At 42.5% G+C, this 144,179-nt stretch overlaps 2 protein-coding genes and 1 pseudogene across 6 annotated transcripts; all 3 read left to right on the top strand.

Annotated features, from left to right (window-relative positions):
* Nucleotides 1–1,880: 1,880 nt before the first annotated feature.
* LOC310783311 (organic cation/carnitine transporter 2-like) lies at nt 1,881–13,532 on the top strand (annotated as a pseudogene). Its single transcript has 4 exons — nt 1,881–2,275; nt 2,804–2,907; nt 11,990–12,079; nt 13,338–13,532. The product of its transcript is annotated as an organic cation/carnitine transporter 2-like (transcript).
* Nucleotides 13,533–15,835: 2,303 nt separating this feature from the next.
* Nucleotides 15,836–25,003, top strand: LOC310786051 (small ribosomal subunit protein uS12m-like). Of its 2 annotated transcripts, XR_014553203.1 has the most exons (4): nt 15,836–15,998; nt 19,252–19,302; nt 21,757–23,348; nt 24,002–25,003. XR_014553203.1 is itself a non-coding variant. In XM_083647235.1 (3 exons), exons 2-3 carry the CDS (start codon nt 19,254–19,256, stop codon nt 22,137–22,139), a joined length of 432 nt encoding a protein of 143 aa, XP_083503361.1. In that variant the 5' UTR covers nt 15,836–15,998; nt 19,252–19,253; the 3' UTR covers nt 22,140–25,003. The 2 variants fall into 2 exon arrangements, 1 of the variants encoding a protein (XP_083503361.1); XM_083647235.1 differs by having other exon boundaries at nt 21,757–25,003.
* Nucleotides 25,004–33,244: 8,241 nt separating this feature from the next.
* Nucleotides 33,245–142,662, top strand: ttc3 (tetratricopeptide repeat domain 3). Of its 3 annotated transcripts, none has more exons than XM_083656827.1 (45): nt 33,245–33,311; nt 33,400–33,442; nt 45,433–45,592; nt 45,715–45,796; nt 46,701–46,754; nt 48,852–48,984; nt 54,748–54,833; nt 62,197–62,291; nt 62,927–62,989; nt 64,160–64,214; nt 65,874–66,036; nt 66,775–66,805; nt 66,893–66,932; nt 75,764–75,800; nt 81,452–81,512; nt 81,668–81,755; nt 84,910–85,056; nt 87,490–87,570; nt 88,229–88,338; nt 88,424–88,550; nt 89,037–89,165; nt 89,263–89,364; nt 89,781–89,873; nt 89,965–90,029; nt 91,536–91,672; nt 93,988–94,311; nt 97,247–97,522; nt 97,634–97,680; nt 98,701–98,757; nt 99,314–99,396; nt 99,476–99,631; nt 104,023–104,659; nt 104,783–104,851; nt 104,965–105,117; nt 106,014–106,153; nt 107,680–107,748; nt 107,838–107,934; nt 111,782–111,885; nt 111,992–112,076; nt 122,918–123,022; nt 126,214–126,443; nt 127,613–127,727; nt 127,808–127,942; nt 130,955–131,047; nt 142,167–142,662. In XM_083656827.1, exons 1-45 carry the CDS (start codon nt 33,246–33,248, stop codon nt 142,293–142,295), a joined length of 5,352 nt encoding a protein of 1,783 aa, XP_083512953.1. In that variant the 5' UTR covers nt 33,245; the 3' UTR covers nt 142,296–142,662. The 3 variants fall into 3 exon arrangements, with proteins under 3 accessions (XP_083512953.1, XP_083512954.1, XP_083512952.1); XM_083656828.1 differs by having other exon boundaries at nt 48,819–48,984; nt 104,023–104,569; XM_083656826.1 differs by having other exon boundaries at nt 48,819–48,984.
* The last annotated feature ends 1,517 nt before the right edge of the window (nt 142,663–144,179 follow it).

Here is a 144,179-nt window from a genome sequence, read left to right as displayed (position 1 = left end):
ATCTTAATCTCAATGAGACATGCCTGGTTAAATAAAGGTGTAAAAAAAAAAAAAAAAAAAAAAAACTCCTGTAACCCCCTCCCTCCCTCCCGACACCAGTTTTGGGAAACATTACTTGTAATCACTTTTCCAGCAAGGAGTGGTGAAACAAATCAGTATTTCAATGTCAACATAATACTTAAATATCAGATGGAAGTTGGATTATCAAAAGATGAAAGGTATGTTTTCATCACAATTCCCTTTTGCTAAAAAAAGAGATGGAAAGTCAAAGTACATTAAAGGAACACTCTGCCCATTTTCAACCAGCTTTGTATCATTAGAACATCAGTAGTATATCAGAAAACTGTAAACGGTTTTGAAGTCTGTCATTTAATTTGACAGTTATTGAGTGTTAAAGTGTGGACCAGTGACATCACTGGTCCACACTAACTCAAATTAATAACTCATTAACTCAAATCAACTCTCAATAACTGTCAAACTATTCATCATTCATCTAGCACGGTGGCTCTATATCAAGGAGCTCGCGAAAGAGCTTGTCCTGCCACACATGATCAGGCGCCTGGAGAGCACACCCACTCTCCAAAGGCAGGTCACAGGGGTGATGGAAAGATGTGGGGTGAAAAGAGAAGACCCAGCCACTACCAGCCAGCCACAGGAGAGCCCAAAGAGGAAGAGGTGTGAGATCTGCCCCCGTGCCAAGGACAGAAAAGCCACCAGCATCTGTTCCCAGTGCACCAGGCCTGTGTGCAAGGAACACAAACATGAAGTTTTCCTTTGTGACCCATACGTACTGAAGTGATTTTGAAGTGATTTTGTTTAAATCTTTTGTCACATTCACCACTATTAAATATTATGAAATCATGTTTAGTCCAAATCATTGCTAAAATATTTATTTTAACAAAATTATTATTACAGTCTGTCATTGGCTTGTTTTTAATCATACTTGCCTACATAAGTCGTTTTTGAGCCATGTGTGGAAACTTGATGTTGTACCACAAAAACGTGTTTTTTTCATAATGTAACAAAGTAAACATGTAAATAATGATTTGTTGTAATGAAAAACATGATATTTAATGAATACTTGGACATTAAGATGAAATAAATAGTTTTCAAAATATATAGCAAAGAAACCCTTAATCATCCATGAAATTACATAGGAAATGAATTGGGGTCATTTTTGACCCCAGTTGTGTAGTAACAGGGGTATGAATATGTTATGCATTAAAGGGTTAAATTGTGTGTGGTGTAAGGAAATAAAAAATGTAAAAAATAATAATAGAAAATTCAGGCGACCCCATTTGAATTCCGGGTGACCCTGGGGTCACGAGCCTAAGATTTGGAACCACTGCCCTATGGTTTCATTTCATGGTGCAACTGCATCAATCAATCAAAGCAGTAACTGAAAACAGGACAGGAGATGGCAACTATTCTTAGAAAGGCTTTTAATCCATGTGCATGTTCATAAGCTCATGCAATATGTTGCATTGTTAGAGTTTAAACTCATAAATCATTTAAGCACTCTGAAAGGGACCATACTTGACATTTAAGCAAAAAAGAATTTACAGGATTTTCTTATGTCTTTTGTGCATGGTTCACATGATTATTACTGAGTTATTATTACTACTGTGTTATTAATGGAATGTTACTCTCTTTCCATAATTTTTCATGATTAGAATAAGGAAGGTTTTGATGGAGTCTCCACTTCTTTAACCAATTTTAAGGGGATTTTGCGTGTTTTAAGGCATGAAATAAGATGTAAGGTTGTGTGTTTCTTTTGCGAGCATCAGGCCCGCCGCCCGACTCTGCCCAGTATAAAGCCCTCCATTCATCTCCCCACCCCACTGAGTGTGTGGCTGCAAAGCCTTAACCACCAGCACAACATGAGCGACTATGAGACTGTAACCGCTTTCCTGGGGCAATGGGGACCTTTCCAGCAGAGGGTGTTTTTTCTGCTGTCACTGAGCATTATTCCCAACGGTTTCTCCGGTTTCTCCATCGTCTTTCTGGCCGATATACCATCATGCCTCGTCCCGGCCAGCGCCAACCTCAGTGCAGCCTGGAGGAACAGCAGCATCCCGGAGGAGGAGAGCCGCGGTGGGGCTTTTGCTCCCAGCAAGTGCTCCAGATACAAATGTGATACAATGTGATCCAGAGTTTTTCCCAGCGAGGCTTGCTCCGTGGGATCCATGTCAACCTGTCTGATGTGCAGCAGGAAGGCTATTTGGATGGATGGGAATATGACCGGAGCATGTACATTTCCACTATCGTATCCGAGGTGTGTAACTAGTTTTCAACTGAATAGTCCCTGGGCAAACCAAAAACCATTAAGAACAGGAAAATTACAATAAAAGTCTTATTTAAAGAAAGGTACTCTACTGTATTTTCAGTATTCATATATTTCGGACAATGGAATTTCTTCCTTTGTGTGTGTGTGTGTGTGTGTGTCCATGTGTGTGTGTGTGTGTGTGTGTGTGTGTGTGTGTGTGTGTGTGTGTGTGTGTGTGTGTGCACGCACGCGCGCATGTGTGTGTGTGTGTGTGTGTGAGAGAGAGAGAGAGAGAGAGACTGTAGAGATTTAGATCAAGTGGAAGAGGATAGTTTTGATGCTCCTTCATCCATACTGGTGTGTGTGCGCGTGTGTGTGTGTGTGTGTGTGTGTGTGTGTGTGTGTGTGTGTGTGTGTGTGTGTGTGTGTGTGTGTGTGTATTTGTGCGTGTGTGTGTGAGTGTGTGTGTGTGTGTGTGTGTGTTTGTGCGTGTGTGTGTGAGTGTGTGTGTGTGTGTGTGTGTGTGTGTGTTTGCAGTGGGACCTGGTGTGTGATGATAAGTGGAAGAACCCGCTGACCTCATCTCTCTTCTTCTGTGGAGTTCTCACTGGCTCCTTCATTTCAGGACAGCTGTCTGACAGGTTCTGACCTTGACTCAGATCAATCTAACAAAAGACAATGAAATTCAGTTGTTTACACACTCTTGAAAATGGACGTGTCGCTCTCTTCAGTCACAATTCATATGGAATTGTGACTGAAGAGAGCGACACGTCCATTTTCAAGAGTGTGTAAACAACTGAATTTCATTGTCTTTTGTTAGATTAAACAACTGAATTTCAGTTGTTTAGCCTACTTTAAACACATTTTCACACACAATTTCGATATATTGTCCCAGCCCTAATATTGGTCACAACCAAGGTGTGAATTACACAGACATGGAGGCCGTGGCCTCCGTCTGGCCGTGATCCCTAAGGCCATTGACGGTGCCCTGCTACCAGCTTGCTACTGTCAGTTGCTTTAAAAGCATCAGTGGTCTCAGTTTAATGTAGCCTGCCCTATGCAAAGGATGTGTCATTGGCTCATTTTAACACACATTTCAGAAAAATCACAAAAAGTGGTTGCCATCATCACCATTGCAGCTTTTTAAACTTGTCAAAAGGACTGGAATGGTTATTGCAAAATATGATCTTTATTCTATATAAAAGCCCATCCATAAATAATGTTTATAATAGTCTAGTTTCCTAATACAGGCCTAAACAAGGATATTAGACATACCAAACACATATAAACATAGGAAACAATACTATAGTATTGCCTGTAATCATGTAAATGTAACGTTAATGCCTGATTATGCTGCAAACACTTCATTGATATTTTATTTATTATAAATAAATGTTCTTTTCTCTTTCAAGTAAAATAAGGGCTGCGTTGAAAAAGTAAAATACATCAGCAGAGAGCTTAATTTGAGAAAAGTGAAATAAAAAGTGTACAATAAGTTCCCTTTTTCTTCTGCTTTTCAACCAAAACTATCTGTGCACATTTTAACAATTCCCCCACTTTCTCACTTTCCCATCAAACTTGAATAATTCTCAATGATTTATCAGTTATAGGATAGCGTGGGTCACCGCGGTGACCCTATCACCCCCCCCCCCCCCCCCCACCCCCTTGACAAAATCTCAACGGATCTGGACGAATCACATAAGTCACCCAAAGTGACATGAAAACTCGTGCGCAGCCAGACAGCCTGAAATGCCGTCCACTCTGCATGGTAAGGGCCGCCCTCCAGCAAGGTTAACCAATCACAGCCCATAACCCCTGATGCATGCGAACACTCAAAATGGTGACTACGATTGACGTCAAACCAAACAATCACTGCTCCTGAATTAACGCAACCACACATAACCATTTTAGACCTATTGTTAGATGATGTCATACTGTAACTACATCACTACATGACTACATCACTGGACCCTGTTAGATGATGTCATAACTACAGTTACGATGATGTCGACAGTGATGATGTCATATTTCGGATGTCATCAGTGATGATGTCATATTTCTGATGATGTCATTTGTTGAGTGTTCTTGTTGAACTATAAGTGCGACTACTGCCGTAGTTGTTCGTAAATTCACCTTACGGCATACTTTCTGTAGCGAGTTTCCAATTTCAAACCTTGCAGATTCCAACAACCGTAGTTATACTATAACTACACTCCTTGTACCCCGTAGTTACACTGTAACTACAGTCCTTGGCTTGTACCCCGTAGTTATACTATAACTACAATCCTTGTACCCTGTAGTTACACTAAAAGTACAGTGTGGTACCCCGTAATTAGCCTATAAGTACAGAATTGGTCCCCTGCTTTAGAATACAGCCCGCGACCCCGTAGTTACCCTGTAAGTACAGTGTGGTACCCCGTAATTAGCCTATAAGTACAAAATTGGTCCCCTGCTTCAGAATACAGCCCGTGACCCCGTAGTTATACCATAAGTACAGATCTTGTTACCCTCTAGTATTAACTCATTGAGTGCCAGCCACTTTTGGAGAACGGACGCTCCCAGTGCCAGAGTTTCAGAGGGTTTTCAGTGATTTCTCGAGGCCCACAGAATATTGTGTGATATTACTATGTAAACACCGAACACGCACAAAGAACGATGAGACTCTCTTCTATCATCTGCAAAAAAAAGTTTATTGATCCCATTTTCCGTTCTTTAGTTATGAGCCGGAGAAGATAGGCTGTTTTGAGCAAAAAGACACTTTTCAAATTAGAAGCTGAGTTATTCCGCCTTTTGTGAAATGCAGCATTTCAAGCACATTCACTGAGTCTGAAGATAATATTTTCTGATGTAGTGACGTGGTGTAGTTGTGTGGTGCCTGCGTGCCCCACCCCCCTCTCCCCCCCTCAGCTGCAAACTCCTCCCCACACTAACACACAGCCTACACACGCACCCAGTCTGCTCCGTTTTTTTGCGCCGGCTCCCAGCGCGACACGGAAATGCCAAACCGGACTGCAGGGAAAGGTTTGGCTCTTCGGCGTCGGGTGCTGCCTTTCTGGCGGCTAATCGTGTGAAGAAACTATGCAGACAGACAGACAGAGGCAGAGGGGCTCAGTTGTGTGCGCGGATTGACTGCTGTTCGCAGCCAACATAAGCTGCAGTCAGAGCCATCTATATGGCTCTGGCTGCAGCATGAGCGGTTTCTCTTTCATCACGGGGGTTTTTCCTGCTGTTTTCCGGACCTTCCTCTAATCTGGAGAGCACTGTCGCCACCTAATGGATCTGTAAAATAGGTTATAGACCTCCAATAGCTACAATATTTGTACAGGAGATGTATCGGGCATTGATCCACGTCCCACCGTCAAAAAACGCAATTGACGACAATCGTCGTCATTGGCACTCTACGTTACTAAAGCAATTGACGACGATTGTCGTCATTGGCACTCAATGAGTTAATTCACTCCTTATACCCCGTAGTTATACTATAACTACACTCCTGGTACCCGTAGTTATACCATAAGTACAGATCTTGTTACCCTCTAGTTAAAGTATTAATTCACTCCTTATACCCCGTAGTTATACTATAACTACACTCCTGGTACCCGTAGTTATACTATAAGTACAGATCTTGTTACCCTCTAGTTAAAGTATTAATTCACTCCTTATACCCCGTAGTTATACTATAACTACACTCCTGGTACCCGTAGTTATACTATAAGTACAGATCTTGTTACCCTCTAGTTAAAGTATGAATTCACTCCTTATACCCCGTAGTTATACTATAACTACACTCCTGGTACCCGTAGTTATACCATAAGTACAGATCTTGTTACCCTCTAGTTAAAGTATTAATTCACTCCTTATACCCCGTAGTTATACTATAACTACACTCCTGGTACCCGTAGTTATACTATAAGTACAGATCTTGTTACCCTCTAGTTAAAGTATTAATTCACTCCTTATACCCCGTAGTTATACTATAACTACACTCCTGGTACCCGTAGTTATACTATAAGTACAGATCTTGTTACCCTCTAGTTAAAGTATGAATTCACTCCTTATACCCCGTAGTTATACTATAACTACACTCCTGGTACCCGTAGTTATACCATAAGTACAGATCTTGTTACCCTCTAGTTAAAGTATTAATTCACTCCTTATACCCCGTAGTTATACTATAACTACACTCCTGGTACCCGTAGTTATACTATAAGTACAGATCTTGTTACCCTCTAGTTAAAGTATTAATTCACTCCTTATACCCCGTAGTTATACTATAACTACACTCCTGGTACCCCGTTGTTATACTATAACTACATGCTTATTTGCGGGCTGTATTCTAAAGCGTTACCTAAAATAGCTACATAGACACATAATTAACATGAGTTAAGTTTGATGAGTTTAACTACAAAGCAGGCAATGCTATCAAAAAAATAAATTAAGAATATACTTTCTTACCTCAAAATTAGTTTTTTCCTCCTAAAATTGGCTGTATCTGCCACAGGCTGCTACTTCCTCACATGTAGACTAAAGCTGTGTTCACACCGAGATATTTATTTTTCACTCTGTCGCTTCATTCAACCCTTTGGAATCGCTCTGTCGCTCTGTTTAAATCGCTCATCAACAGGCACACGAATTGACGGACATGTGGGGGCTATAACGTTACGCAATGTCATGATGTTTGTCCACTACGAGCCACCGTATTTGTTTACAAGCTAAGCCTATCAGCGTGCTCCTAACGCGAGCTCCATACCGGTAGTACAGACTTCACTTCATGTCAGCTGTCAGCCTGTCAATGCGATTTGTTGCCACACAATAAACCAGCGGTTTGTTCCAAGCCAGTGTGATCCTTGACTCACTCTCACACGGCAGCCAATCAGCGTTGAACAGCGAGCGACTGATGCCAGTGTGCCAGATGCTCGAGTTGGGATATTTCATCTCGGGCGACGAGCGTATTTTCTCCTTATCGCTCTGTCTCTGTCGCTCGGACGCCCAGCGATTTTTCTCCCGGGCAAATATACGCTCAATCGCTCGTTTGCATTGACTTTGTATGTAAACTCGATGCCAGAGAAAAACCTTAATAGGTTGGTGTGAAGTTCTGTGAACGCAGCTTAAGGACTAAACTGAGCATGTGCAGAGTGAATCAGGTGATTCATAACTTGCTCCTGATTGGAGGAATGGAAAGTGTTACAACTGACCCATGTTACAACTATCCCCGGTCTCCCCTACATTGCTTCCCCTGGTCAGAAAAAGTCGCCAGATTTGTATAGGCGCATTTTGGAAATAAAGTCGCTAGGGGGGGTCTGAAAAGTAGCTAAATATATTATTATATAAATAATATAATATAAATATATCACCATTATTATATAAATAATATAAACAAAGGCGCTAAGTTGGCAACACTGCTAACAGCTAGCTAACTAGTTAACATGCATTGCCAGCTCGTCCTCAGTCAGAATCGAAGTAGCATTCCATTGAAGCAACTAACTTACCTTTTTGAACTTGAGCACAAAATTAAGTTATTTGTCAAAAAATATTTGGCGGACAGTGTGGCTAATTAAGATTGTCAGGACAAGACTCAGAAACATTATGAAATATCTAGAAATGACCAAATGCACTGGAGGGGGGCTTTAAGTTGAGTCGCAATGGAGAAATGGGAGGTTATAGATCTGAAGTTGTTGGGGTTGTCAGAGTCCAGGCGATGCTTCTTGAAGATGGGTGTGATGGCAACCAGCTTGAAAGGTGAGGGAACAGTGCCAGAGGTGAGGAGGGAGTTTATAATATCAGTGATGAGTGGGCTGAGAGAAGGGAGACACATTTTGACAAGGGTGGAGGGGATGGGGTCCAGGGGGCAGGTGGAAGACTTGATGCCACTGAGTATTTTGGAGAGGTCAGATACGGTTATGGTGGGGAAGAGGGAATGTACAGTATATGGTCTGTTGGCAGGGGAGCTAGGTGCAGGCTCCGGGTCGGGGGTGATGGAAGAGGAGGTGGCTAGCTGGTTGTGTATGCTTTCGATTTTGGAGTGAAGGAATGACAGGAAGTTGTTGCATTTTTCCCAGGGGAAGAAGTGTGAGATATTATCCATTGGTTTGAGGAGCTTGTTTATGGTGGGATACAGTCCATGTGGGAAACAGAGTGTGGGTTGGAGGAACCAGTGTATGATGCCAGAGTAGAAGGTGGAGTGGGCTGTGTTGAGTGCAGACTGGTGAATGTGCTCTTTGTAGGCCAGGGCAATGCACGGTGAGTCCAGTTTTCTTGTGAAATAAACACTCAATTTGTACCACAAAGATTTATTTTAACTTCTTGCCCACTGTGCAGACTTGTAGCCAGGGCGTGCAAGGTGAGCCCGGTTTTCTTGTGAAATGAACACTCAATTTGTACCACAAAGTTTTATTTTAACTTGTTGTCCAGTGCTGGAAACACTCTGTCCCCTGTCTGCTTTAAGATATTGTTTTCTTCTTGTTTGTTTGTTTATGTGGGGTTGGTATATTTTCTTAACAAAACCAATCCATTTTCTCACCCAGAACGACCTGGAAATATATCTATATCTATATCTTTATCTAGATATCCTAGATAAAATACATCGTATTTTATGAACTTGTGGTGTATGTGGGTACATGAGTGTATTTTATGAACTTGTGATGTATGTGGGACATGAGTGTATTTTATGAACTTGTGGTGTATGTGGTTACATGAGTCTATTTTATGAACTTGTGGTGTATGTGGTTACATGAGTGTATTTGATGAACTTGTGGTGTATGTGGTTACATGAGTGTATTTGATGAACTTGTGGTGTATGTGGTTACATGAGTGTATTGTATGAACTTGTGGTGTATGTGGTTACATGAGTGTATTTTATGAACTTGTGGTGTATGTGGTTACATGAGTGTATTTTATGAACTTGTGGTGTATGTGGTTACATGAGTGTATTTTATGAACTTGTGGTGTATGTGGTTACATGAGTCTATTTTATGAACTTGTGGTGTATGTGGTTACATGAGTGTATTTTATGAACTTGTGGTGTATGTGGTTACATGAGTGTATTTTATGAACTTGTGGTGTATGTGGTTACATGAATGTATTTTATGAACTTGTGGTGTATGTGGTTACATGAGTGTATTGTATGAACTTGTGGTGTATGTGGGTAGTGAATTAAATAAGTGCAATACGGGCTGTCTTATGGGTAACTCTATCATCAATCACCTTCTGTACGCTGATGACCTGGTCGTTCTGAATCCATACAGTGGAGGGCTACAGCAACTATTGAAAGTGTGCTCAAATTATGGCAATGAACATGACATAATTTACAATGCAAAAAAGAGTAGTGTCATGATAGTGAGAAGCCAGGAGGACAAGAAATTGGCTTTCCCAGCCTTTCACCTATCTGACAGTCATCTTTCTGTATGCCAGGAAATTAAGTACCTTGGCCACATCTTCACAGATAATCTCCATGATGATAGAGATATCTTTAGACAGTGCCGCAAACTTTATGCTCAGGCTAATATGTTGCTTCGCAGTTTCAGTATGTGTTCTGGTCCTGTCAAGTGTGCACCTTTTAAAGCTTTCTGCACTCCCATGTATACAGCTTTCTTATGGTGCACATACAAGAAAGGTAGCATGCGGAGGCTTAAGGTGGCCTACAATGATGCCCTGAGGATTCTACTTAAGGTCCCTAGGTGGCATAGTGCCAGTCACTTGTTTGTAACGTGTGGAATCCACACATGTGAGGCTCTCTTAAGGCATTCTATGCAGGGCCGGTTCCAGAACAAGATGACTAGGGGTGCATCCTAGATAGGAAGGGGTGCAGATGCCAGAAAAATTTGACATGTTATTTTACTAAAAATAATGCATTTGACCATCATTTCAAGTAGAATGATACCACCCAAGCAAGAATATTTCAAGTGTTTCAAGTGCTTTACTGAAATATTTGGACCATATAATGATAATACAATTATCTCAACCTTAAAAGGTTACATATAGGTGCCAAAAAGCCATAAAATCACATCAAAGAACAAAGAAAAACAACAACTATAATTCAAGTTTAAACTGTAAGTGTGCAGCTGTATCATTTATTTAATTTTTTTTTTTTTTTTTATACTTTTCAACTGAGCATGCAGACAATTAAAATAAGGGTGCAATGCATGCTTTTGCACCCCCGTAGAACCGGGCCTGATTCTATGTATGGATTCATGTCTCGCCTGGATGAGTCCCAGAACAGTATTATTGAGGATATAGTCATTCCTGGGAAGAGCTGTCTTCGGGTCTCGTCCAGGCTGCGTAAACACTGGAGAGTCAGCCTCTATTTATGATCTTATGTTTGTTGTTGTTTTTCTCTTATTTATTTTTTTACTGTATAATTTGTTGTGTGATGTTGATAATATGTATGTACTCTATGGACCCCCTGTGTGTCTGGAATAAAATTTTAATTTAATTGAATTATGTGGTTACAACAAAATATTCACCTTTATAGGTTCCCCTCAAGGCTGCGTCCTATCAGCCTTGTTGTTTATCTTGTATACAAATAGCTGCACCAGCTCCTTTCCTGGAAGGTTCTTAATCAAATTTGCTGACGATACAGCACTGGTCAGCCTTCTCCAGGGTGACGAGGAGGAACATGGCCAGGTTTTAGATAATTTTATCAAATGGTGTGACGACTCCTATCTCCTTCTGAACACCTCCAAAACAAAAGAAATGTCCATTGACTTCAGGAGAGAGCCCACATCCTGTCTGACCAGTATTAAAGGACAGCCTATACAGTCAGTCACAGAATACAAATACCTCGGCGTTGTCCTAGACAATAAGCTGAAGTGGGACAAAAGCACTGAGCTCATCAACAAAAAGAGCCAGCAGAGACTTTATTTCCTTAAAAAGTTAGTTTTATTCGACGTTAATCTGTCTATGCTCAAGATGTTTTACAGTGCCTTCATCGAGAGTGTTTTGACCTTTGGCCTTATCTGTTGGTTCGGTAACGCAACAGAAGCGCAAAAGAAAACACTGCGGAAAACCGTAACCGTCGCCAGCAAATTGCTGGGTTTTAAACTGACCAGCCTGGAAGACATATATAGATCCAGGTCTCTCACCAAAGCAGAGAAAATTATTGCAGACCACAAGCACCCCCTGTGCACTGCATTCGAGCTGCTGCCCTCCGGTCGCAGATTTAGGCAACCTGCCTTCTCAAAAAACAGGTCTAAACAATCATTTATCCCACAGGCGATCAAAACCCTGAACGGCAAGGCCAGATCTTAAATATTTATGTTGCTTTTATGTTTTTATGTTGCTTTTATGCTTTATGTTATATGTTTTATGTTATATGTCGTCCCATGTGCTGTACTCTGTCTACTGTAACATGCCAAATGATGATTTTACACCGAAAACCATTTTCCCCACGGGGACAATAAAGTACCTAACTAACCGGTTACATGAGTGTATTTTATGAACTTGTGGTGTATGTGGTTACATGAGTGTATTTTATGAACTTGTGGTGTATGTGGTTACATGAGTGTATTTTATGAACTTGTGGTGTATGTGGTTACATGAGTATATTTTATGAACTTGTAGTGTATGTGGGTACATGAGTGCATGTATTGTGTGCAGATGCATATGTGTGCATTGGACAAACTGTCTCTGGTCAACCTGTTGTGCCCTGGCTTCTATAATTAGATGGTTTCCAGATAGATGGCTGTGCCTTGTTTGTTGTCACAAACACGTTCCGCTGTCCCACAGAAAGACCTTCAGTCTGAGAAGAGGGAGGCCCACAACATCTGTGATCTGCTCCGACATCCGCTGGGTCTCTGTCACGCTGTGGTTTGTCTGGTGAGTTCCTCCTGCCCTCTGTGACCCCCACATCCAGCACAGTGACCCTGCATACAACACACACACACACACACACACGCACGCACGCACGCACGCACACACACACACACACACACACACACACACACACACACACACGCACGCACGCACGCACGCACACACACACACACACACACACACACACACACACACACACACACACACACACACACACACACACACACACACACACACACACACACACACACACACTGCCAGCCCCCTCATGCATCACCTCCACCCCCTGCCAACCCATTTAACTAATAACAAATAATGATCTGTCGGACGCTGTGAAGCCTGCAAATAAGATCAAAATGGCGTTTTATGTAACTGCACAGTATGGATTCATTCCCACTGTGCAGACTGTCCTGTTGAATCGAAAAACAGATGCCGTTTCATATGTTCCTTTGAGTTTGTGATATCAACGATTAAGAACCATTTACACCTACTCTTACAGAATGATTGCTGAAGTAAAAGTTGTTGGCTATGAGTAAAACTTAAAAAGGGCTAAAAAAAAAAGGAGGCAAAGCAGACAAGCTGAGCATAGGTGGAGAGAGCACTGAACTGCATGTCCTTTACACTTGCAGTATTAGCTGAACGACTTACTAACTTTTTTTTAAAAAACAACAACAACAAACAAACAAACAAACAAACAAACAAACTGTAAGAGCATTCATGTCACTGTCTGTTTCTAGTTTTAGCCTAGGCTTAAGTTTTCCACTGGGTGGCAGTGTGGACAGGTGAGCTGGTGAAGTCTATATTGCACAGGTGTCACAGGTTTGCAGTCATGGTTGGGTGATGGGGAGATCACACAGGTTTTTACCGCTCATCAGGATCATTGCAATAGATTCAAGTTACTGTATTCTTAATTGTTAACAGAATAGTTTTGCTGCCTGTAAACATCATTAAATGGGAACCTCTCACCCAAACTGTAAACACCGCCTGGACATCAATGTTTTGAAGCGCGTCAAAAACACCTCTCCTACATCCAGCTGAGTGACTAAATGTTGGACCCAGGATAGTCACTACACAAACAAACAAACAAACAAACAAAACATTGAGGATGCAAGACTCTTCTGATCTAATCTAATGCCTGCCAATCAGCCCAGTACAAGGTTTCTATTTACAGTACAAATTATATACAGACATCAGCTGTTGGTGTCCTGCCACTGAGCTTATCAGAAGCTTGTTGTTGATTGGTTAATAATTGTCTCCCCAGGAAGATCCTGACTATCGCCTACTTCACTCTTTCTCTGAACACATCCAACCTTCATGGCAGTGCAACTGCTTCCTGTCGGCGGTGATAGAGCTGCCAGCCTACGCTCTGTCATGGCTGCTGTTCCGCTGCTGCCCCAGACGGCTCAGACTCTTCTCCACCCTCAGCCTGGGAGGGCTGGTGCTCCTCCTCACATAGGTCATACCAGAAAGTATGATAGGCAGGAGTAAATTACCTACGAAACCCCATAGCATTGATTTTGGATGCATTTTAAACAAGATTCCTTTCATAAAGAATACTGTATTTCTCCTTCCACCAGTAAAGGAAAAGTCTCTACATATTGTACTGTACGGTACTTCTCGTGGGAGGGTATAGACTATAGAATAGTTACTGATAGACACATCTAAAGCACTAACCATTAAAGGTACATTCAGTGATGTTTTTGTGTGAAAATAAGTGTTAAATGGCTCTATATTCTGACAGCAATCACTGAAATAGAGTGTTTGGTCAGTGACTTGTAACCCCCAACCCCCCGCTGTCCTCTATCTCTCTCCTGTAGTCCTGCAGGCAGGGCGGACGTATCTCTGCAACCGTAAGTCATAGAGATGACGGCGTTGGATTCGGGGTGAAAAAATACTTATAGCCCTTTTTAAAGGATTAAATGTAACGCACCTATGGAGTTGGAATCCGTGGATTTTTTTTTAATCGATGGTTGCTAGCCAGAGAAATCAAAGAAAATGCACTCTGTGGGGTGGGGTGGGGGTGGGAGGGGAGGGGCGGTGCGAAGGGGCAGAAATACTCCACTTCCCACAATGCACTGGGCTCGTGGCCTTCTAATAAGTCCACGCCAGTGGGCAACAGAATATGGGCATTTCTGAAGCCCATCCTGGAATTCCCTTAATTCGAAAGTCCGTAGGGGGGCGCACGTTAGGTCCGGAAGTGACGACACGTACATTGGCTCCAATTTAAAAATGAGACAACTTCTCTCTCGTTCTGTGTCTTAAATAAACATGATGTGGGAAGCCTGAGGGAGACGGCTGTGTGTGTTGGGTGCTGCAAAGCTAGAGGAAGCTAGCTGGGTTTGGGTGTGTGGTTTGTGGGGTGTTGGTGGCGTGGACTACGGCTGACAGTAGTCCCCGGAATAGCGTTCCACAATAAAGTGCGGTAACAAGATCCTGACTCGTCGACTGCTTTGTGGGAACGTTACAATATATTGTAGCGATCCAGGTAATTGCGTGTGTTGTGGTGTGTGGGGGTGTTCCTAGGGGTAGGGGGAAGGGGTGTATATGGGACCAGCGGCCGCGTGGCGGAAGTCAGTCAAGCCAGGAGAGAGCTGACCAGACGTGTGTGTAGAGCTAGCGGCTAAGCTACCGCTAGGAGCTGTTGTGTAGCCAAGAATAAAAGCCTTGTACCAACTTCAAGTCTCCGGTTCCTTGGACGAATACCCGATTCGTTACAATATTTATATATTTACATTTATTTATTTATGTATTCATTTATTCTGAGTTATTATTTATGTCTATGGTTTAAAGTGATCATCTTTAAAGACTATCTGGTGGTAGTTTGTTGATGCATATTTTCATCCCGCCACCTCTAGAGAGCAGCGATGAGTTGGTCAGTTTTTGTCATTGCTCTTGAACCGGAAACAGTTTTACTTCGGGTAAGAACAAAAAAAGCAAGGACCATAAAAAAGCAAGGACCATAAAAAAGAAGGGTGATACATCACTCAACACCAAACGGGCTGAGCTGCTGGAGAGTATCTGTTTGGAAACGAAAAACGCGGACATTAAAAAAAACATCAGTCATCATCAAGTAGCTAATGTATTTTCTTTAATAATCTGGTGCACCGTGCAAGCATTTTTTCAAACAAATGTGAAACGGTTGGCTGTGACGTGAGTGATGTCTTTTCCTTCTTTTTATGGTCCTTGAATTTGAAGCTGTTCTCCACCGACCCCGCTGTTTGTCATGGGGGCGTAAACCACGGAACCAGAATGAACACCGGAAGGAAGTGCGCCAAACAACGTCTTTATTGCCGTTAGCTGACGTCTCTTTCCTCGATTAATAGACCCATTTCACGGGGGCCATTTTGTGCCAAAAAGGCAGGATAAACACAGGTGCAAGCAACACACTAATGAGGGTTTCCAAATTCCAATCATGGAAGTTGGAAACCCTCATTAGTGTTTTGCTTGCACCTGTGTTTACCCTGCCTTTTCGACACAAAATGGCCCCCGTGAGAAGGGTCCATTGTCCGATGCAAAGCTTCTGTATTGGCTTAAAAGATGTGAGATTGTGAATCCGCAATGTTTCTACAAGAACTTCTTCAAAAACGTACGGTACGTCCATCTTTTGTTGTTTGCCGTTCTGATACGTTGTGTCTAATTGTCAAGTTAACGTAAAAGTTGCCGCTGTTACTTCCTGTCTAGGGCGGGCTCTAGGCCGGAACCAGGCAGGGTGACAAAATCAATTGTGAACGGAGGCCAGGCTCTTTCTCGCCGAGAAGAGCCTGGTGACGCGAGGTTAGGTGTGAATAGAACACAACCGTCCTTGGTGGTTTCAGTCAAAATGCGATAGCAAGCTTCATCTTCACCACTTCTCATCTACACGGATATTATCTCTATACCCACATCACGGTGCTGTCTGTTGTGTGCGGGAGGCTGTGTGCAGGTAGGAAGACTGTTAGCATGACAAATAACCTCTGTTGCGTTAACTAACTATGCTAACGCCAGCCATGATGTTGCTGTGCAAGGGCAACTGCATTATTCGTGCAGATAATATAAGTGTTCTTTTTACTTTATGGTAAGCTAACAAATACATGCTTAGCTAGCAGTTTGCCCTGATACGTGTGAAGAGATTGTCACGCCAAATTCCATTAAACAAACCAGTCACTTTAACGCTGATCTGTAAAGCTAAACACTTGGTTCTTGGCAGACCGAAAATGCAGTCTGGAAGAATGTTAGTTGCGTTGAGGCTAGAAGAATGTCAGTGTCTTTCTCTGTAACTTTTATTAGGAAATGTCTTGGAAACTTCTCTATATTCACCATGGTTATTATGCATGATCGATAAACAAAATAAAACACTTGATGGCAGGCCATCATCTGAGGGATTACATATTTTAATAGACTGCATCTGTATGGCTGTCTGGTAGGACAAGTAACATTACCTTAAAGCAGGACTAATGGCGCATTCCTTTATAGCAAAAATATCTGGGATGTTGAGGCTTGGGGATGTTGACCCCCCAGATTTCTTGCAAAACGGTATTCTACTTGATTTGAAAACTCTGCAGGCAAGATGGCCGCCTATACTCCCTTCTGTACCCTGGCAGAATTCCTATCCCATAACTATCATCACTTGGCCAATAAGTATGTAAGATACAAAATAAAACAAATTGTAATGTCTTTATTTGTTGTAGAATGCAGAGGACATGTACCTGTTTAGTTAAACTCGCATTCCAGGAATATTGTATTTACTAAGCTGCTCTAAACATAACGTAAGTGGCTCGAGACTGTTTTGTCCTGGAACCCACCCGCTTTGCGCCAGAACACAATCGATTTGGGGGTGGAACACGCCAGGATTGGCCAACGCCAGTGCCCAGAACGGTCAAATCAAATCATCGACAGAGACGCTATCGCCCGCCTCCCAGTATTTTCAATGTATCAGAGATAGAGAACGATAAATGATCAATATAGCCACTTTATAAACAACAAACTAACGCTGGTTATCCGTATGGAAACAGTGTTACTCGAAATGGTTAAAAGTTATATCAATTTGGTCATTCAGTGGCGTTTTACTGCCATGTAACATAACTAGCTAGCCACTAACATTAGCCACAGTAGGCGTTTACACATGATGCATTGCTCTTAAAGGGCTCGCGCCACGTGAACTACAGTAATAATCACATGAAAAAACAAAAATTAACATGAGTGGGGCACACGCAAATACCACCGTGCCGTAACGATGTACCAGATCACCCATTCATTTGAGGGCACACAAAAAAGCAGGGTTGAACCTAGCCCCATAACGTGACGCTGCTACTGTACTCCGATATTCTCGTACAGCAGTCAACGTCACACAGCGTTCGAATCGTCAATGGGTGGGAAACGCTGTTAAAAAAGCTCTCCTACCCGTATCCGACCTCCGATTGCAGATCCGAAGATATGATAGTAACCCTAGTGAAGCCAGTAATTTCACCGGCGCTGTTAAAAATTATACTGCTGTGTGAAACAACCGTTTAGAAGCAGTCTTCTTCAGATTCTCGAAAGGAGTTTGGCATAACACACTGGCCCAATTCCAATTCGACCCCTACAGACTCAAGCCCTGTCAAGCCCTGTACCCTCACTCCCTCTAATGGCCGCTAGCTGAAAGTGGTTGAGTCATCAAGTCTGGAAGGGATCCACATTGGATAAATAGGAGGATTGGGACAGCAGAGCCCTTTGCATTTGACAAGATGATGTTGACTCTGGCAGCTTTGGGGCTCGCCATATATTGTTTATCGTCAAGACGCCTAAGGCGTTTGAGGGATAGACTCCCTGATGAGTCTGTTCTCATCCAGGCTCTGGCTCTACAGAGTGGACAACAGGTATTTAAAAATAATAAATTTAGCCAACTGCAAAATCTGCAATTGATAACTGTGTAATTATAATTAAAATAAGCTTAATAATGACATGTCACCCAACATTATACACAATGTCAATACTGTACAATACCGATTTGGTAAAACTATTTCTCATTCATCAAAAAAGTTGTGGATTGCAATTGTAATAGAAATGATGGATGATTATACTAGGATTGTGTAATATAACTACTTGCATTCCTCTGATATATTATTTTTGTCTAATCTGAAATTCCTATTCATGTTATGTAATGTTTAATTGTTAATTGTCTGATTTCTGAGCAACTTTCATACTTACAAATAAACTTCTTCCTCCTTGATCCTTTTGATCCTTCCATTCTGTTTTAATGGTCTCCTCGTTCGTTTCGCGCGTGTTCTTTTATTTTTTTTACAGATATTTGCGGCCTTCCCCGGTAACCCCGTTTTATACGTCACAACGCTATGCATTGTGGGCAATTCCCTTTCCGTAAGTGGCCACAGCTGCTCCCTTACGGTAAGGGGGCAGAAAGGGCTCACTCCGAGCCCTCACTCACTTTGCGATTTCACCGTGGGACATCCCTAAGCCCTCACTGCCTTCACGTGAACGTGCCTCTAAGGGGGTGAGTCAGTAAAGGGGCGAATTGGAATTGGGCCACTCTCTCTCTCCCTCTCCAGAGAGACAAAGTCATGCAGCCTACTTCCTGCTTCAGCTGACGAACCAGCATCAGTAAAAATATGAATGGTGGTGAACGGTGAAAGACAATAATTGTTTTATCCCGTTTTAATTGTGCCATGAAGTACACATCTGATGTTTGTCAATTTAAAACATAACTTTGCATGTCAAGAAAGCCGCAATTTGCCATAAAACTGAAATGTAACGTTTAGTTTTCTATGAAACCGCTCAATCAACTACATCTCTTGTCTAGCACAATATACGTTACAGCAACACCAACATGGCCTGGCGGGAGAGAAAGTGATGACGTCACTTAGGCGACTGGTTTTGTGTAGTCTTTCTGATTTATAACTTACAGTGCAACAGTTTTACGACAAACTGTGACTTTCTTAACTTACAATTGACAAACATGATCATATGTGTACATGGCATAATTCAAACAGAATAAAAAACAAATTGTCTCTCAACATTTACCACAGTTCATAGATGCTGGTTTGTATAGGGCCCGACGGGAAGGGCCGTGACTTTGGCTCTCTATACAAGAAAACTGAAGGTGAGCAGCTGAACTGTAGCTGGGCTGAGCTGAGCTATAGTTGAGCTGTAGCTGAGCTGAGTTGAGCTGAGCTGAGCTGTGTGGTGTGTCTTGTTTGTTGCAGGGATGACGTCATTGTGGAGTGTGAGGCCGATGCTGAGGTCACTGCTACAAGGCAAGTTCACACTGAATCCTGAAGGGAGGAGCACACGGTCTCCACAAAGCTGCCGTGAGGAGGGAACTGGTATCATGTTGGACTCGTAGACAATCAGTGCTTCTTAACATGGGGTGCGGGGACCACCAGGGGTCCTTGAGGGAGCCAGAAAATGGACTCATTGTTAATCTGTTTTGATCATAGTTTCTCTGTTATCTCTCTACTTAGAATCAGTGTTGTAGTCGAGTTGACTCAAGTCCCGAGTCCTGGACTCAAAGGCTCCAATAACTTGCCATGAGGTATTGATAGCGATATTAATACTGTGACATTATTCACTTTCCTGCCAGGGCAGGCAGGTGTGTTCCACCTACATGCTGAGCCACGCTCATGTTCAGTAACGCCGGACGCAGACTCAAGTAACGGGGACTCGAATCGAATCGACTCAGACTCTGGGGGCTGGGGACTCGAGATATAGTGACTTGACTACAACACTGACTACAATACAGACATGGAGTTCAGGACAAAATCATATAGATATATTTTTTCAATATTTTATTTTCAATTTTTTACAACAATGTACGTACAGGACAAACGGACAGGCTCAGAAACAGGAAAAGAAAAGGAAAAAAATATATACATACATTATCGACATTCTAACATTACAATGTGCTGCTACCAGCCGCATAAGGTGTTTATATGCTTACAAAAGATATCGTGCTTGGGATCCCACACAAGGGGTCCACGAGAAATCAGTCGGGCGAGTCACCCGTCGCCCTTAACACCAGTCACTCATTCCTCCTAACCTCATCAAAGTAGGCCAAAAACGGGTCCCAGATCATCGAGAATCTTCCAAGTGAGTTGGCTCTTCAGGAACCCGAGTCTTTCCATCTGTGTAACAGAGATCATGTCCATCAGCCACACCTGAAAAGAGGGTGAAGTGGATGACTTCCACTCCTTCAGAATGAGTCTTTTGGCGACAATTGTCGAAGGACAAAATCATATCTGACAATACACATATTCTCAGATTTGGGTCTGAGAGACAAAATCTCATCAAATGCGAGTCTGTGGCTCTAATGTGGACTAAATTAGGCATCCTGTGATGGGAAATGACATTATGTACTCAGTCAGCGCTGTAAGAGTCCTTAATATGAAAACGGTTGAGTCACTGGACAAAATGACTCCTACGCACAGCCAATTGATGAATTTATAATGAAAATAATTGTGATTGCTGTTGTAGCATTCACAGGTATAATATTGACAACATTTATTATTCCGCACACTTTTTTTGGCACGCAACTCCTCCCACACCTCGGGCCCCTGAGGTCTCTGGTCACGCACGCACACACACACACACACACACACACACACACACACACACACACACACACACACACACACACACACACACTGTGTGTGCGTACGGCTAGCTACACACACACTTTAATACCTTGTATTTGTGTTCACATTTAGACAAAAAATCCTTGAACACAAACAATGATAGATGCACAAACAATGGGAAATCTCATAATGACAAATGTATCCAATGTTACTTTAAAGTACTACACTAACTACTAGGGCTGTGGCGATTCACTTATCTCCCGATTCGATACTATCACGATTCTTGGGTGCCGATTCGATTTGTATTGCGATTCTACGATTATTGCGATTCGATATTACGATTTATTGCGATTTTTGTTTATTCGTTTCTTTTCTTTTTTCAGTTTGTTTGCTTTTTTACACTAGATTAGAACATGGGAAAAGTTTAATCATACACTAGAGACTGTATATTATATATCATGAGTAGGGCTGGGCGATATAGTTAAAAACAGGGGCGGACTGGGATCATAATTCAGGCCGGGCATTAGATACCAAGCAGGCCAGGCCGATATGGGGCGACGCGTGTGAAATTTGGGCCGCTTGAAGCCCAATTTGGGCCGTTTGAAGCCAGATTTGGGCCGTTTGAAGTCCAATTTTACAATGAGATGCACCCACTTTAACCCTGAAGTGTAATTATTACTTCAGACTAACTAATAAAGTAATAAAACCACTAGTAAACCAGTAGGCGGCGCCTGGCCTGCTGTTCAGTGAGTGGCCTGACTGCAAGCACCCAATTTTTTTTTTTTTGCGATTATCGATTCTGGAATAAAAGATCGATTCAAAAAATCGTGACATTAAAAATCGCGATACTTAGGTGAATCGATTTTTTTTCCCCCACCCCTACTAACTACATTGCGCACCGCTTGGACTGTAAAATCATATTTAATTCCTATTTAACTTGTAAATTAATATTTAATGCCTACTTAACACTCCTCCTATTCGTATTGGACTGCACAATGTTTTGATTTTATTTTTTGGATATTTTCTTTTTTATGTCTGAAAATTGATATGACCGCTACGCTGCATACTTACACTAAGACATATTCATCATGTAATCTTGCATATTGTGGCAATAAAAGTGATTCTGATTCTCTGTAGTGTCCCAGCATGCCTCCCCCTGGACGGGCCCCCTCCTGCCCCGCGCCATGGCCACGCTCAACCAGATGCACCGGCAGGGAAAGCCCAAGCCACAGCCCAAGGCCCTAGGGCCCACATCGGGCCGGCCGCAGCTGAAGGCGGTGATCCTCAAGACCATGATCCGCAAGCCCAAGAAGCCCAACTCGGCCAACAGGAAGTGCGCCCGTGTGCGCCTGTCCAACGGCAAGGAGGCCGTGGCCTTCATCCCTGGGGAGGGACACAACCTGCAGGAGCACAACGTGGTGCTGGTGGAGGGGGGGCGCACTCAGGACCTGCCTGGCGTCAAGCTCAAGGTGGTGCGTGGCAAATATGACTGTGCTCATGTGGTCAAGAAGAAACACTGACACTGGAAAAGTATTAAACATGATTTTGAACATTTCCAGGTCTTGAAAAAAAAAAGTCTGGAGAAGTATGGCAAATGTTGTGTGGTTCAGGGCCCGTATTTATCAAGCTTCCTAGAATTACTCCTAAGAACACTGCTAAGAGTACACTTATGAGCAAAAAAATTCCCAGCCAAAAGCTGCACTTAAAAGTCAGTTATTATGCATCTCACTCCCTCTTTCAGCGAGGTGTAGGACTGAATCCTAAGTGTCAATCTCAGAGCTGATTTACGACAGGTGTGTGTGCCGTAAAGGGAAACGTTGATGACGCAATTCCAAGTACACAGGAATGGCCAATCGCTGAATGGAATCCCTTATGCACGAATATCCTAAATAGAGATGATTCAACAGTGAAATGCACAATGGGAGTGTAGCATATATTCACCAATAATTTCAGAAGAAATTATCAACAAAATAATACAAGATAGCCTACATTGAATATGACTCAAGAATAGGCTAAATGTTTCCTAATCCACCCAATTTACCTAATCCCACAACTGACTCGAAACTGGTGTGCTGTCAATTGACTACCCTATATAGCGAGGTTCTATAGGCTGTATGATGAGCAAACATGGAATCCAAAAGAAAGCCGAATTGGAGGGAGGATGACACGCTGTGCTTAGTGGAGAAGATTTGCGCACGTCTCTGTCTCCTGAATGCCATGATGTCAACATTGCCCTGCTGGCAACTCCTAACCACTTAGGACACCTCCTGAGGACTCCTAAATAGCTGGGGGAGTAGGAGTGTTTCCTAGTCTTAAGAAGGTTGATAAAAAGCTTTTATTCTTAAGTGTGAGAGTAGGACTAAATTTCACAAATTCTCAGCACTTATGACTAAAATGGCACTCTGAGACGCTTGATAAATACGGGCCCAGGTCCGATACACAATTCTGAGTAACAGAATTATAGGGCTACAGAATTATAGGGAAAATAATGGCAAACAGTAGCCTACAGCTATCATTCAATTTAGCAATAGCTATTTTAAGCGATGAATTGTATTGCGCTACAAATTGTATTCTTTGCTAGCTCTTGCGGGCCACATACAATTAGATGCCGGGCTGGATTTGGCTCTGGGGCCTTGAGTTTGACACGTGTTGTACAGCCACTTTGTGTCCACAGTTTTTGTTGGTGTGAAGAATACGGTTGAGAAGCAGTGGTTCCCAAACGTTTTAAAGTCCTGTACCCCCTGTTATGCCTGTGGCACAAGGGAAACCAAGACATGACATGATGGTGCCCCCACTCTTCCCATTCCCAAAGACAGACAGCTGGCACAGGATCGGTAGTTCTCAGTGTAGCAGTTTTTATTTATTTTTTCTTCAGAGTAGAGCAGTACCCAAAACAATAAACAAAACCATACTAAACCAGACCCTCACTTTTCTAACCAAACAAAAGGGGATAAATAAAATACAATAATCTTACCTACCTCCTACAACAAAAACAAGAATTAAAGTATAAAGCAAAGGGGTTTCTCCCTCCTACGGGACTGCTACAACATGAGTAAAGATTTAGTTACAAATGTTCACAGGAGGGCTACAATATTACCCATATTAATTTAACAACACTAAGTACTAAGTATCCCATCACAGGATTCACAGAGACAGAACCAGTCCCAGTTGTTGGTGGTCATCGGCTGTGTCTTTGGGATTGTGAAGAGCAGAAGGGCTGACAGAAGGCCTCAGTTGGAATATATCTGCTGCAGCAGCCAATCAGCAGCCAGCCCTCCTGACAGCCGAGACAGCACACACCTGCAGCTCATCACCACACTCAAGACTGTCATACACACAGGGAGGAAAAGAATACAATTAACCACAGAGTCACATGACCCAGGTCATAACACCCCTCAAACAGTCAACCTCCTGCTGTGTACCCCTCCTACCTCCAGAAGGTACTACAGATTTATTTTTTTACACACCCTCAACGTAACTGAGTACCCCTGGGGGTCCACATACCCCACTTTGTGGATAAGTTTGATAGAGCGATGCTCTTATGACCCAACCGCGGTCAGCATGCCAAATACCCACCAAAGTCACATCCGGTCATGATGTCATAGGATCTGCTTGGATATGGAGTTTTAAAATGGAAAGTGTGTAGGAACCCTGCCAATCATCTCACATATTCTGATATTTGTGGCTGTGAAGAACAACCTTCATCATACAGTGATGTGATCTAGTTAGGAGGGGTAAGATGCCTATCTGCCTAAATCGTATTGGACACCAGACATCTTCAAAACAAATCAAGTTTATTTTTTTAATATAAAATGTTTAGGAATGAGCTCTGGTGTGTGTGCGTGTTTCATATGCTCTTAAACTCTTAATCATGTGAGTGACTCCTCAAGGTGAAGTAGGTCATGCTTACCCGAGTGGTTCTCAATGTGGGGTCTGGGGACCACCAGGGGTCCTTGAGGGGGATCCAGGTGGTCCCCAGCAAACTGATGAATTATTAAACTGCATTATTTAATAGTACCTACTGATGACGTATTTTTGTAGGCTTAACCAGAAATCACTGCCATTTTGGTTCGTCAGGGAAAAAGTATGGGATTTGTCATGCATTCCTTTATAACTGGGGACTGGTAATCTTACGACTTCAAAGGTCATGAGCTGGGCGGTGACGTCATCAGAGCTGGTATTTCCCATTCCAAACTCGTAGGAGCCTCAGCAGCCCCAACCTAAAAAATCCAAGATGGCTGCGCCGCGCAACAACAATAGTAGTAATCGTAGTAATATTGTTTAGCACTTCTGTTTTGTTTGTGTCTCTTTAAATCAGCTGTACACAGCACTGCCTAACTTCTATCTGTGTGGACATGAGGCTGCAGTGTTTGTATGCGCAAAATGCCGCAAAATGCCATGTTGTCAATTGTTATTGCTAACAATGGCTAGCCTGGCTAGCGACTGGATCTGACCAATGAACAGGGAACTTCCCAGCTCAAGTTTTCTGCAAATGGAGCGCTAACAAAACGGATGTGATGTCATTTAGCCTCCACATCCCAGTTATTTTGCGATAAAGGAACGCACGATTGTGCATTCCTTTATAACTGGGAACTGGTAATCTTACGACTTCAAAGGTCATGAGCTGGGACGGTGACATCACCAGAGCTGGTATTTCCCATTCCAAACTCGTAGGAGCCAAACCCAATACAAGTTATTGGAAATTAAACAATGCCATTTTAGAAGATAAACAATTTTTGGGAGCTGCTAAGTTGATTATTAATGAAAGTTGGAATAAGGCTAAAGTATTAAAATCCTATGGCGGACATTGGGAGTTTATGAAATATAATATCAGAAGTTTGGCGATCCAGAGGGGGAAGGAATTGGCAAAGGCCAAACGAATAAAGGAAGATGATATAACCAGAGAAATAATTACATTGTACGAAAAAGAAAGAGTGTATCAACAAGATAAAAATAGGTTGACCAAGTTACATTTAGAATTAGACCAAATTTATGAAAACAAAGCAAGAGGAGCTTTTGTAAGATCGAGAAGGAAATTGCTGGAAGAAGGCGAAAAGAATACAAAATATTTTTTTAATTTGGAAAAAAGGAATGCAGAACTTTCCTCATTAGTTAAGCTCAACATTAATGGCCAAGTTTCTGAAAATGTAAAAGATATCTCTTGCTTTGTTACATCCTTTTATGGGAAATTATATACCAAAATAAATTATATTAGTGGTAAAGGTAAAGTCCCAACGATTGTCATTGTCACACACCTGACAATCGTGTGCCAATAGAGGCATCTTTCTTTGCCTCTATAAGGCAGAATGCAAAGTCTATAGATGAGGATTCAAAAAAGATGTGTGACCAGAATTTAACTTTAACAGAAGTAAAAAAAATAGTATCTAAATTAAAGGATAATAAATCCCCTGGGAACGATGGACTAACGAGTGAGTTCTACAAAGTATTTCAAGATGACTTTGCAGAATTTATGTTATGAGTCTTTAGGGAAGCAACAGAGGTTGGGAAGCTACCTCCAACCTTGGCTCAAGGGCTTATTTCTTTAATACCAAAGCCAGATAAAGATTTATTAATGATTGAAAATTGGAGGCCTATAACTTTAATTAACAATGATGCTAAATTATTTGCACTGGTTTTTGCTCAAAGATTGAAGTTGTGCCTCAATTCAATTATTGATGAGTGTCAATCTGGTTTTATGCGTGGAAGGCACATAAGCAATAATATTCGTCTAGTTTTAGATTTGATTGATTATAGCGAATTAATTGATGATGATAGCTATATTTTGTTTGTGGATTACTATAAGGCCTTCGACACTGGAGCACAGGTTTTTATTTGATACTTTAGACTTCTTTGGCTTTGGCAGTTATTTCAAACGTGCAATCCAGACAGTATACGAAGGCTGTAATAGTTCAGTTAAATGATCAAATGGAACCACTCCTAGATTTAATATCGGGAGAGGGATTAAACAAGGGGTCCTTTCTTGTTTCTCCTGCTCCTTTCTTGTTTTTACTCGTCATGCAAATGTGGCACTTCACGTTAAAAAAGACCATTTCCAAGGCATTCAAATAGCCAGGAAAGAATTAAAATGCTGTCAGCAGATGATACGTCAATTTTTTTACAGGATGAAAAAGAAGTTAAAAAAGCTATCGATTGCCTTGTATTCTCTTCGGTATCAGGTCTAACTTTAAATATAAAAATGCGATATTTTTGCTTTAAAAATAAGCCACATGATTTGGTTGAAATATGTGGTATTCCCATAAAAGATGTAATTTCATACTTGGGTATTAAAATCTGTAAAAATCAAGATGAAAGGGTGAATTTGAATTTCCCTCCTTTGATTGAGAAGATCAATAAGAAATTTGATTCTTGGCTAATGAGAGATTTATCTTTAAATGGCCGTGTATTGTTATAAAAAAGTGAAGGTTTATTACGGTTGGTATATACTGCAATGGTATTGGATGTCCCACAGGCAATAGTTAAACAGATTGACACAAGTCTCTTTAATTTTGTTTGGAGGAATAAACCCCACTATTTCAAAAAGAGTGTGATATGTAATACATATTGTGAAGGGGGTCTCAATGTGTTAGATTTTGTTTTGGTACTTCAAATACTACGGTCAAGGTCAAGTGGATAACAAATTATATGAAAGGAAAAGATAAACTGTGGTACATTTTTCCAGAACTTATTTTTGAAAAAGTAGGTGGTATTGAATTCCTCCTGCATTGTAATTTTGACATTAATAAGATCCTTGTCACATTGTCAAACTACCATAAACAAGCATTATTATCCTGGTTAATTATGTATAAACACAATTTTTCGCCCCATAGATGTTTAATTTGGAATAATACATATATTAGATTCAAAAATAAAACACTGTATATTGATAAATGGGTTAAAAATGACATTTAGTTGGTGGCACAATTACTAAATGAAGATGGACTTCTATTTACTTATGCAGAATTCCTCAGAGTTCCAGTTACGCCCAAAGAATTTGTTGTTGTGTTGTCTTTGACGCAATACCTGCCGGTCTTTTGAGGTTACTACAAGGAAGTATGATGCTTGATTTGAATCCACAAGTTAATGGTAACCTTATGGCAGATGGTATATGTTTCACAGACAAAAAAATTACTAATAATTTCATTAGGAAATTATGTCAGGACTCCACAACACCTCCTGCCAAGTTTTTGTGGGATTCTAGATTTGAGAATATTGATTGGAAGGCAGTTTGGAATATCAATAAGAAGTATTGTGTTACCAACAAAATTAGAGAAGTTTATTTTAAAATTTTACATTTGATTTACCCTGTTAGCCAGGTACTTTCAAGGTTCAGGATAGATATTGATGGAATATGTGTGTTTTGTAATCTTGAAACTGAGACCATATGTCATTTATTTTTTGATTGTTTATGTGCAAAATTATTTTGGATAGAGATAGTGTCTCTTCAAGGAGCTGACTGGTCCAAATGTTCACTTAGAAAAAAGAGACATTATATTTTTTTATGAAATGAGTTCATAAAAAAAACTGATTGTAAAAGATTATTTATTTTGAACCTTTTTATTTTATATGGGAAATACTATATACATAAGTGCAAGTGGACTACCAAGAAACCACATGTACAACAGTTAAAAGTTGAATTCGGACATTACATTAAAACTTTATGTGGTCTCAAGAACAGCAAAGCTTTAAAAACTGTCAATATTTCTAAAGATTTAAATATTTGTATTAATGCCTGAGTTTATTCTAACGTGATACCCCTGTTTGTTCTGTTTTTGTTTTTTTTTCTATCGAAGTGGCATACTCTCTGTACTGATGTTTAATGTATGCTTGTTGACTTGTATGCTTTGGAATGAATCAAAAAGAAAAAAAGAAAACTCGTAGGAGCCCGGCAGCACTTCTGTTTTGTTTGTGTCTCATTAAATCAGCTGTACACACAGCACTGCATAACATCTATCTGTGTGGACATGTATTTGCAGTGTTTGTATGCGCAAAATGCCATGTTATCAACTTTTATTGCTAACAATGGCTAGCCTGGCTAGCGACTGGATCTGAGTCCAATGAACAGTGAACTTCCCAGCTCAAGTTTTCTGCAAATGGAACGCTAACAAAACGGATGTGACGTCATTTAGCCTCAACATCCCAGAATGCGCCAGGTTACTTCCCCACGAATCATTGCGCGAATGTTGTTTGTTGAACCTTCCCCTCCGCTCCCTCCGGCCTCTCCTCCACGCCTTCTGACGACAAAGCGGCAGTATCTTCAGTTAGGCGATGGGCCCAGGCGGCGTATCTGCTTTAGTTCTTGAAAGCAATGATCCTCATCGAGGGAGAACCCAGCGCTCTAAAGTTTCTAAGATTATATTCGTCTTAATCACATTCTGTTTGTTGCCACTCGAAAATTGTGCGAGCCTATCTAAAACCATGGTTGTTAAGTACGTTACATTTGCAGGCAAACGCTGCGACCTACTGGCCGGTTGAACCAATAGCACGCTGAGATACTGACAAAGAGATTTCGTTCGCCTATCAGATTGAGCTACATTGAGCAGTGAGCACAGCTGTTGTTTATTTGGGTAATCAGCTGGACACGAACGGAGAAGAGCACAGACATGTGATGGTAAGTTATTTTAATACATCCATGGTTTAATGTTATTGGAAAATGTTTGCTACTTCTTGTACATTTTGTTCAAATGTTTGGCGAGGGTTATATTAAGTGTAAAAGGAGCGTCAGCGCTTCCAAATAGCGCTCGCTCGCTAGCATCATGCACGAGTGAATGCACATGGCTTGTATCTAACGTTACCGTTATATATCTCATTTATCTGATGTTCGTGTTCTCAAATTAATGTAACTTTATTCACCTTACATGGGGTAGAAAATAACCTGAATTTCTGAAGCGTGTGGGAACTTTAGCATTAGCGGATTGTATTGATTTTGCCTTTGATATAGAGAGCTAACAGCTAAAAGATATCCAAAACAACAACACTACATGTATGCGTGATATACGTTAACCAGGTAAGTTTAAAGAACAGTGTAATTAAATTTCGTTTAGCAGTAATTGTCTGGTTTTAAGTGTCACTATTATAGAACGTATATAGCCAAGGAAATATGCATAGAGGTCTACAGACTTCTTCATACAGAAAGATTTCCTCCTGTAGGAGTCCTCACACACAGCCAAGTAGGCATACTTGGGCATCTTCAAATTAACCACTGTCACAGTCGTTTGTTTGTTTGTTTTTTACAGGAGCAATGCACAAGCTCCAGTATTGCCTCTGGAGCTGGCGGAAGTGTCATCCAGTCTACTTCATAGACATCTCCTGTCATCTTCCAGCCATGCCTTATGGGAGGAGGGATGTCTGGCATACACTCAAGGCTCCTTCTGTGTACTGCAGCCTGATAGTTTGCCCGCTGGATATGTTTATGCAAGCAGTCTTTGTTTGGGGGAAGGTCTCTCTCAGAACACTTTCCTGATTTGAAGAGTTTAGCCCTTGCGATATTGACATCCTGGCAGTTATCAGTCCAATGTGTTGCACTTCGCTTACTTTATATTATGTAAGTTAGTATGGCCCTCTGGAAAAAAAATGTCCCACCCCTGATCTAGGTTGATAGACTTTCAGATATCAAGTATCTTGGTCAACAGGCTGGCATAAGTAATGTCTCTTATAATGATCATTAAAACTGATTTGGTGACACAAAGTATTTAACACTGTTTCATTATTTGCATCATCAAACATAGCTGCTATCATGAGGTTTTGAGGTGTCTTCAGTGACCAGCTTACTGTACCAGGTCACTCTTACCAGAAGTGACTACGCTGTTGTCTGTTAGCCAAATATATTTCCAGGCTGTTAGATTATCTGACATCAGCCATCTTGATAGATATTCCAGTCATTGTTTTAATTTTGCAGAGTTGTTGGCTGATTTGTTCTCTCTTTAGTTGAGATGTTTTGCATGAACTGTAATACCATCTGATATTTTCAGTGTTCCTGCAAAAAAAATCATCCACAATTCATTTAAACAGATGGACATTTGCTGGTCTCAGTTCATTTATTTTCACGGCTCAAACCTTCAGATTTGTTGAAATACTTGATCTATAGAAGTTAAAATAAAAAGACTGCATAGGAGTTATGAGTGTGCAATCTGTTTCTTTTATTTACAACTTAGAACACACTACAAAACATGAAAAGCCACTTTTGCCTGCTCCTTGGTTGACCGTGCAGATGTATAAACATGACAATTAAGCAAAGAAGTGATTTTATATTTAAACAGGTTCTAATTACATTTGAAGACCCAGACAGTAGTCTACATCATGATAGCAGAAACGGGCAGCTAGATGCACTCATTTGGCTTCCATCAGGTCATCCTGTCATTGAAGGTTGGAGGCAGTAGATTCTTGCAGACAACAGTGAGCCATGTCAGCCTGGTTTTGCAGCATGTCAGATTTTCAAACCTGTCCAACAAATCAATATAAAATATCAAACAATGTTGCTGCCTGTCCAAAAATCTATAAGTAAGTCACATTGGTTAATTTTAAGTAATTTTAATTAAAATGTTTGTGTTATTAATACAAATGTAACGTTACTCTAGATTAGAGACTAGTGAGCAGATTACTAAAATATACTGTAGTTGAGGTAATAGCCACATTTTTTAAATGAGGTTGATAGTTTACCCAACTAATTTACCAACCATTACACCCCTGCCTGTAACGTTAGTTAAATATGCTGGCTGCTGTTTATTATGTTGGTATTTCTAATATAGTTAATCACAATAGCTAGCGTTTTAGTCCAAGTGACAGACCAAGGGAAGCATAGCCTACAGACTGATCAGTTAGTGCTCATAAACTACTAGCGTTGTACTGCATTGACTAGCTCACAAAAGTTGCTAATGAAATAAACAGACTTTGAAAGGGGTAACGTTAGTTGTAAGGGCAAATTTACCAAAGAACTTACCATAAATTAGTATTTTATCTGGCGTGGCGTGCCCCACTTCCAAGCCACCAGAAGCTGCCGAACCTTCACAACTGACGTCACGTCTTAACACCGAATTGCTGGCTAAGTTAATATTATATAAATTAATACAAATCATAGTAAAGTGCCACTGAAAATCATTCCAAAAAGTTAACAGCGTGTGATGTTGTGGTGTTTGGATTTGACAGTAACCAGGAACTACAAGAGCAACGTGAACCACGTGATACTTTTCCAAGCCCGCTATTGGATGATAAGTACAAATACGTCATGCATGGGGGACCCTAAACATAGCTGTCTGCTCTCTTTACCGGAGAAAATGCAAGTTGACAGAGTTAGCGATCACAAAATATGGCAAGAAAGAACGGGTGGCAACAAATTTATTTTCATTTGTTGAGACATGTCTCAGTTGTTAATAAAGGACTGGGTTTTCCCTCGGTAGGGATCGTTTAAGTGCACGAAATCTCCGCTGGGCCCGCCGCCTAAGTAGCCTACATGGAATGTACATCATTACACTTCCGCTAATATGAACACAACTGTCCGAGTCAACTAAGCTTTCACAACCAAGTGACCGAGAGGCAAGTATTTTCTCAATTCATAACTACAGTCTATCCTGTCTTTAGCTCATGACTCACTAACGTTAAAGTTATGCTGGCTGGCTCGTGGCGTGGTCGGTCGGGACGCGCGCAAACAAACGTTAACGTTAGCAGAAGTGTCGTAACTAGCTGCTAAGCAAACGAGTCTTGCTAGTAGCTAGTATGCTAACATGACCAGACTTACGTAAAACTATGCCACGTAGTAAGATAGCATGCTAACTATCGTTACCATAACGTACCAAACTAAAATATACCAGATAGTTTACTAACCTGATGATGCATAACAATGCCAGTTAGCTAGCATGCTAACATCATAGCAGGACCGATGACGTTAAGATAGCATGTTAACTATCGTTACCATAACGCACCAAACTAAAAGTATCCAGGTAGTTCACTAACCTGATGATGCATAACAATGCCAGTTAGCTAGCATGCTAACATCATAGCAGGACCGATGACGTTAACGTTACTTATCCCCAGGAGGACGTTTTGAAGTACCAAACTAAAATATACCAGGTAGTTTACTAACCTGATGATGCATAACAATGCCAGTTAGCTAGCATGCTAACATCATAGCAGGACCGATTACGTTAACGCTACTTCTCCCCAGGAGGAGGTTTTGAAGAGGCCTGCATGCTAGGATTTATTAGCCCTCCGTTTGGGCCTGGTTCCATAAAGTGAGGATCTACAATATTACGTTATGTAAGACAGTCAACGTAACGTTAGCATAGTGCTTCCAACTAAAACATACTCCAGACTACCACAGTGACAGCCATTATTTTACTCTCCTTATCTTTAGCTATCCAAATCTTATCACGTTGCTTTAGAGAAGTGCTAACGTTACGGCCTACAAATGCTGTTGACAGCTAAACGGAAAGGACAAAACTATTAAGAATAATAGTGTTCTAATCTGTGGTTTATGATTTGTGTAATGTTAGTCTGTGAATTATGAATCTAATAACTATTCTTAAATATTTACATTATCATTTAAACATATCCATGTTGAGTTGAGCATTGCAAGAAAAGCTTTGTCTGATTTGAGTGATTTGTGTCTAAATACTATTACACAGTTGGACAAAATGTCAGATTCAGACTCTGATCAAGAATCTGTGGACTGGGAATACGTCCGAGAACGGATGAATTATGTGAGTTATACCACACTGATAAACAAAGAGTATTTTTTTTTAACCACGTACTTTCTGATCATAACATTTACCACATTTTTTCCCACAGATATATGATAAAGAGTGCGCAGTTGTCACTGTCGATCCTAACGGTAAGGCACAGTGAAGACTGAATATGGAAGGCCATATTATGCTCTAACATGCATGTTTATTGTTGGGATTTGCATGAGGGTGAAGTAATCTTTTGTTGCAGGAATATTTGTACTTGGTGACCAAAATTACAAAGCATTTTTCAGAATTCTGTCAGTCAAGTCAACTTTCAGGGATGCAAACTCGTTGCTTTCCGGCGCGCCCCGCTTTTTATGCCTCCGCCGGCGATAGCCAGGTGGATCCGTGTTGTCCGATGTTCGTTAACGCGATATCTCAGGAATGCCTTGACGGAATTTCATAAAATTTGCCTCAAACATCGACTTAGACTCCAGGATGATCTGATTATTAGATTTTGGTGGTCAAAGGTCAAGGTCAATGTGACCTCGAACGCCATTTTCAAGCTTGTTAACACGATATCTCAGGAATGCCTTGACGGAATTTCATCAAATTTGCCTCAAACATCGCCTTGGACTCAACCATGAACTGATTAGATTTTGGTGGTCAAAGGCCAAGGTCACTGTGACCTCTCGAACGCCATTTTCAAGCTTGTAATGTGATATCTCAGGAATGCCTTGACGGAGTTTCATCAAATTTGCCTCAAACATCGACTTGGACTCAAGGATGAACTGATTAGATTTTCATGGTCAAAGGTCAAGGTCACTGTGACCTCACTAATGCCATTCCCAAGTTCGTTAAAGCGATATCTCAAGAACGGCTTGATGGAATTTCTTCCAATTTGGCTCAAACGTTGATTTGGGGGCAAGGATGAACGGATTACATTTTGGTGATCAAAGGTCAAGGTCACTGAACTCACACACCAAAGCTCTGTAACGCAACATCTCCTTGATGTTGAGTGCCTTGATGGAAATTCTTCCAATTTGCCTCAAATGGGGATTTGGACTCCAGAATGAACTAATGGCTTAGAGGAACAACTCATTTTAAATGAACAGTTGTGATGTCATTATTCTGTCTTAAACACCAATATTTGATCCTTTTCTCACTCACTCCTATGTCACCACTTGCTCTCCCAGGGCTTGAAATTAACTTTTTTGACCACCTGCCAATATGGCTGCTAGAAGTGACCAGCCAGTTAGAATTTCCACTAGCCAAAATGTTTTTCTTGAAATAAACCATAATATGAGTGGGTTAATTTAAGCATAAGTATCAGTAAGTGGCCCAGGATTCTCAAAGCCTGTGTTGAGGGTCACACGAACAAAAATGCACTCTCGAAGCGAAATAAATAAACAGTTTTCGCACTTCTTCCTCGTCTATCTTCAGTGGGGGTGGGGGGGCAGCAGGGGAGAGGTGTGTAGGGGTGATAGGAGGAGGGGAGGGTGGTGAGGTGGCAGGAGTAGGTGCGGGTGGGGGGGGGGGTGGGCTTGGTAGTGTCTGGGGGTGGGGTGTGGAAGAGGGCTTTTCAAAGCGGCAGTAGAAGGTGTTCAGATCTTCAGCCAGTTGGGGGTTGTCCACAGTGGGGGGGATCGCCTCTTGTAACAGGATAGCTCTTGTTTTTAAAGGTCTCATTATAGTCGAGCGAGGCTCCGCAAGACAGACCTCCGCAGATCATGTGCATACTCCACGCCGGGGCCGATGCTTTTATAGTCAGAATGGCAGCCAAGTGTTCAGCATGTTACATTGTACAGTGATAATAGTGAGAACAGCCCATGAAAAATCATAATGAAATGCTAGTAGTAGTATCTGCAGTATTGAGTGCAGTTTCACTCTCAAATGACCGTATATCAGCACATGAATAGAATCGCCAAACTTGTTTTTACTGAAGTGGATAGGCATTTCAGTTCTCAGCCCTGATATTCATAGCTTTCAAGGGGCGTTACGTAAGTACAAGGAACGCCCATTCTGGCGGTCAAAACTCAAAACAACAATGGCGCTGAACACTGACCAGACGCAGCTCCAGCAAAAAGCGGTCTTTTTTCCACCAGTTTCCAGTCAGGAATATTTAGACCATCTATCAAGCGTTGAAAAATAACGATATCTAAACAAACTGCACGTTTTGGGCACTTCAAACAAACCGAACTATCGTTAACGTTACTGTCCAACACATGGCAGTTCGGAGAAATTGTTTCACAACAAACTGCGTGCGGAGTGCGGACTCGTTTTTATAATGTTGTGGAGAGAGAGCACAGCCCTCGTCGCGTGTGAAGAGAGGGAGAACGGGTGAGACAGAAGCAAACTATTTTTTGCAGATCTCAAAAGCAGGTAAACCACTGTGGGATTAGTGAGACTATTGCTAAAAGAGAAGATACTGTAGTGATGCCTGTGCTGTCGTCCGCTCAAACAGTACTTAGCAGTACTGTTTGACCGTCAGGTGGGCGTTCCCGGCAGCACGTAACGCCCCTTGAAAGCTATGAATAGCCTACTCGTGCTGCTTCTCTCTCAATAGTCAACACAAGGCTAGTGTAGGCTAGTGACATTTTAAAGTAGAATGTCATAACTCACTCATTTTTTCATGTATGCACCTAGACCTCACAAAATGTTTGGTCGTGGAAATTTGTTTTGAAGTCATGGAAATCCATTGGGAAAAATGTGTATGAACCCTGCTGTAGTGCGACTCCAGTCGCTAATGTGGCGATAATGCACCTCTAAGATGGTTTGCCAAACACCAATAACAAAAGAAGAAGAAGAATGAGCTGTTTTGTTTATTAAATGACCGTCTGCGAGATATAAGCCGTTTTCACACATGCGCTTTATACCGGGAAATGACCAGAAAGTGGTGTAATGCCTTCATGTGTGAAAGTTGTTTTCCGATATAAGCGCGTCCCCGTCATCGCGGACATTTCACCACTTCGGAGCTTGTCATAAGAGCGGTATGTCTGCTTCATGTGTGGGCGTGCCGATTTCCCCCCCTCCCCTCTCTGCTCGCTCTCTGGCCAGTCCTTCAGTCCTCCGCAGCAGCCCGACACACAGGACAGACACAGCGAAAATGGCAGCGGCTTGTTCTGAGAGTCTGCAGCCGCCCAACGCTTGTAGAGAAAGGCAGCAGATACTTCGAAATGTGGAAGTATTTTGCTTACATTGCCGACAGCGAAGGCAAGCCCCTGGACACATCAAACGAAGCCAGTCTGTAAAAAGTGCTTCAACGCGACGCAGGTGAACGGATAAACATCGAACCAGCCAGGCTATTTCTCTCAGACAGGGATCCCAACTTCTTCAAATATTTCAGTTCAAAGACCGGTTAGCGAATGTGAAGGATACAACATACATGCCCTCTTAAGTCAAACGGGTGTGATTTATTGTGTGACAAGCAAACTTATTTCACCATCGGAGTTTTGCCTTCCCCCCCGCCCCCAAAATAAGGACGATTCCCCATCCAAGTGCACACGTCACTCCCCACCCGCTCTGCAGTGCCCCCCCTTCCCCCGACCCCCCTCAAATACAGGTACTTTCGCTGCTGTTTTTTCACATGTGATCCCTCAGGTGTGAAGGGAAATTCCGGGAAATAGCCAGTCTTGATTTACAGGTAATTTCCCTGTCTGTATGTGTGAAAACAGCTATAGTGTAATGAATGAATGGTCATACTTGACCACATGTCCGTCAGCGTGAAGTTATGGCCCTCTAAGATCAAAATTTGAACAGTGTTTTTCTCAGTTTGTTGTATGATGCCAACTTTAGAGAAATACTTTTAACCTGGTGGCTTAGGCTACAGTTCATGCATAGCAACTTTGGATAATTACCTGGGGATCATATGGATTTGGGATGGATTTTAAAGACTCCTTTTTCTACTGTTTTGGACATCAATCTTAGCCAGGTGAGTGGTGACTAGTGTCCCGTTTATATTCTCCACTCCAAAACAAGTCAACTCAGTGCGCTCTGCACCCCCCCCCCCCCCTCCGCTCGTTATAACGTATTTTGGAGCATACACGTATATTTCACGAACACACGTTATGAGTAGTTCTAACACCTTATCATTGACAAACCCACTTTTATTACATAACGTAGGCTACTGTGGAACATGCAGGTGGCTACTTGTAGCTCGTGAGCTCAGCTGACAGCAGGAGACAGACAGACATGCGTTTCACGATCACGTTATGATTGCACGGTGAAACATTGAGTTTAGTTCTAACATCATTGACAAACCCACTTTTATTACATGATGTTAAATGTGGAACATGCAGGTGGCTACTTGTAGCTCAGCTACAGGAGTCAGACACATGTGTTTCACGAACACAAACAACTTTATGATCGCACAGTGAAACGTGTTTAGAACACCTTATCACAACAAAACAACAAGTGGGACCAATGAACAGCTTCTCGCTGTGTAATGTACGTCAGCAGCCTCTCTCTGTCTGAGTTACCCGTGTCTGTCTGTGTTTTAGGCCAGTGTTAGGTAGAAATGGGACAGTAGGATTAGAGAAATACATTGACTGTTTGGCTGGTTAATGTCAAATCAAACTGGTTTAAACTCGTACATCGGACCTGCAAAACCGGAAATCGACACATGCCTAACATTAACAAAGCCAGGAGCCCTATGACCGGGGGTTGTTGTATTGTGAGAGAGAGCAGAGCCGGGGAGGAGGGCGGGGCTGTGCTTCAGCGGTGCAGACCAGACAGTGGGGAGGAGGCAGCAGAGAAACTGCTGTTGGTATAGAGTAGGGATGGGCGCGAGTACTCGGGTACTCGAGCACTCGTTCATAACGTCAGTATTCGAGTAACGTTTCTGCTGTTCGGGTACTCGCCCCACTCCCCACCCCTTTAAAAATGGTCTAAGATCTACGCACGCGTCGTCATGTGGATCTGGCAGCATGAACTGCACGGGCGTCAAGTCAGCCAGAATGTACAAGTACGTCATCCGCTTTGTTGCTTTCAAAATAAAATGCTTATTGTAACGTAACCTTATTTATTTTGAGTAATGCGTTACAGCCACAGTTTCACGCCATACAGTATAACATCACGAGTATTTTGATACAAGGTTTGCTGCTTCATTCGTTGAAATACTTTTTCTCCTCCAACGTGCATCAATAAGCTATTTACTTTTGTTTAAGTAACATTATTTTGAAAGTTTTAACCGGAAGTTTTCCAGCTCATCCCGAAAATGGTGGCTGGAGATATGCTCCCGCACGCTTCTTCACAGCGCACGCCCGATAAAACTCATTCAAAACATTGCACTAGTTTACTGACTACACTGTCGTTTCCCATAACGTTAGTCACAAGAAATGTGGAGAAAGAATCACTTTTTGGGAGACAATCGCTTCATGGTGATCACTATTCAGCTGCAGCTGTAACGTTAATCACACTGGTCAGTTTTCACTTTTTGGCAGAACACCGGACCTTGTAATCCGTGGATTTACGTTAATGTAACAGTGATCATAAAGTAAAATGGATGATACTGGACAATAACCTGACATTGCTGGACAAGACATGGAAATGCCTTCGCTTGTTTCACAACGTGTCTGCTCCAAAGCACTAATGCCATCCATCCAACCATCGGAGATAGGCTACTGTCTGAGGTAGGCTTTAGATGTTAGCTTAGCGTCACCCAATATCAGTCAGTTCCTCTCCTGACAAAAAATGCTCCAGGTAGCGCTTTTTCCATGCAAAAATGCAAACGTAATGTGTGAACAGCCCCCCACACAGCAGATTACCCATGCTCAGGCATTACCATAGTACTGACACAGACCCCCCCCCCGCGCGAGTGCTCGAGCACTCGTCCGTAAGAGAAGGAGAGTACTCGACTATTTAAATTGCTTAAAATGCCCATCCCTAGTATAGAGGTCAGTGGTTCGTATCGATAAACTCGATACTGTAGCAGATTGGTATTGTATCCATTTAAAATGTTTAGTATCGAGTAAGTACTGAAGTATAGATATTTTTGACAACCCTAGCGGGTGGTTAAATGGCACTTTTACAAACCATTAAAGGGGGACTTACCCCCCAGATATGTAACAAAATGGTGATTTGAAAAAACCTATGGGAAAAACCAAAAAATGACCTATCCTCTTGTCTATACTATACTCTTTGGCTGTGCTCAGCTCAGGAATTTCTCAACGGAAATCGACGCCATTACAGTTTGGCCACCGCCTCGAAAATAATTTATGAGAGCTGCAATATCTTTATATCAACAACTAGCCAACGCTGGTGGCCTGTATGTAAACAGCGTTGCTCAAAATGGTTGAAAGTTATATCAATTTGGCCATTCAGTGGCGAACTAGAAATTTTATTATTTTTCTCCCATGTGTGTGTGTGGCGGCTTGTGTAACTTACATTAAAAGAGAGTAGTGACGCAAGACCACCGCACAATAGTCAGGACAAAGGGTTAGGTAATCACAATGCGAGATTTCTCCACGTCATTCCCTCGTCCAACTTGCCATATACCGCGCCATGAAATCCGTTTTTAATTTTCGTTTGGGGGCAGGGCAGAGCTGCAGAGCTCCCTCCTCCTCCTCCTCGGCTCAATCCATTCAGTCTGTCCACCGATCTAATCTCAGTATGAGATGCAGGGAAATATATTATAGTAGCCGATGTGTTTAGAGCAGCTTTGTCACATTGTCACGTCGTAGTATAGCGTTATATTTTACATGTGCGCTAAACTGCGATGAGATTTGTTTGCAGACAGGCGCACAGCGTCAGTGAGGCTGCAGGAGCTGAGTAGCCGGCTAGAGTCGGAGAAAGGTGAGTGTCAATTCACCATGCCTTCTCCGAGTCCTCCCCGTCGAAATTGAAGCAGGAAAATACATTTTAGGCTGTTTGCCATTCTCTGTTGTCTCTCAACCTAATATATATGGAATTCTGGACAAAATCATATCTAGGCTACATCAGATTTGCATCTGAGAGACCAAATCTCATCATATGGGGGTCCATTGCCACAATGTGAACTAAATTAGGGCTCCTTAGTATGAAAAAGGTTGGGAATGATTTACAGCAACACAATGCAATTTCCTTCCTTTTATGATAGTGGCGTTTATTGATAGTATTGTGTTACATAGGAGTTGGTAGGAAAATAACAGGCGATTGTAATCAATTAACAGGCGCGTTTGTAAAACCCCTCCGCCCGCCGTAGCGGCCAGCCCGACCGCTGTGTAAAATGCATATTTACAGTAGGGCTAATAATGACGCCCCCAATCGTCACTCTCTGACGAGAAGTAGCGCACCTAAAATGTCCCCCCCCAATTGTTGCGCTCTGATGAGAAGCGGGCACCTTTCTCTTCTGATAGTGACGACTAGGGGTGTGGGAATAACGTCAGACGCTTGACTACTTCGGAGTGTTGCAGAGAGAGAGAGAGAGAGAGAGAGAGAGAGAGAGAGAGAGAGAGAGAGAGAGAGAGAGAGAGAGAGAGAGAGAGAGAGAGAGAGAGAGAGAGAGAGAGAGAGAGAGAGAGAGAGAGAGAGAGAGAGAGAGAGAGGAGAGAACGAGAGGGACGCTCCATGCAGACAGAGAGAGGGGGATAGAGAGACACAGAGAAAGAAAAGGAGAACGAGAGAGAGACATGCTGCTGCTCTGACATGCGGCTTTTTCTCAGCATTTGGCAAACTGCAGAAATATTCACTCGACATCGTTACTTTTGTTTTCGCTGCTCAGCTGTATAGACGGTTTTCATGGAATGGTCAGCTGCACTTGAATGTTTTTTTTTCATTTATGTCCATAGCAAACACTGCAACAGGAAGTGAGCGGGGGTTCAATTTAGAATGTTTTTGTTAAGTTAAAACCGTCTATAGGCTACACTCTCCATTCACAAACTGCACTGGTCTCTGTGACCGCGATGGGGCTCCAAGGATTAAATTATTATTACTCTCTTGCCTTTCATGACACAACTTTAAAACATAGATAGTAAAAAACACATATTTAGGAAAAGTCATGGACAGGCAGGGTCATATCTTTTATTGAAATAGAGTTACATGCATTGAAAATATCAAAACGGTCCCACAGACCACAGTGGCGGTTCTAGTGTTAACAGGTCAAGTGACACAAACAGCCAATGAGCTGTGTGTATTGTAGCACCATATTGGTAGGAAAATGCTTGTGACATCATGGGAATAGGCTTGGAGTTGTGAGGAGCCGAAAGGGTACAGGGGGAGTAGGGGAGTAACTATCTTGAAATCCCACAGTCTTTGGGTACAACGTGACGTCACGACGTATCAAATCTCCCATTCATTTGAGGGCAAAAAAAAAGCAGTGTTCCACCCATAGAGGGCACTTATGCCAGTTATGCTGCTGAAAAATGATACAAATGGTAGAATGGCAACAGTTTGGTCTCAAAGGTGGACATTTTGACCAGCATTCTTCACACACCGCCCCCAAAGTCATATATATTGGTTAAAAGCTGAAAAAAAGTGTTTTGGGGGTTAGTTACACTTTAATCTCCCAGTGCTATTTAATAATTCCATGAATGGACGTAGTTTTTTTTATATATACTTATTTTTATTACAGCAATTAAAACGCAGTAATATGGACAACAAACAAATTAAACAGTAATGAGAGCATTGATCGTCCACTTTAGCTTTGTAACATTTGGAGGATGATGTATACTCTCACCTATGCACCTATGCACATTCAAGCATACAGGTGGTACAAGAATTCAACCACCCCTAGGTGACAATCTACATTGTTCTATATCCAGACATTCATACTTGCACACACATACCTACACACACAATCACCTGTTTACATTCATAGTGCACACACATATGCACACACAATCACCCATTCCCGTTCATAGTACCGTAAATTCCGGACTATAAGGCGCACCGGTGTATAAGCCGCACCTGCAAAGTTGACTGTTTTTTTTCATATATAAGCCGCACCGGACTATAAGCCGCGGGTGTTTTAATGGTATTTTTTTTTTTTTTTAATTGTGTTTTAATGTTTAATTACCATATGTAAGGGTTCATGCACAGAGGGGATTGTCGGGAAAGAGATGGCTGTTTGAGGAAGCTCCCATTTATTAACATTTCAACAAAACAACATAACACAACACCACCTGTGTTGTTTTTTACAGTGCACACAGTGTCCGCGGTGTGGTGAAAAGAGGGCAAGAGAGGAAATTAAAACAGAAGTGGATTTATAGTTAGAAAGAGTGCTAAAAAAGAGAGATTTTTTTTTTTTTTTTTTTTTTTTTTTTTGAAAAAATCCATAGATAAGCCGCACCGTTATATAAGCCGCAGGGGCCAAAAAAGCCCAAAAAACGGGAAAAAAGCCGCGGCTTATAGTCCGGAATTTACGGTACATACATGGATTAAACAATAATGTACATCTTATGCAATGGAAAAAAACAACAATAAGAGATAACAAAAAACACAAAACCCTGTCCGAGGTGAGGTAGGAGATTATCTTATTACCTTAACAGCGTCATCACAGGACTCCATCTTTTAGTAAATGTATGGTTTTGAAGTCTCAGTGAGTACGGTATGTTATTTGCTCCATTTCATACACATCCCCTAATTTTTGTAACCAGGAATTATAAGTGGGAGGGTCAGGCTTTAACCAGTTCAAAGTGATACATTTCACTGCTACTGTGAGTAAGATTTGAAGAAGATAGTTTTGATTCCTTCCTTCTATCCCATCCGGTGTCATCCCCAACAGAGCGAGTCTTGGGTCTTGTGGGATGTCAAGATGCATTATTTCTCCAACAGATTGAAATATGTCATTCCAGTCATTTTTCAATTTTGAGCATGACCAACATGTGTGTATATAGTTGCCCACCTGTGCCCCACAGTTTCTCCAGCAGTTACTAGATATGGCAGGATTTATTTTAGCTGTTATATGTGGTGTCCTAAATAACCTGGTTATAATCTTCCACCTGAATTCTCTCCAAGAATTTGAGCATGTGACTAGGTGTGCCTCCGAACATACATTCTTCCACATATCTGCTGGTATTTCCGGTTCTAATTCAGTCTCCCATCTTTCTTTTATACAGATACTTATTTGGATCCATCCTCAAAAACACCTGATACAGTGTAGAAATAATTTTGCACATTCTCAGTCTGCACCTTTATCCACAATCTGTCTATTTCAGTGAGAATTTTTATTTTACTCAAATCTTTATGTTTAGTTAAGAAGCTTCTCAGCTGTAAATAATAGTAAAAGTCAGTCCTTGGTAGATTAAATTCCATTTGTATTTGTTCGAAAGATTTCAGGTTGTCTTCACAAAATAGCGGATGTATATAAAGCAGACTATAATCTGTCCACTTTTTAAGTCCCGTATCTAATAGGTTAGGAATAAAGTTCTTAATCAGACCTATGCTTGATAAAGGTGAGACTGACTTGGGCAAATTAAATAATCTCTGTATTTCCCCCCATATAGTATTCATAGTAATTTTAGTCCATTCACTCATCCTAAAGCCAAATTGGTGAGTAAAAAGTAATCGATAGCCTATATAAAACACGCTCTATAAATACAGTCCATTTACCATTTACTATATTATAATTACCTGGCGATATGATGCCATTGAATAGAAAACAAATTATAGTATTGAATTATGGCCCAGCCCTAGCCTAGGGCATACAGCCGTTAGGGCTGGGTCGGTTTGAAAATTTTAAAACTGGTTCGATATTGCCGTCTAAACCGGATCGAACCGGTATACCGATTTTTTTTGTAATAATAAAAAAAAAAAAAAAAAAAAAAAGTAATTACCTTAATTAATTAATTAATTAATTTTTTTTTTAAGCAGGGCTCCCGAGTGTGGCCCATAATTGTCTGTAGTGCAACTTCAGTCCACCTGATAGCGATAATACACCTCTAAGCTGGTATTGCCAACCAGCAATGATACTGAATAAAAAGAAGCAGGACACCTGTGTAACAAACACACCCTGTATTTATTTCTCATAACTATTCAGCTCAACCTTTCTTCTAAACATCAAAATAATAAATGAAATAAGACTTCTGCCTATAGTGCAACTTGAGAAAAGGCTAATAAAAACACAAGCAATGCAATCAGAATGGATTGGCTTACAGCTGAGCTGCCTTATAAACTTCAAAACTCACAAATTCATACAATATAGGGCCTAGGCATGGGTCGGTTTGAACATTTTGAAACCGGTTCGATATTCCCCCAAAAAACGTATCAAAGCGACTGCAGTTGGTGGCGATAATGCACCTCTAAGCTGGTATGCTGCCAACCAGCACGAACACTGAATACAAATAAGCAGAATCTTTTAACTGTAACAACACACTGTTTTTATTTCTCATAACTATTCAGCTTAACTTTTCTTCAAACATCAACATAATAAACAAAATAAGACTTTTGCCTACTAGTGCAACTTGAGAAGAGGCTAATACGAACAATAGTGCAATCAGAATGGACTGGCAAAAAAAAAAAAAAAAAAAAAAACGATTTTTTTTTTTTTTTTTTTTTTTTTTTTAGGTTTTTTCGGTTCGCACGTGATCAAACCGGTTTGGGCTCGTATACCGAACCGAACCGGTAAAACCGGAAATCGACCCATGCCTAACAGCCGTTACTCCTTCTGCCCGGCAACAGCGGCCAAACCAAACGAGTAACAGCTGCAGACATTCTGACTACTCTAACCTCAAATGGAACTAACTAGCAAACAAGGAATCTAGCTAATTTACAGCCTAGTCTGCCCTGTCCTAACCTAATCTAATCTGATTTTAGCCTGAACACTATAACAATCCAACAATAATAATAATGTAAACGAACTTGGCTGTTCAATACGAATATTCCATTGGCATAAGCTTGTTTGATTTGTGTGTTTAATTGGGGCTTTGGTTTTACGGTATCAATAGGCCGATTCTTATACCAAAATAGGCTATATATCACGATCTATTGGGAGAAACCAGGACATTCTATGTAGAATCAGACATTCAGCACCCCCATATAGCCAGAATGGAATGATCCTTGTTTCACAACTACATTTTGTGACTATTCAAGTGTGAGATTGTCAGTCAAATCAGGCTCCTTCGAATGAATCGTAGACTATTTGGGGTCACCTCTACACTGCTTTTAGATTCATGTTACAACAAGCAAATTGTATAGATTTTAAGGGTGTTTTGTATGTTTTCTCCTTTTTTATGTTCTCTAGAAGCCATTTATGAGAGCTGGAACAGCATTCCTATATGCGAAAAAAAGGAGTCTAGCCTGCAGTGGAGAATTTGTTCACTTTGGCTTCCCATTCTGCTGCAACGTGGTGTATCCAACCACACCACACGCTGGGCTCTGCAAGTAGGCTTCATAAACGCAGAGTAAGTATACTTATGATTAGGACTTGAATGGTTATGTTTAACTCGGAACATTTTACATGACATAACATTTGAATCTTTACTGTTTACGGTACTCCTTTATATCCTTAATTGTCTTGTTCTAGTGATGGAGAAGACCTAACTCTGAAGCAGCTGTACAAGATTGAAATATTGGAAGCATGTCTCAGAGCCTTGGAGAAAGGATGTGTAAGTTGTCTTATGCGCGCTTCAGTGTTATGCCACGTTCCATTTGGACTCAGAACTCGGAATTGCCATGTTCACATATGGGAACTAATTACTGAGCATGAAGAGAGCTGCGCTCTTGACATCGGTCCTAGTGATTCTTGCTTCTGGTGCGGCAGTCAGATAAGATATAGTAACAAGCAGTGGAGGACTCGCACACAGAACTATAGACAAGACAAAGTCTTAATAAATCAGATCCATTTTATTTTAGGATCGGCACAAATTGGCAGCAAACGTTTCAGTCCTAGTTGGGCTATCGTCAGTGCAGTCCACTGCTTGTTACCACATATGGGAACTGACATCAGATTTATGACTCTGAAAGTCAGAGGAACCTCACCAACCCCGACTTCAAAATCCAAGAAGGCAGCTCCCAGTAGGGAAAGCTGTAGTAATACACTGTGTATTAGCACTGTCTTATTTGTGTCTCATTAAATCAGTCATACACACAGTTTTTTTAATGCGCAAAATACTGCAAAATGCGTAATCAACTGGTATTGCTAACAATGGATAATCTGCCTAGCTGGTCTTCTGACGTGTTTTACTGAAACGCAGTCAACTCAACTGTGACATCCTTCCCAGAAGGTGATTTGTTGATTTTTAATAACAAGGACGATGGCCCCCCTGCCCCCACCCCACTAACTGCATCCTCCACACGGCTCTAAGCGCATGAGTGTTTTGCCTCTCTGGTTTTGTTGACTTGCTCAGATTTTGTTGATTTGGTCATTTGATTTGTGTGCTTCTACCATGGGTATGTTTATTTTGTCTGTTTTAATTGCTTTTATTGCTGTTAATTGTTCACACTGCTGATTCTATTGTGCTTTAGCATTTGATCCAAAATACTTATGCTCTGACTTGTTCTCTGTTCCAGTATAACCGGGACCAAACAATGCATGCCATCTGGATAAGCAATAAGTTTAACTTGGTGAGTTTTACAAATTAACTTGGACCTTACATATGCTAGAGCAGGGGTTTTCAAAGTCTGAGACTGCGGGCCTTCCCTCAGACAAGGCTTGGAAACAGCCCGCCCCCCTTTAGTTTACTTGCTTAGTTTCGCTCAATCCCTGGTTGCCTATGTGATCACTCAACAATTGAGCCAAGGTAGCCTGATATTGCTGTTTGACATACTCCAGACTCCACCAAATACATAAAAAAGGGCCTGAAGACATTTATTTGTTTCTGAATCTGGGGAAGTGAGAAAAACAGTACCGGTAATATTCCCCAAAACTACTGAATCTCTTTACTAAATCACACACATTAGGCTATTTTGAAAGCGAATGTAATAACTCATGTAATATATTTTCACTTTTATTCACTGAGCCTCCCCTGAAACTGTTTGGAGCCCCTTTGGCCCGCGGAGGCCTGCCCCCACTTTGAAAACCTCTGTGCTAGAGGATGTCAGCACCTGTCTTGGTGAATGTGTCTTAACAACATTTGACCTCTGGGCTATTTTCCAGCCAGCCAGTGTTCATTATTGTCATTGGCTATTGAAATTAGTGGTTTTCTTTATCAGGCAAAAGAGGATGTAATTTTTTATAATATCGTCCTTGACTTGACTGTGTCCCTGGTAGCATTAGCAAAGACTGCAACTCTTTCTCCACAATACTTCATGACAGACCTGGCTCATCAATGCTCTTAACCTGAAGGGCTTGTTGGAAACAATATATTCAACTCAACTCACTGTGATAAGCTGTGCCCAATGTCCAGCCAATTTTAACAGTAATTTCACTGCAGTGGCCAAATACTGTATATGTACACTTCACATTGTGAATTGAGTTGACCAAAGTAATCTGTTACAGAAATGTCCAACTAAGCACTCTGACGTTCATGTAAATTAAATGTGGGCTGATCTAAAAGACAGTTGGTGACATTCGCTGGTTATTTTGGAGTGCATGCTAGCTTGGTAGCCTCCATCTGGCTAGCTTAATGAATATTTAGACAGGTTGCCTGTATGTCCTCAACTCCGCTGTCTCCCTTTAGGAATGGCAGCTCTAGAAAGAAGCCCTTGTTCTATGGTTCTGTAGTACAGACACCAAAAGCTGATGATTACTGTTTGTGCTAGTTAAATAATTGTCAGTATGGTGAATCTTGTTCTTGGTCGGGCGTCCAAGTCCATACAGGCGCATATGACCATGTCTGCTGGTGGGAAGCCGGATTATGGTTATGTGTTCTGGTCGCTGCGCTAGCGTCTCCTCTGGTCAGTTGGAGCACCTGTTCATGGGAGAGGGGAACTGGGGGGAATAGCATGATCCTCACGTGCTATGTCCTGCCAGTGAAATTCCTCGCTGCCAGGTGTAAAGAAGTGGCTGGCGAGTGCACATGTATCGGAGGGAGCATGTGCTAGTCTACAACTTAGCCCAGATCAGCAGAGAGCGTGGAGCAACGACCAGGACACCCTAGCAGGGGATTGGCCAAGATTCACCTTAACCTGCTCCAGGGTTCCCACGGTCATGGAAACCCTGGAAAATGACTGGAAAAGTAATTGAATTAGTAAAATCCCTGAAAGTTTTGGAAAAGTCATGGAATTGTGTTTTTTGTGTGTATGTAATTATTACTACACTGGACAAATAGGACACCTCTTCACCATATATTTGATTTTAGTGCTTATATTTGAAAATTTTTATGAAAAGTTCATGTTTTATTTCAACTAGAAATACTGCGCGAAGCACATGCTCATTTCTGGCATGCTCCCGCGCATGCGCAGTTGAGCAATTGTGCGAACCTACATCTTATATAGTAGTGAGATAGCTTCCATGTAATGTTGATGCAGTGACTAAAGCATTAAATCCAATAGAAAAAAGTGTCCTATTTGTCCAGTGTTCCCAGTTTTGCGTATGTCAGAAACCTTTATTCCGATTACATACTGTGGGCCATGTAAACGCACATCTTAATGCGATCATGTCATTTGGCCTCATGTTAACACTTGCGTAGGAATCTTCCTTTGGAGTGATTTCATTCATTCAGAAAAAAATATCTTGTGTAACCACAGCTTCGGACTAAGCCTGAGACTCTGTCCCAGCAGCGCACTTCAGAGGTGCTGGATGATGCTATATGCTGGTTCGAGCGAACATCAGAACCTTCCATCTGCCAGCGCATCCAGGAGTTTGGTCCTGGACAGATGCGCTACACTGCCCTGCAGCACATCTTCACAGAGTGTAAGAGACACACCCTACACCAAATTAAATTATGCACTTATGTCAGGGTTCTTGCACAGGTCTGGAATAGTGTTTAGGAATAATTTAATAGTTTAGGAATTTGATTTTTTTTTATTTATTGAGATTACTTAGGAACCCTGAAGAAAACATGGACGTAGTGATTGCAGGGTATCCACGGGGTCTTGAAAAGTATTAAAAGTTGGAAAATTAAGACCCTTAAAAAGTTTAAAAAAGTTTAAAGTCCATTTCAAAATCAAGACCCTTTAAATTTGTTATGTTTTCGATGTGAATAGCATATTTGTCCAAAGATTCTGTTAAATGTTTATGTGAATTCATTTAATTTGGTCCTCACAACAGTGCAACAAAAAACAACACCCCGGAAAAACTCCCGTTAATGCAGAACGTTAACCCAGATGCTAAGAGGGCGAGTAGCGCTTGTGTTTTCTTCTGTATGCTGGCTGCAAACGGAATGGGCTCTCCGGTCCCATTATGCAAGGCGCTAGCCACAAATCCGCTGCAGCATGCAGACAGCGGTTGTCCATCAAGCATTTCTGTACTACACCTTCCCCGGCTAACGTTGCATCACCCAGTACGACAGCTGAAGCTATTACTGCTAACGTTAGCTCGGCTGCCGGCTGACCTTAGGGTGACGCTTGGAGCAACACCAACGCTGCGCTCGACATAGCAGTAAAACACCTCTCTCACCTCCAATGAAGGAATTTTAGAAATTTTAAAAGCAATGTTTACCGATTCGGACATTGCCAAGACGTTCACCTGTGGAAAGGACAAAACCGGGGTACATAAACAAATTCGGACTAGCACCATACTTCAAGCAACAGCTTGTTGATAGCGTCAACGAGGCTGGGCAGTTTGTGCTGATGTTTGATGAGAGCCTCAATCAGTCCACAAAGAAAAAAAACAACGCAACCATTGTTGCGTTACAAAGAAGGTAACGCATAAAATGTATTATTGCGGTGCCAAAAGGTGTGGTGAAAAATGTGGGTGCACCTAAATTATGTGCTGGTGCATCTAAATTAAAAAGTAAGGTGCACCGGTGCACCTAGTGTTATATATCGTCGCTGTCGTTCCAGGACCTCGAATGTGCCTTCTTTCACTTTTTTATTTTTTGTCATGAATCAATGCCATTGTTCACCCTTCACGTCTCTGTGTGGTTTTTAACAAATGCAACCAATGGAAAAGCATTAAAACGAGCTTGTGAGTAAATCTCGTAACGCCATTTGCCCTCAATCTGTCAGTCAAACCTCGAAATTCCCCCCCTACCTCCGTGTGTACCCCCCCCACGCAGGACAATAAACCCGGGAAAGACACACGGCAGACGCGCTGTGTATTTCTCATATCGTTTTGACTAATCCTGGCTTCCTCTCCTCTGATGTTAATATATCAATCAAATGTTTTCCAGTTATTCCTAGGCTGCAAACTTGTTTTAACACGTTCACTGCCAATGACGTGTTAACACGTCAAAAAAAATCCAACGGTTGACTGCCAATGACGTGTTAACACGTCAAAAAAAAGATTTTTTTTTTTTTGACCGTGGGATGTGCATCTAACCCTTTTACATCTCTTATATAAATATTGGAGCCACCGAACGTGTACAACCCATTCCACCGACCCACTAAGTGGCGACAGTGCTCCAGACTAGAGGAAGGCAAGCAAAAAGCAGTGTGAGGAAGCCATTCTCATGAAAATGGATTGGCGAAAACGCTTTCGCTTTCGCGCTTGGGAGCTGGCGGTGCGGGATTGCAAATTTGCATAATAGATTACGGGTGGAACACACTTTGAAACACGCAGCATAAATAAGACCAGAATCGCAAAAGCTTCATCAAAGCTCTCAACCCAAACCCCAAGAAACGAGCGAGCCCATCCAGACTTGCCCAGCGGCCGCCAGCAGACAGGAGCAGCAGCAAAGCAGCAGCAGAAACGAGCTTGTGACACGCCCGCTGCAGCCAAGAAGAACACACACGGAGGGAGGAGTTTGAAGGAGAGGGGTGTTTCCTGCTGTTATGGAGGAAATTACTGTTCAAAACTATTGTTTAGATGTCTGATGTCTTACTGATGCCAAAAATGAATGGTTAAAGTGACTGTTCTATCGAATTTCACAAAAAGCTATTTATCTCAGCTTAAATTTTCAGACGCTGAAACCATGCTGTATTCAAGTGCTAATGCCTACATAACTACTAACTCTACAAACTAACTCTTTTAGACAGAGAAAGCACACATTCTATTAGTTCTTTTGAGATATTTTGTGTTCACAAAATCTTAGCAGAAAAGAATCCTCGGGTCTTGAAAGATGAGCCAGAATCCTCAAAAAAACCCTCTGGCAGAAGCTACCTACAGTAAAAAAAAAACGGCTGGCAGTGAATGTGTTAACATGCAAATCGGTTTCTCGCTTTCTGACGAGAATAAAGTAACGTTAACGTTACGTTATGTCAGACTATTTCTCACCCCATGTGAAAGCCCCCATTCGGCCATGAGAGGCGAGGGGCAATGCTGCTGCTCCTGCGCGCGCCCCCGCGGCCTGGAGCTTGGGGGCTCGTGCATGAGTATGCGACTCTCTCCCGCTTGACTGGCCGTGAGAAAGCGCTTCCAAGTCGGACTGATAATATAAACAACATCATTTGAGCTTATCCAGGTAAGATATTTATAAAGTAATGACACATTCAGCGGGAAACTAACTATAATTAAGACATGTGCCAACTTGGACGACATTTGGTTCAGTAGTTTAAGAGCAAACAGGTTTTTTTTACTTCCTGAAAAGTTCATGTTTTGGAAATTCGAGGTCCTGGAACGACAGCGGCGATATGCAATTATAGGAAAGGCAGTGCATCATGAGTAGAAGACGGTAGAAGGAAGCAAAACACTGCGGCGTGCACACGCGTCCGTGCGCACCGCAGTGCCTCCCTTGTCTTCTCATCTGCAGAATTATGTTGAACCCAACCGCTCGCTGCCTCGTTATCTGTTGCTGATATTGGGCGCATTCTTGTAAAATATTTATTTGATAGTAACACCAAAGTAAAACCAGAAATCCCAAGATTGCATAAAGGTGGTTTCTCTATGGGTTGTGTTTCACGGATTCACTTGTGGTGTTCAGTCAGCCCTCAGCAGGCAAGGTGGCAGAAGAGGAGAGACTGTTTCGACCACGTGACATTGTTCAGAAAGTTTGGTGCGCTTGTTAAATTGCTGTGTGAAAGCAAAGTGTGAAACAATGTTGCAACTTCACCCCCCCGAATCGCACAGAGTCCACCAGCTTATATGTGAAAGCGACCTTAGTCTGGTGCCCTGGTTCACGTGACCGGCTGGTTTACCAGGCTATCTGTGCAGTGTTTCCTACACCACAAATAGATTTTTGACCACCACAAATGGATTATGCCATATATATTAATTTCAACTAGTTGACTGCAAACTTCTCCTTTAGGGCTTATATAAGTATTATCTTGGGTGAACACTGAACATCATTTCAATCAAAGTTAAGAAATTCACATTTTATTTTATTTTACTCTTGTTTATGCCTACAAAGCCAATGTTACTTTGTACTTGAGTTCTCCGCTGAACTGATGTTGGCATAGATGGGCCGTTGTATTTAAGCAAATTCTACCAAATAGTGACTTGTATGCAGAATATATAGGAAGACAGTTGTTCATAATTGTGAAGCCACAGCACAGTATGGCGGCGTTCACACCCAATGCGCTTATTTGAGCTGCCAGCGCCTTTCTGCAATTCATTCTCTATGTAAGGACGCGCTAAGCACGCTCCTCTTTCAAGGAACGCACCTGGCGTTTAAGCGCTGGTGGCATCTAGTGTTTTTGGCAGAGCGCTCTGGGCATTTTAAGCGGAAAAAAGTTGAACATTTGGAGGAAAAGCACGCTGATCTTCAATCTCCGCTGCTCCCAGAATTGGCAATAATCTGGCTTTCATGTTCACAGTCCACAACATCAAATAGACGAAACTAGCTGGCTCCCGTCCGTGTGATCATTGCGTCCTGAACTGTAGGCTACTGCACGCTAGGGCTGTGAATCTTCACTGGCCTCACGATTCGATTCGATTACGATTCAGAGGGCTACGATTCGATTCGATAACGATTATCGATGCATCTTGATGCATCTCGATGCATCTTGATGCATCTCGATGCATCTTAAATCGATGCATCACTTTTTTCCGCAATACATGATTTATTTTTTCTCACTTTCTTTTTGTGCTCACTGTGTGGCTACTTTTAAAATAAAAGTGCATTTGGAATTGCATTGTATTATGATCCATAATTAAAATAAACAACTGCATGCACTTCCATTCTATTTTATTTGATTATTATTATTATTATTATTATTTTTAATAATCGATTTTTGATATTTGTGAATCGATGCAGAATCGTGCACGTCCGCATCGCGATGCATCTTATAATCGATTATTTTTGACACCCCTACTGCACGCGACTGCAGGGGGAAACAAAACAAAGCACACAAAAACGCTCCATGTGCTGTTTTGTGCACAATGGAAGCGCTCTCGACATGATTTCCAAAGCGTTCGCACATGTCCTGTGTGAACGCCTCCTAAAGATGATAATGTGATGTCTAGTTATTCATAGATCTAGCCTCTTCATTTTGCTCTCAGATTGATGCATTTTACTTTGAAATGTACTGTAAACAAGACAAAAAATTAGCTTCTTTGAAGATAGCCGCAGAGATTTAATAACGAAGTATAAAGCACATGTGTACTGAAACCAGTTTACAAACAATGTACATCTTCAAAGGAATAGGCAGGGGCACAAAAAACACAAACCTCTGGTCTTCCAGGCTGTAAAGGACTCATTTTTTGTCTTGTTTACTCTATTTTTGGCCTGCTGAGCTTTCTTGTGGCACTTTTTTTGCATCTGCCTACTTTAAAATGTACAAAATATTCTTTTCCGAGAGGATCCAAGGTCTATCCACCATGATCTCCAAATCCTGTTATTCGTCCAGGTGGCTTACCTGGTAGCACGCGTATGACGGAGGCTCGGTCCTCCGTGCGGCCGATCCGGGTTCGAATCCGACCCGAGGTCCTTTGCCGCATGCCATCCCCTCTCTCTCCCCACCTTTCCTGTCTGCCTACTGTCCGATCTAAATAAATATGAAGTGGGGAGAAAATTAATGTTGAGCGTAAACTCGAACAAAATAAGTACCGTATTTAGTCTACAGCAGTGCGGTAGGTTTGATGATCAGTGTGTATGTGAGGTGATTATGCTTTGAATTTTACATCTTCCTTATAAATGTGTTGACTTCACTTTCACTTTGATGGGATAGAGGCTTTTTGTAGGGCTCAGATAAAACCCCTCAAATAACTACATTTACCCCCCCACACACACACACGCAAATGCAAATGCTTAAAGTCAAGAGTTGCACAAACATTGAAGCTAGAATATGTAACTTTTGTAGTGCAGATACCTTTGTCTCCCTCTTCTGGCAGTGAAGGAGCCTGCGCTGCCTTCATGTGTTGTCGGGAAAATTACGTCCTTTCCTTTGCTCCTTGTCCCACAAAAACTGGAAACGGTTTGTTTAAATGTTTGAATGTAGCGGACCTTCATTTATGTAAAAGTTACATATTCTATCTTTAAAGAAAGACTGTACATGTGTTATTAGACCCAGTTCTCAGACAGAATATTTGGCTAATATGGCTATGGTTATTGGTTAGGTACCTGGGTAATAGGATTATGTTATCATGCCAGTGATTTTCAAGGTGAATGAACAGAAAGGTCCCTTTTGTCTTGAACAGACATCCAGTTTATGCGTTCCATGGGTCTGGACAAGGACAAGATGATGAGCCAGCTGCTGGTCAAACCAAATGCACAGGCCAAAGTGGTAAGGAACATCAACAACTAGGGATGCACTGATATGAAAATGTTGGCTGATACCGATAACTGATATTCACATTGCTGTTATGGCTAAATAACCGATATTTACCGATGTCTGTATGATCTAAAAACACATTTCTATGATAATAAAATTTTTAACATACTGAAAAACACATGTAAACATTTAATTTTAAAAAGTAATGCATTTCTTTATTTCTCAAACATTTGGAAAAGCCCATAAATCATAGATTTACTGCATTGTTTCGTCTCAATGTGAAAATTTTGGCTGATATTAACATTGCAACATCGCGCCGATGCCAGTATACTGTATTCAAAAAATGACTAACCTCGGCCAATACCGATATGTATCGTGTATCGTGTGTCCTTATCAGCAACACTGACTTTGAGACACTGCAGACATTTTGGACAGATTTTCCTGAAATGTGTCTTCGATAATTAAAGCCCCCCTCCAGTGTATCTTGTCATTTTTAAGATGAGATAGATGTGAAATGTTTATTTTTTCCTTTTTTTCTTATGTCATCCATTTTATGTGAAGCACTTTGAAGCCACGACGTGTGTGCGGGTGTGTATTGTTTTTAAGAGATGCACTTTAAATTTCGTGGTACTGGTTGTACAATGACAATAAAGCTTTCTGATTTCTGATGTGTCCATGGGCTTGCCCTCGCTGTCAGTAGCTGGGTTTCCATCCAAAGGTATTGCAACTTTTCATCGAATTTTCAGAGAGTTGGCAAAAGAAAATGCGGTAGCCTATTATGCATGTAATTTTCCACCCACTACCATTATGCGTAATATCAGGAATGTTGAAGAGGGGCAATTAATTCACGTGATTGAAACATCACCAGATGCCAGTCAAACCCTCAAACGAGGGAAATTAACCCCGTTCTCTGAATAAATGTGAAAACATCCTAGCCTGATATTCAGACTGAAGTGGAGGAAATCATGATGGCTTGGTGACGGAGAGAGCACACTGCTGTCTGCCTCTGCGGAGCTGCTAACGTTACATGTGCGTGCATTTGTCTCGCTATGAAAAACATCACATAGCCTATTAATTTAACGGTTCTTGATTACACAGAGGTACGTAAAATGTATTACCAGACGCCACTCTTCAATTTGGCATACAGTATACTGTATATAATCCACGGAGAGGTTACTATAAGTGAATAAAACGTCAATTCTGGATGTGAGTCACCTGTTATCCCGCTCTCTTCCTCCATTAAAATGGCATGTTTTGAATGGAGTTTGGTTAAAGATTCGCTCCTCCGCTAGTTGCGGCTCCCAGACCTTTGGTGAGCGGTGCCAACAGCGCCGGTCGCACACTGACGCAACTCATGACATTTTAAAAAGTATCGGTACTAAATTAACGTGGTATAGTACCGTTTTTAATGACAGGGTATCACGGTACATTGTAGTACCGGTATACCGTGCATCCCTAACAGCGACTCATCTTGTCTTCAGTATACTCTTTGCCTGCAATAAAATGGAAGTAGCGGCCATACGGGTCCCGGTTATATCTCCATGAAAAACATTATTTTAGAAGCCAAAATATCCCTCATTGTCAACAAACCAGCCACTAGATATCAAAGCTGATGGACATTATGGATAGGGGTGGGAATCGTGGAGTAACTCACGATACGATATGGTCACGATACTTGGCCCTCGATAACGATATTCTCACAATACAGCGATTCTGCGATAATCGATATATTGGAAGAAATTTAACCTACGATACATCACGATATCTGTGTAACTGAAGAGAAAGAAATACCCCTAAAAGGCAAGAAGCAGGTATTATGTATTTATTAGCAGAATTGACATGAACTCTCTGAGTTCACTCACTCATACCATTTTCGATACCACGGAGGAAAAGTTACACATTAAGTCTTTTTATTATTATTATTAAAACAAGAAAACCTATATAATCTACCTACCTATATAATTTCTAAAAGTAGATATTAATGATCAAACATTTCCATTCATGTAGCTTACAGTATTTATGTTTTTGTTTCAACTACAAACATAAATAAACGTCAACTTGAAACTATGTTTCAACTACCACACGCAGCATAATCCTCCTAGACCTCACAGCTGCTTTTGACACCATAAACCACTCCATCCTCCTCTCCCGTCTTCAGCACTCCATTGGCATCACCGACACCGTCCTCTCCTGGCTCACCTCATACCTCTCTGACCGTCACCAATACATCTCCATCAACAACTGCCAATCCTCCACCGCCCCAGTCATCCACGGTGTCCCCCAAGGTTCAGTGCTCGGTCCCCTACTCTTCATCCTGTACATCCTCCCCCTTGGTCACATCCTCCGCCGCCACGGCCTCCGTTTCCACTGCTACGCCGACGACACTCAACTATACCTCTCCTCCAAAACCATCACTCCAGCCACCCACTCCACCCTCTCCGCCTGCCTTACCGACATAAAATCCTGGATGCAAGAGAACTTTCTCAAACTCAACTGCAATAAATCCGAAATCCTCATCATTGGCCCAAACTCCCTCACCCGCTCTGCTCAGGACTTTACACTTAACATCGACGGCTCCAACATCACCCCCTCCACCCAAGTCCGCAACCTCGGCCTCATCCTTGACCCCACCCTCTCCTTCCTTCCCCATGCCAACCATGTCACCAAAACCGCCTTCTTTCATCTCAGGAACATTGCTCGCCTCCGCCCCTCCCTGTCCTTCTCCGCCGCTGAAACCCTCATCCATGCCCTCATAACCTCCAGACTCGACTACTGCAATAGTATCCTCTATGGCTCACCCAACAAAATCCTCAATAAACTTCAATATGTACAGAACTCTGCTGCCCGCCTCCTCACCTCCACCCGCCGCCAAGACCATATCACCCCTGTCCTTCATGACCTCCACTGGCTCCCAGTCAAACATAGGATCAACTTTAAAATACTACTCATCACTTACAAAGCCCTAAACAACCTGGCCCCCCCCTACCTCTCCGATCTCCTCCCCCGTCACGCCCCCACTCGCAGCCTCAGGTCTGGAGACACAAACTGCTTGAGGATCCCCAGGACCAAGCTCCGGACCTGGGGCGACAGGGCCTTCTCAGTCGCTGCACCCTCCCTCTGGAACACTCTCCCCATCCACATCCGTCAAGCAAACACCCTACCATCTTTCAAACAGGCCCTCAAAACCCACCTCTTCACACTCGCCTTCACCTGCTAACCCCATCTCTTATTTCTTATTTCTATTTATTTTCCTATTACAAATGTATAAATGATTTTACTCTGTGTGTAAAGCGACTTTGAGTACTTAGAAAAGCGCTATATAAATTGAATGTATTATTATTATTATAATATTTTAGCCTGTTTATTTAAAAAAGAAAAAAAGATTTTTATTTTTATTTTTATTTTTTTAAATAAACATCGATACTTGGTGCCAGTGTATCGATAATAGGGGTGCACCGATCGATCGGCACGCAATCTGTATCGGCCGATTTTGACCTCAAATATGTCATCTGCTGATTGCAGATATTACTTTATTGTCGCCGATTGCATAGCCGATCATGCTGCACGTGAGAAACATGAGGCAGCCCATTTTCATGTCTTCAATGTCTATCGTTTAACTTTGATATTGTGCTCTAACGTTTATATCATTGTGTTGCAAAGCACACGCTTTGCTTTCGTCAGTGTACTCACCTCCACACACCACACCAGACTGTCAACACACCCCTTGCGTCTTTGAATCACACAAATCAGCTGGTGATTAGAGCAGACTCAGCAGAGAGAAGTTACCTCCAGTCCTCCCGCCTACCGAGGCATTTGCATGCTGTTAAGTCCGTGTTTGATCCATATGTGCGTGTATCCTCCTAACGTTAATAGCGCCGGTTAGCTTTAGCCGCTTTAGCATAATCGATAAAATAGTTTACTTGGGTCGAAGTTATTTTTCTTGTGTAACATTGAAATCCCGGAAAATTTAGTATTTTTGTTGAGTGAACTGAACTGCATTGAACTGGTAACATGGAAATCCCGAAGTGGAACGATTTTTGTTCTTTTATAAACTGAACTGAGGGAACTGGACTGAACTACTAGCCATTTACGGTAGTTCAACATGTCTTGTGCTCCAATTATCTCACACACAAAAAATCATGTTGGCGGTTTCCGGATGCACCGATCGATCGGCACGTGACCGGAAATGGCCGATTTCCATGTGATCGGCCTCGACCGGTGATCTGCGCCGGTCACTCTAAATAGTCGATTCTGTGAGCCGATTTTCATGTGACGTGCAAAGCAGCGAGACCGAGACGGATGAATTGCAGCCAAAACAAAAGCAGCCACTACACACATGCCACAGCATGTCTTCACTGCAGTCACCGGCCCCTCTTCCCCGACCAGCTGCAGTCCACATCACCGCTGCCTGCTGCTATCTGTCAGTCACGTTGTAACGTGGATACAGGAGAGGACTATTTGTTTCTTATTGCGAATAGAACGACGAACATAATAATAAAAAGCATCGGACCAGTGTGCAAGGTTTTCTGTGCGAGATGATTTTTTTTTTGAATGGTGGATACAAAAAAAACGGACTCTGTGAGTCAACTCAAACTCATTTCCTCATCTACTCAATAACAGCCAAATCCACAACTGTAGAGTGGGCATGGCCTCGAAGGTCTCTGGGCTCCAGACCTATAGGCTATAAACTCCTTGTCCATGGATAACATTTTGACGTTTATTTATTTTACTTTATTAGTTTATTTGGCAGGGACAGATACAAAAAAAACATTAAACACCATAGGGGAAGATATGCTTTGTAACAGATTTAGCCATAGGCTACTTTCCATCTGGAGCCCCTGTTCTGTTGCACCTTTTTTCTTTTGGAAAAGTAAATGCATGATAGCTGTGTGATATACTGGTTGTTGTGAGGTCTCTCCAGACCAAATTTCAAGCAGAAGGCCATTCATGCATAATCTAATCCGATCACCCCCTGACGTCAGTCAAATTCTAGTGTGACGTGGTCAGTCAAAGTCCTAGTATGACGTCTGTAATGACGTCAGATATGACGTCAGTTAATTCTCATATATATAGCAAGGGTTCTACGTCACCTCTCTCTCTCTGGCCGATCATAGCAGCAGCTAGCTTCACGGCAGTCCATCTCCCCTGAAGCCGTCCTCCGAAGCGTTGTTTTGCACCATATCTGCAGACCGAATCAGCACCCCAAGTCCTCTTTACCTGTGGATAATCCCCGCGGATCTCTCAATGCTCCCCACTCCACTCCTGGTATGTCGGATCCCGAGCCAGAACAGACCATGGGCAGCGACGACAGCTCAAAAAACGATACCCTGTTCCGGATCGGCCACGGAGCGTATTTGCCTTCCGAGACGGCCGGGCCACGGGCTGACAACGTAGCCACGATGAGAAGGCCCGGCGCGCGCTCCCGTGGCACGGGGCGCTCCACTGCGACGGCCCGTGGGAGGAGAGCAGAAGCGCGCGAGCGAGCCGGAGGGAGAGGCCGTGGACGAAGACCAGAAGAGGAAGCTGCCCCGAGAGCTGGGAGTCGTCGGGGTAATGCAGGCCGCGGGGCCGCCGTGAGACGCCGTGTTCTACGTTGTCTTGCACGTCGTCAATCTTTTCCTTGCTATCTCTCCATTCATGGAGTAAATCGGCTCAAGCAAAGCGGCCATTTCCCTCCGGAGCGCCAGCCGCAAATAGCTGTAAGTCGCTAAAAAGGTCGAAGGCCAGAAAAGTACAATCAACTACCGGTGCCCGCAGATCTCAATTAACCTCCGGTAATCAGATCTTCCTTTTGGGGGATCTCCTAGCCTATGCAGATGCCCTCCTCTTGCCTCAAGAGCAGCGCCACTGGCTAATGGAGTCATGCGCCAAAGTATTTGCCATGCATGCCGATTGCTAAATAAAGTTTGTTAAATCCTACCAACTGGCCTCTCATGATTGAAGTGAGGTCTCCAGACCAAATTTCAAGCAGAAGGCCATTCATGCATAATCTAATCCGATCACCCCCTGACGTCAGTCAAGTTCTAGTATGACGTGGTCAGTCAAAGTCCTAGTATGACGTCTGTAATGAATTAATTCTCATATATATAGCAAGGTTTCTACATCACCTCTCTCTCTCTGGCCGATCATAGCAGCAGCTAGCTTCACGGCAGTCCATCTCTCCTGATGCCGTCCTCCGAAGCGTTGTTTTGCCCCACCCACCTCCCCAGTCCGCACCAACGATTCGTGACTGCTGATCCCCCACGGGGGGGGGGGGGGGGGGGGGATCTCCTAGCCTATGCAGATGCCCTCCTCTTGCCTCAAGAGCAGCGTCACTGGCTAATGGAGTCATGCTCCAAAGTATTTGCCATGCATGCCGATTGCTAAATAAAGTTTGTTAAATCCTACCAACTGGCCTCTCGTGATTGAATTCATTGTATTTACACAAAAAAGAACAGCTCTTTCCAGTAACCTGGAACACTTTTATTTTGAGATGTTTTTGAGTGAGATCGTCCTACCTCATGCAAATGATAAGAAATGTGACATGAATGTTAATTTTCTATTAAAGCAAAGTAAAAAAAAAAAAAAAAAAAAACGTCAAAAAATAACCTGTCAATTATTGTTCTTAGAAAGAAAATCCGAATCGGCCAAAATCGATATCGGCAAGTCAGACTATTCAAAAATCGGAAATCGGAATCGGCCAAGAAAATGGCAATCGGTGCATCTCTAACGTGAATTGGTCCTCAGGAACCTGAGTCTCTCCATACGTATAACTGAAACCATGTCCGACAGCCAGAGCTGAAAAGAAGGTGGGGAGGGGGACTTCCACTCCCTTAGGATGAGTCTCTTGGCGAGGGTCGTCCCCTGCATCAGAGACGGCTGCACAGCCGTAGGAGGGAACAGAGAAGATTCAGAGCAGCCGAAAATGGCAAGTTCCGCCTCCAGCTGAAGGGTTACTTTATAGGCCTAGTAGAGTACCTACTAGGCCTCAGTAGAGTACTGAGCACATTTTCCTGATGTTTCAGGTTTTTGCCGTTTCAGGATTGGTATCGAGATACTTAGGCAGGTATCGGTATCAAACTCATAATTTTGGTATCGTGACAACACTACCGGTAGTTGCTGTCTTTTACAACAGCGCCAGCAGCAGTCTTATTATGTTGCAGTGGAAAGTGGAACAAACTATCTTTGGTTCTTATCAATCTAAGCTCTTTGGCACAAATGGTGATGTGGGTTGTTACAGCACGTGCTGCACAATACCTTTTCATAGAACATCAACTTGAAATGGGTAGGAAAAACTGACTGGAGGGGGGCTTTTAAGTTTTGTCAATAATTGTCGAGCTGACTATGTATGTACCTGTGAGAATAATTGTCATCTTTTATGTTCCTCTCCTCCCAGAAATCTGAAGAGATGAAAAATAAAGGCAACGCAAACTTTCAGAAAAAGAAGTATGAATCTGCTGTGAGGTTTTATTCCCAGGCCATCAGATATTAGTAAGTTGCTTTATTTTTTTTTATTTTTTTGTAGATTTTCTGAACAGATGTCTAAGCTTCAGTCCTCTGTCACTCTCCTTCAGCAGAGAATTAACACTTGAATCTGATTTTGTCATCGAGATGTAATCTAGAACTTCTACACTCCTAGATTGTTCCAACATGAATATATTACATATTATATTGCAGTGATACTCAACTTGGCCCGGGGGCCAGATGCGGCCCGCGACAGGGTGCAGAGTGGCCCCCCGACCATTTTCTAATAATTTCACGTTAGTTTTCATTGTGAATTAGAATCGAATTTACAATAAAAGCTAACGTCAAATAAAGTTTGACTGAGCTCCAGCTAAATTGTCAAATACCGCCATCTGCTCGCTACCCAGGCACTTATGTATGTATACTTAATCTAACTAACTTAACCTCACAAACTATCCGGTGTGCACAACATTGTCAGACTAAACTCCGGCTGACAGAAAATTTTATATTGTTTGTTTATTAACTGGCCCCTGGCATCCTATCATTTCACCAAAGTGGCCCCCGGGCAAAGCATGTTGAGTATCCCTGCTATATTGTATACACAACTTGCATATTAAAATCAGTGTTTGTTTCTTAACCTAAATCCATCTCTTCTTCTCCAGCCCTGAAAACTACATTATTTACGGCAACAGAGCCCTATGCTATATCCGAAGTGAGAAATATCTGTAAGTACCATTTATGGCAGGAAGTAGAATTGATCAAATTTGAGCACTCTGAGTACAATCACTATAGCTGCAGGTGTTTACAAATGAAGATTTTAATTCCTATATATCTGTAAGTACCCACTACAATAGTTTTGTTGTTTTTTCAGTTTTATGAAAGCATTGATACAATTCAGTACATTTTAGATAATTTTTTGCGAAGCAGTTATTTTAAAGATACAAGATTTCTGTAAACAAAATAGAAGATCCATGGTACACACATGGTTGTTCCATAGATACGGTAAGCCTAATATAAGTTTAACAATTTTCACAAATATCCTGAAAATAATACAAAAATATAAATTTAGTAAAGATAGTACGTTATTTTCAATCTGGGTGTTTTTCCCCCCTAAATCTTTGCCACAACGATTGTGTTCCGAATTTATTGGCTTACCTCATTGTATTGCTTTACATACCTCCAGTTCTCCAATGCACACTTGGCGCCAATACAATCTCCAACAGTTGAACATAAAAAGCGAACGTGCCCTTTCAACGCTCTACTTGCCAACTACTGCATTATACCCAAGTATCAGGTCATGGACAATCAGAAAATCAGATGTAGGCACGTTCAATTGCAGTGTAGTTAGTTATGTGGACTGGAAAGGCTGTATTTGAATTGCTTCTTGGGTTTGGGATATTGGAGATTGTGTTGGCGCTGTGGCTGCGTTTTGGAGAGCAGTACTTCCTGCAGCTGAATTGTACACAAAGCTCTACAGTGAAGTGAGTGACTAAATTTTGAACACAATCATCAAAAATAACAATTTTTTTTAAAATAAAGGTCCAGGTCAAATGCAAATGATCATTTAATGTTTTGGAAATGAGCATCCGGGTAGTGCAGTGGTAGATTCCCTGCCTACCAACATGAGGGTTGCCGGTTTGAGCCCCTGTGTAGTACTGTACTTGATAAAAATGTATGCATTTATGTTAGGAGTAGGAGGACTAAAAACCAGTTGGATGATCTTTTGTCATTCCCAGATCAGAGCAAGATTGAATGTTGACTTGTTGTAGGAAGTGTGAGTCTTGGTGTTGCTCCTGGACGGCTGACAATGTGTTGTAGGAAGTGTGAGTCTTGGTGTTGCTCCTGGAAGGCTGACAGTATGTGTTTTAACCAAAACATGATTTTGGATTTTGCAGAAAAGCTGTTGCTGATGGAAAACGGGCTACTCTGATAAATCCACTGTGGGCGAAGGTACTTATGACTTTTGCAGTAATATCCAGGGATGCAAACCAGGCGTTTTTCGGCGGATCCCGCTTTTTTTATCTCAATTTGGGTAATTTCTCCGATTCGTCCAGATCCGAGGAGATTTCTTTCTGGAGGGAGGGGGGTTATGGGTGAGCGGCAAATCTAGGATTACATCATCGGTTAGGAGGACTAGCCAGTCAGAAGACAACAGGGGCGGGTCTTGCCAAGTGAATTTAAACTCCTGTGGGATCAATAACTACCGCACGGTAACGTTAAAGAGGACAGACCATTGGGACAAACGCGGCAATATGCGTGGAGCGGGTGGAAACGGCAAACCGCTTGACAATTGGTGCGATGCCGACGGATGAACTTGTTTGCTCTGCACTGTCTGTCACACAACCAGCAGAGAGAAAGTTGTCTTTCCATGTGAGGTAGTCTCTCTGGCTGACCTCACCCTGCTAGCCAGGCGCTCCTCGCTCATACTGAACGTTAGCGCCCGGGGACCCTAGCATCTCCCATCAGACAGCCGTGCCGCTCTCGCGTCTAGGTCTTAAAACGAGTCCTTACCTGAGCCAGAAACTTGAAGTGAAGACGCTATCCGATGCATAACATCCTTTGCTGCTTCCAAATTGTTGCATAAAATCCACTTTTATATCGTTGATATCAAAAAATCCTTGATGCAATACCATTCAGGAAGTGTGGGGGGCAGTACGGACAGTGTGAGTCGCGATGCTCGTGTGCCGGTATATGGTACTTCAAATATTTTCTCAAGGTTGGCAGGACATCATCAGTGATGCTGGTCTCATTGCTGCAAATGTGAGCCAGCTTGGCGAGCTGCAGGGCCAGCTCGGCGAGCTGCAGGATGGGCGATAGCGAGCCTAGGAATCGAGCGTGCGAGATCCCTAGTAAATTAAACCTACTGATGTGATTTTGTGATTAATCAATGGTTATGGTTCACACATATGCTCAGGTGCCTAATGGCTATTAAAGTTCACAATATGTAGCCAAGCTGTTTGTAATGGCTCTGGCTCATATAGGCCCTCTTTGATGTTACCAGTATAAATCTGTGCACATGGTTTACTATTCGATGGGCACGGTTTAGGAGTAAATTGTCATAAAACCGTGCCCACTGAGCTACCATATTGTTTTTGTACCAGGCGACCCCTGGGGTTCCACAGTTCTCCTTTATAGATTATATTAATAATGCTGCCAGTTTGTTGAATATCAGCACAGAAATGTGTCAGTTGCTTTCGTTGTTCTTGTCAATGGGCAACTTTTATAGAGAAATCGGGAAATAACTGTTGCGATGATGCAGTGTGCCGCCTGCCCCGCGTTGCGGCGCGGCAATCCCCTCTCACGCATCTCTTTTTTCACCATACATGAGTTTGCATCCCTGAATGTCTATTGAAAATGCAACAAACAGATCAAGATACATTGAATACGTGACTTTTTATTCCAAATCTCTTAAACGGAAATTGATGTAGCATAGCCATCAATTGACAGCTGTCATGTCTTCATGAGGAGGAATATGTCTCAAGTGTTATGTTTATGAGTGTTTGTGTAGTGACTGTAACCAGAGGCCACTGCATATCTGTTGGCTGCTACTAACTGATGTGACCCCATTAGTTAAGAGTTGTTGGGATCGAATGTGTGGTTTGTGTCCAGGGTCACTACCGGTACTGTGAGGCCTTGTTCTGCTTGGGAGAGTTCAAAAAAGCTATTGAAGCCAACAGCTGCGCTCAGACGCTGTGCAGTGACGACCGCGACGGACTCAAGGACCTGGAGTTGCAACACGGCAAGTTCCTGGCTGAAATGGCAGACATCAAAGGTGCGTTGGCTCATTGCACTCCGGCCATGTTCAAACAGGCAACTCAAATGTTTTCTTTTCTTCCTTTTTCTGCTTCAGATATGCATCTGAACAGCAAACATGCATAATTGTTTTTAGATCAAATTTAAACCATATTTTCTAGGTGTTTTCAAATGCAATTCAAATCCCATCTCTGGAAATGCCACACTATGATTGCTCAGATTCTATTTATATACCGTATATATATATATTTATTTATTTTTATTTTATTTTTTGGCCACATGTATTTTGTGACAAGAAGAGTAGAGAACCCTAACCCTAGTATTTGAACATGTCGGTAGGAAACCTTTTTTCTCCACATCATTACTGATATGAATTAGAATACACCGAAATTAAAGACAGCAGGTTCTGCCATGTACACACACTGCTCACACAGGAGGTGGCGTGGCCGTTAGAATTAAAATCTCACTACTAGAATAAGGTGGAGGGCTGTGACGTGGCGCACAGCGCAAATCGTGCTAGAAGTGAGCACACAAAGCTAGAAACGAGCGCAGTATAATCACTGTCATGCTGCCCTTTCTTCTGTTCACCTGGCGACATCGATGATTTAATTGTGAACAGCAAGAACACACCACATATACAATAGACAAACAGTAACACACTACTTTAAAAAACTACAACTTATATTACTTTGTGTTTAGCCAGGGTTTTGTGCTGTCTGCAGTTAATAAAATAAATGTTTCTGCCTTTACCTTTCAGCTGGAATGCCTAAGAAAAGCCACAGTAAAAGGTATGTACTGTCATCCACATAACAGGATGAGAAATATACTGACAGACTTAATTAAATGAGACTGTGTATGTTCTTGCCTTTCTACAGACCAGACAGTGCTACCAGAGCTGATACAGTGGATTTAAAGGTAAGTTAAAGTCCCAACGATTGTCAGGAGGGTTAGGGTTACCACCTAACCTGAGTGTGCGAAATTTGTTCTCCGTATTTGACCCATCCCCTCGGGGAGCGGTGAGCAGCTGCAGTGCCGCGCTTGGGACTCATTTGGTGATCTAACCCCCCAATTCCAACCCTTTTGATGCTGAGTGCCAAGCAGGGAGGCAATGGGTCCAATTTTTTTATAGTCTTTGGTATGACTCGGTCGGGGATCGAACTCACAACCTCCCAGTCTCAGGGCGGACACTCAAACCACAAGGCCACTGAGCTGGTGATTTACAACCAAAGAGTTTCAAACCACCTACTACTATGGTTGATCCCACAACTAGTACCATGCCACAAAGCAAGGTTACTAACACTTTAACCATACATCGTCTTCCTTCCATTCATTCAGGAACAGTGGCAGCTAACATGCATTGTTAGAAGGAAAGCCCTGGCCTGAACGCTCTGTTGCTGCTTATTCAGACTGAGTGACACCATCAACAAGTCAGCGGAAGTCCATTCATGTCCTACCGCTGTCATTTTGTTTAGTTCCACCTGGCAGGCGCAAAATGGAGGATTGATTACAGCCATTCAAAGTGGCCCAGTTCACTTCAACCTCTATTTGAGAGACTGTGTTGTATTTATGCCACCTAAGTCTCACATGCACATGAGAGGATTAGGGCCACGTGAAGATTTGAGCGCTGAGATTAAAGAAAAATGCCAGAATTCTGGTTTTAACGTTGGAATCAAAATTCGGACTTATTTTCTCAGCATTGCGACTTTAAACTCAGGATTATGATTTCTCCTCTCAGAATTATTACTTTAAACTCAGAATTATGACTCAGAACTTCAACCCAATGAATTCTTCACATGGCCCTAATCCTCTTCCACATTATAATGAGCTATGTCAACTCATTGAAACAAGGTAGTGTTATGAAAGCTAACACCAAAGCAGTGAAAAATGCATCATTTGTGGTATGTATTGGCTGGAACCGAACCCTGCGGACCTTTTGCATAGACATTCTCCCTTGCCTTTATCTATTTTTTCATACCTTCCTGACATTCCACCGGGGTTAGACTGGTCATCAACTATTCTTTCACAACTGCCTACAGGCCTACATTTGAATTTAATTTATCATTTTGAATGCATTTTGAATAAGGGACTAATAGCTATTTTGCACGGTGCTTGGCTGATTAGACAAACGTGTTTCATTGTTTTTTTTTTTTTTTTTTTAAATTGGTAGCCCACTATTAAATTCACTTATACTTTACACTTAACACATTCACTGCCAGCCGTTTTTTTTTTTACTGTAGGTAGCTTCTGCCAGAGGTTTTTTTTGAGGATTCTGGCTCATCTTTCAAGACCCGAGGATTCTTTTCTGCTAAGATTTTGTGAACACAAAATATCTCAAAAGAACTAATAGAATGTGTGCTTTCTCTGTCTAAAAGAGTTAGTTTGTAGAGTTAGTACCGTAAATTCCGGACTATAAGACGCACCGGTCTATAAGCCGCAGCACCAAAATTGACTATTTTTTTCTTCTATAAGCCGCACCGGACTATAAGCCGCGGGTGTTTTGATGTTTAATTACCATATGAAAGGGTTCTGCACAGAGAGGAATGTCGGGAAAGAGATCGCTGTTTGGGGAAGCTCCCATTTATTTTCAACAAAACAAGCATTACGGTAGGGTAGGCTATAGGCTATAAGAAGCTCCCATTTATTAACATTTCAACAAAATAAATACCGTAGCTATAAAAAATAAAACAATAATAATAATAATAAAACAATCCTCAAAAGGATAAAGTGCTGTAAAAACAATAAAACAATTCTCAAAAGGTTAAGGTGCAGTAAATAACTGGAAAACAAAAAACAATCCTCAAAAGGATAAGGTGCTGCCAACAAAACCAGGTACCGTAATCCTTCTCTTCATCTTTTAGATGAAGGTGCAGCAAACGGCTGTAAACAGAGTCAAAGTAAAGTCACTAATCCTCGTCTTCCTCGTCTTCCTCTTCTTCCTCCGTACTGAAACCAGCAAAGTCCTCAACTTCAGTGTCGGAAACGAACAGGTTCAGGGTGGCTTCGTCAACCACTCCTCTCTCTCCTTCGTTGTCGCTCTCAAAACCAACGAACTCCTCTTCGTCACTGTCCGAATCGAACAGCCTCTGAAGGCCCTCAGCTGTGGCGGCGTCCTCCTCTTCGTCACGCAGCAGTCCAGCCTTTCGGAACCCGTTGGTGATCGTGGATGTCTTAACACTCCTCCACGCTGTCAGGACCCACTGGCAAACTTGTGCGAAAGTTGCCTTCCTCATTCGCCCTGTTTTTGTGAATGACTTGTCCCCGCTCGTCATCCACGTCTCCCACTCGATGCGCAGCGCCACTTTAAATGCGCGATTGACACTGATGTCGAGTGGCTGGAGATGCTTGGTCGTGCCCCCAGGTATCACAGCTGGAATGCTGTTTGTTTTCTTGATGGCTGCTTTGACCGAATCGGTGATATGAGCCCTCATGCTGTCCAGGACGAGCAACGCTTTCTTTTGGTGAAAGAATCCTCCAGGGCGCTGGACGTAGCACTGAGACAACCACTCCTTCATGACACTTTCCATCATCCACCCTTTCTTGTTGACTCTGACGCAGATACCACTGGGCATTTTCTCTTTCGGCATCGTAATCCGCTTGAAAATCACCATTGGCGGCAGCTTCGCTCCAGATGCTGTGCAGCCTAGAACACAAGTGAAGTTGGTTCTCTCGTGACCTGTGGTTCTTAACGTGATCGACGATTCACCTTTCTTGTTCACAGTGCGAGTGAGTGGCAGGTCGAACGTCAAGGGCACTTCATCCATGTTTATGATCTGCTCCGGTTCGATGGAATGATCCTTGATCTTCCTTTGTGTGTATTCGCCGAAGTTTGCGATTTTCTCCTGGTAGTCGGGAGGGAGTTGTTGGCACACAGTCGTCCGCGCCCGGACAGACAGTCCCTTTCGTCTCATGAAACGAAAGCACCAAGATGGCCCACCTCTGAAATGTTCAATTTTCATCTCGGTGGCTACTGTTTTTGCCTTCAGTCGGATCTGCACCGGGGAAACGCCTCGGCCGTCTGCTCGCTGGGTCAACACCCAGTCCTCAAGGGAATCTTCAAGCTCCGGCCATCTGCTTTTGTGGCCTCTGAAGGACTTTTTTGTTTTCTTACACTGAGACAGTTCCTCCTGCTGCTTTTTCCAACGTCTCACCATCGATTCATTTATGCCCAGAGTACGCGCGGCTGCTCTATTTCCCTCTTTTAGTGCGAGTTCGACTGCTTTCAGCTTGAATGCTGCGTCGTGTGAATTTCTGCGTACCTTCCCCATGGTAAGTGAGAGACAGACTGCTCGTCTTGTTGTGATTCCGGGCTGATGAACTTTGCTTACCGTAATTACCATATGTAAGGGTTCACGCACAGAGGGGATTGTTGGCTGTTTGAGGAAGCTCCCATTTACCGTATTACCGTAACATTTCAACAAAACAACATAACACAACACCTTTGTTTATTTCGACAGTGCACACAGTGTCCGCGGTGTGGTGAAAAGAGGGCAACAGAGGAAATTAAAACAGAAGTGGATTTATAGGTAGAAAGAGTGCTAAAAAAGAGAGATTTTATTTGTATTTGAAATTTTTTTTCTGAAAAAATCCATAGATAAGACGCACCGTTATATAAGCCGCAGGGGCCAAAAAACGGGAAAAAAGCCGCGGCTTATAGTCCGGAATTTACGGTAGTTATGTAGGCATTAGCACTTGAATACAGCATGATTTCAGCGTCTGAAAATTTAAGCTGAGATAAATAGCTTTTTGTGAAATTCGATAGAACAGTCACTTTAACCATTCATTTTTGGCATCAGTAAGACTTCAGACATCTAAACAATAGTTTTGAACAGTAATTTCCTCCATAACAGCAGGAAACCCCCCTCTACTTCAAACTCCTCCCTCCGTGTGTGTTCTTCTTGGCTGCAGCGGGCGTGTCACAAGCTCGTTTCTGCTGCTGCTGCTGCTGCTGCTCCTGTCTGCTGGCGGCCGCTGGGCGAGGATGGGCTCGCTCGTTTCTTGGGGTTTCGGTTGAGAAACCCCAAGAAACGGGGTTTCTTTTGCGATTCTGGTCTTATTTATGCTGCGTGTTTCAAAGTGTGTTGCACCCATAATCTATTATGCAAATTTGCAATCCCCCACCGCCAGCAATCAGCGCGAAAGCGAAAGCGAAAGCGAAAGCGTTTTCGCCAATCCATTTTACAGTATGAGAATGGTTTCATCGCGCGTTCCCCTGCAGTTTTGGCTCAGCTTTTTCTAGTCTGGAGAGCACTGTCGCCACTTAGTGGGTCGGTGGAATGGGTTGTACACGTTCGGCGGCTCCAATATTTATATAAGAGATGTAAAAGGGTTAGATCAACGTCCCACCGTCAATTTTTTTTTTTTTTTTTTTTGACGTATCAACTCGTCATTGGCAGTCAACCGTTGGATTTTTTTTGACGTATCAACTAGGGATGGGCATCGAATTTCGAATTTTCGAATAATCGTTGTTATTATCAAGGTCGACTTTTATTATTGAAATTCGAAATTCGGATTTTTTTTTTTTTTTTTTTTTTTTTTGTGAAATTTTGCATTGTCTCCCCTGATTCTAAGTATAGTCAAATCGCTTGGTTTGAGCAAGTAAAACAATTTTTATAAGCATTTTAAGCAAGGTTTATGGAAAAATGAATGGCGGATGAAATCCCATGAAGAGGGAGAGGGGGTGACTTTGGCACCCCTTTGGCACTCAGACCTGAGCCTACTAAATATTTAATGAACCACTCATTGTCAAAACTGTTTTTTATTTTCGAAAATGTCAATGTCATGTAACATGTTCTTTACTTCAGTGGTGCAATGCTTGTTTGAGCTAAAAATCCACAGCAGAAGCTTTTTATATTAATTAATAAAGCCGTAGACTTAGAATCAGGGGAGACAATGCAACATTTCACTCAAAAAAAAAATTTTTTTTTTTTTTTTTTTTTACATTTTTTCTTTTTTTTCGAATTTCGAATTAAATTCGAATTTGGCTAGCGAATTTCGAATAGTGTTTTTGCTAGAAATGCCCATCCCTAGTATCAACTCGTCAATGGCAGTGAACGTGTTAATGGACAATTAGCTGTCACATCTATAAATTAAAAAAGGCAAAAAAAAATTTCCAGTGTGTTTGGGGGGTACCTTGCATCCTTGATGACACTTCAGCGTTTCCCCTACCATTCCACAGGTGGAATACAAGATGGAACATAGCAGCATTTATATAGAAAATAGAAGTATTAGAAAATAGAAAAATAATTTTAATAAAAATAAATAAAATAAGCCTGTGCGTTACAGGTGTCACACACGAGCACATTCTAAAGAAAACAACCCAATAGCAGTTCTTCATTGAGACGCCTTAGGGTGCTCTCTTTGCAAGGTGTGGATCCAGAAGGCTTCCCTTTGTAAAAGAGCCCTGTCTCTGTCACCACCTCTATGTAAACTTTGTAAAGTCGCTAGCCAAATTGCATAGAATCAGCGGCATTTTGATAGCTCCTTCTCAGTGGTGTAGTGCTCCCTGGACAAGTGGGTAGAATTCACCCCCCCCCCCCCCCCCCCCACACCGCTTTTTTGGGTGAACTAATCACCTTATGTTCATACGCGGGGGTGGGCCAAATTCTTCCGTGTCGTGTTAACACTTCCGGCGGTCACGGCGTGAAATACAAAAGAACGTCAAAGGAAGAAAGTTGTTTTTGTAGCGGACAGTGCAGGGGGTAAAACAAAGAACGTGGCCTACTACTTTGAGCTCGGTACACAGCAAGCAAGCGGAGTATCCACTGTTGGCCAGCGTTATCTTCGACAATGACGAGCACTTTCTTGTAAAACATACCTGGACTCCAACAAAGAAAGCTTCAGATGGTTTTCTCTCCTCAGAGCGCAGCGCGAGCCATTTACGTCTAAGACCTGCAGATGTTAACGTAATTCCCTGGAATGCGAGAATTAACGAGCCAGTTACATGGCATTGCATTTTTAGATATTGCCGTTTGCTTTTATTTGGTATGTTACATACATTTGGCTAAATTATTAGTTAATTCAGAGTTAGATGATATTGGAGCAGCTGGCCATTTTCTTTTTCTTTTTTTTAGCCGGAAGTCGTCACACGACCACACAACCGGGTCAAATGGGCGTGGCTACATAAGGTGAAAAGTCCTGCCAAAAAGTGATTGCGAACGAGTGATCGTCTGCCAAAAAGTGATTGCTGTCCGCAGTGCAGCCTGTTATAGCAGTTTTGCCAATAGGCCTATATGACTATAATAATATACTATAATATATAAGACTATAATAAACATGATTTATGGATGCCTTATATGACAGTGATACATTTTTGGCAGGGAGAAATGGCAGGGAATCACTTTGTGGCACAGCACCGGCCTGTGTGAGTTGTAAGAAGGGGGCGTAACTTGTCTTGTGGTCTTGCAGGCAGTAAGTGAAAGTAAAATGAGTAGTACTTGGACTCGACAAAAACAAAACCCACCCGAGAAAAGATTAAGAAGAGATTTTGTAAGAGGGCTATTTGGCTGTAAAAACAGAAAGCTGTTAAAAACTGTTACCTGCAGCTTAGACTTGTACGTTCGCATGACTCATTGACAGAGGTGGAAACACAGCAACCTGTTTTACCACCTGAAGACGGAACGTAAGTAGGCCAACAAGTCGTGTTTGTTTTTAGTTTGACGTTCGTTTAGGAGAAGTTTATGCGAGTGTAACAATGAAAAATGTCAGTGTGATAACGTTACATAGGCTACTATCCATAAAACAACACAATAGGCTATCTTATCGTTACAAACGTTAAAGAGCATGGAGCAGGGTAATTCCTTTGCTAAATTTATACTTAACCTTGTCCCTATGTCCATTTGAAAAGTTAATGCATCATTAAAAAAAAAAAAAAAAAAGTTTGAAAAAAAATATGGAGAAAAACACCTTCCTTTTTCAGAAGGAAATAACAGACTTTTATTCTGTTAGACAAAGTCTGCTACGTCACAGTGGGGAGTGGCTCCCGCGTGCGTGTCTCCCTCTCCCCTCCCACTGTCGTCAAATCCATGGTCAAATCAGTCGCATTTCAGGACAGATAGCAGGTCAGGTACGTACGCTAGTCAAAGTCAATCAGTCAGCCAGTTAGTCGGTCGGTTAGTTGGTAGGTTAATCACTAGTTAGTTTTTAGTATATAGTTAGTCATTTAGTCAGTAGCTGCCTGTAGTAAGTCGTTGTCAGTGAGTTTTGGGTCGGGTGTCGCCAGGTTACTGCATGCAGATAACAAGTCAGCTCCACTCTGCTGCTGCCTGCTGCCTGTCTGCGTGACACAGTCTCTTTCTATCTCTCTCTCTCTCTCTCTCTCTCTCTCTGTGTGTGTGTGTGTGTGTGTGTGTGTGTGTGTGTGTGTGACTGTGTGTGTGTGTGTACCTGCTGTCTGCGCGGTGACACGCTCTCTATCTCTCTACTCGTCTCTCTCACTCGCTCCGGGAGGGAGGGAGGGAGGGGAAAGAGCGAGTGGAGGGGCGCTCCGTCAGTCCCCCCCCCTCTCTCTCTCTCTCTCTCTCTCTCTCTCTCTCTCTCACTCGGTGTGTGTGTGTGTGTGTGTGTGTGTGTGTGTGTGTATATGTGTGTGTCGAATTACAGTCCGCACCTCGGCCCGCCTCCGCTCGCTTGTGTGTGTGTCGAATTACAGTCCGCACCTCGGCCCGCCTCCGCTGCTCAGGCTCCTTCACAACTCTCTCTCCGCGGTCCGTTGTGGGCTGTTCCTGCTCTCTTTCACTGTCAAAATTAGCCTGAGGCCCATCACATGCATGTGCATAAACATTTGCTACCTCCTCTTCCTCCTGAAAACCGGCGTTAGCATCCATAGTGTGTGACTGACAGCCCTGACCTAAGTGACTACAGACAGAGGGACAGACGAGCATGCCTGGCGACTCCCCTTTCTGACGTCAGAGTTTTATTTCAAAATAAAAGCTCAAAAAGTAAAACGACCCCAGAAGTCACTGTAGTGTATATGTAAGTGTCTTAATGTGAAAATCGAGTTCCTCCATAATTCACCTACACATTGACTGATTGGGGTCTCTAACCTGCACCATGCTCTTTAAACATCAATGACCAGAAAAAACACTCCAAATACAAATAATGTTACCTTTGTCATTAGGTCAGCAGATATGCTGAGCAGCTGTGCATGCTATCAGTGTTATTTGTACACAACATGGTTTTATCTGTAACATAATTATTTGGATCATCGTTAAATATTTTTTTCAAAGAGGGTTTGGATTTTGGTGATAGTATGAGAATGAACAAATATAAAGTCACTTTTGCTCAGGGAAGAAGAATCAGATGACCACAGTGTAGCTTCCATGCAGGTTTAATACAGCTGGTTCAAGTCATTGTTACAGACAAGCATAACAATGAGTTGACAAAGGAGTGGCATGAGGCCACTTCTCTGTTCCTCTCAGTTCCAGAGTCCACATAACCTTAGATGACGCATCATGCTATGTTCACACTGCAGGCAGAAGTCACTTCTTTTTGATCATGAGCTGAGCAACAAAAAATAAGTTTGTTACTCACATCTCTTATATTCATTCCAGTGTTTTTGCTGTTTACATATATATATTTTTAAATGTGGCCAATATCAGAATTGTGATAAATTGATTGATTGTGATAAAAAAAGAAAAGGTTATTTTCTTTCTTTCTAAAGACGTTTTGGAAATTGAATTTCCAATATTTTAGTTATGGTGAAGTGATCATTGAAGAGTGGCTCAGTTGAAATTGTAATTTTTTTACAGGTCTCAGAGACCAAAATGGACAAGCAGACCCAACCAGGTGAGTTTTTACTGTTAATATGAACACACATGTGTAGCGGTCATCCTTCTGTTAAAGGAGAATTTCGTTTTTTTTTAACCTGGACCCATCTCCTGGCAATAATTATGATTTGGCCACTCACCCAGCGATGTTCGCGGCGTTTCTGGCCGTCCTAGCGTTGTTTTGAGATCAATAGCGTCCAAGTCAGTTGTAAAATGGAGCTGATTTGGGGCCAAGTGTGAGCCTGTCTTTCCTGCATCTAAATAGCTATTTTTATTCCCGTTTTCGCCACATGTCGTCGTAATGTGATCCCTCAACATCCACCAGAGTGATATTTCGCCCCAGGCCATTTCCTGGAGTCTCCCAGGGATCAAATAGCCTCAAACGTGATCTCGGTCACCAAGTCTCGTAAAGTCCTGCGATACTTTCCTGCCGACTGGCCAACTACAGGTAGGACGCTTTGCGGTGGTGGTTTTAGCGTAACCTATGTGGGGTTTGGCGTAACCTATGTGGGATTCGAAATAACGAAGGTTATGCCAAACCCCACATAGGTTACGCTAAAACCACCACCGCAAAGCGTCCTACCTGTAGTTGGCCAGTCGGCAGGAAAGTATCGCGGGACTTTACGAGACTTGGTGACCGAGATCACGTTTGAGGCAATTTGATCCCTGGGAGACTCCAGGAAATGGCCTGGGGCGAAATATCACTCTGGTGGTGATGTCTGGATCATGTCCAGCTAGCCAGAGCAGGATATTTTCCGGTTTTACCTTTCTAGACATGAGGAGTCTGTGTTTAGAAACAGCTGGAAATGGTCCGTATTCTCTGCCAGTGGGCGGGGGAAGGGGTGCGGTAGCGTGTATCGATAACAAGAAATGTGATATGGAAACAGCTTTAGCGAATCTTTAACCAAACTCCATTCAAAAACATGCCATTTTAACGGAGGATCCATTCCGACCATTCAGGCAATAAGATTCAAGATTCAAGATTTTTATTGTCACTCCATGGTACAAGTATCACGTGTGAAATTCTTGTGCTGTGGACTCCGTTTACGACATAGTACAAATAGGCAACAAGCAATGAGCAATAGGCAATAAGAAATAGGCATCAATAAGCAATACTAAGCAGCAATAGGCAGTGAGGCAGAATAGCGATAAGACAAGTCAGTGGCATATTCATTGCACATAGGTGCACATGTTATGTGCATACGTTAGACATGTTCGGACATTTTAATTCGACGTATTTGACATACAGTGCAAATAGCATGTACCTTATTAAACATACAATTAAACATTAGGCATTGTGCATACGTTAAACGTGTTCAGACATTTTAAATTCGACGTAATTGACATACAGGTGCAAATAGCATGTACCTTGTTAGACATACAATTAAACATTAGGCATACATAATGGTAGCAGCTGCAGTACGGTACGACTACTACACTATTTGTGTATGTTAAGGAGTCTCGTGGCCTGCGGGAAGAAACTGTTCCTCAAGCGATTTGTGCGTGCTTTTGGAACCCTGTATCTCCTCCCTGAGGGTAGCAGGGAGAACAGGCTGTTGTGGGGATGGTTTGTGTCTTTGATGATCTTCAGGGACCTCCTGAGGCACCGCTGGTTATACAGTTCGTGCAGTTCTGGCAACTCGTCTCCTGTTACGTGCTGGGCCGCGCGCCTCACCCTCCGTAGCGCCCTGCGGTCCATGGTGGTACAGTTCCCGTACCAGGCGGTGAAGCAGCCAGTCAGCAGGCTTTCAATGGTGCCTCTGTAGAAGTCCCTGAGGATTTCTTTCCTTAGCCCAAACTTCTTCAGGCGCCTGAGTCCGTGTATTCGCTGTTGGGCCTTTTTGACAACAGTGGCGGTGTGGCCGGCCCAGGTCAGGTCCTGGTGGATGTTGACTCCCAGGTACTTGAAGCTGTCCACCCTTTCCACCACTGTGCCGTTGATGGTGATTGGGGGGTGTGTGCCCCCCCCTCTCCTGTAGTCCACAATGATCTCCTTGGTCTTGGAGACGTTCAGAGAGAGGTGGTTGTCCTGGCACCATTGTTCCAGGACCCTCACCTCCTCTCTGTAGGCCGTCTCGTCGCCCCCCGAGATCAGCCCCACGACTGCTGTGTCGTCTGCAAACTTCACGATGGTGTTTGAAGTTTGAGTCGCCACGCAGTCGTGGGTGTAGAGGGGTGGCAATGTGCCCAAAATGCCTTTGTTACATCGACCAAAAGCCACCCAGTCAAAATAGTGGTCGCACCGTCATCAATCACTGTGTGATTTTACAAGTGGCAAGTCATATCTGACTAATTTTCAATTTATTTCTCCCCACAAAAGTTAGGCTAGGCCTATGTCTCGATATAGGCTGTCAGTCAGTCAGCTCCTCTCCGCAGCTGTGTTAGCTTGGACGCTCACAGGCACAACACTGGCTGGCTGCCTCACAAAACTTGGCTGCATCCAACTCGAGACAACTTTTCAGACCCTCCTGGAGAAAATCTTTCTCAGAAGAGACTAACGTAAGCGACAAATCTGGAGACTTTTTCTGACATGGGATTAACATTACCAGCAAGCAGCAGTAAGCAGGCAATGACGATAGCTGGGTAAGTCCCGCTAGCATCGATGCTAAGTTAGCAAAGTACCCGAGCACAGCTGAAGCACATGGCTAATTAATATGGATGTTAACATCCATATTAATTAGCCATGTGCTTGCGCGATGACATCGTGTATTGGCGATGTCAAAGATGGCGATTGACGATCTGACTGAGGTCAAGATCGCGCAACTCTAGTAGTAGGTTATCATCTCCTTGTTGCATTTTTAAACTGACAGATGGGGGACAAAGAAACGATTCAACTTTTACTTGTTTAATACTACTCACCTAATTTGGCTCTCTTCCAAATAATCCAGCCACGTAACGCTACATCCATTCATGAAAATAATGATCACTGGGACATTAATGGTTTGTAAAGTGCTACCACCTGCCCACTCTGTTAAACAACAGCCGCTTTTCCTATAATGCGGATCCTATACTAGTCGCTCAGATGGTCATGATCCGCAGTGCGCATAAGCCAGCTAATTGTTTCTAAACATGCAGGCCAACCGGCTAGGAGCTGGTTATAATACGGATTCCACTGCATGTTAAGAAGGGGCTCAAGAGTGTTGCCTTCATGTGGTGTGGGTCTTTTCCAAAGCCCCTAATACACATGAACTGTGGATCATAACCGTAGAATCAGGTTTGACTATCCCCCGCAGTCACCCTGCTAGACATGACTCAATAAACTACTTCATCACTTTCTAAACATAATTGATGAGACCTATTTAATAATGTATGCAAACAAAATCACAAAAGTCTAATTTCTTTCGTTTTTCACACTTTTTCACATCAAAAGTTAATTTTTCAAGATTTCATTGATAACAGTAATGTACAGTTTGCTGACGTCACCTAGTACTATCAAATTTCTACCCCATTTCAACCAATCATATCACGACATGCAGCTGTCAATCAAATCTTCATTTCAGGATAATTTTCTCTTCCAAAAGAAAGAGAAAATGGCGCCTAGTGCCTATCATCTGGCAGAATTCCTATCCCAACTACTAACTTAGCCAATTGTTAGAAACATGACCAAAAAACAAAAACTATAATCTCTAAGAATGCAAAGAAATGTAACTGGCTCGTTAAAACACGCATTCCAGGAATATTATTTACATTTATAACGATAATGGCGCGCGCCTCAGAGCCTGACAGCCTCCCTGGCTGTCAGGGGTCGTCTCTCAGAGTTTCCAGGCGGGCGGGCAGCACCCATGCATCGGATTGTCCGCTTGCTCCGCACGAAGCAGCCTGGCTGCCTGGTACTCCGCGGATCCCACTCGCGTAGCACGACAACACGCTGAATCCCACCCGATTTGGCGGTGGAACACGCCAGGATTGGCCAATGCCAAAGCCAGTCCTCAGAATTGTCAAATCAAATAATCGACACCGTATAATATGGTCCGCCTCTCAATTTGTTTTCAGTCTGAAACGGACTCAGATGCACGTGACGAACGGGTTCACCTCAACTTTAAAACGTGTATGGGCATTGGGCAATAACATGACAGTGGAGAGAGGAGTGTGTGAGTGGCTTCTCTCATCTGATCTCTCCCACCTGGGCACCGCTGCATCAGGCTGATGATCAAAGCGAATAGGCCTGTAGCCTACGAAACGCTGTTCGTGAGTTGACTCGTTTAATTAATTGAAATGTTGAATGGTTAAATAATGTATGTGAACGTTAATACCGGGCACTTATCACCCAATACATAGCCTAATGTGCATCTCCTTGTTACATTTTCAAACTACCAGATGGAGGAAAAGAAACAATTCAACTTTTAGGCTACTTGTTTACTCACCAATTTGGCTCTCTTCCAAATAATCCAGCCATGTAACTACGTCCATTCATGAAATTATTAAATAGCACAGGGACATTTAATGGTTTGTATGTGGTCACTTAGCACGTTATCAACGCCCCCTCCCGCCTGGCGCCGGAGCAGAAACTGTGACCTGCTAAACTAGAGCCGCAGTAGCTGCAATGCGGAGGTTGGACTGGAGCCTGGGTGGTATATGCTCCGCAGTCGCGGGAGTGCGCTCAAAACGGAGAATTGGTTCTAAACATGCCATTCGACTAAGCCCTCGTTCACACAGGACGCCGAAGCAACGCTCAACTGAAGCTGTACCTACACTGTACCCACAAGTTTCATTTAGGCGTCCTTGTTAACAGGCGGAGCCGTTCACACCACCCGCGCGCGTGCCACGCTGACGCCGTGCCGATGCCACGCTCACGCCACACCGAAGCGATCACTCGGGCCTGACGCTGAATTTCCAAGCGTGACGCTGAAGCCGTGAAGTATGAAGTCAAATGGATGTTGTGGGCAGGTTCAAGGTGCGAGAGTAGGCGCTGAGAGGAAAAGAGAAGGCGTCTTGTCTGAACAACAAGGCATATGTTCAGCTTGTGCCTGCTTCAAGTGTAAGGAAGTTTGGGTGCTTGCCTTGTGTGAAGTTGCCGGATCTTAGGTAAGGGCTCACGGGCAGTGATCGGTTAGAACCACAGAGATGTCTTTCAAGCTTTAATGAAATATCAGGCAGATAGGAGCAAGGCAGAAGCCACGTACAGAGCTTACAGATTGCAGAAAGGGGAATAGGACCATACATATCATAACAGAACAACACCTTTTATACCCCCCCCACATTCGAGGTATGACATCGTTGGTGATGTCACAACGTCCGGGGAGGTATGACATCATCGGTGACCTCATAAAGTCACATCTGCCATCACAGTCAGCCTAGACCGTCTGACATCGCTGATGACCTCACAGGGGAAACTGACATCACCGATGACCTCACGAGGTGAACTCTTGACATCATCATTGATGATGTCACGGCGGTGTCATCATCATTACGTCGTTGGCGCCTTGGTTCGTGGGCATCAATTGCCCCAAGAACAGGCCTGATGGTGGGCCATTATGGAGCCTTTTCTACCTTTTCGGCATCCTGTGTGAATGTAGGCTAAGGTGTCGTTAAGAGCAGGAGTTCACTGCATGTTTAGAAACAGCTCATGAGTGTTGGTGTGTGTGTGTTTTGTCATTGAAGTCAGAGGCTGTAAGACCTAATTTCTCTCCCTAACATCCAAGATGTTCATGTTTAACCTTTTCTCCGCAGGGAAAAATGGAGGAACTGCACCTGCAGCAGGCAATACCAAAGACTCTAAACACACAAAAAGGTTAGGACTGCTGCTGCTAATACAAATCCTATTCCTGCTAATAACACTTCTTAATAATTCAGAAGAGGAGTGCCAAGTGTTAACAGCACAGCTATGGCAGGAGTTATTTGTGTATGGTAACGACTGCATAATTAATTGAAAATCTTGTACTTTAGTGAGGCTCACAAGAAGATTGGAAAAGGAGAGTCCAACACCACTGCAAAAAAGAAATCAAAGGACAAAAATCATCAGTCTACAGAAGAGGTGAGGCAGATAATTCCAATCAGCTTGAACTTGTGGCAGCATCATTGAGTATGTTTACATGCACACTGATGATTTGATCTTAACCCCATTATGAATAAGACACTGCCATTTAAACACAACTTTATGATGACCTTAACCGGAATAAGGTCATAGTCGGAGTAAGCAATAGTTGAATTGAGACGTTGAGTATTCCGATCTTAGTCTCAATATTGAAGTGCATTGTAGATGTTAATCGCACTATGATGTACTATCTGTGTTTTCGCAGCATTTTGCGGCATGTACGGCAGTCAAACTGCTTGATGTAGCATGCTTTTTCAGCTGGCTTTGACGTGCCAACAAGCCAACTCTGAGTCGTTTTGTTTATACACAGGCACAGCATATCGTCACTTCTGTGACTGCTTGGAGCAACTGTTGCGAGACGAGCAACGGGTTTTAAACTCCACGTGCAAAGATTGTAATTAAATATGTCCCGTCCTCTGCGGCTGGCTGGTGGAAAGTAGCTGCATGCATCGATGGTCTCAACAAAGATCTGTAGCAGACAGCTTCCACCCACCCACCTGTAAAAAGATCTGTAGCAGACAGCTTCCACCCACCCACCTGTAAAAAGATCTCTAGCAGACAGCTTCCACCCACCCACCTGTAAAAAGATCTCTAGCAGACAGCTTCCACCCACCCACCTGTAAAAAGATCTCTAGCAGACAGCTTCCACCCACCCACCTGTAAAAAGATCTGTAGCAGACAGCTTCCACCCACCCACCTGTAAAAAGATCTGTAGCAGACAGCTTCCACCCACCCACCTGTAAAAAGATCTCTAGCAGACAGCTTCCACCCACCCACCTGTAAAAAGATCTCTAGCAGACAGCTTCCACCCACCCACCTGTAAAAAGATCTCTAGCAGACAGCTTCCACCCACCCACCTGTAAAAAGATCTCTAGCAGACAGCTTCCACCCACCCACCTGTAAAAAGATCTGTAGCAGACAGCTTCCACCCACCCACCTGTAAAAAGATCTCTAGCAGACAGCTTCCACCCACCCACCTGTAAAAAGATCTGTAGCAGACAGCTTCCACCCACCCACCTGTAAAAAGAAGTCCTAACATTTTGTCCTTAAAGCCCCCCCTCCAGTCGTTTGAAAGATGTTTAATGTGTAGCCATGTGTTTTCCTGCTCTGCTAATTAGCCAAAGTGTTCACAACTGTATTTTGTTGACAAATAACCTTACTTTGGGCTCAAAGTCTTAGGTCGTTTTCACACTGGAACGTTTAGGTCGACTTAACTGAGTTTTAGGGCCAAACACGGCGCGACTGGGTCAGTGTGAACATGCCACTCGAACTCGTAGTCGACGTAACTCACTCGCTCTCGGTTCAGCTGGAGAGGGTGGTTTCGGAGCGGCTTGCGTCGCCCTAACCCTACCCTAAATACGGCGCGAGTGATGTGTGAACGCGCGCCGACTTCAGCTCGTTCTAATGCTGTATTTCTAATGTTAACGTCAATTCGGCGTTCACAAACATTGCATAAACAGTTATTGGCCAAATTACCACCAAGGGCATAGCAAGCCTAGCGTTACAAACGTTAATGTTTACAACTTACCTGGCTGTTCGCCGATAATATCTGCGTATGGTGAGGGCTTCACGGTTCAACAGAATCAATCTGCGCCTTGTCCTGCTTTGTCTGGAGATTCGCATCCGCCGCCTCCATTACATGAAAACATTGTTTTCCAGATGCAGCCGTGCCTCGTTTTCAAATTCAACACTTTCCCGATATTGAAAGAGACAAACGATGTAAAATGCAAAAAGAAAGCAGTACCAAGAGCAAACGGCGTTGTTCATTCTCCATTCTCCATCTAGGGACAAATATTGCAAACTAGCTTAGGATAAATGTCAGGATATATAACAAAGACTGTGAATGCTCTATGTTTATGTATCTGTCCCTATAGAAATAAACTTTTCAATCAATCGTTCAGTTCTGTTTACATCCCGCCGGGCTTCCTTTCCGGGTGGAATTACGCTATACGCGTCTACTTCCGTCTGGTTGGCATGGATACATGACGCTCCACTCTGTAGAACGACGGCCTGGGCGCGGTGATAAAAAACACGTGAAACGAAGCCGCTCTAGTTGAAAATTGAAACATTGTATACTTTTCACTGCTGCGGCAGCGCCTGGCTCGACCCAAATATGTGTGAAAACGACCTTAAATTGGCTCATGCACTAGAAAGGGGTGCCGACGTCAGACTTTATGGTTGTCATTGTCAACGCTCATGTGACAATGTCAATACGTGGACACGGACGTGTCAATAATAGACAATACAATATTTAATATTACAGTGAATACAATCTGCCGTTAGCTTGGCTTAGCTAAATTTGATAACGTAGTTCGTTCTGGCTCAAAACGGCGTAATAGTCACTTTAAAAAAAGAATATATATATCCAATAAAGACACAAGAATGATAGTCACTTTTAACCAGTTCGAGTTACGCTCTTTCCATATCTTTTACTTATAAGCCCATCAGCTTTGATATCTGTTGGCTGGTTGTGTTGATATTTATAACAGTATGTGGCTTCTGGAAGAATATTTTTGCGGAGGTAGAGGCAGCCATACTGTTTCCGGTCTGTCCGGCTGGAAGGGAGACAGAGATGGTATTGAAGGTAGGAGCGAGGCTCTTATCCTTTTTGGACAACAGTGCTCTGGCCAGTGCTCTGATTTTGCACTGGAACAAGGTATAAGCCTTAGGTTCTTACCAATAGACGAACTTTGGTGCAGACTGGTGACGTAGTTGATGACGGCGCGTGCAGCTTTGCATTTCACTGTACACCCAGAATTGTACACAGGCGGAAAACTGACTGGAGGGAGGCTTTAACATGGTAGAAACCAGTAGAAACATGGCAGAGGGTTTCAGGTTAAATTCAGGAGGGAAATGCAGACGTTATGTGGGTGTGCGTCTTCAGTCATTAATCAAACTCTGATCTGTAACATGTAAATAGGATTATGAATGGAATTATTCTAAAGCAGCTCATGTAAACACCTTAATCGAAATTGTCTTTATTTAGATTGAGGTCAATAGTCGGATTATTGCAGTCCATGTAAACATAGTTATTGAGTGGTGAATTGGCTGACCTGTATGGTGTGTGTGTGTGTGTGTGTGTCCGTCCTCTCAGAAAGTGGCTCAAGATAAAGCAGGCGTGCTCGCAGCCTTGAGGTCAGCGGTGCAGGATGCCCACACTGCCCTGGCCGACCTTCGCAGCCGCAATGCAGAGCAGGCCTTCAGCCAGGCACTGGCCTTACTAGACACCAGCACACCCAAGGTAAGCACTGAGCTGTTCCTTCAGCCAGGCACTGGCCTTACTAGACACCAGCACACCCAAGGTAAGCACTGAGCTGTTCCTTCAGCCAGGCACTGGCCTTACTAGACACCAGCACACCCAAGGTAAGCACTGAGCTGTTCCTTCAGCCAGGCACTGGCCTTACTAGACACCAGCACACCCAAGGTAAGCACTGAACTGTTCCTTCAGCCAGGCACTGGCCTTACTAGACACCAGCACATCCAAGGTAAGCACTGAACTGTTCCTTCAGCCAGGCACTGGCCTTACTAGACACCAGCGCACCCAAGGTAAGCACTGAACTGTTCCTTCAGCCAGGCACTGGCCTTACTAGACACCAGCACACCCAAGGTAAGCACTGAACCGTTCCTTCAGCCAGGCACTAGCCTTACTAGACACCAGCGCACCCAAGGTAAGCACTGAACTGTTCCTTCAGCCAGGCACTAGCCTTACTAGACACCAGCACACCCCACTGAGCTGTTCCTTCAGCCAGGCACTAGCCTCACTAGACACCAGCACACCAAAGGTAAGCACTAGGCATGGGTCGATTTCCGGTTTTACCGGTTCGGTTCGGTGTACGAGCCCAAACCGGTTTGATCACGTGCGAACCGAAAAAACCTATTTCTTTTTTTTTTTTTTTTTTTTTTTTGCCAGTCCATTCTGATTGCACTATTGTTCGTATTAGCCTCTTCTCAAGTTGCACTAGTAGGCAAAAGTCTTATTTTGTTTATTATGTTGATGTTTGAAGAAAAGTTAAGCTGAATAGTTATGAGAAATAAAAACAGTGTGTTGTTACAGTTAAAAGGTTCTGCTTATTTGTATTCAGTGTTCGTGCTGGTTGGCAGCATACCAGCTTAGAGGTGCATTATCGCCACCAACTGCAGCCGCTTTGATACGTTTTTTTGTGGAATATCGAACCGGTTTCAAAATGTTCAAACCGACCCATGCCTAGGCCCTATATTGTGTGAATTTGTGAGTTTTGAAGTTTATAAGGCAGCTCAGCTGTAAGCCAATCCATTCTGATTGCACTGCTTGTGTTTTTATTAGCCTTTTCTCAAGTTGCACTATAGGCAGAAGTCTTATTTCATTTATTATTTTGATGTTTAGAAGAAAAGTTGAGCTGAATAGTTATGAGAAATAAATACAGGGTGTGTTTGTTACACAGGTGTCCTGCTTCTTTTTATTCAGTATCATTGCTGGTTGACAATACCAGCTTAGAGGTGTATTATCGCTATCAGGTGGACTGAAGTTGCACTACAGACAGTTATGGGCCACACTCGGGAGCCCTGCTTTAAAAAAAAAAAAAATTACAAAAAAAATCGGTATACCGGTTCGATCTGGTTTAGATGGCAATATCGAACCGGTTTTAAAATTTTCAAACCGACCCAGCCCTAGTAAGCACTAGGGGTGTCACGATACCCTCAGTTCACGATACGATACAATACACGATATTGGGTTCACGATAACGATACGATACGATATTTATAATTTTTTTTACAAAACTTGAATAATGAAAATATATGACTGGAAAAATAGTCTATTTGAAATACACAAAATGCAAAACAAATGCTGTTGTTGGAAACTGTTATTAACTAGAAAACAACATGGAAGATAAGGCTTATCTTGCAATATAATGTATCACACTGTCACAAACTAAACGTTTGTTGCATGGTAAAAGAAAAATAAACTATACAATCTCTTAACTTATGCAGGCAACGAGCTGTGTATTGTGTAGGCTAGTATCTTCACATTTAATTGTCCTCTTCAATTAATTATCTGACTGCACAGCATGTTGAGCGTTGTGCAGCGTTAATTGACGATTGAAACGTATCAAGTTAACGTTACTCTTTATTTACCAATCCAACACATGCCAGAGAAATTGTTTCACAACGGGAGTACAGAGCTGCATCGCCTAATGACAGATATGCGCACATTAGACGCATTCAGAGCGAGATTCATTTGTAGGCTATGCATTGATTAACTGCTTACCCGACATGTGCCTGTGGAAACAATGGCACAACTAGTTCATTTCAGACTAGGTCTTTACAGATGAGGGGAGACATCTCGCCTGTCACTTGGACCGGGGTCTCCCTGTCCAAGTGTCTGTCCTTCTCCCCCTCATGTGCAATGCAGGCAGAGGCAGACACACACAGTCAGTGCGCCCTGCTGTCATCCACTGAAACACGCGGTCCGCATGGGGATAACCGCATGGGGATAACCGCATGGGGAAACGTGAATTTTAGTGTTGCGCAAACTTCGCCAGCCAGGGGGTAAGCACTTACTGCTAGTAAGCACTGAGCTCTTCCTTTGGACAGGCACTGGATGATAATATTAATTAATGTCTAATGGCTGCACTAGCCTGTATACTTCAGACATTTGAAGCCACAGGAATGATGGGTGGTGCATTTGCTTTCTCAGGAACTTGGACTTTCTACGCTGGATATATTGTTGTTGCTCTATGGCCGTGCATCTGCACTCACAGAAGTTGGCCAACCTGAGGTAACTTAACTGACTGATGAAGCAGTACAATTATTTCACAGCTCCGGTAGATGTACAGCAGTCTTGGTTTCCTTTAGTCAATGGTTTAAAAACCAGAAAGTTCTGCTGTCCATATCCCAGCCATTACAAATACCGCAAGCATTTAGCAAATGAGCTCATGTCAAGTCATTGCCTCAAAACAGTTTTTATGTCCTGCCACCATGGTTCATCATGTGAACATGTCCATCATTCTTGTGAACACATCTCAAGAACAAGACAATACCAGACAGAAATAACCTACTCAGGACCCCCCCCCAGTAGAGTGGGGGTACAGTAAATTATTAGATTTTGGCATTGGAGCACCTTCCAACATAAATTTGCATATTAATGAAGAAAAATAGATTTTTGTGGAACCATTACAACTCCTTAAATGTACTAAGTGTAAGAATCTGGAATTCCTTAGGGTACCTGCAGTTACTCTTCACGTGCATGCCATGCACATCAAAGTTCATGCACTCTACATGCTCAATGTTCAATGTGACACCACTTTTTTCTCAAATGATATCATGTATTTGAGAAATGCAATTATTATTGCACTGGACCTTTTTAAGGATTGTAAATAAATTAAATGTGTTGCAATAATCAAATGTGTCATTGATAATAATTTTGCTAAACACAGGAACTTTCAGAAGCGCAAAGAGTTTTGAGGAAGATGAAATCCTTTGAGGAGAGGACATTTCAGTGTCTCGTATACTATGGCATTGGGAGGGTATATCTGAAGGAGAACAGGTAGCTTTTCGTCATATCATACTATTTTGGTGTCAGTCGTTATCAGTGTGTGCCATTTCTTAATGCACCTTTCTTCTCCTGGCAGGTACCCTGTTGCTCTTGGACAGTTTTCTGATTCCCTGCAGATGGTTAAGAATCAAATAACACCTGGTAAACTCACCTGGCCGATGACAAAAGAGATTGTCAAAGAAACACAGCTGGACTATTTCAAGGTATCAAAAGATATATATATATATATATATATATATATATATATATATATATATATATATATATATATATATATATATATATATATACACACACATATGGGATCCTGAGGCATTCCCAAGCCACCCTCGGTCTGCCCCGTGGTCTCCTCCCAGCTCTCCCTGGGAGCGGTGATCCACATGTTGAAATTGTGGTTTTTGAATGAGAAGTGTGTCCATTTGAACTAGCATGAACGTCCCTTAACAGTGAGTGACAATCAAACTTAAACGTTAACGAGTGAACTCAGTCTGTTTTGTGGGACCATAAAAGTCTTTTTGGGCAGGCATTGTCACCAAATGCCCACCCGTCCCGCCGGCTCTGAGCGTCGTATCAGATCATTAATCCCCACTGCACTCTCCCTTTAATAAAGGATTGAAATGAGAGCAGTTACATTCTAATTGCAGCCTGAAAATGTGTTAATGTATAAAAAGTGTGTTTTCTCCTCTTAGGACCTTCTGATGAATGCTATACAGGTGTGCAAATTTCCTCCTATCCATGATGCTATTTGTCGTCTGGAGAATTGCTGGAGAATTGGCTCTTTGAAAGTTGAAATCTACTTCACTGACCCAGATTTTAAGGTAAATGGCAGCAGCCATCAAATTAAAGCCACTCCAACTCTGCCAGTGAAACGCCAAAAGCACTGACACATTCAAACCAATGTGCTTCTTTTCTTAGGGCTTCATTCGAATAGGTTGCTGTCAAAACTGCAATGTGGAGTACCACATGGCCTGTTGGAAAGCCCTCAAGGCAGCATCATTCTCTGAAAAGAATGAAAAGGTAAATCTGGATTTCATAACCGCATTTCTTCAATGTGGCATTATACCATCAGTAAATCTTTGCCACATTAATTTTGAAACATTTAGCACAATCACCATAACCACTGAGCCCAAAAAAGATTGGCAGCCTTTATTGAAACTTCATTGTAGTTTCACTATTCTAACTATAGTTTCAACTTGACGTTAGCTTACCTGCTCAGTGCTCAGAATACATGTTGGCAATTATCAACAGCTGTTATTGTTATTTGCCAATAACATCTTTGTTATCTTTGTTCTGGCTCTTCAAGGTGGGGGCAATTAACACATCCTCTGTGAGACAAAAACATGCTGCTTTAGAATAAGTGTGGGCTTAGTTAAACACACACACACAAAGTGCTACACATTGCAGAATTATTCATTTATATTTCCGTGCCACAGGAATTCCTGCAAGACACATGTTTCACTCCAGACTGTGGTGGTCGAATCTGTAGCATCAAAATCTTTGGTTCAACGGGCCTCGTCAAATGCAAGGTACGGTTCTCTGGAGGTCAAGTGGGCCTTGAAAGTCATTATGATCATGCATCACAGTAGTAGTACTGATATGACTCTTTTCCCCCTTCAGTTTGAGGCGGCTATCACTAAACCGCAGGGTCCAGAGAAGCCGAAAGTAAATCAGAAATGTACAAGGTGAGGGGAAACTTCCGTCATGTCAAATCACATACATGTAACATGAATTAATGTAACAGTGGTGGTCTGTCTAAAATGCATTGCCGAATGTATGTAGAAGGCAAAATGATGCCAGTGTGCATTAGGGCTGTGAATCTTCACTGGCCTTACGATTCGATTTGATTACGATTCAGAGGGCTTCGATTCGATTACGATTATCGATGCATCTTAAATTGATGCATCACTTTTTTCCGCAATACATGATTTATTTTTTCTCACTTTCTTTTTTCTCACTGTGTGGCTACTTTTAAAATAAATGTGCATTTGGAATTGCATTGTATTATGATCCATAATTAAAATAAACTGCATGTACTTCCATTATATTTTATTTGATTATAAAAAAAAATAAAAAATCGATTTTTGACATTTGTGAATCGATGCAGAATCGTGCACGTCCGCATCGCGATGCATCTTATAATCGATTATTTTTGACACCCCTAGTGTGCATGCGTCTGGACTCTGTTTCCAGACAACTCGGTGATTCTCGTCAAACTTTGTCTTTAAAAAAAGTACAACCGCTCACTTTTCCCCGCAACTAGGCTTCCGATATAATTAGTTTGCCCCACCCGACCCTACCTGTGACTTCAAAGTGCAGAAATAAGGTGAGTTTAATGCCCAACACAGATTGTCTAACGAAAATCGCATGGTCCATGAGAGGGCTCTTACTACCGTGAAGTCCTGAGACGAACATGGAAAGAGCCTGAGGGTAAGGTTGTAGTGGAGGCTAACGTTAGCCTACTACAGTATCTGTCGTATTATCTCCAATCAATCACCTTGATCCCGCAGCTGAGTTTTGAATGTTTTGCGCAGAATATAGCATCACACAATGCACGGTATGTGCATACTTGAAATGATGCCGGTTATGTAAACAAAGCTGAAAACGTGCATCAGAAACTTTTCTCCTCCATCTGCCTGCATCTCAGTGTCAGACCAGCTGCCAGACACACCCCCTGCCTCATGCTCCACATTACCGTAAAATACTGAGAATTCAGTCTGAGTGCAACAGAAAAACATACATGGCTCCTACGTTGTTCTACCCGTCCCCCGCCCGCATTTAGTTCATTTTTACCCACGCCCTGACCCGGTAATTTACAGAAGTGTATTTTTTAACTGCATTCCGCGGTTTTTTGCGAGTACCCGGCAGGGCCCAGCGGAACCCCGACCCGGTGCAGCACTCTGCAGCATGGCTACATTTCTTTTATCTTTAATAGTACTTGTCAGTGTTATTATGTTCAAAAACTTGAGTATAAAACTAAATACCATCCCATTACACTAACCACACAGCGGATTTGATCGGTTGTCATGTAGTCGATAGAAATCGATCAAAATACACCAGTCAAATACTTGATCGGATCTTATTTTTGATATTGAATCAGGACATCCCTATTAAGGGCCCTATACACATTCACAACTACATGGCTTCTGTTTGTAATAACTGCTGGTTATTTGGTTGGTTCTAATTTTCAGTCTGAAGAAGTTAAAATCCAAGGAAGACCGCAAGCTCAGGAGGAAGCAACACAAGCAGTCTGAAGTAAAGCAGGGCATCAATGATGACATTCTGCAAGAAGAGGCAGAAAACTCAGCAACCCAATCTCAGCAGAAAGGTACCGCTGGGTTAAATACGCCTGAAATGTTTCACTGTTTCAATGTTTCAGAGTGTGCCTACTTCAATGTTACACAGCTGTAGTGCTGAAGTCAAACTTTGTAATCAGCCCTGTTTACCTGACTACTAAGTTTCAGTGTGGAATAAAAGCCCAGACACACCAAGGTGACAGTCAGCCATCGGCAATGTCTGGGCTGTCGGTGAGCGACTTATAGTGTAGACTTATAGTGTAGAATAGTGCAGTGCCCGTTCCCCCATGCACCACCCCGTGGGCGCTTCCGCCCGCACACACACTGCACTCTGTCAGGTCCCCCTAAGGGCAAGTTTGACAAAATGCTGCACTGTTCTATGTCAGGTTCCCAGCAGCACACTCCTCAAGTTTGAAGTCGATCAGATGAATGGCTATCCAGATAAACTGCTTTTTGTGTTGCCATTAGGTGGTGCTATGCCAAATTGCACTAAAATAGGGCACTGCACTGCACAATAGGGCACACTCCCAAAGTTTGAAGTCGATCCGACCAACGGTTCTCGATGGCATGCAGCAGATGATGCTCATCCATAAGCAGTGGTGGAAATGGCCAGGTTTTACTCTGGGAACCCTACTTACACAGGATGGGGGTTCCCGGAAGTGGTGTGGCCCTAGAGGATATTATTTCTGAATGCGTGACTCATTATAGCCTACCATTATAGCCAAAAAATATCTTAGAAATCTCACTTAACTAAGATCACTGAGCTCTACTGATTATTTCCCCTTGATTTTATTCATGACAGACTTGAATATTAATGCTGCTTATTCAGCTTACAAATACATGTTCTCCTATTATTCTCTGCTCCTTTTATGCTGCCCTCTCCACTGTTTACTTTAACCCCCCTCATTCTCGACCATTCACTCTCAACGACCCTAGTTACAGCAATGTTTACTTTTCTCACTTACTGTCACAGAGCGACCTGCCCAGATCAGCTGGGGCTTGAAGGAGCGCAGAATTGAACACAAATGTTCAAATATTGAACGTGTTTCGCGAGAGAGACAGAGAGACAGACGATACTCCAATTATAGTATAGATGAGTAAAGGCCACCTGCCACACTGGCTGGTAACTTTTTATCTTTAGTGAATAAAATGAGTAAAGGCCACCTGCCACACTGGCTGGTAACTTTTTATCTTTAGTGAATAAAATGAGTAAAGGCCACCTGCCACACTGGCTGGTAACTTTTTATTTTTAGTGAATAAATGAGTACAACCCACCTGCCCACTGGCTGGTAACTTTTTATCTTTAGTGAATAAAATGAGTAAAGGCCACCTGCCACACTGGCTGGTAACTTTTTATCTTTAGTGAATAAAATGAGTAAAGGCCACCTGCCACACTGGCTGGTAACGTTTTGTCTTTAGTGAATAAATGAGTACAACCCACCTGCCCACTGGCTGGTAACTTTTTATCTTTAGTGAATAAATGAGTAAAACCCACCTGCCACACTGGCTGGTAACCTTTTCAGACCATAACATTTGAATGCCTGAGTTTATATACAATCTTTGGTCTTGCCTGTTCTCAAATGATGTCCCTGGAGACCACAGTACACTCTGACCATGAGCCCATCAAAGCAAAAAATGGCTCTATATAAAATGAGTTGTCATAGTAACCAAAACAATAAAGCTTGAGAAAATAAGGCACCACAAAACATTGTTGTCACCCCAGCTGTATAGTGCAAGCTATACGACTCCCTTTTTTCTCATCACCTGATTCTATACAGACAGTTACTGGTGGCATATTGTGATACCATATTGTGACCTTTATCCTGATTTTTTCTTCTTCTGTAGACTTTATTTATTATTTTATTTTATGTAGACATTTATTTGCACAGATTGAAAAGATTTTAGTTAGGCATTATTTTGTGTCCTTCCTTTAAACATTGTAACTTCACATGTGGAGTCATGGACAAGTTGCAGCCAGTGTGTGTTAAAGAGGCACATTGTTTCATGTCTGTATAAATATTTTTTATTTTTGCCTTTTTAGGGATATTTTTTCCTCTTCAGTTACACAGATATCGTGATGTATCGTACATTAAATTATCCCTTATGGTAGAATCGTGATGTTAGCGTTATCAAGAGTCAAGTATCGTGATACTATCGTATCGTGATTTGCTTTGCAATTCCCACCCCCAGTAAATAGCACTGAAGCCAGGTAGGGTGACACATTTCTATGAAAAGTATATATCAAATATTTTGGAACACCCCCGTTTTCCAGCCCTTGGTAGTTGAGCCAAAAAAGTTCTGACACTATCACTACTGTTTTGTTGTAACACTGCTGCTATTTTGTCAGCCTGGCTGCTGTACAGGGATCAGAGAGTCCTGCTGCAGATCTTCCAGAACGTGGAGCTGCTGCGAGCAGAGAGCAGCCTTCCTGTGGCCGTCTTGAGCAGGAGCCTGAAGCCCTGGTTGGAGCTGGACTCGTCCAGGGGCAACCAGCTGGCCCAGAGGATGCTGAGCCTACTGCAGCAGCCTCTGGACAGGCTGTGCCAGGCCGTGGAGCTGCTACTGGAGAGGAGGAACCGCGTTTGGGCTTGTCTTCTCATCCAGGAACTCAGCGGCTGCCCCGATATAAACCCCAAGCTCCTTGACTGGGCATGCCAGCTCAATAACGCAGGTCAGCCATGATGCTTTTGCTTACTTACCTTGTTGTTTTTTACATTGTAATACCTCTTCCGTATATGTCCTTCATTTCATGGCCATGTAATACATCTTTGTTTATCATAAGAATTCACTGAACACTCTGTTTCACCTGTTTAACTTGCAGCAGCAATTTAAAAGACACACTCAAGCAATTCCTGTAATTAGTAGGGATGGACAACAAATTTTGAATTTTCGAATAATCGTTTTTATTAGCAAGATCGACTTTTATTATTGAAAGTCGAAAATCGTCTTTTTATTATTATTTATAATTTTCTTATTTTTACCCGTGCGTGTCTCTTTAAGAATGACACAGTTTGTCCATGTGACGTTACCTAAGCCGTTTTCCCACATGCGTACCGGAAAATTACCTGTAAGTCAATATCGGACATTTCCCTTCACACCTCTCCTCTGGCATGTGGGAATCTATCAGCGAAATTGCCTGTATGGGGGGGGGGGGCGGCACTGCAGAGCGGGTGGGGAGTGACGTGTCGGCAAAACTCTTCATGGTGAAATAAGTTTGCTTGTTTATCCGTTCACCTGCATCGCGTTGAAGCACTTTTTACAGACTGGCTTCATTTGATGTGTCCGGGCTTGCCTTGGCTGTCGGCAACGTAAGCAAAATACTTCCACTTTCGCTTCGTGCATTTGCTTAGTCCCTGTCGGGCTGTGAGACTTAAGGAGGAGGACGGACTGTGGCCAGAGAGCGAGCAGAGAGGAGAGGGGAAAATCAACACAGCACACCCACACATGAAGCTGACATAGGCTACTGCTCTTATTATCACAAGATCATTTCGCCAGTTTGCTTTAATGTGCGCGAATGATTAGATTATGCCCGCTGGAACATTAAGCAACGTGTGTACACCTCGCCCATGAGAGTGTCGCGGAAAATGACTGCACCCGTTTCTCACTAGTATCCGCTAAAGAGCATACCGCTCTTCTGACAGGCTAGAAAGTGGTGAAATCTCCGCGACGACGGGGTCGCGCTTATACCGGCACGGTGCCTTTCTCACATGCAGGCATTAGACCACGTACCGGTCATTTTGCGGTACAAAGCGCATGTGGGAAAAGGGCTCTAGAGTAATATATTTTGTCAAATTTTATTTGACATTAGTAAATAAAGAACATTTAAAGTAATATAAGCTATTTTGCACCGATAGACTTAGGCTATATACTGTAGGTGCACCTTGAGATTTTGTCGTGCCATTTGGTGTGCCTTGGGCACAAAAAGTTTGGAAACTACTGATGTAGGCTATCTCTATGTATCTCTTAATACAATATTTCTCTTTACACTCTTTACAAATTATATAGTCATGTACATTGCACTCTTCACAACATCCTGCGATATATCAGTCAATGTTTGAAACAGGTCCTTTGCCTGTCTCATTGAAAACAGAAACACAATAGAAAAATAACTGGCACAGCACACTATAGGCTATGTTAGATGGCTCAGACTGAAAAGTTAGTAGTGTGTCTGTCCAGTAACACACGATAACATAGTAAGTGTAACTAGGGATGGGTACCGTTCACATTTGAACCGGTACGATACCGGTACCTAGAATTCGGTACGGTACCCAAAACGGTACCATCCTTCTCAATTTCAACATTGTTCTTTATTTAGAACATTATTTATTTAGCACCAGACAAAATAAAACTCCTCCCTACCTCCCCCCTCCCAAACCAAGAGTTGTAGCAGCAAGGTTACGGTAGTTTAGTGGGGTTGGGGTAAAATTTTACTCGCTTATTTATTTATTTATTTTTGGGGTGGGGGGGTCGAATTTCCACGAAAAGTTGACTTTGACCCAGCGAATTTCGACTAGTGTTTTTGCTAGAAATGCCCATCCCTAATAATTAGGGTAGCAAATTCTGTGCATTTTTTCTTAACCGACAGTTGAATAGGTTAATCAAGAGTCGGTTAACCATTAACCAAAGAATATGGCTTCTCAACGTGGCTAGTAATTGTACCTCTTGAGGGGATGCGATGGCCTGGTTCTATGTAGTTCAGTAGCTCACGAAATCCCTCACCGTCCACCAGGTTTATCGGCACCATGAAACAAATCCTCAGAGTTATTATCTCACATCACTACAGCTTTTTCTGTGATAAATGATAAATGGACTGGATTTATATAGCTCTTTTGCAAGACTGATGACAGCCCAAAGCACTTTACAGTATGTTTACATTCACCCATTCACGCTCGCATTCACACACCGACGTCTGCAGCCATGTAAGGCCCCAACTGCTTGTCGGGAGCAGTTCATGGTTCAGTGTAACAAACAGTACAGTTGGGAGGATGGTGTTGCACTTCCCCCTTCCAATGCAACCAACTGTCGGTTGCTGACTTTTCAGGGGGTCCAACTACATTGGTATGTGCTAGAGCTGGATTTAAGAACAGTGTCGCAATATTTACATTACACGTTGTCCTCTTTTACTATGTGAGGCTCCCACACCGGACTGTTTGACTGCTTCATCTGACTGCATAATAATACCGTAATCCTTGTGCCACTGTTATGGCTGAAGTACCCCCTCTGCTGGTATAAAAGTTGACATACAGTGTGAGATTCTGAGAAATGATAAACCAAACATATTGTCGGTTACTCAGTTAATACGTTTTCAATCTGTTAAATCAGTTAATTATTAACTTCCCTACCTATAATAAGTACTGCAGACAGGGATAATCAAATAATTTGAATTTGATCTAGGAGAATGAATTTTCCAACTTGTTTTTCACACTCATGGCAATATTGCCATGAGTGTGTTTTTTTGACCCAACTGTAGTGGAAACCAGACTCATCACCCATTTAGAAAAACGAAATCAACAACCCAAGAAGGAAGAACATGTTTAGCTTATGCATGCACTGTAACCTAAAAACAAACAGTGACAGCCTGATTTAATGCTTGCTACCTTCCCCAGGTCTGAATGCTGCCAAAGACTTCATTGAACGCTACACAGGACACTTGGAGGAGTTGGACCTGGCTGCTCTGCTCACCTTTGGCCCATTGCAGGACATGCTTATAGAGAAGCTTGGGACCAGGCCTGAGTTTTTTAGTAGTAATGGCTTGACTCTGACTGAATACCTAAGACAAGCCCCAGCACAGGACATGAGGCTGTTTATCTGGACTCTGGAGGAGCATAGGGATCAGTATACGTCCTGCCACACTATACTGGATGAGTATTTTGAAATGATGGGTAAGCATTTTGGACTGGACTAACCTTTGGAAAGGTATGATTTTTTGTTTGTTTATTTGTTGCTGTTTTTTCTGGCTTCGTGTCTTAACCTGCAGTTTGTTTGTTTTTCAGATGGCCATTGTTTAGTCTTAAAAAAGTCTGAGAATGAAAATCAAAATGTAAGTCGGTAGAATACCACCAACACATGGGTTTATCATACAGGCTTGAAGTTATTTGTGACAGAAGGCTTGCAGGGTGTTTGTTTATTAGTTTATCTGACAGGGAGCATATACAAAAGACATTAAACCCCATAGGGTAAGAGATGCATTGTAACAGATTTAGCCATAGGCTAGTTTCCATCTGGAGTCCCTGGGCAGGTGGAATCAGAGGCCATTCAGAGTAAAAAAAAACAACAGTAAAATACATAAAGTGTAAAAAACAGGGAAAGGGCATAGGTTAGTACAAAATAGATGATAGTACAAAAAAATAGAATACCGGTACATACATGCATACATCTATACAGTTGCCAAAAATAAAACACCACACACACACACACACACACACACACACACACGGCAGACAGTACCACCATGTGGTTAGTGCTGGCAACACTGGTTGCTCAGGAACCACTTCTTAGCTTCACGGGATAAACTATTGTAGGTTGGAAAGTTTTTTATATTACTGGGTAACTTATTCCACTCCTTTATTGCTTTAAAGGAGAAAGCAGTCTGGGCGAATACAGACTTTCTCAGAGGAACGTTACAGTCCCCTCTCGATGCAGACCTTAGTGCTCTAGTTCTTATCTCAGAGCAGGACTGTACAAAGGTTTGCAATGGTGGAGGGGCAGCATTGTGGAGTATTTTATAAATTAAACTGAGGTCAAAAAACGTAATTAAATTATCAAGGTTTAATAAATTATATTTACTAAGTATGTTACAGTGGTGATACTGTCTAGGTTTCCCGTCCAAAACTTTAAGAGCTTGTCCATATAGAGAACAGATTGAGCGCAGTGCCGTTTTTATTAGTGTCATCTGGATTTTTTGTATTACTGCCTAGTGCCTATACTATTCACTGTAGATTTTAAAAAAAAACTGCTTTCATTCTGTGTGACCAAAGCATAAGGCATGTTCAGTACAATTTTATGGTCCCTGTTGTCTGAATACAGAATGAAGCAGTTGTCATTAAACTTGTCCTTTCAGAATTCTCCTATTAAGACTAAGAATCGAGGCCGGAAAAAGAAACAGAAAGAGCCAAAGGTGAGAACATGGATGGGGAGCTGCTGGTGAAGTGTGCATGTCTTATATCACCAGTTTTGCTATAGCATTATTATTATTATTATTATTATTATTACTAGTGCAGTGCCCGTTCCCCCCATTCACCATCCCATGGGCGCAGAATGACATGAACATTTGGACACTTATTCAGCGGGTATCTTGCATGTTGCGTTCAGGTGCACTGTAAAAAAAATTATAATTTGCAATTCCATCGCAGGCCACACAGGCCATCGCAGGCCAATTCCATCACAGGCTACACATGTGGCCTGCGGGCCGTATTTTGCCCATGTGTGCACTAGTGCGACCAGGGCACATACCCTTAATCACTAGTGCGACCAGGGCACATACCCTTAATCCGGCTTCCCACCCGCAGACATGACCAATTGTGCCTGTATGGATGCTCGACCAAGTCAGACCTGGTAGCACGGGGCCTCGGACCTGCGACCCTCGTGTTTGTAGGCAGGGAATCTACCGCTGCACAACCTGGACGCCCTATATATAGCGTCATTCTAAGGTGTTAATTCTTATTTTTCTCCAGGGTGTTATCGTTTTGTCTGGGTTGAGAGGCGCTACTCCACGAGACGAGTGGGAGGAAGAGTTTTTTGATGAGGATGACCCTCTGTAAGTACATCATCAAGGGAAGCACTGCTTCTTTCTCAGAAATTGGATCTGTTAATAATGTTCAGATTCCTGTCTTTAGATCATTCCTTCACCACAGTGATCCATTCAGTGTACCCAGCCACCTTCGAGAGCAAGTGGCTGATTTTGAGGACCAGTACAACGGCACCAGCCACAGAAGTCACTATAAAAATATATTAGACAACAACCCTGACCCGACAAGAGAGAGTTTGTATGAGTAAGTTCAAACTATGACTCATTTTATGTGAATGACTGGACATATCTGCTGTGTTTAGAGCAGTTGAATTGAACTCCGGAGCATTTACCCCACAGAATTGGCATTGCTAGTACTAATGAAAGTGACATGTTTATTTTCAGTCCCTCTATAGAAATCAAACTGCCTCTTTATATTCAATGTGCAGAGTGGAAATTAAAGCAAGCTTCCTCAGATGGAGTAGCTAATTTATATACACATTTATAATAAGGATGCACCGATATATCGGGTGTATATAGTATATAAACACTGGTTCTGGCCTACAGGGCAGTACACCAGACAGCCTCTCTGTACTTACAATCTATGGTCAGGCTCCAAATCTCTCACTGTTCCCTCCGCTCCTCCACCACTACGGGGGCTCAAAATTCGCTCATCCCGTTCGCGACTCTTCTCGTCCCTGGCACCTCAATGGTGGAACGAGCTTCCCTCTTTGGTCAGGACGGCCGAATCACTGTCGATCTTTCGGAAAAGACTAAAGACACACCTTTTCAGGCTCCATCTGGGCCCTTCCTGAAACTAACTTCTTTCTCTCTCTCGCTCTCTAAAAAAAAGAAAAGAAACTAAACTTTACCACTATTCCTTCAGAAGTTGTAGTTGTCATAGACTGTGTTGCATAGTTGATTGCTCTATTGCTGACAAAAATGTGTTATTGTAAGTCGCTTTGGATAAAAGCGTCTGCCAAATGACGTAATGTATATCGCTATCGGCCAATATTGGTCTTGTTGACTGCAATCAGCTTATTGGCAAAAAAGATGCCATTCACGGATTGCAGTATATCAGTTGGGTCATTTGTTGATTGTTTCATAATTACATTTGTATAATTGAATTCATGCTCAATCAAAGATAGTGTGATGAAGAGCTCAAAATACTTAAAACAAGGGCAAATTCGACCACGTGCAGCGTGTGGCAACCGCGGGCGCAGGCATCCCTGGGTTGTGGCTAGATGGGGAAGGATCCATCCCGCCAATATTCAAGTAGGTGCTCCGATCCTACTAAGCCACGATCCGATTCCGATTCTTGGGGTCACGATCCGATTCCAGAATCGATTCTCGATTCCAACGATTCTCGATTCCAGAATCTAGAATCGATTCTCAATTATGTAGTTTTATATTGCAATAACACACAAAGGCAAATCAAAGACAAAAAAATTCAAATTTATTCATACTGAACTTCAAATTCAACTTCTGAAGTATTACATTCAGGGCCTAAAATTCATTTTGCAAACTAGGCGCAAATTCGCCCTTATGTTCTTCAGATAGGAGGCATTTATAGACTTTGGGGGGATCTGTAGACTTTGGGAGGGATTTATAGACTTTGGGGGGGAAGACACTAACCCGAGTATAACTACACATCTTATGTCCAAGAGGTGGTGGCACTGTGGCAGTACACAAATTCCAAGTAAAAGTGCAAATACTGAACTACGGACTGCCCCAGAGGGAATCCAAACTGCTCACACTGGCATTATTAGTACCATGCTTTACCCACAGAACTACACAGGAGAGCCAGCAGAGGTGAAGGAAGATAAAGGAGTTCTCTCATCTCTAATGTGTGATTTTACATTTCTTTTTAATTCTTCTGTGCTTGTTTTGCCTTATTATACATTTGGTCTTTGGTGTGCTTATTCTAGTGTACAAGCACTTTGTAACCTTGTTAAGAAAGGTGCTATACAAATAGTTTATTTTATTATATTATATCAATGTGGTGGACATATCCCACAGTGTAACATCGTAAGGCAGGTTGATGAGTGGGCAGACACTAACTGGGTTTCCATCCAAATGTATCGCATAATTCAAGCGAATTTTGTGAAAATCCGCAAAATAAAATGCGAATTTATGCATGTTTCCATTCAGTTTTGTTTAGCGAGTTTTGGGAGTCGGCAGGTTGAGCAGTCGGTGGCGCTTCTCGTCAGGAGGAGGCGTAACGTGCCTGTGTGCCTGTAAGAGATCTCTATCAGCGGAGACCTGCTTGATTGAGTCATCACCCGGTGATGGTGATGATCACCGTCCTCATCGTCGTAAAGTCGCCTTCAAAGCATGATGTTAGATTATAACGAACTAGTTGTGTGGCTTAGCCTTCCCAAATGTTGAGGGTCGTTTTTTAGAATTTAATACATAGAATTGGGAACGTTACATTCAATTTCATTCAGACTGCCTGGCGCTAATCGCCACCATTTCCCCCTGGAGTAGCATAAAGCGGAAGCGAAGTCACAGCTGGTACGTCATCGTTAATTCGCAAAATCTGTTTCCATTGCAAAAGTTTGCATCTTCCTACTGTCGATACGCTGATAAATCCACCCCCTCCAAGCGTAAAAACATTTATGCGATATTTCGACCTTTATTCGAATTTCTGGTGTTTCCATTCAAGTTTATATTCGCATTTTGGGTAAATGCGAATATCCAGAGGTGGATGGAAACCCAGTTTCTGACAGTGTTCTGAATAAACACCTGCAGCTGACTACTAACGTTAGACACACTGGATGTTGTTGAGCAGCTAACGTTAGCTGTAGTGTGATAAAGGAAGCACAGATAGTTGAAACCATAGCCGCATATTCAGATAGCTGCTAAATTATAAATGGTCTACCAGACAGCATGCATAACGATAGCCCTCTAGTCAACGGACGTTTTGAAGTTTGCGAGCGGCTAGCCGCTTTCACGACTGTTGTCATATATACACTGTAAAGTTGACATTAATGCTAACATCGCTACCGCTAGCCATCGACTGTAAAATGCTAACTAGCCATCTCATTCATGCCAGCCAGCTAGCTACAGTAGCTAGCACTATTGTCTGCTGCAATTGTAGCCCTGTCGCCTGTGTACAAAACCATCGTCTTGACACATTTTATTTCCATCTGTTTATGTGACTGTTCATAGCAGGTCGGCTTGTGGCTCTGAGCCAAGCCCGTCTGAGCCGAGAGCACTTCCGCTCTTCCTATGACGAGTAGATCACGAGATTTTTTTCAACAGACACCATTGGTTCCACGGCACAGTGATGCCTTCACGTGGAGCTCAAAAAGACATCCACAGCATTAAAAATTAGACATTGAAGAATCGATTCTTGGGAGTTTGGAATCGATCCAGGAATCGTGGCATTAAGAATCGCGATCCTTTCAAGAATCGATTTTTTGGAGCACCCCTACGTCTAATAGTGTGTGTCTGTGTGTGAGTGAGAGAGTCTCCCCCTCCAATGATGATCACACAGGTACCCAATATGTTGCGTTCATTTCTGATCACCAATACCATTATTATTATTTTTTAGGGCTTTATAGCATGAATGAGACATGAATAGAGGGGGGCAGCTGTTATTGTTTTTGTAAAAAACAAACAATCAAATTAAAACAAGCAGGTTGCCTATGCGTCTGTGCGCATTTGCCACAGGGATGTTTCAGGTGCAATGTCACATCAAATGGCCCTTTTCGCCCCCCCCCCCCGTCCGTCCGTGTGTGTATGTATGTATGTAGGTGCACTGCGCTCGTTGTAATTGATGCTGCGTCCCAAGCGGGCGGGGTCAGGCATATTGAAACACCACCCCTTCGGGAAACGAGAGTGAAACTCATCGAGCGTCCCCGAGAGTGAAAAGCGTCCTTTCCTTTCCTATGACTGACTGACGACGTTGAATAAAGGGCCTGTGTCCACCTAGCATCTTTTTCCGACTGTTAAACGCTGGGAGTGCGCTGGGGAGCACTGATCCCAGCGCACAATATACAAGGAAGCAGTATGAAACTAACGTTAGTTCAGTGCGGTAGTAGCTTGATAGCTGACGGCTAACATTAGCAAACAACACACATACAGTGATTTAGCTCAACACTCACCAGAAATATCAAGTGTCTAGCCAATCTGCTCCCAAAATTGAGCCTTTCTGTCTCTGTTGCGATAGTTTCTCCATGCTTAAGTTGCCAGAAAAGCAGCACCCGACACCAGCGTCTTTCTGAAAAGTTAAAATATTTTCAACTGGAAGCGCTGGGAGTTGGGGGCACAAAAACGACGGAGCGCTCTGAAAATAGATGCTGGGCGCAGCGCACTTTCTCTAGACGTCCGTGTGCGCCCGCATACGCTCTCCCCCCATTGGAAACAACTGAAAAAAGATGCCAGAGCTGATGAAAAGACGCTAGGTGGACACAGGCCCTTAGTGGCGTGTTGACCAGCAACACGCCAAACAAAAAAGGCCTAATAAAAAAACATTGGTATTGGTTTCGGCCCAGAATTTCACAATCAGTGCATCCCTAATTTCTAAAGTAATGGTGGCTTTGGTTGATGTAATAGTGAATTCCTGGTGTGTGTCTGTGCGTGACTTGTATAAAGTGTATTTTCCATGCATATTCTTTTTTTGATTTTGGGATGCCTCTCTCCAACCTGCAGCTACTTTGCTCAGATCCTGGAAGAACATGGTCCCCTGGCTGCTGAGGACCCCCTGCTGGTGGGCGAGCTCGACAACTTCCCACCCGTGGCTCAACAGAAGATCCAAATGGCCGGTGGCTTCGAGCCCTTTCTCCTGGACTCTCTTCGCTTCATAAAGATAGGGAAGTCTATCGGCCTGACTAAGCATGCTGTTTGCCTGCAACAAGCTGCACATGGACACAGTCTGGATGACCTGGATGTCATAGCAGATCCTGACATCAACTCTTCACTTGCTGATTTGCATGCAAGTCATGAACCAGCCTTCACAAGCTACCTGCAAAACTATTCTTCTGCACAGCCTGTGGTACTTCCCTTCCTCCCCAGTCCTTATGCATGTGGCTCTCAAGTGCCACAGCTTGGCCTGCCAGCTAGCGGAATAGTTGGCACTGTAGGAACTTGGAGAGGAGATGCCCATTGGATTGCTGAGGGTGAAGGCCTTGTAAATCCACAGTATGCCCCTTACCCTTCAGCCAGTGACTCTGGGCTGGTGGATCTGGATGTCAGTGAGGTAACTGATGTTTGGGATAATATTCCATCAGGGGAAAGTGCTTTGATGAAAACCAAGGAAAGACTTTTGAAAAAGCCTGCAGTTGTACAGGTGTGCACAGACATTTCACCTGCCTTTTAAATAACCTGACCACAATATGGAAATCATCCATAAAGGGCATGCAGAATTATGAATGTTTGCTAAGATTGTGTCTGTTTTGCTTTGATCTTATAGGCATGTCGTGCGGCCAACCGGAGTGTAGCGGTCAATACAGAGATTTATGAGCGTTTTGAGAGCAGCAATGTAAGTTCCATATATCCCTTAAGTGCATCATGTTCCAACAACACATATTGTCTCTGGCTGTTTTTAATGTTATTGACCTTTCATGATGTCTTTCTGCCTTGTTCCTGTTCTAGGGAGACATCAACAAGAAAGAAAAGAGCTGCAAGAAGTTAGAGCAACAGATCGCCAAAATACGGAAAGACAGTTATGGAGTGCATGTAGAGCGGCGCGAACAGGCTATTGCTTCCCTTGAGAAAGACTTTCAGGAGATCAGTGCCAATATACAAGTAGGCCCATGACAGCTGTCAGAATGCAAGAAAAGTGCAACAATGAATGTGCAGGCGACGAGATAACTCAGAGTGGATGTGTCAGTGCCTGTTGTTTGTGTAGGTTATGAGATAACAGAGTGGATGTGTTGGTGTTTGTGTAGGTGATCAGATAACTCAGAGTGGGTCTGTCAGTGTCTGTTTGTGTAGGTGATCAGATAACTCAGAGTGGATGTGTCAGTTTGTGTAGGAGATGAGATAACTCAGAGTGGATGTGTCAGTGCCTGTTGTTTGTGTAGGTTATGAGATAACAGAGTGGATGTGTTGGTGTTTGTGTAGGTGATCAGATAACTCAGAGTGGGTCTGTCAGTGTCTGTTTGTGTAGGTGATCAGATAACTCAGAGTGGATGTGTCAGTTTGTGTAGGAGATGAGATAACTCAGAGTGGATGTCTGTTTGTGTAGGTGATGAGATAACTCAGAGTGGATGTGTCTGTCTGTGTAGGAGATGAGATAACTCAGAGTGGATGTCTGTTTGTGTAGGAGATGAGATAACTCAGTGGATGTGTCTGTAGGCGATGAGATAACTCAGAGTGGATGTGTCTGTAGGCGATGAGATAACTCAGAGTGGATGTGTCTGTAGGCGATGAGATAACTCAGAGTGGATGTGTCTGTGTAGGCGATGAGATAACTCAGAGTGGATGTGTTGGTGTCTGTTGTTTGTGTAGGTGATCAGATAACTCAGAGTGGATGTGTCAGTTTGTGTAGGTGATCAGATAACTCAAGAGTGGATGTGTTGGTGTCTGTTGTTTGTGTAGGCGATGAGATAAGTCAGAGTGGATGTGTTGGTGTCTGTTGTTTGTGTAGGTGATGGGATAACTCAGAGTGGATGTGTCTGTGTCTGTTTTCTTGTGCGAAGGTGACCAATAAAGAGCTGGCACTGTTCCAGCAGAAGCTGGAAGAGGAGGTGAAGAAGGACCAGAAGGAGAAGAAAAGCAACCAGGAGGTGCTCAAGGCCCTGAAGATGCAGATAGAAGAGCTGGTGGAGGAACAAGAGACGTAAGACCAAGGCCACAGCCTGACATTAGTCTGGTTTCCTCAATGTGCCCTGTACCCATACCCGTACATCTCTGCTGGAAATTTGGAATTATATGACCCATAATTTGGTTTTAAATAATTCAGTCATATTGCCTGTCTAGCTAGTCTCTCAAGCCACTATCTGTTCCACAATTTTAGAATTCTCCAGAGACAGTCTTTTATGTTAGGCCACGCCCATTTCTGGCATTTATGGTGCCCCCTTTTGGTCGAATTGCAAAAAATTTGACACACATGGTCAGTGATGATCTCCGAACATCTCCAGCAAGTTTTGGGGTCTAGCCGGGGCACAGACAGGCACACGGAGATGGAGGGGAGCGATCAACACAGCAGCCTCAGAGTGTATAGCAGGAGGCCGGGCAGTGGGGGGATCAAGTTTGAGAGCCCCTTTTACACAGCCTGTGATGTTTGTTACAAAGCCGTGATCGTTGTGGGATTATTACACCTGAGAGACAGACAGACCCGGAGAGAACTCAACTTAAGTTAAAAGTGTGGATAATATACCCAGTATAATCGATGTGGAAGCTTGTTGCTTGAAACACGAGCAGCAATCCGAAACACGTAAGTGAAAGTGAAAGGGAAGGCGCATGACTGGCTCGCTGTAGCCTGTACAGGGCGTCAGGGTAGAAATATTTTCCCACTGCCTGAGCAGCATCACACTTCTGTCTGCTGCGTGGGTGTGAAGTCAGAGAGCTTTCTCCTTTGAAAGAACCAGCCTGCTGATTCTGACTCGAGCACGCGTGGGGAGGTGCGGACACATGCGTGGGGAGGTGCGGACACACGCGTGGGGAGGTGCGGACAGTGAGACAGAGAAGTCAGTCACAATGCACACTGCTTTTCTCTCTCAAACATTAAAAAAGCCTTTCTCTAAATGAATGTTCTGGCAGTGACAGTAGCTTTTCATTCCTATATAATGCTGCTACAGTAGGTTACGTTAACATTGCTTCCCGCGAAGGAGGGAAAAAGATCACATTTACAACACGTATGCAAATGTAATATGCAAATTAACCATTTGACCGACATGTTTAACCGACCAATGACGTTCTCGGCGGTTAAACAGTTAACGCTTAACTGCCGATATCCCTACTCTCAGCAATACACAAATTATTAGGGCTGACCTCTTCTGGTCGGGTGGCCGATTGTTTTGTCGATGCGCTCCAGTCGCTGGTGTTCATTTCATAAGAGAAAATCAATTTCATGAGAAGAAAAGCGCTCCGGAATGAAGTAACGTCCTGCGAAGCAACACAGACCTTTTCTGGAAGCGCACACAATGGCAGAAGTGACGTTACAGGCTAGACAGGCTACCGCAGTTAGCAGGCTATCTAGACTGCAAGGAGAGCAAAGAGCAGAGCGACGGAATTAACAATTAAATGGGTCAACCATGGAGCACAAACAATGGACGCGTTTCAGCAGGCAGCCATCATCAGCTGTTAACGAGTGGCTAACATTGCATTATATTTGTGTGCTGTTTTTGCCTGTTTTGTGCACAGCCTTACCAAAAACATCAGAGAGAAGAACAAGCAGCACAGCGCACAGCTCAATGATTTCTTAGAGCTGAGGTAAGTAGTGACTGATGGTGACACATGAGCCAAACGCTGCCAAGGCTTCTCTCAACTCTCCTTCACTTAAGTGTTCCATGTTCCCTCAGTAACCAGTCAGCGGCTGAGAAGATGAGCCTGGAGGACGAGATCAAGCGATGTAAAGACTTGTGTACCAAGGCCACCAGGAGGTCTCACAAAGCTCAGGTCGGTCCCATCTTTGTGGAAATATTATTGAAGAAATGTCTGAACCACACCCTAATCACACACACAAAGTATACAAGGTTCCCACGGTCATGAAATTCCTTTGAAAAGTTATGAAAAACTTTTTTCCAGCCCTGGAAAATGTTTGGAATTTCCACTACTTTTTGGCCATTGTTAAAAATGTTTATAAAAATCCCCAAATATGTCTAACATTACATAAAATAATTTTTTTGTATTACTTATTTAACACATTCACTGCCAGCCGTTTTTTCAATACTGTAGGTAGGTTCTGCCAAGTTTTTTTTTTTGACGATTCTGGCTCATCTTTCAAGAGCCGAGGATTCTTTTCTGCTAAGATTTTGTGAACACAAATTATCTCAAAAGAACTAATAGAATGTGTGCTTTCTCTGTCTAAAAGAGTTAGTTTGTAGAGTTAGTAGTTATGTAGGCATTAGCAGTAGAATACAGCATGGTTTCAGCGTCTGAAAATTTATGCTGAGATAAATGGCTTTTTGTGAAATTCGATAGAACAGTCACTTTAACCATTTATTTTTGGCGTAAGACGTCAGACATCTAAACAATAGTTTTGAACAGTAATTTCCTCCATAGCAGCAGGAAACCCCCCTCTCCTTCAAACTCCTCCCTCCGTGTGTGTTCTCCTCTCTCCGTGGCTGCAGCGGTACAAGCGAGGCTCTGCCTGTCTGTGCTGCCTGGCTGCTGGCGGCTGCTCTTTGGGCGAGTCTGCATGAGTCGTTTCGGTTGTGAGCTCAGCTGGAATGAAGCTGCGTGCGATTGTGGACTTTCTGGCGGTGTTTCAAAGTGTGTTGCACGCATAATCTATTATGCAAATTTGCAATCCCCCACCGCCAGCTCCCAGCGCGATAATGCGCGAAAGCGTTTTCGCCAATCCATTTTACAGTATGAGAATGGTTTCCTCGCGCGTTCCCCTGCAGTTTTGGCTCGGCTTTTTCTAGTCTGGAGAGCACTGTCGCCACTTAGTGGGTCGGTGGAATGGGTTGTACACGTTCGGTGGCTCCCATATTTTTATAGGAGACGTGGGGGGCGTTGATCCACGTCCCACCGTCAATTTTTATTTTATTTATTTTTTTTACGACTTGACTCGTCAATGGCAGTGAACGTGTTAAAATCTAGACCTGCGCTGCACAGGTTGACGCTTCACTAGTATCATGTGATATTCATAACAGGTTGACGCTTCACTAGTATCACGTGATATTCAGTATTCTCATGTTCCAGAGTTCACTGCATGTCTGAAAAGGGCTTAAGGGCATAGTGCTACAATGTACATTTTATGTACTTAAACGTTGCAAATGGTCATGGAAATTATATTCTGGGTCCTTGAAAAGTCATGTAAAAGTTTTGGAAATTTGTCTGAAAAGTGTGGGAACCCTGACTATAGTTGTCTCCATCAATGTATTTAGTTTTTTTCTGATTTCCCCCCATTTTCTCCCCAATTGTACTTGGCCGATTTCCCCTTGCTGCTCTGGTCACTGCTCCACCCCCTCTGCCTATCTAGGGAGAGCTGTAGGCTAGCACCATGCTTCCTCCGACACATGCGCAGTTGCCAGCTGCTTTTTTTCACCCGACAGTGGGTAACTTCACCGGCCGGATGTGGGAGGATCACACTATTCCACCAGTTCCCTTCCACCCCGAACAGGCGCTTTGACCGACCAGAGGAGGTGCTAGTGCAGCGACCAGGACACATACCCTTAATCCGGCTTCCCACCAGCAGACACAGCCAATCGTGCCTGTATGAACGCCCGACCAAGCCGGAGGTAACACGGGGGCGCGAACCTGCGACCCTCATGTTGGTAGGCAGGGAATCTACCACTACACTACCCAGACGCCCGTCCATCAACGTATTTTGATTTGCATTTTGAAGTATCGCATTAGAAAAGGTTGGTGGGAATGGCAAAATTAAAAAAGATAATCCTCAATTTCACATATAAGGTTTTTATGCTCGCTTGAGGAGGTTTTTGCCTTTTTCGAAAAAACAGTTAAAGTGTAACTAACCCCCAAAAGCTTTTAACCAATATATATGACTTTTGGGGTGGTGTGTGAAGAATTCTGGTCAACATTTCCACATTTGAGATCAAACCGTTACCATTGTACCATTTGTATCATTTTCAGCTGCATAAGTGCCCTCTATGGGTTCAAACCTGCTTTTTTTGCCCTAAAAAATGCACAAAATGTGGTACAACCTGATGTCACGATGAACCAAAGACAATGGGATTTCAAGATAGTAACTCCCCTACTCCCCCTGTACCCTTTCCCGGCTCCTCACAACTAGAGCTGTGCATCTTCACTGATCTCACGATTCGATACGATTCGTTTATACAAGTCTACGATTCGATTCGATTATACGATGCATCTTAAATCGATGCATCACTTTTCCCGCAATACATGATTTATTTTTTCTCACTTTCTTTTTTCTCACTGTGTGGCTACTTTTAAAATAAAAGTGCATTTGGAATTGCATTGTATTATGATCCATAATTAAAATAAACAACTGCATGTACTTACATTCTATTTTATTTGATTATAATTTTTTTTTTTTTTTTAAATAATCGATTTTTGATATTTGTTAATCGATTCAGAATCGTCCTATTAAGCATCGCGATGCATCTCTGAATCGATTATTTTCGGCAGCTCTACTCACAACTCCAAGCCCATTCCCATGATGTCACAAGCATTTTCCTACCAATATTAGTTTGTAGAGTTAGTAGTTATGTAAGCATTAGCAGTTGAATACAGCATGGTTTCAGCGTCAGAAAAATTATTCTGAGATAAATAGCTTTTTGTGAAATTCGATAGAACAGTCACTTTAACCATTCATTTTTGGCATCAGTAAGACGTCAGACATCTAAACAATAGTTTTGAACAGTAATTTCCTCCATAACAGCAGGAAACCCCCCTCTGCTTCCAACTCCTCCCTCCGTGGGCGTTCTTCTTGGCTGCAGCGGCCGTGTCACAAGCTTGTCACCAGTCTCACTGCTTTGCTGCTGCTGCTGCCTGTCTGCGCGGCCGCTCATTGAGGAAGTCTGTATGGACTCGCTCGCTTCTTGGAGTTTTGGTTGAGAGCTTTGATGAAGCTTTTGCGATTCTGGTCATATTTATGCTGCGTGTTTCAAAGTGTGTTCCACCCGTAATATATTATGCAAATTTGCAATCCCGCACTGCCAGCAATCAGCGCGAAAACGAAAGCGTTTTCGCCAATCCATTTTCATGAGAATGGCTTCGTCACACTGCTTTTTGCTTGCCTTCCTCTAGTCAGGAAAGCACTGTCGCCACTTAGTGGGTCGGTGGAATGGGTTGTACACGTTGTACACGTCCAATACTTATATAAGAGATGTAAAAGGGTTAGATGCACATCCCACCGTCAAAAAAACAAAATCGATTTTTTTTTAACGTAAAAACACGTCATTGGCAGTGAACGGTTGGATTCTGTTTGACGTAAAAACACGTCATTGGCAGTGAACGTGTTAATAGATTACATTAAAAAGGCAAGGAGGAGTGAACAATGCATTTCGCATATTGCTTCATCAGATTCGCGTTGCAAATAATTTTTGTCAAAGGTAGCTTCTTATTGCCTATTAATGCATGGATTTACTCTATCATTATTTTTTGACTAAAATCCATTTATACATTTTTCACAAACTACCTTGACAAAAAATTACTCACCCACTGCAGTACCTCTGCAGACCCCCGGTTGAAGACCACTGACCTAGGCTACTTATTCCCTTAACTGATGTTTATGGAAACACACCTGATTCAAATTATCAACTGTCGACTGTGTGTCGAAAATTGACTGTTCACTGTTGCCATCCTTTAGCTGTCTATCGTGGAGAGCTGCCGTGATCAGGGCTTGCACTGCCTCTACAAAGTCCTGGCTGAAGCCAGGGCCATGCTGGCCAAACTGGAGGAAGTAGCACCCAGGTAAGGAGAGAAACACTCACACCCAAACTCGATCCTATCAGAAAAATGGACCAGTTAGTGTCATAGATGTTGTACACATTGAATTCTGTCCGTCTGTCTTTTCCAGATTCCCTCCCCATGAACTGGCCCTTGCTAAAAATAACTGGAGAGTTTGTGCTCAAGATGCAGAGAAGAATATCTCAGCTGCTGAGGTAGATACAAAGAACCAGTGTTGTAGTCGAGTCCGACTATTCCGAGTCCTGGACACATTTTCAGGACTCGTGACTTGAGTACTGATGACTCTGACTTGGACTCGAGCATTCATGCATTCGGACTTGGAAGTTGGCGATGAGGGGACTGACTTATTTGAATAATAATTAATAATTGATTGGATTTATATAGCACATTTCTAGACACTCAAAAGCGCTTGACGTATCCTCCCGCCCCTGTTTTTATGCCTCCGCCGGCGATAGCCAGGCCGGAGGCATTATGGATTCGGGTTGTCCGTACATCCGTCCCATTTTCGTTAACGCAAAATCTGAGGAACACCTTGACCGAATTTCATCAAATTTGCCTCAAACGTCGACTTGGACTCAAGGATGAACTGATTAGATTTTGGTGGTCAAAGTTCAACGCTGTGACCTCATGAACGCCATTTTCAAGCTCGTTAACGCAACATCTCAGGAACGCCTTGATGGAATCTATTCGAATTTGCCTCAAATGTCCACTTGGACTCAAGGATGAACTGCTTAGATTTTGGTCGTCAAAGTTCAAGGTCACTGTGACCTCACAACCACTCGTTTCATGCTCGTTAACGCAATATCTCAGGAACGTCTTGACGGAATTTCATCAAATTTGGCTCAAACGTCGACTTGGACTCAAGGATGAACTAATTAGATGTTGGTGGTCAAAGGACAAAGGTTAAGGTCACTGTGACCTCACGAATGCCATTTTCAAGCTCGTTAACGCGATATTTCAAGAACGCCTTTGACGAAATTCTTCAAATTTAATTCCAATTTAACATCCACTTGGACTCAAGGATGAACTGATTACCAATGAGTGAATGTGCCATTCCTTAACTTAAAAAACGAGCCCAGCCGCGTCTCTCTGCGTTCACCCATTGCAAAGATATTGCAGGATTATCATGCTTCTCATGGGTTATACTTTCCCGGCAAATTGGGCGGATGTGACGTTCTGCGCGTTCACAAGCCTGCCTTGTCCTCATGGCTCTGGCGGAAATACCAACAAAGAAGATGGCTAACAGGAAGTGGCTAACTGCTAGCAAAAGGAAACGACAACAACACAGACTCCAGAAAAAAATCCACACAAAAGAAAGAAATATTTATCTAGTGAAGCCCGTCTGGCCAGACAGCAGCAATGTGACCGACATCGGGGGAAACTAGAGTCGGGACTGTGTTTTCAGTTCATGGAGGGACCTTGCTGCTTGTAGCTACTGTAATGTGGTTTTGATCAGATAATGTTAGCTGCTTGCTAATGGATTTACCACCTGGTCAGAAACTCCGCTAACATTACCGTTTTGTCACAAGACTTTTGTGTGAAGTAATGCAACCCTAACGTTACTACCGTTATGCTTATGGTCATGGAACATTATTGTTTGACTGCAGTTAGCTGCGGTGGTGAGTCTGCGTATTGTAATGTTAGCTTGATGCTAACTAATAGATTTAGCTATATTTATAGAAATTACCACCAAGCTCCACTAATAACGTTACCGTCTTGTGTGGATGAATGCAACAGTCGTAAATATGCTTAACGTTACTGTTATGCTTATGAAACATTGTTTGATTTTTCAGTTTGGTCAACTCCAGGCATTACACTGTACCGTACATACAGGGGAAGCAGGGTAGTTCCTGCCTCACGGTAACGTGAATATCCTATCCATTTCCCCGCAGCCAATCTAAGCCAAAACACGGCCAAACATGCCACAATAACGTCCGATAATTCATCCAGAATCCTTCCTGGGCATCTCGAGGCTGATCTGACGATAAATTGTCCAGGTTCCCGTTTTCAAGTGACTTTTATGAGTTAACGTTACAAAGCAAGCAACACCTCTGCTGTTGCCAGTAGGGCTGGGTTCAAAAAATCGATTTTCATTTAAATCCTCGATTATCGATTCATATGTCCAGAGATCGATTATTATTTTTATTAATTTTTTTTTTTTTTTTTTTTTATAAACAGGCTAAAATATTATGCTGTGTGTGGTAGTTGAAACATAGTTTCAAGTTGACGTTTAATTATGTTTGTAGTTGAAACAAAAACATAAATACTGTAGGCTACATGAATGGAAATGTTTGATCATTATTAATATCTACTTTTAGAAATTATATAGGCTGAAATCAAATCACTGTGCATAATTGTGAAAGTGTCTTTATTGACAGATGAAAAGGCTGTTATTTACCCTTTGTCACCACCTGGTGAGTAAATATATGTGTAACTAAAACCATTAAAATTGACAACAGGTCTGCAACTTTTTTTCCCCATGTATCTACTTGGCTGGTTGGAAACCCCTGTGTTACATAACTGGACAGTCATGTAATTCAGGGTACAGCTCAAAAACCACGTTTTGGTATCACTAACCAAATCAATATTGAAAATCGATCGAATCGGAATCGAATCGAATCGAATCGTAATTAATCGATTCGCAACCTTGTGAATCGGAATCGAATCGATTCTTGAAATTTGAACCAATACCCAGCTCTAGTTGCCAGGCAGCTGCTTGTGCGCGTGCGAGTATGGTGCCCGCACGTCAGCTCTGCCTGCAGTTATTCTAAGGGCCACCGGTGTCAGTAATAGTTAGAACTTACGGATAGGACCTTTAATTTAACGGTTCTTGATTATACAGAGGTAGGCCTACATAAAATGTATTACCAGATGCCACTCTTCAATTTGGCATAATATATGATCCACGGATATGTTACTGTAAGTCCTAGTTCCTCATTGCGTGGCTCGCGAGACGATGGCGGCTCTCGAAGCTTTAGTTGGCGGCTCTAAGAAATTGCAAAAAAAAAATTTTTTTAGATTTTTTAAAAATATTTTTTCCCCCCTGCTCTACCCAAAATTTCAATAAACCTTTATGGCATATTATTACAATACAACAATACTGGTGTTGACAGTAATAGAAGGTGCCAAATCATTCAAAACAATAAGCATTTTGCTTTTAGGAATATTGTGCCAGCGCTAGGGATGGGCATCGAATTTCGAATTTTCGAATAATCGTTGTTATTATCAAGGTCGACTTTTATTATTGAAAGTCGAAATTCGAAAAGATTTTTTTTTTTTTTTTTTTTTTTGTGAGTGAAATGTTGCATTGTCTCCCCTGATTCTAAGTATAGTCGAATCGCTTGGTTTGAGCAAGTAAAACAATTTTTATAAGCATTTTAAGCAAGGTTTATGGAAAAATGAATGGCGGATGAAATCCCATGAAGAGGGAGAGGGGGTGACTTTGGCACACCTTTGGCACTCAGACCTGAGCCTACTAAATATTTAATGAACCACTCAGATTGTCAAAACTGTTTTTTATTTTCGAAAATGTCAATGTCATGTTCTATCGAGACAAGGCTGGAATGAAGTCTACTCCAAACCTGATCCAAATGCAGCATATAAAGAATTCCTGACCACTTTCACAAATCTGTATGAGAAGCATTGTCCAACACGATCCAAGAGAAAGAACAAATATGATGACAAGCCATGGATAACCAGGGGTCTAGAAAATGCCTGTAAAAAGAAAAATTTACTATATAGGCAGTTCTTAAAAGCCAGAACAGAGGAAACAGAAAGGAAATATAAAAAATATAAAAATAAACTGATAAATATAATGAGGTCCAGTAAGAAGGATTATTACAACAACCAGTTGGAAAAGCACAAAAGCAACACGCAAGGCACATGGAAAGTACTGAACAGCATAATAAGAAAGGGTAAAGGAAAAATGGAATATCCAAATTACTTTATTAACAATAATCAACTAAATATAACCAAACTAAATGAAATTACAAATGAATTCAATGACTATTTTGTAAATGTTGGATCTAACTTAGCAAAGGATATTGTGGATCCATTAATAAAGGAGGGGATAGATGAGAATATTATCGTTTCAAATCGAGACACCATCTTCCTGAAAAGAATTGAGGAAAAATAACTTGTGGATACTGTAAATAAATTCAAAAACAAAAAATCCACTGATTGCAACGATATTGACATGACACTAGTAAAACATATTATAGAGTTTATAGCAAAACCACTGACCCATATCTTCAACCAATCAATACTAACTGGCATATTCCCTGATAAAATGAAAATAGCAAAAGTGATTCCCATATACAAAAATTATAATAGACACTTATTCTCAAACTACAGACCAATTTCTCTCCTTCCTCAATTCTCTAAGATCTTAGAAAAACTCTTAGTTAGTAGACTGGATCATTTCATAGAAAAACACAGCTTACTAAGTGACAACCAATATGGCTTCAGAACTAACCGATCAACATAAATGGCAGTAATGAAACTCATAGAAGACATATCCACAGCAACAGACAATAAACAATACACCATAGGAGTATTCATAGATCTAAAAAAAGCATTTGACACAATTGACCACAAATTATTAATCAAAAAACTGGAACGGTATGGCATCAGAGGGGCAGCTAGCATATGGCTTAAAAACTATCTTGAAAATAGACTCCAGTATGTACAAATAAATAATGAAAAATCCAACCTGCAGAGGGTCACATGTGGAGTACCACAGGGTTCCGTTCTGGGACCAAAATTATTTATTTTATATATAAATGATATTTGCGAAGTGTCTAAGCTGCTGAATTGTGTTTTGTTTGCAGACGACACAAATCTTTTTTGTTCCAGTAGCAATCTTGAACAACTTCTGGATACAGTGGAGACTGAGCTACAAACTCTAAAACGATGGTTCGACATTAACAAGCTGTCACTAAATTTAAACAAAACCAAATTCATAATATTCAGCAATAGTAAAATCAATAACTAAATCCAAATCATGATAGATAACGTAACATTAGAAAGAGTAAATGAAAATAAATTCCTGGGAGTAATAATAGACCACAAACTAAACTGGAAATCACATATATTACATGTAAAAACTAAAATCTCAAAATCCATTGCAATACTCCACAAAACGAAACATATCCTTGACTCCAACTCACTACATACACTGTACCTCTCTCTTATAGTCCCCTATATGACCTACTGTTTGGAGGTTTGGGGAAACACCTATAAAACAAACACAAATCCAATTTTTATACAACAGAAGAGAGCCATAAGAATCATAAACAGAGCTGATTATAACGAACCATCAAATAAATTATTTATACAATCACATGCCCTCAAATTCAGAGACTTGGTGGACTTTCAAACGGCACAATTCATGTATAAAATCCAAAACAAAGAGCTCCCAGAATGCATCCAGAGGTTGTTCAGAACCAGAGAAAGCACTTATAACCTAAGAGGAATCTGCATGTTCACAACTACAAGAACAAAAACCAGAACAAATGCAATGCAAAGATGTATAACAGTTAAAGGAGTTAAATTATGGAATGGACTAGAAAATGAAATAAAAATGTGTAAAACAATCAACAAATTTAAAAAAATGTTAAAAAATCAGATTATTAACACATTCACTGCCAGACATTTTTTTTTTACTGTAGTTAGCTTCTGCCAGAGGGGTTTTTTGAGGATTCTGGCTCATCTTTCAAGACCCGAGGATTCTTTTCTGCTAAGATTTTGTGAACACACAATATCTCAAAAGAACTAATAGAATGTGTGCTTTCTCTGTCTAAAAGAGTTAGTTTGTAGAGTTAGTAGTTATGTAAGCATTAGCAGTTGAATACAGCATGGTTTCAGCGTCAGAAAAATTATTCAGAGATAAACGGCTTTTTGTGAAATTCGATAGAACAGTCACTTTAACCATTCATTTTTGGCATCAGTAAGACGTCAGACATCTAAACAATAGTTTTGAACAGTAATTTCCTCCATAACAGCAGGAAACCCCCCTCTGCTTCCAACTCCTCCCTCCGTGGGCGTTCTTCTTGGCTGCAGCGGCCATCACAAGCTTGTCACCAGTCTCACTGCTTTGCTGCTGCTGCTGCCTGTCTGCGCGGCCGCTGTTTGAGGAAGTCTGGATGGACTCGCTCGCTTCTTGGAGTTTTGGTTGAGAGAAGCTTTTGCGATTCTGGTCATATTTATGCTGCGTGTTTCAAAGTGTGTTCCACCTGTAATCTATTATGCAAATTTGCAATCCCGCATCGCCAGCAATCAGCGCGAAAACGAAAGCGTTTTCCCCCATCCATTTTCATGAGAATGGCTGCTTTTTGCTTGCCTTCCTCTAGTCAGGAGAGCACTGTCGCCACTTAGTGGCTCGGTGGAATGGGTTGTAAATGTTCGGTGGCTCCAATAATTATATAAGAGATGTAAAAGGGTTAGATGCACATCCCACGGTCAAAAAAAAAATAATCATTTTTTTGACGTATTAATACGTCATTGGCAGTCAACCGTTGGATTATTTTTGACGTATTAATACTAGAGGTCAAAGAGAGTACCCGCACACCAGATGTAACAGGGCTAAAAAAGCCACAGAGGAGGTCCAGAGGCTGAGATCAAGCAAAAAAGACTTACTTTATTTTACATAGTGCAGGACAAAACAGTGCAACAAAAGAAAAAGTGGATTTAAAAGGCAGCAAACGTTTCAGTCGAGGACTATCATCAGTGCTACTAACATACAGGTCTGACAAGGACAGGTTAAATAGACAGGCAGGTACATCATGTTGCTCAGGTGCCATCAATCAATCAGCTTTCAGCTGATTGCATGTGAGCCAGACAAAGTCAGGTCACTGTCAATCAGCTGAAAATAAGGTTCTTCACCAAAAAACAATAGATAATAGATAACTGTAAATCACAAGAGAATTCCACAAATATGCAAAGGTTGCCACAATACACTCATCAATGGAGAAAAACAAAGGGAGGCAGAGTCATGGAAGGAGCCATGGAGGACATAGGGACACGCTGGTACATGTAGACACTGTCCAGAGGCCTAGAGGAAACAGGCTAGAGACAAAGTTTCATTCAGCCCTAGAGGTTGTTCAGTTTTAAGTTTGAAAATCCATTTGCTCTCACATTGGAGAAGTTTTGTTTCTAGATCTGTGTGTCTACGACTGGGGTCAACCTTATCAATGCCACAGAATCTCAGCGCAGTGGCTGGATGTTTAGCTTCCAGGAAGTGTCGAGCTACAGGTGACTTAATATCACCTCTGCGGATGGAGCTTCTGTGTTCATTGATTCTGGTTCTGAGCTGTCGATTTGTTTTCCCCACATACTGAAGTCCACAAGGGCAAATAAGTAGATAAATAACATTAACAGAATGGCAAGAAATACATTTGTGGATCTTGAATTCTTTCTTAGTTACATGGCTGACAAAAGAGTTGGCCTTCCTGTGGTTTTGACAGGAAGTGCAGTGAAGGCAAGGAAAGAAGCCAATAGGGCCGTCAATCCTCCTACTTTGTCCAGCATGAAAAGTGTCCGCATGTACCAGCAGGTCACGAACGTTGTGGGCTCTGGAATGCACAAAAAAAGGCAAATTAGAAAACAGGCTTTGACCCACGACATCAGCAGAGAGAATATGCCAGTGCTTAGATATTACCTCCTTGATTTGCTTACTCAAAGGGCTGTACGTGGTGCAGCAAAGCAAGTTACCAGGTCGATTTTTCTGATTGGGTGGCCCTGTAGGTGGAATATAGGCACGAGCTTTTGATAGAGCAGGTTTAAGCCAGCTATCAGGGTAGCCCCTTGAGATGAATTGGTCGTATAATTTCTTCGCCTCCAACTCAAAGTCAGAGGCTTGTGTGCAGATCCGCTTAATGCGCAAAAACTGGCTATATGGTAAGCTTTTTTTCAATGGTGATGTGTGGAAGCTTTTGGCATGAAGAAGACTGTTTTTGTCTGTGGGCTTCACATAAAGAGTGGAGGAAAGCACTCTGTCAGAAAGAGTAATTTGAGTATCCAGGAAATGAATAGAAGAGGGGCTGAATTCCATACAGAAATTAATTGTATCAGACCAGGAATTCATATATTTACAAAAATCGTTCAATTCAGATGATGACCCCCTGAAAATCAAAAAAATATCATCGATATAGCGTCGATAAAAAATAAGATTGGAGTCAAAGGGATTGTTAGGATTGATATGTTGATGCTCAAGATAACCCATAAATAAATTCGTTTAGATGCCTTTTGTCGGCGCAGTCTCACAGCTTTTTCCCTACTTTTACGTATTAATACGTCATTGGCAGTGAACGTGTTAACAAATATAAAACTCAAGGTTGATATTTATATTATATTACATTATTATATTTAAACATATTATTACATTCATAGATATATAGAAATTTAGTTTGTGTATTTGACACTTTGTAAGTACAATTCATGTGTATATAGAATACCTGTATTTTGCTTAGTACCGGTACTCATTATTATTGTTATTATCATACTATCAATATTATCAATATTATATATCAAGAAAAAAAAAATAATAATAATAATAATAATGTAAAAAGGGTAGGCGCTATAGGCGTTTGCTTCAGCCTACTCCTTTTCGGTCAGATCTTTTCAGGCTTGTATACACCCAACCAGCAATCACTGTTTGATCTCTTATTTTGTTTTCTTGCTTTTCTTTAATCACAACTGTATTGAGCTGTACTTGTGAAATTGACCGAAATAAACTAAACTAAACTAAACTAAACTTTACTTCAGTGGTGCAATGCTTGTTTGAGCTAAAAATCCACAGCAGAAGCTTTTTCTATTAATTAATAAAGCCTTAGACTTAAGGTCCTTACACACCGGGCACGTATTTTTCGTGCGATTAATTCGCACGTCAATAATATTTTCCGAACCTATATCAGTCAATGCAACCGTGCATACCAACGGCGAAGTTTCGCCCAGCGTTATTGCGGTGTTTATTTTTTCTAACCACGTTCGATTTTTCAGAAATACGCTTCCGACGTGTACACATCTGTGGCTGTGATTGACAGGTGGGTCAAAACTCGCATCGCAATTTCGTACCGTATATTCGCATCGCTCCCGATGTGTAAGGACCTTTAGAATCAGGGGAGACAATGCAACATTTCACTCACAAAAAAAAATTACATTTTTAATTTTTTTTACATTTTAATTTTTATTTTGAATTTCGATTAAAAGTCGACTTTGGCCAGCGAATTTCGAATAGTGTTTTTGCTAGAAATGCCCATCCCTAGCCAGCGCTGCTCCAAAACGTGTCAACGTGTGTCGTTGCCTGGGAAACGCACATCCCATAATACAATTGTTCGCATCGCATCCCATAATAGTATGATGAGACTTGGGATGCCATTGCGAACATAGATGTGAACAGGTTAACTAAAACTTCACCGTCGCCAGCGACGGCCCCCACCGTTGCGGTCGGGGTACGTTTCGAGTGTGTGTGTGTGGAAAACAATAAAACAAAAAAATGGTTGGCAGATGTGCTTGGTTGGGGTGGCTTTTGGTGTTTTGCGGTAAAAGTGGCTCTCCTATTGACTTTGTCCTGCCAGTGCGGCTCTCATCGAAGAAATAGTGAGGATCACTGCTGTAAGTGAATAAAATGTCAATTCTGGATGTGAGTCGCCTGAAATTCCGCTGTCTTCCTCCGTTAAAACTGCATGTTTTTGAATGGAGTTTGGTTAAAGATTCGCTAAAGCTGTTCGTTTGCAGCACTTGAGGAAACCGTGAGTTTGGTCGTTTAATTCATTGATATAAGCGATTGCGCGAACGATTAATTAATTAATAGGCTACGTGAACTAGGGTTGTGCGATGTCGGAAATTTATCCATGATTATTTTACAGTGAAACATCGTTTTGCACGATGCCATCGTCATTGGGGTGGGGGTTGGGGTAATAATTAATTATTTATTAAGTCGCTGCGTTACTGTAATGCGTTCACGTTAACAGGACAGCTGAGCCTGAGCTCTACATGATACCAGCGGGCTTGAATACTGCTCTGTGCTACAGCACAGAGCCACGTGACTGAAGTGGGCATCGGCTGTCACTATAGCAATTTGAACGGCGCACAACGTTACTCACCAACAACGTGTGTGTGTTGAATTTAACTAGCTGGCAGAAAACCGAATGAATTACTGGCTGATATAACGTTAGATTCGCCTGGCTCTGGCTCAAGCAGTACTGCTGTAACAGCTAGCAGTAGCCTAGCTGCTGCTGCTGCTGCTCTATTTCTCTCTCAACTCTCTCCAGTCTCCTCAACCCTCTCTTATTAGGTTCAAAAGCCCACGCGAATCTAACGTTATATCCGCCAGTAATTCTGTCACTTTTCTGCCAGCTAGTTAAATTCAACACACACACGTTGTTGGTCAGGATCTGACTGTAACGTTAACGTTAGCCTGCGCAGTTCAATATTGCTAGTGTTTCACTTTCACTTTCACTTTTGAAACAGGCGAGTTAAATTCACATTTGAATGGTCGATGCCATCGTCCATCGTGCCAACCCTAACGTGAACGTTAGCGGGCACGTATAGTAAGTAGTAGGATATCATCTCCTTGTTGCATTTTCAAACTGGCAGATGGGGGGGGGGGGGAACAACGTTTATTTGTTTACTCACCTATATCCGGCTCTCTTCCAAATAATCCAGCCACATAACTGCGTCCATTCATTAATTAATGGTTTGTAAAGTGCCATTTAACCACCCGCCCACCCAGACATACATGATCCGGAACATGAGCTGCCAGTGTTAAACAACAGCCATTTTGCCAATGATGCGCATCCTGTACTAGGGGCTCAGATGGTCATGATCCGCACTCGCAGGAGTTTTAAACATGCAGGCCGACCGGCTAGCAGCTGGTCATAATCCAGATTTCACTGCATGTTTAGAAGGGGCTATTTCATTTGATTTCATGTTCCGGCTAGCCCATGCATGTTACATTCTTGCAGCCCCAGTGGCTTATGATGTGTGTGTGTTGGAGCAGCTGTCCAGTATGGCCTGTCTTTGTGCTGGTCCACAGACCCAGTTCCAGGACCAGATAAATCAGGTGAAGAATGGCAGCAGGATGAGCGAGTTGCTTCCAGTTAATATTGCCAACAACCTTCCCCAACTCCCAGCTGTAACGGTAAGACCATCTCACCAAACCATCCTAAGCAGTATTGCATGTTGCTGTGTGTGTGTGTGTGTGTGTGTCTCTCTCTCTCTCTCTCTCTGTTAACAGTAAAGTTTTCACACAACATGATCAACAGTTTTAATAATAGCTTCTCTGGCATAGGATTAAAAAGTGTTGCCAATCAGCCTCCTCTGGCTGTGATGAATGACTTAAAGCAGTGGTCTTCAACAAGGGGTCCGGGACCCCCAGGGGGTCCACAGAGGTACTACAGGAGGTCTGCCAATTTTTGTCAAAGTAGTTTGTGAACATTTTTAAAATGTATTTTCGACAACAATAATTATTGAGTAAACTCCAAGCATTAATAGGCAATAATAAGCTACAGTACTTTTGACAAAAATAATTTACAAAGTAAATCTGATGAAGCAATATGCAAAACACATTGTTCGCTCCTTCTTGCCTGTAAGTGCCAAATGTGTTCTGGTCATATTTCTGGTTGATTTTTGTGCGGTCATATTTTTATTTGTCCATGGGGTGTCCCTGTGCCATGTTACCTGGGCTCAGGTATTCTATATAGGTGCTGCCTTCACCTCCGCTCACTAGGTGTTTTGACCCAGAAGGGCAAATGGTTTTTTACCGTGTTGCGCAGCAGCGGGAACATTTGTTTGGTATGCTGCCTCTGCCTTTACTTTCTGTGGAAAATAACTTTGCTGTATTCACATCGGTGAAATGGAATAAATGAATGGGTTCCGAACATCAAGGACAAGCCTTCTTCGTCGTTCTTATGCAGCACTCAATGCAAATGTTATCGTATGTATTACATCAGCTGTAGCGAGCGCGTCAGCCAGGTCATCCACGGTTTAAGCACCTCAGTAGCCTACAGTATTAGACTGGGCTCCTTTAACATTGCCTTTTTAATGTAATCTATTAATAAAAAGAAGTGTCAATGCTGATCTCCTGGTGTGCGCTGGATTATAAACGTTATTATAGGCCATGCTTGAAATGCAACACAAATGTATTTAAATCATAGGTGGGGGTCCCTGCTCTGTTTCTCTAGCAACCAAGGGGTCCTTGGGCTGAAAAAGGTTGAAGACCCCTGGGCCCTGACTTAAAGCACAGCATGAGTAGGGTAGTGTTTCCTCTATAGACATTCAGCAAATTACCACCACTAAGCCAGGCCGGAGGTATTATGGATTCGGGTTGTACGTCCGTACGTACGATGTTCGTTAACGCGACGTCTGAGGAACGCCTTGACGGAATTTCATCAAATTTGCCTCAAACATCGACTTGGACTCAAGAATGAACTGATTAGATTTTGGTGGTCAAAGTTCAAGGTCACTGTGACCTCACGAATGCCATTCCCAAGTTTGTTAACACGATATCTCAGGAACGCCTTGCCGGAATTTCAACAAATTTGCCTCAAACGTCGGCTTGCACTCAAGGGTGAACTGATTAGATTTTGGTGGTCAAAGTTCAAGGTCACTATCACCTCACGAACGCCCTTCCCAAGTTCGTTAACACGATATCTCAGGAATGCCTTGACGGAATTTCTTCCAATTTGGCTCAAACGTTGACTTGGACGCAAGGATGAACTGATTAGATGTTGGTGATCAAAGGTCAAGGTCACTGTAGTCTCACTGTAGTCTCGCTGGCTAGCCTCCCCTCCCTTCCGTGAGAGTTGTCTGGCTGCACGGAAACAGGCTACTGGGATAAACCCTCCCCTGGTCTACAGCTGCTCCCCATTGGAGCGACTGTTTTAGCCGCTGCCGGATGTCTGCTCCCTGCTTATTACAAGCTCTGTCATTGGCTCCGACCATGTCAATCAGAGCGGCTTCCGCTCCCTCCTCCCTGTGTGTCGCTGTAAATAGTGCCCTGCCGCCTCAGTGAAAACAACTACGCTAACTAGCTAGCAAGCTAACGGCAGAAACCTACATGCTAGCTCGTTGCTACACGCTGAAAATGGCAAATTGGATTGTTGAAAGTAGAGAAGGTAACCACTGCGCTCAGACAGGTGCGTAGTCCAATGTAGAAATGTCACAGGTAAATGAGAAGATGGGGACCGCACTCAAGGATATCGTTTTAATTTTCTTTAGCAACAGCAACAAAACGTTTTCGGCCGTCCGGCCTTCATCAGTGTTAAATTGGATTTTTGGAAACTATTTTCCAAGGGCACTGCCGCTAAGCGCCGACCATCGCAATTCCACAATGGAGACCTGCGCTGCCAGACTCCTCTCACAAGGGAGGGGAGGCTGGCCAGCGAGACTAAGAACACTGACCTCACGAACGCCATTCCCAAGCTCTTTAACATGATATCTCAGGAACGCCTTGATGGAATTTCTTCGAATTTGCCTCAAACGTCCACTTGGACTCAAGGATGAACTGATTTAGATTTTGGTTGTCAAAGGTCAAAGTTTAAGGTCACTGTGACCTCATGCCCGCTCCTTTCATGCTCGTTAACGCGATATCTCAGGAACGCATTGATGGAATTTCATCTACCGGTAATTTGCCTCAAACGTCCACTTGGACTCAAGGATGAACTGATTACATTTTGGTGGTCAAAGGTCAAGGTCACTGTGACCCCACGAATGCCAGTTTCAACCTCGGTAACGCCATATCTCAGTAACACCTTGACGAAATTTCTTAACATTTGGCTGAAACGTCAAAGTCTTGACAGACATGGATGTCGACTGCTCACTTGTTGGCGGAGGCATATATCCGCGGTGCGGTCGTTCTAGTTCAATATTGAACATTTTTAGCATTGCAGCCTTCACTACCACAATAACTGGTGCCAAAACAGAGAGAGAGGTGACACACCTAAATTAAAAATGTTCCCAAGCAGTCGCATGTGAGGTTCGAGCAAATCGTTGAATTTTAGCTTTCCCTTTCATTTTCGCAAGCTACAGTCTACCAGAAACATCAGTGTGACTAATTCCCTCCCCTCTCTCAAACAGCCAACCACGAACCATTTGCCCACAACACTGCCAATCCCCATCTAGATTGGTCCATTGACAGCTGACCAAACACACTTATAGAAGTGGTCATTATAGTTTTATTTATACATATACAGTGTACGCATATATGTGTTTAGTGGCTCGGTTAAAAAGAAAGAATGATTCAGTAAAACCTACGCCTACATGCAGTCAGAAATTAAGTTAACAATACAAATAAATATTAAGCTTTTCTGTCTCTTTGTCTGAATTGCACAGATTTCTGTGCAAGCCCAAGAGTGTGCTCCTCAGCCTTCAGCCCAGTCCTGCGGTGGTCCCTCGCTCACCCAGCATTCTGCTTCAGTTAACACTGGACTTCCTGCTGAAGGCCTGGGTATGCCAGCTCCGCGGCAGCCTCCGCCTTCACCTAGGACACCCGAACCTCAACACATCACCATGTTCAACAGGGCTCTGGAGCGCCTGGCCATCATCTTCCCTGGCTATACCAGGTAACACTGGGGGACTAATTGATCAAAATGGTCAGATAATGTAACTCTTTAAATGGGTGTTTGAACCATAATATGGCTGAACTCTACATTAATCATAAAACCATCAAAGATAATATATAATAAATAAAAATAACTACCGGTAATCAAAAATTTAATTATGTAATAATAAATCCCTTACATCAGAATATAAACAAATTTGCTGGCCAAGTCCTAAACGGAATGCAACATAACTTTGAATTCAAACACAACAAATGTAGCTTGTGGATCTTCTAATGCTGATGACAAAGAACCGAAACCGCAAGTTACACTAGTGTAGCAATTAAAGATATCTGGTCTCAAAAAGCACAAAAAAGGGTCTTAGACCCTCCCCCTATCTCAGTCAGTCCACTGGGCCATCTCTGCCTCCATGCATGTAAACTTCATAATGTTAAACTTGGGTCATTGTGTTTTGCCGTGTCTCTGGCCCAGCACAAAAATAAATCTTCCAATACAATTGCAGTACAGCTAGTTGGTGTATGAAGGTTACTGCCACAGGCGTTTTCAGACATAGATACAGTCGGTCTGTGTGGGAACGCCCACAAAATGTACTACGGCTGGGGCGCGATTGGGGTAAAAAAAGATCTCTCTCTCAATGGGCTTACTCACCAAAAACGGTGCTGTGGCTCTCCACTACAGGATTGGGGATTCTAGAGCAGGTACATAGCAGTGTTTCCCGCTAGGTCAGAGAAGCTGTAGTCGAGGAGGGGCAGTGCCCCCCCCCCCCCCCCCCAGCGAAGAACATTTTGTACATTTTAAAGTAAAATGCAGCAATCTGGTGCACTTTGAGAGCTAAATGAAGAATGCCTACATGTTCACATTTCTTTCAGGGGATGAAGTAACTGCCAGTCTGTATCTAGCTATCTATAAAAAATAATAATAGCCTAATTAGAATACTGTAAAATGGATGTCATTATTGTTACTTTAGTCTCTTTTTCTCTTGTTTTATCATTTTATATAAACTGAGCAGGTTTCCTAAACAACTTCAAGGAATTCAGAGTCCTCTGAGTTGGGCTTGCTGCTCTCTCTTTCGCTTGACATGGCTTCTCTGTAGACTACATGTTACCACTTAAGGGATTATTTAAGTAATAGAATCCTTGCTTTTGTAATGAATGTAATGTTTGTGTTTGTAGGTCAGAGTTGATGAGATTTGTCGGGGAGTTGCGTTCCTGCAGCGGGGGAAGCCTCAGCAGCATGTCGTTGGAAGATGTTGTCAATGGGGTGACCCAGCTGATCTTGGACCAGCAGGTAAGGAGGCTTCATACTGAAGGCTCAGACCATTTGAAGCTGGAGGAGAGCTTCCATGTTGACCAGTGTTTTCTGTTTAGGAGCAGAGCATCTCTGGTGTCAACTCCAGCATCCAGCAGTGCGGGAGTCCTGCTCATTCTGCTTCCCACTCCCCAGTACCCTCCATCCCACCCTGGCAGGCAACGGGATCGCAGAAACACCCCCAAATCAATGCTGTGAGTCTGAAATATCCATAAGAATTAGTGTGAGTTTGGTAGCTGAGCTTGAACACTCAACAGTGAAACTGTCATATGGACTAGAGCTGTGCATCTTCACTGATCTCACGATTCGATTCGATACGATTCGATTATACAAGTCTACGATTCGATTCGATTCGATTATACGATGCATCTCGATGCATCGCGATGCATCTTAAATCGATGCATCACTTTTTCCGCAATACATGATTTATTTTTTCTCACTTTCTTTTTTCTCACTGTGTGGCTACTTTTAAAATAAAAGTGCATTTGGAATTGCATTGTATTATGATCCATAATTAAAATAAACAACTCTATGTACTTACATTCTATTTGATTTGATTATAAAAAAAAAAAAAAAAAAATTAAATACCGGTAATCGATTTTTGATATTTGTTAATCGATTCAGAATCGTCCTATTAAGCATCGCGATGCATCTCTGAATCGATTATTTTCGGCAGCTCTAATATGGACATGTAGCAACAGAAAACTCCACACTCCATAGATGGTGGAAGCCTGGAAGGCCATCATCATCATCATCATCACTTTATTGACAGACACAAGGTCCAATAAAAAACACACAATACATATAAAACAGGCAAACATCACAACAAGAACACTAATACTACAATAGGGCACTGTACCAATGTTTCCAGATGGAAGACGGGTATCTAGTGTCACTGAGATTAGGCTGAGACAGCAACATAATGAGCATATTCTGAGACACAATCAGACGACAGATAAACGTATACATCAGGTCATGAAAGGTGTGAACTCCTGCACCACAAAACATTTCACTGGCGCTTAGGGATGCACGATATATCGGCAATCATATCGGTATCGGCCGATGTTAGTAATTTTTTAACATATCGGTATCGGTCCGATGTTGCAATGTTAATATCGGTTATCATTATCAGCCAAATTCTTCACATTGAGATTAAATAATGCAGTAAATCTATGATTTATGGGCTTTTCCAAAAGTTTTGGAACTAAAGAAATGCATTACTTTTTCAAATTCAGTGTTTACATGTGTTTTTCACTATGTACAAAATGTGATGATCATAGCAATGTGGTTTTATACAGATCATATCGACATCGGTAAATATCGGTTATCGGCCATAACAGCAATGTTAATATCGGTTATCGGCATCGGCCAAAATTTTCATATCGGTGCATCCCTACTGGCGCTGCAACACCTTGGCTTCCTAAGAAGGATCCTCGGGCAGTTATTATAAGCAACCTGGAGCTTTTGAATGCTAGCCTGCTTAAACTTGACCCACAGGGGTGCAGTATAGAGATGAGTACAGTAGGCTCTAAACAGGTTTACCTTTACAACATCTGAGCAAAAATAAAACTTCTTCCTCAGCATGTTAGCTTGAGCATATAGTACACGCCTCTGTCTGTACATGTCGTCATCATCATCACTCATTTGATCAGTTATAATATGACCCAAATATTTAGTTCTACAGCAAACTGCCAGCACCTGCCCAGACAGATAAAAAGAAGGAAAAGAAAGATCCTTATCACCTCTTGTTCTGCAGATCATAGTGACACTCTTTTTAGCATTGTATTTCACATCAAAACGACCTCCATAGTCAGAACAGATATTCAGCAACTGTTGGAAACCATTGCTACTCAGAGACAGGATGACCAAATCATTGGCATACATAGTGATTTACAATGGTGTTACCAATCACATATCCCGTTCGGCAGCTGCTGAGCTGTACAGAGAGATCATTCATATAAAGATTGAAGAGGGCGGGGTAAAGAAGCCCCCTAATGGACGCCATTCCCAACGCCAAAAGGAGCAGACACCATATTACCCCACCTGATCTGCATGGTCTGGTTTGATCATAGTCAGTATCTGCTTCAAAAAGCACAGAAGGCTGCTGGAATTGTCTTGAGATGTGCGTATGACACCCCAGTGACTGAAGTGCATAGTAATCTAGGGTGGTTCACTGTGTATAACGTACAACTCATAACATAAACTCAAAAGGCTTATGTCAATGGTACATGATACGAAGAAACCAAGAGCTATGTATGGCCTGGAATTTCATCAAATTTGCCGAAATTTGGTCGAAGTTCAAGGTCACTGTGACCTCACGAACACCATTCCCAAGTTCATTAACGCGATACCTCAGGAACGCCTTGACGAAATTTCATCCAATTTGGTGCAAACGTTGACTTGCATGCAAGGATGAACTGATTAGATTTTGGTGTACAACGGTCAAGGTCACTGTGACCTCACGAACGCCATTTTCAAGCTTGTTAACGCGATATCTCAGGAATGCCTTGATGGAATTTATTCGAATTTGCCTCAAATGTCCACTTGGACTCAAGGATGAACTAATTAGATTTTGGTGGTCAAAGTTCAAGGTCACTGTGACCTCACGACCGCTTGTTTCATGCTTGTTAACGCGATATCTCAGGAACGCCTTGACGGAATTTCATCAAATTGGCCTCAAACCTCCACTTGGACGCAAGGATGAAGTGATTAGATTTTGTTGGTCAAAGTTCAAGGTTACTGTGACATCACGACCACTGGTTTCATGTCTGGACAGACATGGATGTCGACTGCTCACTTGTTGGTGGAGGCATATATCCGCGGTGCGGTCGTTCTAGTTCTGAAATGTGTGTTAAAAAGAGCCAATTACACAACCTTTGCATAGGCTACATTAAACAGAGACCACTGAGGCTTTTAAAGCAACTGACTGTAGAAGGTTGGTAGCAGGACACAGCTGCCAAGGTGGCCCTAGGGATCTCAGGGCAACGGCGGCCATGGCCTCCATGAAATACCCACTGTGTGGGGCTAATGTTGGGTTTTTAGTTTGGTTCTGTTTGTATCTATTAAAATTATGTTTTTATGTTTGAGGATTCTTGGAAGAATAGCCCAGGTGGGCTAAAAGAGGTCCTAATCAAAAATCAAATTAGATCTATTGGTTAAAGTTATGAAAAGTCTTTGCTATCAAGTGTTTTATATGTCTCTTGCAGCTGAACGTAGAAGATCCCTGCATCATCTGTCATGACGACATGAGTCCAGATGAGGTGTGTGTGCTGGAGTGCAGACACAGCTTCCATAAGGAGGTGAGCCTGGAGTGAATGTTGCCTTGTTCCTACATGATCCACAGCGTCTTATCAGAGCGCCCCCTGCTGCTAGTTTTAAAGTAGTGGAAGCAGTATTGTAGTACTCGGGTCCTGGACTCATTTTCAGGACTGGTGACTTGACTTGGACATGAGCACTGTTGACCCGGACATGGACTCAAATTCGGAATTTAGAGACGAGGACTTGGATTTGTTAATTGATAAAATATTTTTTTGTTGTTGTAATAGGCACTAATGATGTGCCATAAGACAACACATTGCTCCATAGAGAGTGGTGGCGTGAAAGCGGACACACAGGGAGAGCACGAGAGACACAGATCAGATGCAGATTGCAGTTCAGGCTGAAAACACAATGTAACGTTGGCAGAAGCGGTAGACACTGGAGGTTGAAACACGACTGAGTAAAAAATTTAATAAAACAAAACACTGGATAATGACATAGCAGCCAGAATCTGTGATGCTTTTGTCCTGGGGTGATAACCATCAACCGTTCAAGGTACTGTGACCCAAGGTCAGAAATTAGTGGGGGCTCAGGGCTTTTTGCCCCTAAAAAATCTGAAATTGCCCTTGGAATTGGGATGACGGGGGCTTTTTTAAGGTGTTAACTTTCTGTATGTTAAAATTACTGTTTGCAAAGCGTGTCCTCGCATCATTAGTTCAATCACTGGGGCACTCCGCCTGCGCCCCTCACCCGCGACAGATACAGGGTGGCGAACACAGACAGTATGTCTTACGTTAAAAGCGAACCACGCTCTTCTAGGGCTGTGAATCTTCATTGGCCTCACGATTCGATTACGATTCATCCGTCTTGGATTCGATTCCACGATGCATCACAATGCATCTTGATACAGCTCAAAGTATTGCAGCTCCAAGTATCACATCCTCAATTTTCTATATTATTACTGCACATGACATGGCTACTTTTTCATCAATTAATACAAGCAGTCAGATAAATATCAACCTTTTTTTACTTAGAAAATGCTTTAAAATCTGAATGTCAACATCAATTTAAATATAAACAATTCAGCGATTATCTGTCAACGATTCGATTTGTTTCACACGTCCACATCGATTAAACAATTAATTTTGACACCCCTACGCCCTTCCCCTCTCTGCTAAATGTTCCTTTTCACACCGTGGCCGCCGGCATTTTTCAATCAATCCATCATGCATGTACAGGTTTCCCCGACGGGATAATGATGAATGTGCATGTTAAATTGACCATTTCCATATCAACAACACAATCCACATGTACGTCAATAAACAAAGATCAATCAACCCCTCCTTACTTGCTGAAGTGAAATTCATAGAATATATCACCACCAAATTAAAACATTTTATAGACAAGTTTCCCCGCGCTGGCCTATGTCCCCGGCTTCCGGTTAAGTCCACATTGCGTCCACAGCAGCCTAAGTGATGTTGCCAATAACCTACGACTTAAATAGAGACTTATTACATCATATTTTTTCCGGCCCCTGTATGTTGAGTGTTGGTGAAAAAGAAAAATATAGCAGACGCTTTCTTTACTGTAGAGCGCCGTTTAAAAGCCGCACAACAAGCAGCATCAGTCCCGCCGGCCAGCGCTGGACCCGCTGTGAGGAAACGCACAGGAGGAAACCGAAATGTCAAAACAGACATCCCTTGCTAGGCCAGTCCTTTTTTTAATCGAGATCATGCAACAAGTAGCCTACTTCAGCCGAGGCCAGCAAGACGGCAGGAAAGAAACAGAAGCGTGCCTGCCGCAGTCAAAAGCAAAAGAGACTCGACGACGTAGGTGCCAGGTGTGGAGTGGGAGAGATTAAGGTGCGTAGGCTATTGCTGGAGATTCAAGGCAATGTCCAGAAGATATGGGTTCATGAGTGTCTGCAAATGCAGATGGATAGGCTACAGTAGGAGCATGCATGCATGTTGTCTGTTTTAATAACGAAAGCGTCCTTACCGAGAACGACGTGCCGACCAATTAAATATTCTTGCTGCGAAATCGGCCTCTTAATGACAACACTGGAATAATAGCCGTAATATTCATTCACAACGGGAGATAGCCTGACTGTGGGTAATTTGATAAAATACATAGTGTTACAACATACCCGACCTACTTTGTTGCTGTGGAGATATTGGTACGCTTCGGAGCTTTTGAGATTGTTCATTGCGTTGCCGTCCACCGCCATTGATTCCTCAAAATACGCTATAATCCTGCCTGTAGTTACGTTCGGCCATTTACACATATTATCTTCCCATGTGTCCACTGTCAACGGGTGTGGGATAGACACTCTTTCGTTAGACAGGAGACTCAGAGAATGATCCCAAGTTTGCATTTTTTCGGCGGTCGCTATGGCTACTACGCTAGTACGTTACGCTTCTCTGTATTCACAAACACCGGAAGAGACAGACATAAGCTGCTTTCACACATGTTTGGAATTCAGGAGTTATCTAGAGGCCATGCGGATGGCTGTCATGTGTGAATGTGTGCATGTGGCTCATGCGCGCTCCCGCGGAGCCTCCTCCTATCCGGAGGTAAGTCAAGCCGTCAGGGTACACACAGGGGCGGAGTGGTCCCCCCCCCCCCCCCCTCCAGAGCTCATGACAGATTATTATTATATAAATAGTCGATGTGAATGAGCGAGCAAAAAACACATGCCAGCTCAAACCTGCTCCGTGTGCGACAGCCAACATGTTGCTGGATTGCTGGATTGAAAGGCTCATGGCTCTGATCTGATTTCATGTCTGCTTCGCACAGCACACACATTTAATAAGCATTTTTGGACGCGAGGGTCAGGGCCGCTGGAAGTCATTTTAAGCAGGGGGTGCTGGGAGGAAGGGACTCTCGGTGGGGCCCGCAAAAAATTTGGACGTTTTTTTTTTACATTTTTTTGCCATATTTAGAGGAATATCTCATTTTAAATTAACATTAGGATACTGTTGTGATGTAATTATTCAGTATTTTCTCCTTTTCTCACTCATTCAGAGCAAAGAGGGAGATATATAGCATGATGATAATGCTCTATATCTCCCTATTTGCTCTGAATACACCAGTTAACATGACACAGACTTAACATGATAGAAATATTATCAGCAAACTTAATGACTAGACTAGTTATTCTGATCTGAATGGCATATATCAATAAACATTGACTCCTCTCTTTGCTGTATAGTGGGAGGTGCATTTTTGAGTAGGCTATTAAAATAGCATGTCAAGTTCACATTTCTTTATTGCCAGATTAAACAATTCGTATTGGTTGTTGGTTGGTTCAACACAAATGTCTTCTTCTTCTCTAGCCTACAAGCATGTAACTTCCTTGATTGTTATTGTTGATGATTCTATTTAAATAGGCTACATTTTCATTTCCCGAAACATTCTAAAACAAGAAAGGAACATAGTGCACTGCAAAATATTTTTAATTACATTTGTAAAAAAAGAAAAAAAAAAATTTTTTTTTTTTTTTTTGGAAAAAATCTAGGGGGTGCTGCAGCACCTGCAGCACCCCTACTTCCCGCGGCGCTGGCGAGGGTCATCCCGCTTCCCAGTACTGGACATCGCTAGGTAGGGTATCTGGATCTGGTTGCGTCTGGTTGTGAAGATTCAATGGCAGAACCGCAAATTCCAAGTAGCGTCAAGTCAGGCAGTATAAAACGAAAACTTCCGGGTATAACCTTCGCAATAATGGCAATTAAATAAAGTAAATGCACGTGTAATGTTTTTTTGTGTGTGTTTCGAAAGATACAGAACGGAGATAAACTGGAAGAATATCGATAATATAGATTGAAAATGCTCTTCCTGCCTTGAAACGACATACCAGGTCTCAAAATCCTCTGAAGATTATAATAAGATATTGATATTGCTAAAATATGAATACAACTGCATCCTGGTCAGTCAAATAAACACACTCCTCTTAAAGTTGAGACAAAAACAATTTGAATTGGGAGATAAGCCCGAGGGGCTCCTGTCGCGGCAGCTTAAAGGTGCCCAGGCCTCCAGGTCAATCCTCTCCATTAAAGGAGATTTTTTTTTTTTTTTTTACCTGGAGCCCTCTCCTCACATTAATTATTATCTGATGACTCACCCAGTGTTCTCCGCAGCGATTTGGAGCGTCATAGGCGTTGTTGTGATCGAAATAGTACTCCAAGCCAGTCCTTGAATGCGCTCTGTCGGGGCCACATGGCAGCGTGCTGTTCCTCCATGTAAATAGACAGTTTTCTTCCGGTGTTCTACCCATATCGTCATTATATGACCCCTAAAGAAACATCAGACTGCTATTCACCCCCGGGCTATTTCCATTACTCTTTACAGGGATCTCATTTCCTCATTCGGGGTGAGTTTCACCAACTCTCGTCAAGTCCCGCAAGACTTTCCTGCCGGCTGGGCTGTGTACTGACTTATGGAGATAAATGACCATTTTAGGGAGTTTTACAGTGAACTTTACTCATCTAAGTGTGATGCTGCTCAGTCCAATCAGAATGACTTTTTTGACTGATTTCACATAGGAAGAAATAACTTCCGCGATTGAATCGTTCCCATCAGGCAAAGCAGCCGGTCCGGATGGATTCGGTGCTGAACTGAAAGTCATTCAGATCGGACTGAGCAGCATCACACTTAGATGAGTAAAGTTCACTGTAAAACTCCCTAAAATGGTAATTTATCTCCATAAGTCAGTATATTATTTACAAGGCGATATTAACACATTCACTGCCAGCCGTTTTTTTTTTACTGTAGGTAGGTTCTGCCAGAGGGTTTTTTTGAGGATTCTGGCTCATCTTTCAAGAGCCGAGGATTCTTTTCTGCTAAGATTTTGTGAACACACAATATCTCAAAAGAACTAATAGAATGTGTGCTTTCTCTGTCTAAAAGAGTTAGTTTGTAGAGTTAGTAGTTATGTAAGCATTAGCAGTTGAATACAGCATGGTTTCAGCGTCTGAAAAATTATTCTGAGATAAACGGCTTTTTGTGAAATTCGATAGAACAGTCACTTTAACCATTCATTTTTGGCATCAGTAAGACGTCAGACATCTAAACAATAGTTTTGAACAGTAATTTCCTCCATAACAGCAGGAAACACCCCTCTCCTTCAAACTCCTCCCTCCGTGTGTGTTCTTCTTGGCTGCAGCGGGCGTGTCACAAGCTCGTTTCTGTTGCTGCTGTAACCTCGCGTCACCAGGCTCACTGCTTCTGCTGCTGCTGCCTGTCTGCTGGCAGCCGCTGTGCAAGTCTGGATGGGCTCGCTCGTTTCTTGTGGTTTCGGTTGAGAGCTTTGATGAAGCTTTTGCGATTCTGGTCTTATTTATGCTGCGTGTTTCAAAGTGTGTTCCACCCGTAATCTATTATGCAAATTTGCAATCCCGCACCGCCAGCAATCAGCGCGAAAACGAAAGCGTTTTCGCCAATCCATTTTCATGAGAATGGCTTCCTCACACTGCTTTTTGCTTGCCTTCCTCTAGTCTGGGAGAGCACTGTCGCCACTTAGTGGGTCGGTGGAATGGGTTGTACATGTTCGGTGGCTCCAATATTGATATAAGAGATGTAAAAGGGTTAGATGCACATCCCACGGTCAAAAAAAAACAAAACATTTTTTTGACGTATTAACACGTTCACTGCCACTGACGTATTAATACGTCAAAAAAAATCCAGCGGTTCACTGCCATTGACGTATTAATACGTCAAAAAAAAAATTTTTTTTTTTTTTGACGGTGGGATGTGCATCTAACCCTTTTACATCTCTTATATAAGTATTGGACGTGTGTACAACCCATTCCACCGACCCACTAAGTGGCGACAAGGAAGGAGGAAGGCAAGCAAAAAGCAGTGTGACGAAGCCATTCTCATGAAAATGGATTGGCGAAAACGCTTTCGTTTTCGCGCTGATTGCTGGCAGTGCGGGATTGCAAATTTGCATAATAGATCACGGATGGAACACACTTTGAAACACGCAGCATAAATATGACCAGAATCGCAAAAGCTTGATCAAAGCTCTCAACCAAAACTCCAAGAAGCGAGCGAGTCCAACCAGACTTCCTCAAAGAGCGGCCGCTCAGACAGGCACAGCCGCACAGCAGCTGCAAAGCAGTGAGACTGGTGACAAGCTTGTGACACGGCCGCTGGCTGCAGCCAAGAGGAACGCCCACGGAGGGAGGAGTTGGAAGCAGAGGGGAGTTTCCTGCTGTTATGGAGGAAATTACTGTTCAAAACTATTGTTTAGGTCTTACTGATGCCAAAAATGAATGGTTAAAGTGACTGTTCTATCGAATTTCACAAAAAGCCGTTTATCTCGGAATAATTTTTCTCACGCTGAAACCATGCTGTATTCAACTGCTAATGCTTACATAACTACTAACTCTACAAACTAACTCTTTTAGACAGAGAAAGCACACATTCTATTAGTTGTTTTGAGATATTGTGTGTTCACAAAATCTTAGCAGAAAAGAATCCTCGGCTCTTGTAAAATGAGCCAGAATCCTCAAAAAAAAACCTGGCAGAACCTACCTACAGCATTGAAAAAAGGGCTGGCAGTCAATGTGTTAATATGTCATTGGCAGTCAACCGTTGGATTTTTTTTGACGGATTAACACGTTCACTGCCAACGACGAGTTGAGTCGTCAAACACAATCCAGCGGTTCACTGCCAACGACGAGTTGAGTCGTCAAAAAAAATCGATTTTTTTTTTTTGACGGTGGGACGTTGATCTAACCCTTTTACGTCTCCTACACCAGAATTGGAGGTATTGAATGTGTATAATCTATTTTACCGACCCACTGAGTGGCGACATGTCTCTCCACAGTAGAAAGAGGCGACCCAAAACTGGAGGGAAAAGCGTGAGGAAGCCGTTCTCATACTGTAAAATTGATGGCGAAAACGCTTTCACTTTCGCGCTGATGCACAGCGGTGGCAACGGTGGGGGGTTCCAAGAATAGATTGGATGCACACTTTGAAACACGCAGCATAAATATGACCAGAATCGCATCAAAGCTCTCAACCAAAACTCCACGAAACGAGCGAGTCCACCCAGACTTCCTCAAACAGCGGCCGCGCAAACAGGCAGCAGCCAGGCAGCAGCAACTTCGTTGTGACACGCCCGCTGGAGAGCCAGGGAGGCAGGAGGAGAACACACACGGAGGGAGGAGTTGGAAGCAGAGGGGGGTTTCCTGCTGTTATGGAGGAAATTACTGTTCAAAACTATTGTTTAGATGTCTGACTCTTACTGATGCCAAAAATGAATGGTTAAAGTGACTGTTCTATCGAATTTCACAAAAAGCCGTTTATCTCTGAATAATTTTTCTGACGCTGAAACCATGCTGTATTCAACTGCTAATGCTTACATAACTACTAACTCTACAAACTAACTCTTTTAGACAGAGAAAGCACACATTCTATTAGTTCTTTTGAGATATTGTGTGTTCACAAAATCTTAGCAGAAAAGAATCCTCGGGTCTTGAAAGATGAGCCAGAATCCTAAAAAAAAACCTCTGGCAGAAGCTAACTACAGTAAAAAAAAAACGTCTGGCAGTGAATGTGTTAATACGTCATTGGCAGTGAACGTGTTAAAACAACTCCCAAATTATTTGTGTACATACATTGTCCAGCAGAGCAACAACAATTACTCTTTACGCTCACAAAACCTTTTTTTATTGAATGTAAAAAGGGCTCGTACAGAGTATGGTAAAAAGGCGTTTCAGTTCTCAGCACCGACGGCATGGAATGAGCTCCAGAAGGACCTGAAATTGCAGGAGCTGGTCTCATTAAATGTTTTTAAAACAATGGTTAAAGGTAGGGAGGACGGTGAAAGTTGCAACTGTTTTTTTTCTTCATAGTTTAACTTGCTTTTATGAATCACTGAATGTGTGTGTGTACCATGTAGTGTTGTAATGTTATGAGATGTTTGTTGTGGTGTCTGCAACTTGTGTAATTGTATGCTGCTTTTCTTGGCCAGGTCCCTCTTGAAAAAGAGATAATTAATCTCAATGAGGCTAACATGGATAAATAAAGGTTAAATAAAATAAAAACTCTACAAGAAATTCTGTGACATTCTTGCCCCACTCCTCAGAAGGACAATGTCTTGCCTAAAACACTGTATGAAGCCAACATCTCCCTAATTTTGAAAAAGGAAGGAGGAGGTAGACCTGGGCAGCTACAGACCCATAGCTCTTCAGAACTCTTGACAGAAAGATACCGTAAATTCCGGACTATAAGACGCACCGGTGTATAAGCCGCGGGACCAAAATTGACTATTTTTTTCTTCTATAAGCCGCACCGGACTATAAGCCGCGGGTGTTTTGATGTTTAATTACCATATGAAAGGGTTCGTGCACAGAGAGGAATGTCGGGAAAGAGATCGCTGTTTGGGGAAGCTCCCATTTATTAACATTTCAACAAAACAAAACAAAAGTCAGGTCACTAATCCCCAGACAAAATCACACAACAATAGGCTACCGTATATGTGCAGCAAACCTGTAACCAGAGAAGTCAAGTCACTAATCCTCGTCTTCCTCTTCTTCCTGCGTACTGAAACCACCAAAGTCCTCATCTTCAGTGTCGGAAACGAACAGGTTCAGGGTGGCTTCGTCAACCACTCTCCTCTCTCCTTCAGGTGCCATGGCACGAGTCCGATACCTCACGAGTCCGACACCTCACGAGTCCGAAAAAAGAGGCTAACTTCCCCCAGACCCTAACCCAAAACCTAACCTCTCCCACCCCCACGCCTAAACCTAACATCCCCCAGACCCTAACCCAAAACCTAACCTCTCCCACCCCCACGCCTAAACCTAACCTCCCCCAGACCCTAACCCAAAACCATGAGGTGTCGGACTCGTGAGGTATCGGACTCGTGAGGTATCGGACTAGGGGGCAGTCCCCGTGGCGTCATCCTCTTCATCCCGCAGCAGTCCAGCGTTTTGGAACCCGTTGGTAATTGTGGATGTTTTCACACTCCTATAATATTCCGTGATCTTCCTTTGTGTGAATTCGCCGAAGTTTGTGATTTTCTCCTGATAGTCGGGAGGGAGTTGTTCAGTAGTTCTCCCCCGGACGGACAGTCCCTTTTGCCCAGGTTACGCGCGGCTGCTCTGTTTGATCGGCGGCTGCTCTCTTTTAATGCGAGATTGACTGCTTTCAACTTGAAAGCTGCCTCGTGTGAATTTCTGCGTACCTTCCCCATGGTAAGTGAGAGTGTTGCTTCTACTGCTCGTCTTGTTGTGAATATTCCTTGATCTTCCTTTGTGTGAATTCGCCGAAGTTTGTGATTTTCTCCTGGTAGTCGGGGGAGGGAGTTGTTGCCCGAGTGGCCGTTTGCTTACCGTAATTACCATATGTAAGTGGTCACGCACAGAGGGGATTGTCGGGAAGAGATGGCTGTTTGAGGAAGCTCCCATTTACCGTATTACAACATTTCAACAAAACAACATAACACAACACCACCGTTGTTTATTTTTACAGTGCACACAGTGTCCGCGGTGTGGTGAAAAGAGGGCAAGAGAGGAAATTAAAACAGAAGTGGATTTATAGTTAGAAAGAGTGCTAAAAAAGAGAGATTTTTTTTTTTTTTTTTTTTTTTCTGAAAAAATCCATAGATAAGACGCACCGTTATATAAGCCGCAGGGGCCAAAAAACGGGAAAAAAGCCGCGGCTTATAGTCCGGAATTTACGGTAATCAACAAAACGCTGGCTACCAGGCTAAATAAGCATTTGTCATCCATCATTCATCCTGACCAGACAGGGTTTATCCCGAATAGGTTATCTTTCTCTAATGTTGGATGCCTCCTCAACACCATATACACAGATCATAGCAAGACCAATGGTGCAGCGATTTTATCACTCGACGCACAGAAGGCGTTTGATCAGGTTGAGTGGCCTTATTATGTTCGAGTCACTTCACAGATTCGGGTTTGGCGATTCATTTATATCCTGGGTAAACCTCATATATGCTAATCCGACATGTTCGGTTATAACCAGTGGTGACAAGTCAACCAGATTTCTGCTACTTCGCTCGGTTCAGCAGGGCTGCCCTCTTTCGCTGGCCCTCTTCACCGTCGCACTCGAGCCCCTTGCCCTAAAAATACGTGGTCACCCAAGTGCAGGCTTGAAGGTCGGAGGTATTGAGACACGTATCAGCCGATGATGTAATATTATATCTACATAATTCAGAAATATCGATCCCCCCTCTCTTAGAATTAATCGCCTCCTTCGGTAAGCTGTCCGGATACACAATTAATTGGACAAAGAGCGACTTTATGCCGCTCTCTGATGTATTCACTCCCGGTTTTCTGGAAAATCTCCCATTCAAATTAGCAAAGGACCCCCTCACCTATCTTGGCTTAACCATACCCAGAAATCCTAAATTAATATTTAAGTTGAATTTTGGTGATTTTGTCTCAAGACTTAAACAATGTATAGAAAACTGGAAAATCCTCCCTTTGTCCATGATTGGCCGTATAAACTCAGTCAAGATGGTTTCACTTCCCAGGTTCCTCTGTGTCAAAACCTCCCCATCATTCTTACATCAGCTTTTTTCAAAGAACTGGACTCCATAATTTTGTCCTACATCTGGAATTATAAGAACCATAGAATTTCACAAATTCACCTGCAAAAACCCAAGTCTGAAGGGGGTCTGGCCTTACCAGTGTTTAGGCCCTAAAGTAGTAGTGCCTAATCTTTGGGCACTACTACTGGGCTGCCAATGTCAGGGCTCTGTTTTGGCAGCAAGGGACTCCTAGCAATTTAACTCCCCCTGTGGCTGAAAATGGAGGCCAGCTCTATTGTCAATTATTCCCTGCTAGCTATGCTATTTGCTAAGTTAGAGAAACCTGGGACCTTAGGAAATCTTAATTTAAGTTTTGTCATACAAAACTGTCCAAAGTTCAAGGTTACTGTGACATCACGACCACTGGTTTCATGCTTGTTAACGTGATATCTCATTAACACCTTGATGGAATTTCCTCACATTTGGCTCAAACATCAAAGTCTGGACAGACATGGATGTCGACTGCTCACTTGTTGGCGGAAGCATACAGTATATCCGCGGTGTGGTCGTTCTAGTTTCATCATGTGAGCGCACATCTCTGTATAAGGTATTTGTGTTTCTGTGCGGTGTGTAAGATCTTGGCTCTTGTGTTTCAGTGCATAAGGTCTTGGCTGAGGGAGCAGAGTACCTGTCCCACCTGCAGAGATCATGCCTTGCTGCCAGAGGATTTCCCCATGCTGCCGGCTGGTAGGAGACGCCAAGGCCACAACCCTGCAGGCTTCTGATACTTGAACCTGTCCAGTACCTAACTTTGATTTGATTTTACTTCTCACTCTACCTTCATTTTAACCAAATAATTTCATTAAAATGTATAAAGGCATTGGCTTGTTGTGTTCTAATCCCGCTACATACATCAGAACTTGCATTAGAGGGAGGAAATGTCTGATTTAATTTTATTTGTTACTCTTACCTTTTTCTTCTTTGTTTTTTACCAGATAATTTCATTAAAATGTTAAAATGCATTGGCTTGTTGTGTTCTAATCCCGCTACATAGATCAGAACTTGCATTAGAGGGAGGAAATGTCTGATTTAATTTTATTTGTTACTCTTAACTTTTTCTTCTTTTTTTTACCAGATAATTTAATTAAAATGTAAAAATGCATTGGCTTGTTGTGTTTTTAATCATGCTACATGGTTCAGAACTTATTACAGGAGGGAGGACATTTATCATCTGTCTTGGAGATCATGTATCAGAGAAACATGCTATAACTGCTGCTGTTGCACATGGAAGCTCTCTTGCTCCCCTGCTTTTCTTACTGTAAACATGCTTCCATTATTTGATATCAGAGATGTCAATTTCCACCTCTATGCTGCTGATACACAACTATGCATTTATGTAGAGCCAAATCATGCAGATGCCTTAAGTTCCCTCAATACTGTACTTGAGTTACATTTTCCATCCCAAAATAGGGTTTTTGAGGTTTTATGTCTGCCCTGGTATGTCACCTTTTTCACTATCCATGATGTTGCATCTATGTACAGTATTATATAAGTAGGTGACATTGAGAACAATTTAAGTTACATTAGCTTTATTTAGATAATCAAACATAATAGATAAGCATATGCAGTTAGTTATTAATCATAAATCCAAGACGCACACACCTATGCTCTGCCACCCTCTACCCCACTCTTGTTTCCTATTACCATAGTCAAAACATGCTGATAGTACCAGACCAGAGCTATAAATGATTGTGCTTCATAAATCTTAATGTGAACTTGTATGTTCATCTGTGGGAATACATTCAGGCGGTGTCGCATGGTCAGCATGGGGGAAATCCTCCCATTCAGCATAGTTCGCATTTACGTTGCGGCTAGCCCAGCCAGACCCGGATCGGGGATTTAACCCCTGCAGTAAACGCACATCTGAACAGACATTTACGTACCTGCTCTTGAATACCCAATCCTGTAGTGTAGAGCCGCAGCACCTTCCGCTGGCGAGTCAGCCCATTGAGATATGTCGCCCCCCCCCCCCAGCCCAGCCTACCATTCGTCCTGACACTGCAAGTAACATTTTGTGGGTGTTCCCAGAGAGACCTGACTACAGTATATGCAAGTGTGGACAGAGTGGTTCCAAGTTAAAGTTCTGTTGTCGTGACAACGCCACCTAGAGGGATAAAGGAGCCTAGGACTCCTGGTTTGTGTTTAAAGTACCACAGGGGTGAGCAGCAGTCTTTTACCCAAAAAGGAGACAAAGTTTCACAATGAATAATTTAATTAAAAATCATTCAGCAAATAAGACAGAAGTATAAATGTAAAAACAAGGCCTTGTCTAAAACTAAAAAGGCACAGTCCAGTTAAAACGTCCCAATATAATGCTGCTAAAAAGGGGGGGTAAAAAGTCTTGCACAGCCACACCGCCGTCCAGTCCTCGGTGAGGTTGGTCACTCCCCAGCGCTGCCCGAGATGCGTGGTGCCTCTGCTGCTGCTGCTATCTGTGGGGGGAGAATGGCACCAGTGGGAAGCTCACAAGATTACAGCCACCTTCACCACCCTCTTCACTGCACTTACACTTGGTCTGGACAGCGCATTCCAGCTGTCCAGACTGTAAGTAGTTCGCCTGGGTGGGTATCTTTGGTGTTGTTCAGCTCCTCTGTTGGTGCGTCTCAGTC

Source organism: Poromitra crassiceps, assembly GCF_964638095.1.
Source record: "Poromitra crassiceps genome assembly, chromosome: 1".
Classification (NCBI taxonomy): Eukaryota; Metazoa; Chordata; class Actinopteri; order Beryciformes; family Melamphaidae; genus Poromitra; species Poromitra crassiceps.
This window is presented reverse-complemented; position numbering and strand designations above follow the sequence as displayed.

What these genes read in the sequence shown, in the direction of transcription:
- LOC310786051 (XM_083647235.1), top strand. Translation starts at nt 19,254, where the DNA reads ATGACGTCATTGTGGAGTGTGAGGCCGATGCTGAGGTCACTGCTACAA. An exon ending in GCTGAGGTCACTGCTACAAG is followed by an intron (nt 19,303 to 21,756) that starts GCAAGTTCACAC and finishes GATTCTCTGTAG; the next exon opens with TGTCCCAGCATGCCTCCCCC.
- ttc3 (XM_083656826.1), top strand. Translation starts at nt 33,246, where the DNA reads ATGTCAGATTCAGACTCTGATCAAGAATCTGTGGACTGGGAATACGTC. An exon ending in GCAGCACATCTTCACAGAGT is followed by an intron (nt 48,985 to 54,747) that starts GTAAGAGACACA and finishes TGTCTTGAACAG; the next exon opens with ACATCCAGTTTATGCGTTCC. An exon ending in CTGGTGGAGGAACAAGAGAC is followed by an intron (nt 106,154 to 107,679) that starts GTAAGACCAAGG and finishes TTTTGTGCACAG; the next exon opens with CCTTACCAAAAACATCAGAG.